The sequence below is a fragment of the Falco peregrinus genome, chromosome 5 (genome assembly GCF_023634155.1).
Source record: "Falco peregrinus isolate bFalPer1 chromosome 5, bFalPer1.pri, whole genome shotgun sequence".
NCBI classification, from domain to species: domain Eukaryota; kingdom Metazoa; phylum Chordata; class Aves; order Falconiformes; family Falconidae; genus Falco; species Falco peregrinus.
This window is the reverse complement of record NC_073725.1, coordinates 108,196,240-108,339,026: the sequence shown is the minus strand read 5'-3', so window position 1 is coordinate 108,339,026 and position 142,787 is coordinate 108,196,240. Positions and strand designations below refer to the sequence as shown.

The following is a 142,787-nucleotide window of genomic DNA, read 5'->3' as shown; positions in this document are numbered from 1 at the left end:
GAAAGGGCTTGTGACATCAGAGGAAGGTCTGACCCCTGTGGGGCTCCAGCATGCATCTGCTGAATGTATCCATTACACATTTATTCTCTCCTAGAAATCAAATGTGACGTGATCCCAGCAGAAAAAAAAAATAGAAAACTAAGCTGCTGTTTTCTTTACATGGCTGCCAGAAGCTGGTTATGTGATAGCTGCATCTTCCAAGCATCAGATACACCTCAGGGGGTTACTCCATGACTAGTGCAGAGGACAGCAGTAGAGCTCTGTTTTTAGCATCCATCAAACCCAAGATATGGACACTGGAGGGGCAAGCAATGCCAAAAATGCCTAGTCTAGGCGGAAATGGGAAGTCAGACACAGGTTTCTCCAGTCTGAAGGCCAAAAGCCAACCTCCTAAACAGAACGCCTCCACTCACCTGCGGACCCAAAGCACACTAGCCCAACACTTCATCATGCTCCACCTCTGCCTTCTGAGGTGCCTTTGCCTCCAGCAAAATGAGCTTCATCACAAAGCAGATGCATAGTTTGGGGCAGAAACTGGTGGAAATGTCATTAAACTTCCCCAGACAATGCTCTGCCTGCATCCTTTATTTTACAACTCGATTTTCTATGGACACAAGTTTTACGCAGCCAGACCATCCATGCACCCCTCCTCTCTGCCTCTCCTGGCTTTTTGGGCACTCTCAGCCACATCATACAGAGGCTCCTGGTTATTATGGGAACATAAATTTTGCGAAGTTTGGTGGCTGATGAGCGTGTGTTTAGCTTTTACTGGCCAGGGAGAGCCCAAGCGCACCCTTTACCCCACGACACAAACCTGTTGGAAACCAGGCTTTGCTGGTTTCCACCACTCGTGGAACAAGTTGTATTATTTGTATTATTGTATCCTAGGAGCCCTAGTTTCTGTCCTGCATTTAGTCCCTGGCATGAGCGGTATTTTCCATGGTCAGCCTAGAAGGAGGGAGCAGACTTTAACCCCTTCGGTGCATACAGCAGATTCCCACGTCAGACTATTTCTGTGCAACCCTCCCCATGAGAAAAACATCAGCCCTCCTAGGATCAAGGCACACACAGAGAAATCCCGGCACCAGTGTGGGGTTGCCCCTAGGAGAGGTGCAGATGGATCAGGAGCAGCTGGGGAGGCTCCTGGGGGGCTGCTCGAGCCTTTGCAGCTCCTGCAGCTGGTACTGTGATCAAACCCCACCTTCAGCCCAGCCGCTGCCAAAACTCTCTGATTCAGCCTCTCTTTCCCAGCCACGCATCATAAACCAGCTTTTCCCCAGCTGGGCTAAGGCACAGGTCACCAAACAAATGAAAAAGAGATTTCCCCAGAGACAAGGCAGATAAAACCCCAAGTTTTGGCCAAGTTTCTCTGCCTGTGCATCTCTGGTGGAGGAGAAGAGTGATGTTACCTTGGCAGTCGGAGCTACCTCTACGCAGGGAGACGCAAGCAGAGCCAGGGTCCCTGCTCTGGACCCCTGTGGAAAATAACTTGAGCTTCATCAGGCACCTCTGGGTTGACATGGGCAGGCCAAGGCCAAGTGATATGTCATCTGGAGCTTCTTGGGATCTGAGTCTGGTAGATGCTGAAGGAGTCTGAGTTGAGAAGGCAAGGGCTCAGGGAGGCCTTTGGGGAGATCACACCCATTCCAGAGAAGAGCTACCCTGGTCCTCATGGTCTAAGCCCATTCCTGAGGTTCTCCTTAGCCAGCCCAAGCCACACCAACTACAGTTCCCACTCATCCATGGGTCTGTTGTCTGAGATCTGCCCCTAACTGTGGGCAGCAGAGAGAAGAAAGGAAGCACAGAAGGGCTAGAGATTCCGGTCAAGGAGTGGTGGAGTCCTGGGACACCAGCAGTCCCCAAGGGAGCTGCAAATGTGCTGCAGGTGGGGGCTAGGAGAGACACGAGGTGCAGGGCCACACGGTCCATGGAGCCCCCCACCATCAGCACCTCTGAGGGCACAGAGCCAAGTTGGGCTATTTGTAGCATGGGTCATTGCAGAACTGGGCCTGAAAAGATGGACCATGAAACTTCTGTCGAGCTTGGAGACTCTGCTGCCCTGGGAAAGAAGAGCAAGTGGCAGATTCAGGGCACTGCCAGCAGAGCAAAGTTTACGGCGGCTGTTGGGCAAATGCTCTTGCCTTTCCCCAGCGCCCACAACAGCAGCAGATGAGAAGTGTGTCACCTGGAAAATATTTGGGGTTTTCTTCTAACAGTGGCTGCCTTTGTGCTGAGGACACACAAGAAAAAGGGCTGGCTCTCCTGTCAAAACCATTTCCCACTACTGCAATGTTTTTAAGCAAAAACCAAAGCGTTCCAAAAAAGACCAAGGAAGACGCCCATAAACCAGAGAAAATAACTTTGGGGATGCAAAGCAACTCATGGGTTTGGCTGTCATGTGCTCGTGGGAGGAGTGGCAGCCTCTGCCTGCATCACCCAGAGAAAAGGAGAACGGGAGCCCTGAGCTCAGGACCTGGCTTCCCCTCCTGCTTCCACCGCTGGATGGTGTGTACTGGGAGGTACAGCACCCCAGAACCCCATCGCCTGACGTCTCGCTGTCAGAAAGGCTTTTGGCAGAGCTGGGGACATGTCAGCTGGGAGAGCCAAGGTCCAAGGTCCCCATGGTAAATCATTCAGAGAGAAGGGGCAGCCTGAGCATCACCAGTGTGGAGCGGTAAAGGCAGCAGGAATATCGAGCAGGGACGATCCCTGCCCCAGAACCCAGCTTGGGGCTGAAAGGCAACCCTTGCACCAGCCAGGGGTCTCCGCTGATGGAAATTCAGCCCCCACCAAAGCTGCATGTGTTTCTCACCCAAGTCACAAATGATTTGTGGCTGGGCTCTGAGTCAGAAGAGTCAATACACATCCCTCAAAATGTTTCAAACAGAATTTCTCCAAAAAGGTTTGGGTTTAGAATCAATTTCAGAACACGATGATCCGATTATTCCTGGGTTTCGTTTCAGCATTCATTTTTCTAATCCTTTTAAAAAGCACCTACTTAGCAGTAATGGCAAAGATTTTTCCTTGGAGAAGTTTGAGTAGCTTGTAGAGGTGATGCTTTAAAAATAGTAAAAAATAATAAAACTTCGCTAGCTCCCCAGAGCGAAGAAAAAATAAAATCACATTTGTCTAGAAACATACTTAAACCAGCAGGATTTTACTAACATGTGAACCATGAGGCTTTCCTGGGTATTAACAATGAAGTGACATTATTTCAGTCCCAAGCAGTAGAATTTCTTACAACATCTTTGACAAATATCCTGTGACCCAGCTGAAAGCTTTGATGAGCAGGACAGCCGATGCCTGCAACAGGTTACAAATCACTGCTTGCCCTTTGTGAGACCGCTGAGTTAGGCACGGATTGCAGCATGAGCCATTAAGCACAAATCCAGACCTCGGTCCATGCCAGCATAAAAGCTTGGATGAAGCATCTACTGAAGCCTCTTCCTTGAGTGAGGGACTTTCCTGAGGCAGGAGCTCAGGGTCTTTGCCTCTCCCCTAGGATACAAGGGCATGACCTTGGTTATTTTGGTCTCACGCCACATGAAGTCACCACGGCCGCAGCGCTACTGACACAGAGCCATTCCCATTCACAACTCCCATTCATTCACTCCAAAACATTCCCGTTGATCAGATATTTATCATTCTTGTATCACCCTCCAACTATTTTGCAGGGGTGGTAGGAGTGGCTTTTGGAAGACATTTGAGCACACACACAAATACAGGCTTGGGCTGCTGTGTGTTTGGACAAATAAATAAGTGCAACTTAATCAGAATAAATATTTTTATGGTAGCTACAAGCGGGAAGAGAGTATCCCAGCCCTGCCAGAAAAAAAATCCCTGTGGGGATTTCTGAGCATGCCCAAAACCAGCTGGTCTAAGACCTTGCCTGTCCACCCCGTTGCTTTGTGTGGGGGGCAAGGAATTTGAGAAAAGAAGAAGTTAAAAAAAAATAAAACTACGAAAACAAAATAAAATCCCATTACCTTCATAAACACAGTCTAAACTGCCTGAAAAGCAGCACAGCTGTGTGAACCAGGCAATAGGGCCCCCAGGCCAGGTTTCTCCAGCCCTGAGCTGGACATGCAGTGCTGATGGAGGTGGCTGCTCCTGCAGCTCCCAGGGACCAGCAGCTTCTGCCCCAAACAACCACTCACATATATATATATATTCATTTATCTTTTTTACTCCATTTATAACACACCTAGGAAGGTCAACCTCTCTGGGAGTGCTTTTCCTGGCCCCATGGCACGGCGGCAGCAGGCATGCAGTGGCCCCGGTGCAACACTGTTGGTGGTAGCAGTTTTCCATCCCAGGTAAAGCCATCCCAGACCCGTTTGCCTCAATGTCCAAAACAGATGCTGGAGGATCTGGCGTTCCTGCTGGTTACAGGCAGCGATGAGCTGTTTCTGTATCAGGAGATGGTTTTGAGAAGGCAACTAAAGAATTAGCAGCTACTGCTTGGTGATGTTTCACAGACAGCTCAAACGCAGCAAGGTGGGCTTGGTCTGGAGGGAGTCAGGACCTTCACAGGGGAGGGAAAGCACAACTGGGGCACTCGCTGCAATCCTAAGTGCTCTGCCAACACTGCACTGCCCAGGGAGCAGGATCCCAGCCGGGTGCTCACCCCTGGGCAGGGCAGCCTGTCCTGTGGAGGTCACTGGGGTAGACGTGCTTAACACCTGGCAGCAGGTCCCAGCCCTGATCCCTTGGGTTCTAAAGCTAAAGCAGCTAAAGCTCCCATTTAACTTCAATAGGGCCAGGATTTGACCTGGATCTCAACTAAATCCACGACCATCAATGGCTTTGCTTGGGATTTAATTCCCTGGATTAAAGGGAATTTGCCCCGCAGTCCCCCGGGGAGCCCCTGCTCCCTGGGCAGAGCTCAGCGCCTGTGTCCCACCACCGCTCCATTGCAGCCAACGAGAGCAAACCAACCCGAGGTCCCCAGGTTTTAAACAAACAAACAGCAAAAAGAGAAAGAAAGAAAGAAAGAAAAAAGAAGAGCAGCATTTATTTCCCCTGCAGCTGTGCTCTCCCAGACAGAGGATTTCTGTGGCAGGACAATAACGCTTTATACAGCGAGGTTAAGTTTCAGTTACTTGAAACTATCAGCTCTTGTGTTCGAATCATCTTATTACCTCCACAATCAAACAAGGCTTCCCCGTTGGTGAGTATTCGGTCATGCTGTTTAAATCGGACACAGAGGCCAAGCAGGGCTGGATTTAAAGTGATCTAATGGGAGCTGCCCAAGGCGGCTTTGGGGAAGGGGGTACAGCTGTTGTGTATTCCCCCTGTTGGGCTGCCCCTTTCTTGTGGGGGAGAGGTAGGTCCCACGTGCTGAGCCCCGTTCCTCAGAAAAAGGAACTCAAAATCAAGCTCTAGAGTTGGGCTTTTGGTTCCCAAATATCCCCGCTGACAGTGATGAGCAGCTGTCTATCATTAGGTTTTGTCCCCTCCAAAATATTTAACATATCTCCAGGCCCAGTGAGACATCTCCAGTAGACTTGCACTTTTTCTTCAAGCAAACCTTCAACCCAATTCTCTCCTGGCTATTGCCTCTCCCACCAGCAGGTTGGGGTGGGCAACATCTTTTCTAATTATCTATCCAAATGCTCTTCGTGACCTAAGTGGGAAGAAACAGTCCTAGATCCCACCAGTGCGAGCTAGACCCAGCTCAGAAAGTTTGGGCACATCCCACAGTCAGCAGCGCTAAACATGTGATGAAGCCAACGCACATTTCAGAGCTGTAAACTAAAGATAGCAGATACTGCAGCCCGAGAGGTGCTCCTGAGCTAGGACTGCCAGGAGGCGGCAGGAGCGCAGGGAAGCGTGTGCCGAACACCGCCTGGAGAGGCAGTGGGTGACCAAGCGTTTGCATTTGTCCCTACGCAGGGGACATGGATTTACAGACCAACCCAGTGCCATGGAGACATGCAGAGACAAGGGGAACATCCTGGCCTGACATCTCACTACACAGGCGTGGAAGGCAACTAAGCAGCGAAAGAGGAGGAAAACAAGTTGCCTGCATCGCATTTATTCCTACTGAAAACTGCTGCCTCTCCATCCAGCCTCACCCTGCGGGCTCGCCTTCCTTCCCTCTGCCCCAGCCCAGCCACAGCCTCAGAGCTGCAGTGACAGAGAGGAGAAGCTGCTGGTAAAAATCAGTGATGCTTCAGCTGCAAGAAGCGGCTGCCAGTACCTTGTACAGGCAGTGAGCTCCTCATGGCTTAGCAGACACCATGTAGTTGCGTTTGGGTTTCAGATGAAGCATGACAGCCCTTCCACCGGGCACCCTGGGTACCGGCTGAAGCCTGGCTGATGCACCAGCATCGGCTCAGTCTGTCTCCTAGGTCAGATGTAGAGACTCATTAGCACCAAGCTGTGGGGAGGGTGGCACCGAAGGAAACAGCCTTATGAAACTCTATCAGGGGCTGGGGATACCTTGCCCATCAAGGTACCATGCCTTGTCCCCCACAGCTACCCCAAACACGCTCCAAGCCAAAATCACTCCCCAAACATCCATGTTTGAACCCATTCTGCTCTTCCTCACCAGTAAACAGTGTCTGGCCCTGCTCTGCACCAGAGCAGGTGGCTTCTCCAAAAGAAGCAGCTGAGCTGGTCTTGCAGCAGGATCCTGCAGCTTTCACAGCACTGGTGGCCTGGCTGGCTTCTTCTGCCAGCCAAAACAGGAATGCTCCATCAGCCCCTGTACCAGTGCAGCCCGGCATGGAGCAGTCACCAACCCTGGGAGCTGTGCTCGGAGCTGCTCCAGCCCTGCGCAGATCTCCAAGGGAAAACTGTGGCTCCCATGATCTGACCCACCCCCTTGTGCCGAGGCAAGATATGTCATTCTCCACTGAGGAGCTGCAGGATAAACATGCGGCATGAGACCTCCCCTGGAGGCTTGACTACTAAAGGGAAAGATGTTGCATTATCAGACCCCAGTGCACAGTCCTGGCTCCGAGCAATCGCCTCACGTCCTGGGAAGGGAAGGTGAGGGAGCAACACAGAAGCCCCTGGGACACACACAGGCAGTGAGCTGCTCGGGGCTGCAATGCGCTAAGGAAGCTCCCAAATGCACGAGGCCGGGGCATGTGTCCATCACCCTGTGGCTCCTTTCAAACGAAAAGGCTTTTTCTCCCACCCAGCTTCCTTCCCAATTCCTTGGAATCCCAGGACAGGGGAAGGAGAAGGCCAGGAGAAAGCCCAGACGCTGAGGAGTTAAGCAAAGCCTTTCTGAAAGCGGTGTGATGGCTTCCACAAAGCAGGACCAGCTCTGCCTCAAGACCAGCACCTGGGGTCTGTGTCCCAGATCCACACACCTCTTCCTAGTGCCCCCTTAGGTCCTGTCCCAACAGGCGCCACCAACCTGAGCTCGCTGGCTAGCTCCTCCATGCGAGGTGACCTCCGTGACCTCCTGGCCTCTCCGGGCAAGCCCCAACCGCTCTGCAGAGACAGAGCAGCAGCTGAGCTGGGCTTTCTGCACAAGCAAGCTCTGCCTGGCCCTCCAGGGGCACAAGCCAAGAACCGGAGTCGCTGCAAACAGCAGCTCTGCTCGAGGCAGGCAGATGCTCAGGGGATCGTCTAGACATGATCGCCATTTCATATGCCTGATTTCACATCTTCCATCTTCAAGCACCTCTTAAATAGCTTGATTTAATGATCCAACACATTTCCACCCAAGCCCCAGGCTACAGGGAAGTTTGCACAGGTGTGGCAGTCTTTCATTACACAGCAAGATGCAACAGCTCCTGGCCACGCACCAGAGCTTCCCAGGGCTCCCAGAGCTCTCCGGACACTACCACCGTGTTATCTCCTGCTTGAGATGCTCAGCGCACCGCTGACATCAGCCTTGATACCAGCCTTGATACCTCCGAGCTCGATGTCATCAGGCAGAGGAGCTGGCAGAGGTCCAAGGCACGGCCACGTCCCACTGCACTGGTGGAACTGGGCATGGAGTCCACCTCTCCTAATTGCTTCGCCTTGTACTTGACATCAGGTGGTCACCCAGGGCATGAAAAAAAAATTACCCAGGGTAAATGAGCTAAATCCCGTAATTATTTAATATAATTAACCGCAGGATTGAAATAGGTTTGTTACCTAGAAGATGGGCTGCTAGAAAATCTTCCTTGTTCTTCTTTGAGCACTAACCTAAACACAGGAAAGGCTTTGCCACATCTTCCAGGAACAGAGTAGAGGAAGTCCTGCTTTTTTTGCTTTTTCTCTTTTTCTTCAAAGGCACTTTTTTTTTTTTTTAATTATTTTCACATATTATTGACCCTGACTTCAAAGAGAAGCCGTCTCTTATCTGAGGCCTTGGCACTGCAGGATGCCAGCACGACCTCAGGTTTCTGGTCAGCCAGCATGGGTGCTCGTGCTGGTTTGGATAAAAGCAAGGGGGGTGGCCACCTTCCACAGCCCAATCAACAGCTTTCCAGGGCTGTGGCCAGAACCCTTCCAATAGGGCTAGTGAAGTTAATTAATGAATTACCTCCATCTTTTTGTATTTCATGTAAGACATCTTACAAGAATAATTTGTTCTGCATTTCTCCCCTTCCCAATGCAAAACAGGTATTTTAAAAGCATTTTTGGCACTCCAGTGGAGATGCCTTTGATGAACCTGCTTCTTGCTCTAGCAAAAACAGCTCTGCATGGGAGAGGGGCCGGGGTTCCTCCCTGCGCAATGCACAGCAGATGGGCTTTGACCATGTACAGCCCTTGCACCAGGACTGGAATGTTTCTGTGACACTCCTCTGCTGTGACTGTGGCTTGCAGGGATATCTCACAGCATGCTGAGGCCTGGGTTCATTTTACCAGTGATCAATTCGGTGCGAGGGAGCTGAGCTGCATTAGGAGATCCCTGCTTTGTGCTTCAGGTGCGGCCGGAGAACATCACTACATCAATAAATGCAGAAATCCTCATCTCGCAGGGCTGTGGGGTCCAGAAAGAGCCATATCAGGTTCTTCATTCAGACAGAGTTCACTTACCTTGAGAAAAGCAGCCAAACAGCCAACGCTCTCCTTTCACCTCTTCCATGGAGCCATCCAAACGCACTGCTATGACCCACAAGGGAAAACACACCCTTAGGGTCTCGGGGCTTTGAGCAGAGCCACCAAAAGCTATGTTATCAGCTGACCTGGCTGGCTCATCACTGAACAGCATCGCCTCAGCGTTTGCAAACACTGCCTGTAACAGGCTGCAAGGATGAAGACATCATTGGCAGTGCTCCGCCTGGGCTCCCTTCCAGCAGCCCTCACTGTGAGGAGGGGTGACCAATTCCTGGATCAGCTCCATGAAGTCATTCTTTCCTGATGTGCCTTCTCCTCCCCGACATCATCAGCTGGGACAAGTAGGCACAACAGCGGTCCCCTGCTGCAGGATTTACTTCTGAAGGTGCAGGGAGACGCTGCCTCGCTGCTTGCAGAGAGCTGGCGGCACCCTGAGGAGCGCAGCTGGGTGCACCCCACATCTTTGCTCTGAGCAAACTGCCATGGAGAAGCAGCCTCAGAGGGCTGCTGTTTGGCGAGCTGGGTGATGCTGGTGGGAAATGGCTCAGAAAAGGCAAGAAGGAAACGGCTCACCCAGCTCGGTCCCTCTTGGTGGCCTGGGAGCACCCTCATGGTGCGAATAGCCAGGAGTTCACAGGCTCAGCAAAGCCTCTGTCTACCCTGAGGTCAAGGTCCTGCAGTGATGACCCATGTGGTTGGGATGCATGTGGATGCAGAAACCCTCCTTTAAATGAAAGAAACATGGCATTAGGAATGAACATCTTTCAGAGGGGCTCCAATGGGAAAGGAGGGCACACACACCCTGCTGCGGATGGGTTTTTTTCTCCAGTCCCTTTGGTGCCCAGCAAAATACCCAGGCAGAGAGGGCAAGGAGCTGTCCTGGGGGATGCTGGCCACCCAGGCTGCTGACCCTGGGAGCGAGGCATCCCCCAGACCCAGAGAGAGCAGCTGGGAGTAGCTCCCAAATTAACAAGAGTGGGGGCTGAGCTCCTGTGTTGGAAGTATTTAAAGATTTTCTGGGCTGGCGTCTTCACCTCCTTGTCCACCCCAGCAGCACCCGCCATGGTTTTACCCAAAGAGAGTCCCAGTATAGCTCATCCTGCAGTGCTGGGGCTGCACGCTGCCCTTCCAAAAGCTTTGATCCTCTCAGGATGCCCCTGCCAACACACCCACAAACACTCACCTTCTGCCCCAGTTTCCAAATCAAATATTTTAATTTAAGGCAGGATGAATTGGGAGGGGGGGATCACATGCAGAAACTGGAATTTCTCTTCCTTTTTCCAGAAATTAGCATGAGCCACTTTACTCTTTAAAGTTCTTAAGAGATTAACCAAAACCTGAAACATTTGGCCTTTTCATTACTTCTCCCCTTTTTCTCTTTTCATTTCTTTTCTATGACAAAATGAAAAGAAAAAAAAATGTTGGAACCATTGGAAAGCATTTACAAAGGGGAAGAAACGTTCATTTCTCAACTACAGCACAAGCAAGATTTGTAGGCTTTTTTAGCATCTTCACACTCTACCTTCTTATTCCTAGAATTCAGCAGAAGGGGAAGACTTGAAAAGATTGGGGGGAAAAAAAAGCTGAATTCCAGAGATCCTTGGTCCTTGTGCTCAAAAGAAGTTGCCAAAACTTACTGATACTTGAAGACTATATACTACCATCGAAACCATGTTGGTGGTGGAAATAGCCAAGAATTGATTTGAAATGAAGTGAGTTTGATGGTATATGTACTTTTTTGTGTTCATTGTCACACTGTTAGGGTTCAATAACAGGCTGAAACACAACCCTGGGGCTTCTAACTCTCTAATGGAGGCAATAATGTTCCTCCAGGCTGGGGACAGCAGCAAAGCCACGGGATCGGCCACAGCAAAGCTGCATGACTGGGATTTGCTCGTTTGACTTTCAACCAAAGATAAAGCGCAATTTGAGAGTTAGCTTGCCCTGAGCAACTTCAGTGGCCAAGTCCCAGATAATTGTGGATCTGTTTGCAGATGCTCTGCCAGCAAGGGAGGATGCGCTCATGAACAACGGGATCTGTTCCCACTGCCAGCGGCCAGCTGCCTGCAGTTTATTCAGATGGCCGGGGGGTGCTAGCTTGGGAATGAGGTCTCCTTGCATGTCCCAGACCTACAGAAAGAAAACACGTAACATGATGGTTGCGTGTAGCTCAGTGTGCTTTAGAGGTGCTCTTTAAGGGCCCTCCAAGCTCTTGCAAATCAGATGCACCTAAATACCAAGTGGATTTCAACCTAATTCCAGAGGTAACACCACCTACTCACATGCCAAAGCAGGGAGCAGACAGCTTGCTAATTAACGTGTCTCCTTCATGAATATTACACTTCCCGAGGAGGAATTCGGTGCTTGAGTGAAAGACTGCTGAAAGCAAGCCAAGCTCTGTTGAGCAGGGAGGATGCTTTGAAACGGCTTATACCCCTCTGGCAGGGCTGGTGCTAAAGCCAGCCCCTGGTTTTCACACCCGCTGGGGGAATCAGTGGGTGCTACCCAGGTGACCTCCAAAACACACGCAGCTCAGAGCCGCACACGGGGGACAGAGGAGGGGGGGTGGCAGGGACGGGGCGGGGGGAAATGCAGTAAAGCAGAGGGTGTTTGTGGTCCTGAACCTCTGTGACATTTGACAGTACCTTGGGCCCGACCTTTTTTAACCCACACCCAAATCCTTCCCTAAAGCCTTCTGTGAGCTTCCTTGGGCTGCAGTACCCCACTGGTGCTCGCCCCGATTCCTGCCAGCGGCCCCGTCCATACACAGTGGTTACACAGCCCAGGGAAGGGTTAGCACAGCTGCGCACGCTGGGCAGAGCCAACTCTGCCAGCCCCATCGGAGCCAGGCAGGCGGGTTTCCCTCGGCTGGGGCTCCCGAGGCTTTCCCATGACAAGGTGTTACCTTGGTCTCTATTTGTTTCCACTGGCAGTCTCCTTTGATGTTACCCCATGAGACTGAGCGGGGAAGAGACCAAAGAAACCTCACCGAGATGCATCTTGTATTCTCTCCCTCCGTGTCCTCCCCACCACAGCATCCTCACTCCCACTGAGCGCAGCTGAGGTGCCTGGTCCTCCAAAATCCATGTAGTGCCTAAATCCCATTGGTCTTGTGTACGGTTTAGATATTTAGGTAGGGATTGTGCCCCTAAAGCCCTCCAGGAATCTCACATTACTGGTTGCAATTGAACCGGACAGGGAAAGCCAGACCTGACCACATTAAAAGCGTTCCTGCTTTTAGCCAAAGTGCTGGAACTGCCGTGCTGGGGTCAAAAGACTCATCGTGTTGGATGCCTGCAAACGCAGCTGCTGTGCTGACAGCACTGGAGAGCAACCAACCAACAGTCCTGTCAACAACAACCACCAACAGTCCCACCATGGCCTCATTTGGGAGAGGCTTCCAGAGATACCAGACACCCTTGGACTACAACACCTGCTCCAGAGGAGGCGGCAGTGTCAGGATGTGCAAAGTCATCATCTGCCAAGTCATGTAGCTCCCAGCATGGGCAGCAGCCCCTGCCCTACCAACACACCATGTGCCACCAGCTTTGCCGCTCACGCCTAGCAGGTGTGCTGCAGAGGGAACAGGGACCATGCAAGTCCTTTGGCCAAAGGATCCTTGGGTCACCTACGGTGAGAGAGTGTGGCACCCTGATGACCTCAGCAGAGAGGCAATAGAAGGATGATGGAAGGAGAGCAGGATGGACCACTGTCTCCAGAACAAAGGAACCTCTCCATTTTCCTCCCAGGTCAGCTCGAAGGATGCTGGTAACCCTGCTGAGAGCTAACAGAGCAGCTCTGTCCTTCAGGCTGCCCATGGCAAGAGAGCAGGCATGGTCTCCTCTTCATCAATGACCAAGCCAAAACACAGCCCTGCCCAGCTCTTGCTCCCAGGAGACCAAATTCAAGGGCTGTGTGCGAGCTCTCCCTGCAGCCTGGCTGCTGGCATTTGGCCCAAGCCAAACAGCCATCCCAGCATCAGACTCCAAGCGAAGACTGGATCCCACAGCAGCCTTTAAAGCCACGTCTAAGAAAACACACACCCCACGCTATTGCCCCGTGGTAGAGATTTCAGAGACCTGCTCCATAGCCCTTTCTGGACAATCACCCTTTAAATTTAGCTCCTACTACAAGTGTGCATGAAATCCACTTGGCAGGGCAAAAAGACATCCCAGAAAACTCACTCAATCTTCGTTAGCATTTCTAGCACTGTACAAACAGCCTCCCTAGCTGCTGGGAAGTCTGCCTTACCCCAGCCAAAACGCTCCTCAGCAAGTCATTTGAGCTGTTACCTCAGAAAACTCCGCTCCTGCCTGCACACACAGGGAAGCAGCTGTAATCTGACTTTATTGCAGCCATGCACGTGCCGTTGCCATGGAAATGGCCGTGATGCTACCAGGGCCGACTGTGGCACGGCTGGGCACAGGCAGGGACAGCAGCCAGGCTCCCCAGGGTAGTGCTGCTGGAGAACCCCCTCCTTGGCCAAGTTGCTGAAAATAAAAAATAACCACCAAGCAGCCACAGTAAAACCCTCGCAGACCGGGGACGAGAGAGTTTCACAGCTGGTCAAGCCCTCGAGGGTAGCACCAGGGGCGCATACACCAGCAGACCATTGGAGACCACCTGATGTTTGTATTGGTGGCGATGTAGCTCTTGCGATGTCATTATCAATGCACCTGCTTAATTAGCTCCACTGAAAAGTCATTAATAACTCTTAAGTAAGCTAAGGGACAAACATCCCCACATGTTTCCTGTTCTTCAGATAACTATTCTCAAGGACTTGGTCTCTTCAGCAGTTTGGCCCGTCAAGTCAACCCTGTGAGGGTGTGATATCAGCCACCACAAGGAAACAGGGAAAAGTCCTTGCCAGTGAAGAGCAGGGCATCTCCCAGCCCGACACCTCCTCCTTCTCAGTCTTGAATCTGCAAGGTGCAAGAGCTGGAAGAAATGGAAAGGTCTCATTGCCCTTCACATCCCGGTGGCATGGGCGCTGCCTGGATCCCGATCCACAGGGTGTAGATCAACCCCTCAGGAAATTAACAGCAGCCTCGGTGATGGGGACATTTCCACAGAGCCTGGAGGACAAGCTTAAATTGTGATGAAAAAGGAGGCTATAAATTCTCAGAGAACTCATCCTCTCTTAAGCATGATGGATTGGAAACCATCTATGCTGGGGAAGCAGAGCTTAAACCGCAGCCTGCAGAGGGCTGCCTGCCAGGGGAGGATGGGTCTACACATGTCCCTAATTCTTATTTTAACCCCGTGGCATCCCTTCATGGTTGCTGTTGGAAACAGGAGATGCTTCCAGTCGGACCCACCAAGGCTGCACTTGGCTCCTCCTTTAGGCCTGTGCTCCAGCCCTGGAAAAAGCCAGATCCAAGGCTCAGGACACGCCGAAAGGGACCACGTGCAATCCCACACCAACCTGCCTCAGGCAGCAGGATGGAGGATGTCCGCTCTGGAGCTGAACAGCAGCAAGGGCTTTGTGAGCACAGAGGGATGCAGAGACAGACAAGCCCTGCCAGCTTGAGTTACCAGGGCGTTAGGCAGAAGGGGCTCTATTGCATCTGAAGCAGAGTGTGAAGGAAAGCAGAATAAAAAATTGATTCAATGAAAACAGAGAGAGGACAAAGCTTCAGCTTTGTGTGGGACTTGAGGAAGTAAAAATGCTCCTCCAAGGCACGAGGAAGGAAGGAAAGGCATCACAGCACTAGCCTGCCCACTGGTGTCCAACCCTTCTGTCACCGCAGGGTGTGCGGGAGTGTCAGTGCTCCAAACCCCTCACCCCTGAGCAGGGATGCAAATGCTCCGAGCTGCACCTGGCGCCACATCATCGAGGTTCGTCTCTTCATCTGGGCAGGAACGCTTTTAGCACCCTCCCATCCTGGAGCCAGCGCGAGTTATCTTCCAGGCTGGTGTTTGGCAGGTAGAAACTGTGGCGAAGGGAGATCCCACATCAAGCGCATGCCTCTCTGCTGCACCGCGGCGCTTGGGCTCCCAGACCGCGTGGCTGAGCACCCCACTCGCAATTACAGATCTTCACGTTGCTTTGGCCCTTTCATCATCCCAGACATGCAACACCAAGCAAAGCTGGCAACTGCTTCTCATTTACCTTCAGAAGAGTTGAAAGAATCTGGCCAATATTTATAGCAGCAAATCAAGCTAGTAGTGCACCGTCTGCTTTGAGAAAAATAGCTGAGGCTTTCCTGAGCCTGAGATTATTTATTATTCATCAGATTGGATTCCCCCTTCCCCCTTCAGTTTTATGTGTTTTTTTTTTTCCCTAAAATATGGATTTTTCTTTATGTTGAGGTTTTACTTAAGGATTAAAAAGGAGGACATAGAAAGGGAAAACAGGAGAAGGGAAAGAAGGGTAACAAAAAAGGGTCATTTCTAAACCAAAGTTTTCAGCTAACAAGGTTTACCCTGACAGAAACCTGCAGAGGAGAGGACATCAACAAAAGGCACAATGCACATTTTTTATGAACTACTTCTTACAAACTACTCAACAGATCAAGAACCCAGTTTAGACCAACACCTCTACCAGAACCAAACCAGTATGGCTGTCAGAAACCAGTGTCCCAAAACGGCTGCAGGAAGGAGCCTCCCCTCTGGGAGGGCTGCAGTGGGGCAGGCGGCACAGGAGCGGGTGCTTGGCTGATGTAAGGCTCCTGCTTGGAGGACCTCGCTCCTCCATCAGCTACCCAGAGCATGTCTGACAAAGCCAGTTGACCACAGGGCCGTGAGAAAAGGACAGGATCTGCAACCGAATTACCACATCTGTTTTCTCCAGGGCTTGCCCAGGAGTGAGTCATGTCAAGAGGAGGCTCTGAGCCTCTGGACCTGGGCAGATAAAAGCAGTGTTATTTGTGTGTGTTTGCTTGAATTAGCCAGGCAGAAAGGTGCACAACGTGTCAATCCTGCAAAATAAATACCACACTGTAGAGGCTTACCCAGAAGAGATTTCCTGGGAAAGGCTCTCCTTTGTTTATCATCTGCACAGGGAGAAGAAAGCACAAAACAAGAACCAGTCCTGGCCAGAGGAGGGATGCCGAGGCGTGGGACACCCTGTGCCCACCCAAAGCCCATGCCGGAGGCTGGAGCTATCCCTGCGGAGGCAGGCAGCTGGGAGCAGAATGACAGGATCAGCTCTTGCTGGGATTGCTCCTCCTGGGCCTTCAATCCTTCCCTCAAAGATGGCCCCAAAGCAGAATGCAACATCTGCCTCAGAGGTGGGAGAGCCACAGACGATCCCCACTCCAGTACCAAAACCTGACTACAATTACTTCCCGCTTGACATCTCCCCGTGCCACATGCTGGGCTGCCTTTCCCACCTGCATGAGGCCATGGTGGACACACGGTCCCTTCTCCCGGCACCAGGGACCCGACGCACCGAGGCCAGGGTAAGAATTACCCACGGATGCACAAGGGCACACTCCTACAGCCTCGAACAGGGAGCTGTCGCAGTTTAACCCCGGCCGGCAACCCAGCCCCACGCAGCCGCTGGCTCACTCCCCTCCACCCAGAGGGATGGGGAGGAGGATCGGAAAGGAATGTAAAACTCAGGGGTTGAGATAAGAACAATTTAATAGGTAAAGAAAAAGCCGCACACGCAAGCAAGGAATTCATCCACCACTTCCCCTCGGCAGGCAGGTGTTCGCCCATCCCCAGGACAGCAGGGCTCCATCATGCGTAACAGTGACTTGGGAAGACAAACGCCATAATGCCAAATGTCCCCCCTTCCTTCCTCTTCCCCCAGTTTATACACTCAGCGTGACGTCCCATGGTATGGAATATCCCTTTGGCTGGCTTGGGTTACCTCTCCTGGCTGTGTCCTCCTCCCAATTTCCCATGCCCCTCCAGCCATCTCGCTGGCAGGGCCCAAGAAAACAAAAAGTCCTTGACCTAGTACAAACGTTAACCAGCAACAACCAAACCCATCAGTGTGCTGTCAGCACTGGTCCCACATCAGAGCCAAAACGCAGCACTGCACCAGCTGCTAAGAAGAAAATTAACTCTGTCCCAGCAGAAACCAGGACAGGAGGGAAAAAAGACCAGGGGAGTTTCTTCTCTGAGCAGAGTCCTTTGGGAGAGCCACCATAACGGCCCAAATACAGTCAGGCAGGCACTGTCCATTTGCCTGGGCACTGTGGCAACAAGTGCTTCCACCCCTGCGTTAGGGGTATGCGCCACGTGTTATGGGATCACATCAGGACAAGCTCTCCAGTCCCCAGGGCTCGAGCAAGTGGAAGTGAGAGCTGCGCAGCCTGAGTGTGTCTTTTCCATGCAAAGGGAGGGAGACACAGCAAGAACCACTTGAACAAGGAAAAATAAGTTCACAAGAGGGGTATTGCTCCAGGGATCAAATCCACCACAAAAAAAATCAAACCCAAACCCAAGATACCAGTATGTTGGTAGGAAGAGGCCTGCACAGCAGGCTCAGGATGGAAAACGGAGAAGAGGGAGAGAGCAGCACCTGCAGCAGGGACTACGAGTGGAAAGAGAAGAACCAGGCTGAGGAAGACACCAGGAAAAGGCAAGAGACACTTCTACAGCAAGAAACAGATGGTCCAAAATGACAGGCAGGTCCCTGCACGTCACATCAGGCACTGTTGGCAAACGTCCACTGCTAACACCTCACACCTACACAAGGGCACATCGTCACATCTCAACACCCCAAAGATGAGACAACATCCTCACTGCACTTGTCCCCTGTGCCAGGTCCTCCAGCCCAGAAGTCTGGAATTAGAGTCCAGGTCTATTCTCTGCAGGGTCTCAGCAGAAGGTCTGTGTGTGTGGGGAGTCTAGTTCAAGTGGTCTGGTGCTCTGAACAGCTGCTGCACCCAAGACATCTCTGCTGTGGAGGTCTCTAATGTATCTGGTCACTTTTCCCCTGCTGTTCAGCCCAGGGCAAGAATTTGCAAGAATTTCCCAGGGACAGGAAAGCCCCTGCCCAAATCCCCTTTGATTTCCTCACCAACCCGAGGGTCACTGCAGCCTTCCAACACTCATGGTGAAGGGCTGCACCATTTGCAAGAGGGCACCATTAACATCAACCAGTCATTTCATCATCCAAGCCCAGAGGGGAAGCGCGTAGATGTTGTTACCCAAACAGGTAACGTCACAGCAACCACTTTGCCAAGCCAGGGTACGTGGTTCAGAGATCCTTTTCCTTCCTGACATTTTAGAAATTAGCTCTAATGTCCAACATCTTGATTATTCAAGAGTTTATCTTCTCCCATTTCCATGAGCTTCAACACACTACAAACTGAGCAGCTTCCCACTTGACTGAAAAAATGCTGGGGAAAAAAAACAAAAACAACCAACCAACGAAAAGATGAGTAGGATTTAGGAACTGGGCAAAATGTGTTCAGACCTTGCTAGAAGCAAGAGGAGGTTGCACCTGGATGCAACCCCAGGGGAGTGCTCTGAACACAGAGGGAGCAGCGATGGCCCCAGCACTGCCCTGACCAAAGCCTGCCTGGGTCTGCGATGGTTTCAGGGTAAAGCACGTGACATTTTCCTGCAAATTCGCTGTTCACCAAAGCCTTTCACCTAACTTCACTCTACTTAGAGCAAGCCAGTACAGATGCTGGCTGGCAGCAGACGCCACCTCGATGATGCTGCAGAACAACTCCCACTGAAGCACTTAACAGACTCCCAAAATTTCCACTTTTGGAAAAGAAAATTTTCCCCGATGCTATCCAATGGGAAGCCTTCTATTAGATTTCAACAACAACAGAAAAAAACAATGGCCTTTTGGGGGGCTAAAACCAACTCACCAGTAAGAAAGCAAGCAATTTTAAAAAAGACAATTAATTTTCTCTCTATCATAAAAAAAAAATTCATCTTTTTTTTTCTCCCGAAGACCCCCAGAGGTCTCTAAACAGCGAATGAAAAACCGAAAATTGCTGCTCGGTGCATCCTCCACAACATGACTCTCTGAGTATATGAAAACATATGTAACATCTATGTAACATAAAGAAGGGAGATCAGCATTACCTCTAAAAGAGCAGTAATGCTCAAAGTTTCTGACAGCCAATTGTGCATGTTACACTTTAAACTTGCATTTCAAAATTAGTTTGCGCTAAGGATGACTGATTACCCCCCGTCCCAAAACATTTCAGTCAGATCTAGAGTCAGCTGGAAAATGAAGGCACTTTTTATGGCAAAAGATTGGCAGTGCTCTTCTGTCCACACATGTCAAAATTGGGGGAAAATTGGGGAAGACAACTAACCAGGGGATCCAACAGCGTAACTATTTACACCAAGGTGCTTGCTCTTCCTTGTCCAGCGGGCTGTGTGCCCCAGCACTGCTCACAACCCGCCCCGGCCCAGAGCAGAGGGAAAGTTTTGCGTGTCACCTGAACTTTGAACACTTCCATAACACCTGCAATGGGTATGACACACTTCCAAGAGCTGCCAGCTCCATTTCTCAAGCACCCATCAGTCAGCGTTTCTTTACAACCCACCTCGGTTCCTGCTGGAGCGTATGTGACCACGGCACACTCCACACTGCTGCCAGTGACATCCCCCTCCCTCAGCCTGGGAGCCGAGACACCGTTTTATTGATCTGGGTCATAATACTCAGTAACAGAAACTGTTAGAGCTCTGGAACATCCCACCCCAAATGAGTTTATATAGAAACATTGGATGGGCTTTGAGCAGGGCAGACATCTGCCCCGGACCAAGGCAGCTGGTGAGGACATGCTTGCTGCAGTGAAACCGGGCCCCTTCACCAACAGCTTGGACCAGTTGAGTAAGTGTTTCCTAACGCTGCAGAGGATCTGTTCCAGAAAACCAGGGTGAAGTTGGAGAGCCACACTCCTTTCCCTTCATTCACTCTATTCTCACCACCAATTTCTGCTTCCCAGCATGAAACCGCACGCTGCAGGGCAGTACAGAGACCTGAAGCGCAGGGTCGAGAGGTGCTCTGCAAGCATCATGCACCAAAGACAAGTCGCTGCAAGCTTCTCTTGACAGCCAGGCATCTGCTGCTTACCCAGCCACACCACAGCAGCCACCTGGTGAAGTCACTTCTGCTCAAACCTGGAAGCTTTTGTTGCAGAAGACACAACTGAGGGCATTTCGATAAGCCATGGCATTTAAGATAAGAACAGGGACAATCATCTCCCGATTATGCTGCCCATGCAGCCTAATCTGCCCCCACAATCCGCACACTGGCCTGACCACGGGCACCAGCACCAGGCTGTTCCCATTCCCAGCTGGATGCCCCAGGGACCCCCATGCACTGTGCTGGAGGCAGGAGCCACGGGAGTGCTGCACGCAGAGGGCAGATACACATGCACGCAGCTTGACCAGTGTCACCTGCCTTTGATTTGCAGCTTATTTTCTTGGGGATGGTTTAGCAAACTAATTCTTCCCCCTGGCTGGGCAGCTGGCACGCCAGCCTCCCTGCTTCCCTCCAGCTGCACAGCCCCACACCGATGGGTTTCGGGGGGAACACAGGAGAGCATTGAGCATGTCCAGTTTTTGCGGACTCCCTATTTAAAGCACCTCTGAAATCTTTCTGCTCCACAGCAGCCAGCCTAAGGAGCAGGAGCCTCATCTCCTGGCTCCTGCACCTGCCGTAGCACTGGTCCTTCCTCACGCCCTGAGCCACCCTGAGAAATGGTGAAAGTGCTGGTGTCACCCAAAATGAATTAGAGAAGGAAGTAACACTGCCCGAGCAATCCACTGTGTGCAACGTGGTGTAACGCGACTGACCAGGGCAGATCCCATCCATCACGTGCTCATCTCATCAGCACAGGCTCCACGGGGCAGGTTTGAGAGGTGAAGTCCCACCACACGTTATCAAGAACATACCACACAGCGGCTCCTGTTGGGCAATGGGAGATGCTGTTTCTCTTCCAGCGGACAAGCCAGGTCACCGAGCCGTGTGGCACTGACCGCAAATGACCATGCTACCTGCCCCTCTTCCAGCCTCCTGCTCGGGATGGCAGAGTCCCACCAACCTTGGCCAAACATCGCGATGGGAGAGCGGTAAGAGGCTGCGAAGGGAAATTTCAGTTTGGGATTTGTGCCTGAAGCCTGCCACCAAGGAAACAGGTCTCAAAGTGGTAGCAGCAGCTTGTTCCACACTTGATGCTTGAAAGGGGTGGTTGCCAGGGACTACAAACCCTATTAGCAAATCCCCTATTAGCAAATTCTGAGAACCTTCAGGGTGAACCAAGAAAACGGACTTCAAGTAGGGTCACACACCTGGTCACTCAGCACAACACAATGGGGAGAGAGGCCTTGTATCAGGGGAAGCGGTCTGCAGGGAAGGAAAAGGAGGGACGGATCCCTCCCTCCTCAGAGGTCTCCAGCGAACCCACCAGGCAGCACCAAACCCTTAGAAGACAAAGAGGAAGGAAGTCACAAAATCCAAGTGTAGAAACCAGCTGGTGGAGAGTTAGCAAGGGAGGAGAGGTTTGGTGTGGGAGACAAAAGGCCTCTTGAGAAAGCGCTTGAGAGATGAGCCGTAAGGTGCACAGGAAACCAACCAGCACCTGCGGCTCCACACCTGGGCTGTGACCCAACCAGGCGCATTTCAACACAGCCACGAGCTGTTTCCTCAGCCAAGCACGGACACTGGTAAGGGATGCAGGCAACTGTGAGGACCTGTCCTTAGGATGCTGTTCTGCAGCCTCCAAAGACACAGGCTCACCCTCGGCAACCCCCATTTTGACCAACATTTCACCCTCCTGGACTATATTAGCGGAGAGGAGAACATCACCACAGCATGGACTTCTTTCCAAGACCTGCAGGTCTTTCAGCAGTATGTCTGCTTGCTTGGCTTTGACTTTCACCCCACCCCATTAATAGAAATATTATCCCTATCTACAGAAGGAAAAGGGCTAGATCTTCAGGACTCAGGTTGCCAGCTCCGGTTCAGGACAGGGAGCCCAGAGCCAAACCAAACCCTCCCTGCAGCACGGCGTCTCCATCCGATGCCCAGATGCTGGGGTGCCTTTCAGTAGGCAAAGCCACAAGCCTCCTACAGGCTGGCCCGGCCAAAAGAAACAAGCACACAGGTGCTGATCTTGGCTCAGCTCTCGTTGGCTCAGATGCCGTAGCTGCAGAAGCTGGGCTCCACACAGGTTGCAAAAGTCAGCTGAGAAAGTGGCAAAATACCCGGACAGTCCAGCCACGCTGTACCTCCACTGCCAGCCAACTGAAACCAAACGTGCGTCTCCGTGTTCAAGCTGAAGATCACAGTGCGATCGCGTGGACAAGTTGGTGGACAAGTTACACAGTCCTAAGCAAGTCACTCCACCTTCCAGTAAGTCAGGACCCTTGTCTACGAGAGGTGGTTTGAGTACGACCTCTTGTGTCTCACAAGGCTCTGGCAAAGACCTCAGGGATGCTGGCACAGCACTGCGATTAGGGGACGTGTCACCTGTGTGATGGCTTTCGTCAGACAGGAGGCTGAGAGACCTACCAGCAGGGATGCGGTGGGACTCTGTGAAGGATTCCCCACTGGAGAAAAGGCCTGTTTCCAGTACCACGTGAGACTTTTGGGGGTAGACTGACTCATTGGCAAGACCCACATACCAGCACACAAAAGTGGTGCATGTTTTGTTCCTCCAGCCCTGTTTTGTCAAGTCCAGCTCCCAGGATCGGCCCTGAAAGCCTTTTGCAAAGGGGCTCTGCAAAAGTCTCTCCATTCCCAGCCCATAAACAGCTCCTTCCTCCGTGGGGGAGCTCTAGCAGACAAAGCCCACCTGGAAAGGATAAGAAGCCCTGATCTATTAGCACAGGAAAGCAAAGGAAGAGATAATTACCCTTCATGACTGCAGATGAGACAAGGATGGCCCTGATGCTAGTGAGAGGATCTGGAAAGACAGGGCTCCCACTCGTTTTTGCAACAGGTCCCCTTCCTCTACACACTGACTGCCCTGAACCCATCAACCAGGCTTCAGCCTCCAGGCAGGACCTCAGCTGTGGGGCCAGCAGAAGCCCATGGCTGCCAGGGTGTGATGAGAAACACAGCCCACAGTTCTGGTAACACAGTTCAGCCAGGCCAGGCTTCTTAGGAGGCCACAGGTAAGCAGGAGCAAAGAAAAATCAGTTGGCCCATCAGACCCTGCTGAGCTGCCAACTGCTTGGTGGGCTGTGACCATGCTGCTCAAGTTTTCACATCTCTTGCTTTCCTTAGCATTCCTGACATCATTTCCCTGGCATTACCTGGCTGTCACACTAAAGGGTGACGAGAGGTTTCCAAGCCCATGTCATCATTCTGAGACACAGTTGCCCATCGACGAGCTATACCAGCTGGATGGACTTCATCCCTGCACAGCATGAGAACAAAACCCACATAATTGAACGCAACCCCACACAAAGCTTCCTTGAAACACCATCTCCCACACTTTGCACAGGTCCACCACCAACCCATCTGTTGCTTAGATGTGATGGGACACATTCGAACATGACCAGCTGCAGGGACAACATGCAACTTAACCTGCAAGGCCACAGAGCAGCTTTATGTCCAGCCAGGATGCAAACCCAAGGAAAGAAAAAGCTCAGGAAAAAGGGAAGTGTCGTGGCTCAGAGGAAAGGAGGCATTAAAGTCTCTCCAGCACAACAGTCCTATAAATGGTTGCAAAGATGCTGTGTTTAAGTCAAAAGCGATTTCAATGCTGTTTTTCTGTGCACATGTGTTTTGCATTTGGACTCCTCACCAAAGCTGATAACCTCGGAAGGGGCCTCCCAAGCATCTGGCCCCAGCCCCACCTCACACAATCTCCACAGAGGTACCCGATCCACCCTCCGCTGAGGGAAAGCTCCTGGGCAGCCAGCTGGGAATTCACTAATCACTCTGTGAGACCGGGAAGGGAAGGCAAAGGGTTAAATCCCTTGCAAAACCCCTTTCATTTAGGTGCAGAGGCTAGTTTTAAATAACATCGGAGATTTCAAGAGTTATTAGGTAAAATGGTCAAGATAGATGTGGATGGACTACAGCAGTCTTGCTTACATTGCCAAGGAATCGACTTCAGATGAATTGATGTAAAAAGTTTTAAGAACAATTTCCATGCAGCCTGCAAGTGAGCAAGAGGAAGGGAAAAATTTTTCACCGAGTAGTTAAATCACATAAAATTTCTCACTGGATGAAAACAAGGATGGTTTAGTGACAAAAGGAAAAAGACAAAGGAATACTAAGAAAAGGAGCGGCCGATACAGGCTACAGCTCTCTACCATCCCAGTTTGCCAAAAGCCCTGGGGTGACCTGTGCCTCGGGGAAAGCAGAGATACGTGGGGAGGAGGTGGACCTGGATCCAGCATCCCCCATCCAGCAGTAAAGTCTCGTGCCGGCCTGTGCAGGCAGGAGGGTTTCAGGATGGAGGCAGGTTGCAGGCTGCCACAGCGGAGAGGTAAATACGCCACGTGCCAGGAATAAAGCGGGTTCACTGCCAAATCCTGCGCTCCGGCTGCAGGGGCTGGGGGAAGCCACTTGCACTGAGCAGCATTTGGTGCAGGGGGGTGGGAAGTTTGACATCGCCTCCAGCACACTGTAACCGAGCCACCGCTTCATCTTGGGGACAATGAACCTGCTGCTTCCCAAGGGCCAGCCCTTGTGACAGGGTCACCCACTGCCATCGTCCCCACCTTGCTGTGCAAATCTATCAGTCTCCTGTCTCAAGGCAGATGGTGACCTCTCTGGGGGACCCGTCAACTTCCATTCCAGACTAGCACAGCCCCTAGCACGAAGACGAGGATGAGCTTCAAAGCAAGCATAACCCGCTACCCACAGCCGGATCGCAGCAGGGACAAGCAGGCTCTCACCCATGCCCTGCTCTATCGCCTCCTTCCGCCCCACAACAGACCACCAGGGAACAGGACACACTCCTGCGCTGCCCAGCGCATGAATCCCCTAGGGAAGGGAAAGCCTCCCACCGCTCTGGCCTGAAGCTTTGTGTTAGCAGCCACCTAGGAAACCTAGAGGATGGAAGTCTACTGGCCAACAAGTGCCTTGCCGAGAGCTGTCTCACTCCTTCTGGCCTGTTCAGGGATCTTTCAGCAGTGACGGGGCTCTCAGCTCCCGCCTGAGCTCTGTCCCCTCCTTGCTGGCAGAGGCGCTGGCGTGGCGAGAGGCAAGGGAGGCCAGCATGTCTTTGGACAAAGGAAAAGAAGGGGACTGAGTGTAGCAGTTGTCCCCATGCGTAAATCATGGCTTAGCTTGAGGAGGGGACGTTAAATAAATACTGAGCTAAGAATCACACTCATGCTTTTAAAGAGGTTCCTGCCAAGGCCACAGCATGCTCTTACCCCTGGGCTCTGTGGTCACACTGCCTTGCCACTCACTCCGCTGAAAAGAGACAGACAGACACGCTGGCTCTGCTGGTGGGACCACAGTCACGGTCCCTTTGTCACTTGCTCAGCCGCTGAGCTCTCCGAACACCTTATGTGCCACGGGGTCCATTTCATGGCAATCTTCGAGATGGGGAGTAGTTTTTGTGGGATCTGCCAGGTACCTACCAACTGGCATTCTGGCACATCTCCACCTCCAGCAACCTTCTCCAGCATCACCTGAGCAGCAGCAGCAATGTTGGGGTGCGATGCCTCTTTCAAAGCCTGGCACCCCAAGAAGGCAGCCAGAGTAGCTCGTTGCAGGATGAGGGACCGCTGGCCCCACAGCTCTCCGAGCAAGCCTGTGAAATGCTGGGGTGGGTTAAAGAAAGATGGCTTTAGCTGACCTTCATTCAGCTTCCTGCTGCTCCTTTCCCATCACTGTAAATTAACATATATTTGCATCTAAAAGGCACTTGGCCACTTTCGGCCAGGGCAGCATGCACTAGATGAAGGGGGGAAAGGGGCTTTTCATTTAAAAGATGGGGGAAAAAAGCTACTTTCCTACCAGGGACAGGCTGGAAACCACAGATAACACTGATGGACGCGAAGTACACCACTGGCTTTCCCTTCCCCTCTGCTGCCGTGGTGGAGCCCGGCGCAGTCCTGGCGAGACGACCGCATGCGGTTTCAAAGCTGCCTCCCAACTTCAATAGGTGGGAGAGGGAAGGAAAATGGCCCCCAATCACCACGCCAATTTTCATTGCTATTAAATATAACCAGCTCTGCTCTCTTTCATCTTTGCTTCTCCTCTAAGAGCTGGCAAACAAAGGCAGCACACAGTAAGGAGAGGCAGGAGAGCAGGGGAATTGCAGCAAAGAATGTAGCCTCCGAGATGCACCGTCGAGCTGCAGGGCAGGGAGCGCAGGGAAACCCGCCGGCCGCAGGGGAACGACGGGCCCGTCGCTGTCGGAGGGGTGGGAACGGGAGAGGGAGCAGAGACAGGGACTCGTTCGGCTGTTTTTTGTAGCAAAGAAGCCGATTCCTGGTGCAGGGAAGGACTTGGCACCAATCCCAAGCTCTAAATCTCGCTCAAGCCAAGTACCACCATGTTAAAATGTCACTTGAAGTGGGCGGCAAGGGTGGCCCTTGGCACAAAGCAGGCAGTTGCTCGAGGCAGCAAATTGACGGGGCGGCACAATCGCCCCAGGCGCGCTGCAAGGGGGCCACAGCAGGGCTGGGTGCTGTGGCCATGCCCTCACCCACCGCCTGGGAACAGCGAACCCATCGCTGAGTTAGGCAGCACGGAGCTTCCCTGCCAGCTGCTGCCTCTCGCAGCACCGGGGGGTGATGGAGGTAACTCCAAGCAGGATTCGGGCTGGAGAGGGCAGGTGCCAGAGGGGCTGTCGGCACAGATCCTGCCTCCATCCTGAGATGCTGTCACAGAGAAATCCCACAGCGGGGAGCAGCAGGGAGCCAGGGCTTCACCCAGCTGCTGGCACCCGACTCCACAAGCAAGTACAGCAGCACAGGACGGCTCTCTGTCCTCCGGGAGCGGGACCCATGTGTGCAGAGCAGCCCCTGCCCCCTGCCCCGCAGGGCTGTGCTCCCCATGCATGAACAGACTGGTTTACTGCCTGGTACTCATGTTACCTAATTTATTGCCTGGTGGCAGCAAAAGGCAGTTTATCCCCAATCTCCCCTTGGTCCTCCTCCTTGTTTTTTCCACAAGTCTTCTCCCCTTCCAAGGCCACCCCTGCAGCCCCCAGTCCCCACTCGAGCTCTGGGGACTTACTCTGCAGGCATCTGGGTTCCAACCTGTGGGAGCCAGACTAGCAGCTGCCCTTTGACTTGAAGGGAGCAGACACTCACTTGCAAGAGGAAAAACAAAGGAGCAGCAAGCGGGGAATAAGCTCTTTCTCTTTACCCAGCTCCACTGCTTGCAGGAGATGCCTCTGCCCACATCCCCAGCTGATATCAAAGGCAGGCACTACATCAGCTGGCTCAGAAGCTGGTTCTTCTGGTGGCTTTGGTTCCTCTGAAAAAGCGATGTCAGTGCTGGTGTACTAATGCCTGGAGCCAGCAGAGCATGGGTAATAGGCGGCTCTTGGTGCACACCAGCTCGTGACTGTACCTGAGCCAGGCTGAAGGCTGAGGTCCCTTCTCCAGCTTGCATGGATGCAGATAGAGAAGGCAAACTCGGGATGCTCCTGGGCACACCTCAGACATTTCTGGCATTTCTTGCAAAACATGGCTACAAGGTATATCCCTGCTGGCTGGGTCAGCTGAGACTGCTTGCTGCTGCCTCCTTACACACAGAATTTGACTTTTCCTGTCTACACGGGGAGGCTGGCAAGGCCACAGCTCAGAAAGCAGCAGACCAGTTGGAGTGTGGGACCCTAGAAGCAAAGGAACATGTGGCACCTTGGCAGGCAAAAACCTGGGCTGTTGCAGATGCATTAGTAAACAACAGTCTGGACTGTCTTGGCATGGACAAAGGATAGCTTCGTACCACCTGGTGCAGGGTGATGCACAGGAGCAACAGATCTGCCCTCTAAAATTGAGATGAAGCAGCCCCATGGACTGCTGCAAAGTCTCCAGAGCCAACTGAGCCTGCTCAACGCCAAGCACAGCCCTGGTTAAAGGTATCTAAAAAATTTCAGCCGCCTCCACAGCACACAGTCTGGACCGTACCTCCCCTTTCCCACCTGGGCTGCCAAATTTAGAAGACTGATCCCATGGCCCACCCTTATTCCCGCCCCTGCTTCACTGCGTGATCTGCAGGTACTCAGGCAAGAATTTCTGCTTTTGCCCCCCATCACCTGGGCTGCTGTCAAGATGTTTTCATGGACAAACCACCCCTTTGTGCTCAGGTGAGCTCCTCTCCCCCTCTCTGGTAAAGACACTCGGCTGACGGGAAAGGCCATGCTAGCAGGCACGTTTTTGCATTCTCCTCCAGCACACCTTGCTCCAGACACTTTGCGGCAAATGTTCCTTTTTGAGATCTATTGATTTCATAAATAATAGAGCAAAGGAAAGAAATACATCATGCAAATACACAGGTCAAATAATCTGTCCCTTAGGAAACAAACAGGAGCTACAAAAAAAACCAACCCAGCAGGCACGCATTGATCTTTACGCAAAAGATCAAGTGTCATTAAAGTTATTTGTTAATCAACTTAACAACACATGGGTACGGCCATATTCAAATGGGTCACCTTGAGGGGTTTTGCTCCACAAACCTCCAGGCTTGAAGCTTGCCTTGTCATATCAGCATACTGAAGACCAAGTCCTTAAAGAAGAGAACAGCTCCATGGCAAGGCAGCTGTACCTCTCCCAAATCACTCCATCACATGTGCAGGATTTTAGTCGCCGCTGCTGGAGCATCATCCCGAGAGCTTTTGCTCAGTACATCCCCTGCATCCTACAATTTTGTTTTAGCCAGCTGCTTTCCAGCTGTGACACTGCTGCTGCAGAGCATGACAGGGGAGGCACCCAGTGAGCAGGGGGATTTGAGAGCACCTTCCCTGGGCAGCATCAGCAGCAAGAAAAGAGCCAGGCCACGCTGTTTCCCACCCGCGCTCTTGGACCTGAAGCCTGGGCTAAGTCACTTCCCACTGAACACCGTCATTTCCACTGCGGCCCTTTGCCTTGCTCCACCTCCACATAAGAAAGCACCATCCTGTTAACAGGGACTTCACCTGCAGCCCAACATGGACAGTGACAGAAACGAAGAAAGAGCAAGTGGAGGAGCAGCTTGTTACAGCCTTGCTTTGCAAAGCTTCTCCGAGTGCCATCTTTCCATATGACCTCAAAAGTAGAATCCAAACACCATCTTGACCTCACTGCATTGACCCAGTTTGATGCTGCTTTGGGGGAGGATTTCTTAAACTCTACCACCACCACAGATAGACACAAAATAGGATGAAATGCTGCAGAAGGAAAGCTGCAAAACCAAAGCTTGCCCTCCCACTCCCAGAGTCTCTCCAAGGATCTGCAATTAAGCCAGATGAAATTTTCAACTATACTGGTTTGTGGGCCACCAGTTGTCAGTAGCGACGTCATGTGCTTCTGCTCCAATGTTTCGCACAGGAAAACTGAGCAGTCAGGAGCTTCTGCAAAAGCACAAGTACCTCTGCCTTGGTTGTACTGACTGATGCTCACAAGGAACAAGCGCCAAAAGCAAAAGTCTTCACCCCTAACTCCCGGGAAAGCTCTTACCTAGCAAGCCCAACAGGCAGCAAGAAGCATGAGAAGACACTGATGTAGAATGCAACATCTCCTGCCCCCAGGACAAAAGGAACAACGTCCTTTGATGCAACCACAGCCTTTTGGAGAAACTGAGTAACTGGAAGGAATGCGGGAAGCAAAAAAGAAAAAAAAAAAAAAAAAGATAATCCTAGACTTTCATAGGATAAAAACCATCTTGGGTAACTCTGGGTAGCACAAGGCACCTGCTGCACCATACGGACCAGCAGAACCTTTCTTGCTGTTACGGCATCTACACATGGCAGAGCAGATTCACAGAAGGGGAAAAGCAATGATCCTTCCCAGCCCATATCATGCTGCGAGGAGGTTCTCCTCCTGGGAGGATCTCATGGCATCATGCCCACACCAGGGCACATGCTCCCAAGCTGGGAGGGCCCGTAAGATCTGCCCGTTTCAGCTGAGCAGCGATCAGATCTCCAGTTGGGAGATCTGCTCACCAAAGGTTGGCTCTGGCCTTCGGCAGGGCTGTGCAAACACAGGGATGGAAACATTGCCAAGCGCAGCTGCCCCAGGGGGAAGTGAGGCCATGCAGGAGGCTCCAGTCTAGGCAGCTACTTAGCTTAACCCTTTCAATCAGCAGCTGAAAGAACAGCTACCACTGCCGGCACATGCTCCACGCAGCCGCAAGCTCCTGGAGTAAGCAGGGCCAGGCTTTGTAGCACTCCTCACCAGACATTTGCAGAAAAATCCTTGTGCCACACAGAGCACCACTGTATCCTCAGCTTGACCGGTGTCCGGAAGGCGGCAGTGACTTATTAGCTGCATGGAAGATGCCTGCAGGGAGCAGAAACAGCGAAGGAGAACAGAGGTGACAGCGTTTTGGCACTGGGTCATGGCACTGATTCAGCCTAACTGTTTTGTGACAACAAAATGGTGCATTTCCAGCTATATTATGTTATCAGGGAGGAAGAGCTGGAAGGAATATAAAGAAATCTAAGAGTAGCCACTGGGGAAAGACTTCCTTGCAGATGGCAAACTCATGGCCTCAGGCAGCGGTCACCTGGCCTGTCTGAGCTGCAGCTAAGCCCACAATGAGTTACCCTCTGCCAGAACATCCCCAGGTTTTCACGATACTCATCCCCTGCCAGAAACCACCCCACAGCACACTCTCCCAACACAGATGTCAGCACATACCCCCAGTCTTTGCTCAGAAGTGACACAGTGACACCAGTTAACTTCAAGCTCCACCTGAAGCCCTAGGCGACACCCATCACTCCTGCTGATAGCAGAAAGGTGCTCAGCACACCCCCAGCAGCACTGGCTGCTGTGCTACAAGGAGATGGGAAGAAAGTAAAGGATGCTGGAGACCTGTGCTCTGGAAGTGAGCCCACCTCTCTCTTCCCTGCCACACTGCATTCAAATCTCTAATGAGCTCTTTGCCCACAGAACCTGCACTTCGATAGAGGAAGTCATTTATATGCATCTCCCCTGACAAGGAACAGGGGATTGAAGAGTGATGTTTGCCTGTGATGGCACTTCTGTTGCAGAGCTAGAAATAGATCCCAGCTTCCCCAGAGACACACGTAAAACTTCCCAGAGCTCACTAAATCCAGGTGAAATATGCAGATGAGCGTCAATAAGAGAATCTTCTTTCCCATTGCATTTCATTCCCAAAACTACAGCCGATCAGGTCATGTCATTTGCGAAGCACTTGGAGACAAACCATTTCTAAAAGCAAGAGAAGAAATACAGCCTTGCTCTCACGTCACAAGTGACAAACCTTTGCAAAATGATTCGCTTCCCTCCCCTCCTACTCACTCATGTTTCAAAAAAACATTTCGTTCAAAAGCAGCTCTTTAAAGAGGTTATATAATAAGTGATCTGTACCACGAGGCTGGCTAGTTTTAGCCCAGCTACTTAGATCATAGTTGGATTTTATTTTCTAGTTAGCTGGCAGGCTCATGCCCAGTAATGGCCCTGCAGGCAGAGGATGCTCCTGGCCATCTCACTTTCTGGCCAAAAGAGTCAATACCACAGCGTGCTGGTGCTTTTGCCTATTCAGTTATGAGCTCTGCCGTGGTATCTGTTCAATTCCAGCTCCCAGACAGGAAGGAAAGGGGGTAGGGCTTGAAGATTCTTACTTTTTCACAGATCACAGTTATGTTTAACATGCTCCATACTCATAGCAGCCAAAAAGCCATTTGCAGCAGTGCTGGGGTCCCCAGGGGCCAATCTCAGCACAAAGAACTGTTGCTAAAAGTTTAGTGAGGTCATACGTCTGGCAAGTGTAATGGCAACAAATTAAACTACTTTTTAAAGAACTTGGCTTAAAGCATGCCTCAGAGATCCAAAACAAAATCCTTAACTCTTTGTAGCCTCCCCGTGCACAGTTAACCGCCAAGGTTTTCAAGGTTGGGCATACATCACGCAGTGCAAAAGCGATGTCAGCTGAAGTACAAACATCATCCTCCTCCTCACTTGGCTGTTCCACTGCTCTCTGAGTTAACAGGTTCACAAATCAGTTGCTGCAGATGTTCCCAAGTAAAAAAACCGGAAAAATAATGAGCGTAAAAGTGGATTTAACTCACTCTGGAGGCTACTCGGCTACTCTCTCCTCAGCGCTGGTTTTCAGCTGTGGTACTCCATGGAGAGTTAAGCACGGAGCCTAGGGACAGGACAGGCAATAGGATTTGGGCTCCTCAGATATTTTTTTATTTTTGAGGTTATCGCTCAGTGTTTAAGCACAAGGATTATGATTTAAATCTCGTATTTTCCACACCTTACCTGTGTCTCAAGCAATAGCCACCCTTTACAAGTGCTGGTACACATTAAGTTCTGATATTCTACTCCAGATAAGAGGTTGCAAGGAGGAGAAGTGAAGAGAGAGCAAGTTGCTGAGATTTGTGATAAGGAAATGATTGAGATGGGGAGTACTGTCAGAAGAAACTCCCTTCAGATTACCTTTCTTACTACCTAAATCATACAGAGGCTGTTAGATTCCCTTTCCTCCTGACCCTCCTCACCCACCCACTCTCGGTTACCTCTACAATACGCTGTATTGATCAAATGAGTGCTTTTAAGAAGTTGAGTCCAGAAAACTCCCTATGTGCTGTTTTTGGGTGGGGTAAGAGTTAATTTTCTTCATAGTAGCTGGTATTTGTGCCGAAAACAGCATTGATAACACAGGGATGATTTAGTTGTTGCTGAGCAGTGCTTACATAGAGTCAAGGCCTTTTCTGCCCCTCATCCCTACCCCAGCAGCAAGCAGGCTGAGGGGGGAGGGGGGGGGGCACAAGGAGCTGGGAGGGGACACAGCTGGGACAGCTGAGCCCAGCTGGCCAAAGGGATATGCCACACCACATGATGTCATGCTCAGCATATAAAGCTGAGGGAAGAAGGAAGGGGGGACATTTGGAGTGATGGCACTTGCCTTCCCAAGTCACTGTTACGCATGATAGAGCCCTGCTTCCCTGGGGATGGCTGAGCACCTGCCTGCCGAGGGGAAGTGGGGAATGAATTCCTTGTTTGGCTTTGTTCGCACACACAGCTTTTTCTTTACCTATTAAACTGCCTTTATCTCGACCCATGAGCTTTCTCACTATTACCCTTCCAATTCTCTCCCCCACCCCGCCAGGAGGGAGTGAGCAAGTGGCTATGTGGGGATTAGCTGCTAGCTGGGGTTAAACTACAACACCCTACATCTCAATGGCTTGCCCTTCAGCACCTGAGCATCTCATCTGTTTTAGAAGCACAATTAAATCTTTCAAATGGATTCACTCAGAACATTGGAAAAGAAAAAGCATCTATATTGAATGTGCCCAAGCCACTTGTGTTGCCATTCTCCCTAAAATATATAAATGGCTTCTGTGGTCTCTAGGGCATTAGGAACTACACATTAAAAGGAAGCAAAGGTTATTTTTAAAGCAAAGCTTTAAAAACTGAAGAATGTTGGAACAGCTCTTAAATTTTCTTCTCCCCTTTACAACTCCTACCCCAAAGGCCAGTCCACAACATTGAAAATCAAGTTGATAAATTAGGCTCTTGCCACTCATTTTTGTCATCACTTCAGTGCCAGCAGATCTGGGCAGGAACAGTCTTCTCCTACCAGCAAACTGGCTGCATGTACCTGCGAGTCCCCTTCTCCCCACCCATCCGCATCACTACATAAGCTCATTTCAATGAAAATTACGTCAGCCTCTCAGCAAAAAGCCACTGAAAGCTTATAGCAAGAGCATGGAAGAATATCACTGAACTGATTCCATTAGTGTAATCCAAGAGAAAATAATGATTTATCAGACTTAGAACTTGGAAACAGAAAACAAACAGTCTTTGGCAAAGCAGAGAAACTCAGATTTATAATCAACCGAATAAGCATGGAAATGAGAAAGCTCTCAACCTCCTGCAAATGAAAGAGCGAAATATTGTGATAATGCCAACAAGGGGTTCTTAGAGATGTAAAAAGTACTAGGAGGGAAGGAGACAAGAAGCTTCCTGGTGATGGCAGAGGAATGCAAACAGCTTCACCCAGATGGGATGAGGAGTAATATTAACACCACCAAGACACTGTACCAGCAGCCACAGGCTGCAATAGAAACAGGTGGAAAAAAAACCCAAAAACCCCAGAAAAAAACCCACATGGGCTGGCCTTAAGATCTGCTAAGGCCCATGTGAAATAAGGGCTGCAGGCAGTACTCAGGCAAGCACCTGAAATGCCCACAGCACGTCTGGAGAAGGGGGCCCTGGAAGCTGTGAGAGGCTGGCAAGCGGTGGCGGCAGCAGGAGGGACCACCAAGAGTAGGGACTGAACCAGCCTCCCTGCTTGCAGAGGTCAGACAGACAGTGTTGAGGAGGGTTTCATTAACCCTGAGGTGCTCAAGTTCCCACAGCTCATTTCTCCAGGAATGTGGGTAATAAGTTTATTGCAAGAAAGGAGACCTTCCGTACGTGTAAGCAGAAGAGGTGCTGGAGAACAGGATCTCCCAGAAGTCCAAATTCTTGTGCAGCTACATACTGAACACCTGCTAAAGTACTGCAAAAGTCAGGAGGAGCAATGAGGGGAGCAGGGTGAAAGCGTAGGTGTGAGTGATGAGCTATTCAACTGTGAAAACATCTGCAAAATGACCAAAAATTAAAGGCAGTCTGGTGCGAGAAGAGGGAATTTCCACGATGGAGCAAATGCTCTGCTGCTTGGTTGCCTTTCCTCTCCCTCTACCCTGCCTTTTATTTAAGAAGCAGACAAAGACAAAGCAAAATCCGCTTGGAATCCACCCTGCAGCTGACCCACCAGGGCCTCTCTCCCAGCCTCAAGCAACCTAAGCAATTGTTTTTCACACATTGCACAAGGGAGCAGGATAAATCCCACCATCGTGTTCAATCACCTCTGCACAAACACCACGCAGGGTCTGAACTGCTTTGTCAGATCTGCCAGGCACCAGCTGGGACTCGGGTGAGGCAGACCCTTCTCCAGGTGCTGGCTGTGCTGGGACCTCACCTGCCTGCTGTGGTCTGAGAACAGAGGTGAACTCCCACTGCCCAAAATATCTTGGGAGTTCTTTGCTTGTCACCTACGGCCAGCACATACCTCAGCAACAAGCCTAACACAGCTTGTGCCAGACGTTTGGCAACTCCAAGATGCTTAAATATTTTACAACTAACTCAGCAGCACCAAAGGCAGTAGAGATCCAACCTTCCCAGTTAGCAGTCAGATGACACGCTTGCTGCTATATCTCTGGAAAACACAGGAGATCACAATCATTATCCACACTTATGAATAAAATATTCCTTTTATTTTAGTAAATCAACAAGGCTTATTTACACATAAAATAACTGTACATTGCAATTGAAAAACAGCTTGTGCTCAAAATGGTTAAAGCAAGTCACACACAGTCTGTCAGGAACACAAACAACCTCAAACCTCCCAGCGCCTTCGGCTCCCATCCTCTCCCAGGAAATCAGCTCTTTTTGTTCTGAATGATTTTCTGCTGATTCTCAAGACATTCCTTCAGCTTGTCTTCAGTGAGCGTCAGCCTCTGTTCCAGGATAGCAACAGTCTGCAAAATAAAACGAAAGCTGCTGTTGAGCTGCTCACCAAGACAAGCTACGTACTGTAGTCTCAATGGTGTAATAAAATGCTAATTCACAGGAGTATTTTGAGGTATTTCAGGGCTGTAACTCCACTTATCAGCATTTCAGCAGGGCAGAGCCCCACACAACTTCAGAGAGGAGCAGAAGCTGCCAGGCATGAAGCTTTCCTGCAGACAACACTGATCACCTGTTCCAGCACTCAGTGCTTTCAAACCAGGCTCTGCGTTTCCTTTCACGGACAGGTTCCGTCCTTCCATGTTCATGAGCCACCAGACACTGTTCTGCTAACGAGAGACAGAAGTCTGGAACAGTTTTGCCCAGTTTTAGCTTTGATATTGCCTCGCTGTTTCTGATTCTTTCCTCCTTTCCCTGAGTGCCATTGGTTTGATGCAATTAAAACACACAAAACTTGCTGGACAAGCATGATGACAAGCAAGAAAACCCTCCCAGCACAAGACAGTGCAAGAGGTGATGGAGTGGAACTGAAACCCAAAGTGGCAGCATCTACCCTCACCATAACGCCTGAATATTTTTGTGTAATCCAGTTACCCCACAAAGGAGTGTTACATCTCTCTCCTCAAGCTGAAGTCATCATGTACAGGATGCACAGGAAGAACATTTTAACCACGTGGCAATAAAAGCTTCTGCTGAAAACCTTTTATTGATCACTCCAAGGTAATCAAGGGACCTGGCTATGCACAACTGCTTTCAGCTTCCAAAGACACCAGAACAGCTGATAATAGGCGGTGATGATTTAATGCTTTAATATCCATAAACTTATCAGCAACAATCAATAGCTTCACATTTTGAGCATTTTTACTGCATAAATAACTTCCTGTGTTAAAAACAAAGGATGCTCGGATCCTTGGACTTTAATAAAGTAATTCAAATAAACTCGGACAACTGCTGTTTGTATAGAAGTTATACATAGAAAGCCTTTTAATAGCACATTTCGTAAGCACATCTCTAAGTGCCTGACAAAAGAAAGCAGGTCTCATTATCCCCATTTTACAGCTGGGGAAACGAAAGCACAAAGAGAGGAAATAGCTTGGCTAAGGCCACTTGAGACTAGGAAAAGTCTCCCATAAAATGATTCAGGGAATGAGACGAATGGGTGGCAGGGGGAGAAAGCAAGAAATAGTAAAAACAACACCAAGCACCATGGCAAAGCCATCTTGCAAGACTGTGTATCCACAATGTCAGAATATAATGCACCCTAGTTTTCCTTCTGTTCAAAGCTTATTTCTGCTTCACATGTACCACTGACCTGTGACAAGGCAGAAGTGCTAACTCCTGCTGCCTAATGCAGCATTGCTGCAACTGTAGAAAGCTTCACCTGAAAGAAAAAACCCTGCACTGCTTAAATATTCCTGTGGGCTACAGCATTAGCTTCATTTAAGTTTTTTCCTCCTCTATTGCCACCCCTCTGAGGCACAAAAACTGCAGTACACAGAGAAGCAGAAGAAAAGTTGTGGAGCCGGCAGGTGATGTCCCACATGTCCTGGAGCCAGCAGGAGCCCTCCCGTCTATTCAAAGGAGAGAGGAGAGGGGGAGGATTTCATCTTTTTCTTATCCAGCCATGCTATTGCCTAGTGGCTGTCCTACAGAAGTCAGGAGTAAAGCTACTCAGGGCAGAACACAGCAGGCTGAATGTCTACCAGGGGGTTACAGCAAAGATCCTATCCTGCAAACAGCCAGACAGAGAATGAAAAGCAGTAGGGATCCTGGCTTTTCCATTTGAAAAAGAACTAGTAACTCAAGACTGTTCGAAAAAGGGTCTCTGTGTGTGTGTGAAACATTGCATCAAATTTCCTTTAGAAAGATAATCAACTGAACTAATGTCCTGGTCACACTGCCCTGTTAGAAGCAAAGCCCCAGATTACTTGTGGTTCCTATATCCCAAGATTTACTGCCACCACAATCCTGCCATTACACACAGCACTGTAAGACTAAGCGCAAGTAAAGCAGATTTCAGAAAGCGCTGGATTTGTGAAAAAGCTGTAAGGAAAATGTTTATTGGAATGGAAATTGCTTGTAAGTATAAGCAGAAAACTCATAGTGAGTATTTTTTGGAAACTGAAAGTGGAAAAGTAGCAGTCAGAAGCGAAATCCAGGAAGTCCAAAGTAGGAACTGATGACTACAGTCCATTTAGACTTGAGTGTGTGATGCCCAAAATACACAGGGCATCTGACATCCTAGGAAGGTAAGGGAAAGCACAAATACTGCCCAGCTGCTCTTAGTGCTATATTGCAACTTAGACACAAAAGAAAAGCTCCTTTTATTAGCAGCTGACAGTTTTACAATATTTCCATGTTACTATTTATAAAGCAAGTCCTTGTCGGTAGGCAAATTAAATTGCGTCCATTCAACTCCTGTATGTTTTTGCTATTGCTTTTCAGAAGATAACGAACCAAAAATTAAGCTTGATTCAGCGAGGATTCACTGGAGCCAGGCTTGCACTGGAGCTGTTTCTCTGTGGCAGGATCTGGGCTTCCTGTTGTGTCAGAAGCACAGCACATGTCTCCATTACGCACCGGGGAGTAAATGCTGGATAATTTATTAAAGTCCTGGCTCAGATCAGCAGAAGGGTAACAGCTTAGGCTTAAATGAGAAGAAAAATCTTTTTCTTTTTTTTTTTTTTTTTTAAAAGGAGTATTTCTGACATTACAGTAATATCCTGAGCATCACTATGGACACCAGAACAGAATATGGAATTTTTCACACAAAAGAAAACTTACTTAAATCACTCCTACCAACGCTTCCTGCAACATTTGTCTTCATTCATCTTCGCAGACTTAGCCTAGAAAAAAACTGCTCTTCTCTTTGGAAACATGAAAAAGAAACTATGTAGAAGAAAGTAAGTTGCCTCCTATTTACTTTTTAAGTTCTAGGGAATATTCAGCTCCATCCTCCCCCAGGACACCTGAACTGAAGCACCCAATAGTCTTGATGACAAGCCCCCTATGCTATTCCTCCACGTTATTTTCACTCCCTCAACCCAAATAATAGCAATTTGTGACGCTGTTCCAAGATGCCTTCATCAATATATTTCCCTTAGTCCCTGTTATACATTTCCCTGTCTGGTTAAGTAGCTGAGACAATTTAAGAACCTCTAGCCGCAAGGTCGAGGCTTTTGCAGTGGCCCTGGGGGGGCAATCTGTCCTGCCTCTTCTGAGGACTAGATAAGGGAACCAGGTGCTAACTGAATGCCAACAGAAACCAGTTCTACAACTGCCAAAGGAAACCTGAAAAGCCCAGGCCAGAGCGAGCAAGCAGGAGGCCATCAGCAACCCTCTGGAGTGGTGGTGGAAGCCCTGGCCGAGACACCCACCTAGACAAAAAGCTCCTCAGTACCTAAAGCAGTACTTAACCTGGAGCGGGGGCAAGGCAGGCAAGAGCACGGGAATACTGGAACAACGTTAGGCTCACCCTGCTAAGGGAGAGCTCTGCAAACAAAAAGCTGCAGCTCCTGCCCTGCCAGCATGTGGGTTTTCAGTGTGCCACTCACACTGGCTTTGACTGAGGTAGCACACACACCACCATGGGGGGTGTAACACTGCTCCGGTTGATCCGCAGTACCTGTGGGATGCCCGAAAAAAGATGTATTGATACAACAGTTACTCACATCAGGTAACAACAACTGGGCTGAGCCTACAATGGACAAGCCTGCACACCAACTGCAAAGAAGATGAGCTTTTAGCCATGTGCAGGCGAAGTATTACACCTGCACTCCTATTCCCATCATCATTTCATAACATATAATCCCTCTTTTCCATTATCTTGAAGGAGGCAGAAGTAGCTTCCTAGCTTTACTTAAGTAAAGAAGATTCTTAAAGGTTTGCTCCCCCATTTTTACTAAGCATATGTTAAAAAAGATTTTGCAGAGCACTAACATACCAAGTAGCCCAAGAAAAAACTTTACTTCTACCTCTTCGGATTTCTCTTTCCAATCTGACATGTTAATTTATGAAGACAGCATTTTCTTTTCAATTTAACAAAAAACGCACCTGAAAAAGTATACGCAAGAAATGCAGAAGTTTAGAAGTTTCTGTGCACTCAGCTTTCCTAGTCCACTGTGTTAGTACAAAGAGAGACTTAGGATGCCTTTCAAGAGCTACAGTGAAGACTACAGATGGCCCATGGATTTGCAGAATAAGACTTGTCAAGTTTGACCTCAAGCTGCACACTTAAGAGCTCTGCCCTCTGTAACAAACAACGCCAACACTGGTTTGTTTTCAAAGAGCTAAATGCCCTGCTATAACTTCTTATGATTTTCCCCCAAAATAGTAATTTCAGAACCCATGTCAGTCCCAAACATGGCCAAGAAGTACAGCAAGTAAACTGCATCACAAATATGCTGCCTTAGCATCCAAGGGTCTCTCAGCAAGTGCTAATGAGCGGGTTCAGAGGTACCTGTGTACCTCTAGGGCACAAATTATGACACCTGGACCACAGATGGCTGCACAGCATTGAGGAGACCTGGTGGCGCTATATGGGAAAGCAAAAACAGCCTTGCAAGAAAGAAGTACAGCTGCCAACCTTCAGATGCACCAGTTAAAGCCAGTAATACGGACAAGAAAAGGTCCTAGTTACTGTATGCAGATCACTAACATGGTACCTCCAACACCCACCAAATACAGTCCTGAGCATAAAAGCAGTCCTATGCAGGAAGAGGAATAAACAAATAGCCAGGTAAATTAAACTTGGGAGCCCTTTCTCTAATGCAACATATGAAATAAACTACCACAGGAACAGTCTGCACTGAGGTAGCTCTACCTACCTTTCACAGGAAAAAGGTTAACTCCTTCCACCACCAGCAGTTCAAAATACCAAACGCCAGCTGCAAGATTAGAAGGCTCATGGGAGAATTCATGCAGCAAAAGCCACCGAGATTCAAGCATGAACCTGTCTGGTAAGAAGCAGCCTTTGCTCCTATCATACTAAGTTTTGCCCTGACTTGCTGTCAGCCTCCCTTCAGTCTGAGCAACTACACCTAGTGAAACTCAAAGCAGACCCCTGCTATTACTAAGCACGCTTAAAGCAAGCTAGGCTGCCCTCCTCCTGGGCAAATCGTACCTTAACACAGTTTTGAGACGGGACCTGACACAGCTACCGATGTTCAGTATGCTCTGAAGCACGTTCAGCTAAAGCTGGCAGTTCAGGCTCGCCAAGGACGTAAACCTCCCATCTCACAGTATAACCAGGTACGAAGCCTTCGCAGTTATTAACACTATGCATGCAAGGCTCTCTGCGTGTCAGGACTAGCCCTACTGTAGTGGTCAAAGCCTTAATCTCAGAGATCAAATACATAATTAGGTGGTTTGTGGTGTTTATTGGTTTGTTTTTTTTAACATGAAATGATTTCTAAGAGAAATGATAGCTCTTCAACTGCTTAGACTAAAACAAGATCTGCTACCCCAGAGACATTTAAAGTAAGTTCTGTAGCTCCTCACCATCTCAACTGCTTTGAATGCAAACTCAAAGGTGAATTCTCACAAAACCTATTTGCATAGAATATTTCACACCAGGCTGGTTTATGGATAGCATATTGATTATTTCAGAATGAAGATGACAGCTCATCTAGTGTTTCAGTCTTCCCCTCAATCTTTCTTTAATACAGCATCATGAATTTTTCTGGGTTTACTTTGTAACACACTTCCAATTACACAAACTCTTGCATTTGTACTAGAAAACACTTGACCTCAGCATGGCTAGGCAGGAAGGTACCGGTCAGTGCTGCTGCCCAGCTGCTGGTCAGGAATTCCTGCACGCCCCCTCAGTTTTTGCACATTCATCCAATGTCACTGTTAGGTCATAGGGATTAGGAATACATGACAATGCTTGCAGAAATCCAAATGCTAGCACTAACCCGGCCTCATCAGGATCCCTATGCAGAGCTCCAGATCCTAAACAGCCTCCATGTCTTGTTCTCCAGTGCACAGCATAAGAGCTCACAGTGCTACCAGCTCTCTTCAGCCAACAGACAGGTGCTACTCACAACACTTGAAAAGTAAAGGGTTTTTTTTTTTACATTTAGCAACCCAAAGCACTACAAGAAGGAAGTAGTTTTAAAAATCTGAAACCAGCATTTCCCAGCTAAGCCCACCTTACTATTATTGGGAGGGTGGCGAGGCGCTGGCCCAGGGTGCCCAGGGCAGCTGTGGGTGCCCCATCCCTGGCAGCACCCAAGGCCAGGCTGGACGGGGCTGGGAGCAGCCTGGGCTGGGGGGAGGTGTCCCTGCCCGTGGCAGGGGTTGGAACTAGATGATCTTTAGGTCCCTTCTAACCCAAACCATTCTGTGATTATCAGCTGCCATCTCTCCAGTACGCTCCACTTTCTGTAGATGCTTGAATCACAGTTAACCAATCTTTAACTAAATTATAGGAGCAACTTCGGTCTACTGCATGAGTCTATTCATGCAGCAGACTCAGTACAGCAACGAGCGATCACTTGCAGTGCTCCTTGTGCTTTTTACAGTAGGAAAACCATACAAGAGTAGCTAAAAATTCTAGAATTTTCTATTTTGCCAGACCAAGCAGCATGGTCAATACCAGTATCACAGTGATCAAAGGGACCCTGGAGGACAGAAAAGGATGTCCTTTGTATTAAATCAATCCCGGCCACAAAGATGAGCCACAGGCTCTGCCAGTTTCTTCCACACAGTGCGGGGACAAGGCACACAAACCATCTGTAACTGAGCCTTTCCATTTACAGCCCTCTTACTAAAAATGGTTCATCACTCATCTCTGCTGCTTCTGTCTTGACAGTTATCCACCAAAGCTAAACTGATAGCACTTGCATCAGATCCTGAAGTTTCTGGAAGGAATAGATGCAGGCTTCTGCACAGGTAGGGGCAGCTTGCTTGGTGCAGAGCTCCTAGACCTCTGGGGCTAGACCAGCACAGCAAAAGGAGGCAGGAGACTTCAAGTTTCATCACACAGTATGAAAGTTATGATGAACTACAACAAAATATCCAAGCACATACCATGACAGCAACTGCACAGTATAGAGGTTAGAACCCCAAATGACTAGAGGTCTCCCCCAACCACAAAGACTTCAAAGACCTTCCATATCCTTCCCCTGACCTACCTCTGAAAGGATGCAAATCACTCTGCTGAATTCACCCAGCTGCTGGTACCCAGTGACTGAGTAACAATTTATATTTGTCTTTAAGGTCTACTTAAGAAAACAATCCTCCCCATTGAAGGATAATAGAAGGTGAAGGTCCTGTGGACCTCTAGAAAGATGATCAGCTGAGAATCCAGCCTTTAGACAGTGTCCTGCTAATACAGCAGTATCCCTAGAAGTTAATTTAATTTAAACAGTCTTAGAAAGAAAAAATACGTATTTGCATCGAGACTTAAGAGATTTTGTAACAAGCATATTTTTGAAGTGAATTTTAGAAAAAAAGTAGCTCTAATATTAAACAGAGGACTGGCAACAACCATGGTACTTCATTTTGTTTTGAGTGAGAGATCAAAGCTACTGTATCTCCAAGAGATGGCTTTGATTCATGAGAAATAGCCTTTATGTCCTTTAAATTAAGATTTAAAAGGCAAGCTTATCTGGCATTTCACAGATTTTTCAGATGGGAACATGTTTCTATTAGTGTTTTGGTTTTGAGGCCATTTATTTTGAAGTAAGAACGGCTTGCACTTTTTCCCCCGTGTGTTGGGTCCACCTGTAGCCAGTGGGTGTTCAGGGCTTGAGAGCAACACAGAAACCAAGTCATTTGTGTAAGGCAGAGGTAGCAGTGCTTATGACCCAAATGAGAAAAGAAGTTCTTCTTGACTTGTAACTACTTGAAGTCATAAAAGCATTTATTCTGCTAAACCAGTTGCTTAACTTACATTCAGTACCTCACAGAAGAGAGGGGCCACATTAATTCCTCACCAACATAGGCTTTGGAGACCACATCTCAAAACAAAACAAAGACTAAAAAAATCTGCTTTTACTTGTTTTCTTTATAAGCATTGCACACACAAACATCTTCAGTTTTAATTAAGCAGCAACTCACTTGTGTCCAAATCTTTTTTTATGCTAAAGAACTTTATTTAAAAAATTCTTCTCCTCCCTCCCTCTGCAATCTTTTCTGGAGTGAAATAATCCTTTAATCTTACATGAGCTTCAGTTCAGGCTTGGATTATTTTACATATTCATCAAGCCTTCTCTGTTTCACTGTTGTGTTTTCTCCCAGCTTAATGCAAGATTAGTTTGGGGAAGTATATAAAGCTGTTTCCTGTGGGTGGATTATCGCAGCTATTTATGAATTTTTATGCTAACCTGATTCTGAACTCTTTGTTTGGAGCAGACATCTTCCTTCCCATATAAAACCAGCAGCTTTTGCCTCGGTGCCCACTGCCCACCAGTGCTACAGATTACCAGAGTGAACATGGCAGCTGCAGGTGTTTGGAGTGAGCACGAGAGTACACAAATTTTTGAAGATGTCATTGCAAATGCAGGTTTTCCACTGCAGCCAAGATGGTCACTCACAGATGATCGATCTTCTTTCAGAAATGCAGAAATTCAGCTGCTAGGGCAAAAATGCACTTGACCCAAGTAAACTCTTACTATGTGCTCCATTTTTGTTTCAGCCAAAACACGCCTTTCTGTTCCAGGAAGTTATCCAAGAGATAAAATCACCTTGTTTAAGGGAAAACTTTAATATTCAGCCCACCTCTTTATATAGGCACTGAGATACTGAGATCCAGCCTTTGATAAAAAAAATATAAATTGACAAACAATTTACATTTTCTTCCTTTTCACATCTCTAAAATGCCAGTAAAGAACAGGATTCTTCAACACGGAGACACTGACAAGATACTCTGCTGCAGGAAAGGTAGGAGCAAAGCATCTGTATTATTTATTACTCTCACCTTCCTGATTCCTTTGCCAGATTTGAACTGCCTGCTTTCCTACAAAGGGGGACAAGGGCATCTAAGTAATCCAAAACTACTGGAAATGACTGGCTTATGTCTGGATCCCAACTTCACTCCGTCCTTCAAGGCAGCAGCATTAAGCATGTGCTGCTCTTCTGAAAAAGGCAGTCAAACATTAACTTCTTTATTTGCACGTGAAGTATGGCCAAACACAAACCACGTTTAGAAAAATTATCTGAAGACCCTTGTCAGGTCACATTAGACCACTTTCTTAGAAGTAAAACAAAAACGTCCTGACAGAGTTCTGGTGAAGAAGAAAAGAGGAAGGTTTTATTCAAAGACCAGTTTAAAGAAAGTTGCCAACACTTTAAAGAATGAAATAACAGCACAAAGTCAACAACATAAAAGTGAAGCTTTATAAATCTGAGAGGGCCATATCTATTTGCTAGAGCGGTTAATGCTAGATGTGGTACCCAGCAGCCATGGGTTTCCTCCGACCCATCCTTCTCTAGTAAGCGCTGAAGTGCCGAACTGAAGGAGCAAGTCTGCTCAGGTGCATCCTGCTGCGCAGGGCACAACGCCTCAGCGCCTCTACTTGTGGTTGGTGCCTGGCAGGAAGAGACCCCTTAATGGAATACACACAATCCTGCTGTCTCTAAGTACATGACACCCCACTTCATCTGGAAATCTATTGCCAACAGAGGGAAGGTACTGATAATTGGTGAGCGGCAGAAAATGCATCTTCAAGTGTGCGGCTCCGAACAAAGCTGTGCACTGGCAAGAGATGACAGACTTCAGCTGATGTCTTCCCATTAAATCTTCCAGCAGAAATTTAATGCATTTTCTCTCCTTTCCACTTTCACATCATACTACGTTTAACATGATAAACCTTGAAAGGATAGCTATGCAAAAAATACTAGGAAAATAAATCAGGTTTGTTATTTGCATGATTTCCTGAAGTAGTTTATCATAACTTTAAGTTTCCCTTACTGGTACATTACATCATGTTAACAGTGCTGGAAACTATGACAAAAAGAGCACAGGAACTCAAGGTACCACATCAGAAATATAACCAAGCTCCCATACAAACTTTAAATTCCTGAAAAACCTACGAATGTCTCTATCAAATAGAGGGTTTCTGGAAATATCGCAGGCACTCTGTCCTCTTCCTTTAACCCATATGGCCCTGCTTATGCCATGGGAGTTCTCTTTTAAACAAACAGCACTCAGGAATTACGAACTAATGATTTATAACAGCGTACCAGCAGCATCCTCAGCCCTCCTCCAAGAAAGGAAAAATACTGACATCTATTAGGTGTCTATTAGGTGACATCTATTATTTATGAAAGCTTTTTGTTCCATTTTCAAAGCAGCAGTGGTGTCCCCCTTCGACAAAAAGAAGTCAGCAGGCCCAAATCTGCCATATAAACCACACAATGTTGGTTTGAACCTGCTGCTAGGGAGCAGCACCCAGTTGTACCTTGGCAGAAATGGCTAGGAAAGACAACCAACGCACCACCACCTGCTGCTGTTTCAATTTCATTTGGATCTCTGCTAGCCATCTGCACGCTATGGCTCTTCCCAGTCACCAACTGCACAAAAGAGGGATAACAGGGGCTTTCAAGGTACCACATCAGAAATATAACCAAGCTCCCATGGAGCTAACGAACTATAAATTCCTGAAAAACCTACAAATCTCTCTATCAAACAGAGGGTTTCTGGAAATATCACAGGCACCCTGTCCTCTTCCTTTAACCCATATGGCCCTGCTTATGCCATGGGCAGCCAGAGCTGCATTCCCCTCTCTGTTACACACCATCAGCATTGGAAAAAACAAAGTTTAGCTATGCAAGCAGACGCCCTCCAGAGTTACCTTCCACAGCTCTGTCTCGCTACCTGCCAGCATCCCTCCTCTTTGAGGAACCTCCTCCCTTACTCTAGGAATGAGGGCTTCTTCCGGGCTCATTTGCTTAAGTTTGTTTGGTGTTGGTTTGTTTCGCTGTTAAATATAAAAACCTTGGCATGAAAATGAAGAATTATGAAACCATTTCAACGGTGCGTCAGGAACATCTACTTGTACAAATGCATTAAGATGGTGTTAATACAAAATACAACATACAAAGATTAGAACCAATGGGAAATTAAGTACTTCAAGGATGGCAAAAAAAGCTACAAAAAAGGTAAGAGGCTGCTGAATGCAGAGTTACTCAAGGCAGATTTTTCGTTTTTTACTATTTCAGGCCTATTTCCAATTTTATCCTATAGCCTACTAATTTATTCCTCCCCCACTGATCTCAATTTCTCTTTCTGCTAGGTTTAAAATAACATTTGGAATTTTCTACAGTTACATCTTCAAGAGATGTTTGCATTGCTTATATCTAGTTTAAATCCCACACATACTGTTTACTGCAATATTTGCCTTCTCTAAACACCTATGAGGTTGAAAACGAGACATTACACATTCATCATCAGAAGCGGGGATCTGATTTATGTAATGAAAGATAACGATCACATTCCAAACTTACTAGGGAGAGGTAAAAAGGGTAAGAAAGTATTTTGTGTATACACTGGGTTGCATTTTACTCACAAGCATGAGGGCCCAATGTCATACAAGATTTTTTCCTCCCCCCTCCAGCATTCAGCTTTTTAGAGATCACAGGAAAAGTGCTTTTTTGCATTTCTGCCAAATTAACTTAAATACCTTTTGGTTTTCACCCTACACTATTTCAGACTGTCTGTAGTCCTGGAATGTTTTTTAATCCTTCAGTCAGCCCTACTTCAATCCCCCAATGGGCCCTCCAACCCATCATCTCACACTTTTTGACAAGTACTTCTTCTCAAGAGCAGAGAGCTAACTCAGACTAGTTATTAGTACGTTCAATATCGAGTGTTCAAGACCTGCTTGTTCTGCCTCAGAAACAACACTCAAACTCACAGAAAAACACTCCCACACAGATTTTTCCATCCTACGACCACAGTCTCAGCTACAGGAGATTACCAATGTTTACTATCCCATGCTTTCTCCCTGCTTCTCACATACCTCAAAAATACACAATGAAATTCAGCCCTAGACAATAATCAGATGGTATTTCTTCACAGGAAGAATGAGAAGTTATTTAAACAAAAAACAGCTCTATCCCCACATTCTTAATAAGTAAACACATACTGTGATGATCACCATTAATGGCTGGTACTGTTCAAGCATTGCTTAGTGACTCTGAGGAAGAACTGCATGTTAACACTTCAGCAAGGGATTAGCTGTCTGCTAGCTGTGGGTGAAAAGCATGTTTCAGAGATGAGGCACAGAAGGGCCCAGACTTGTTGATGGGAGGAGAACACTGCAGAAATTGGACTGTGTAGGTGAACGCTGGGTGGGGGAGAGGAGCGGGATCTGAACAGAATTTACCTGGGAGAGAGGAGACAGAGATTATTCACCAAAAGAGAGTCCTACTGCCAACCACTCCTTTAGGCATCACTTTAGATAACTCTTGGCTAATAGGACAGGGTACCAGAGCTAGCTCAAGTAGCACTCTGCTACACTGCAGCATAAAGGAATTCGGGGAAGAGCAAGACGCAACCTGGAAGTCAATGTGAGGGAACTGACAGAAGCTGACAAGGATGAAGACAGATTCATTAAAAAAACTAAAAGGCAGAGGTTTTGAACTAGTCACACTCATTCTATGAAACTACTGCAAAACATTCCCAGTTCTCCCAGTCAGAGGTTCCCCTTTTATTACAAAATTAAACAGCAAACCATACCTGAGTCAGAACATCCAACTGTCCCATAATATGCTCCAAGGTAGTTGCAAGACTGCTCTCCTCCTCTTGCTGCTCGTGGTTCCTACCAGAATCCTGCATTTTTGTTTTCTTAAGATGAATACCACAATCCATTTCTGATTGCTAGAAAAATAATCAGACATAATCTGTTATTGAGATGCAAACAACTGGAGAAGGATTTCTGTTTCACGGAGGGTAAACAGTGAAGAACAGTTTATGTTGGGACATGCTATTAAAAGCAGGCAAAGGAGAAAAGGAATTGGTCTTGCCACAGCTGGAAAAGGAAAAGTTGCTACAGAACTTCTCTGCCTTCCCCAGGTGGAGGGTTTTTTCCTGGGTTCTTTGTGTGTGTTTTTGTTTGTTTTTAAATCTCCATCAGGAAAGGCAAACCTTAGATAACAATCTTGAAGCAATCCTGCAAGGTTAAAGTCTCATAGGTGCAAAGAGCTCTGGCATGTTCATGTGGTACACAGGCATAGACTGTACAGGTAAACGAAGACTTACTGGAGCCACATAGAATCACTACATCCAAATTATAAGAATTAAGTAAGCTTCACAGAGGAGTCCAATTACTTCAACAGTAAAGTAAAAGCCTCTCTCCATGTTTGGTAGTTGTAAGAAGGATGCTGTACCGCAGTTAAATTCAGCAGAAGCAAGATGTTCCAAGATGCATTAAAACAGGCAGCTTTGATTTAGTAATTTTAATTTTGTTTGTATCTTGAACTGGTTTTCCCTCCTCAATGAGGTTAAGAACAAGTTTACTTTGAAGTTTCAATTTCAACTGTTTTAGATATGCAAGCTCAAGTATTTCATTCTGAATAAATTAAGTGTTAAAAGCACAAATAGATCTCTACTAGAGAACTTATTTTTCTTTCCTTTTCTTTCAAACTGTTATCTTTATCTTTCTTCTAGAACAAACACTATTTGCATTATTTACTTGCATTACCACCAGAGGTAGTTCAGAGAAGTTTATGTAACTAAACAAGGTAGCCAACAGATTGAGCAATTGCAGATTTAAATTTCTCAACTTATGCTAACAGACAAGATTTGAATCTAAAGCCAAGATCACAGCACTCAAAACATGGTTCTCCACGGCCTGGTGCAGCTCCATCCCATGCACTTACTACTCACATATATGACTGAAGTTTGGAAGTCAACAAAGCAGCAAGGAATTCTGACAGACTGAAAAATGGTCTCTAGAAGTTCTCCCACATGTGCTTTTTCTATGCAAGAAATGAAGAGTTGCTTCCATCTCCTCTCTCATATGCACTACTACAAATGCATTTCTCATCAGCACTGTACCGCTTTACCTGCTCACCTCTACATTTGATGCCAGCTGTATGCAGATCTGCAACTAAGCTGCAACAAGACCTTTGACCAGCTCAAAATTTTAAACGCAAAACTGTTTAGTGGGTTATGAAGATACATACACACACATGTATGTGCATACACACACAACAAAGAGATGTATTTAAAAAATAAATACATATAAAAAACCTTGTGCTGGTGGGAGTCACTGATTCAGGCCACAGAAAGGCTCCCAAGGCTGAGGTCCAGCTCACCAGTTACACAAAATAAGCACTAAACAGCGCAAGGAACAGAAATGTGACTGCACAGGGAAGCTGGAGGTGGAGCAAGGAAGAGAAAAACAAAAAGAGGCCACAGCAGTAGTAGGCTCTGACAGGCAAATGGCTTGCTGCTGTCCACCGACTCCTAGTATGGGCCAACCACACCTCCTAGATCCTGCCAACCAAACCACCCTCACACAGCTACGCATCACAAGACCAGTTTCACACAAGGAGCAGGAAAGGATACACTTAACTGCTCCACAGGGATCGCTGTGCTATGCCACAGGCTTGGGATGGAGCTGGCTATCAGGGGGTAGCAGCCACACCAGCCTCTGATAATTTGCTTCCTCCCACTTACTTGGATAATTTGGATTATCTGCAGGCCCTAGGCCAACACAGCCCACAGTCCAGGTCACATTGCACAGCCACGGCATGGGAGTCACACTCAAAACTACTCCTGTGCAGCCTGAAAGCCACATGTTGTTCACTGATACATTGATTTAATTAACTAAAATATGTTCTTGCAGAGATGAGATAAAGCCAGCCTTACAAAGCTTCTATTTGCTGTTTAAATTTAAAAGTAAAAACAATAACCCCCAAACACTGCTTTTCAATGGATAGTTAGCATTAAAAAGCATGTTTTCTCGTTATTTTAAGGCTGACTATTCTATTTTGATGATGTAACTTTAGGCCAGTCAATCATGGCACAGCAGAAATTTGAGTGAGCTAACACTGCATACAACCTGCACTTAAAAATCCCAAATGATGATGAGCTATCTACTTCAAAACCCATTAGAACAAGCTGACTCACAGAAGCAGAAAAATGACTGTACCAACATATTTTCTCCCTCTATCTTTATAGCATATGTCAGACAGCTTTTCATAAAAAGCTGCTGGGTTGAACTCAGTTGATATTATCTTTGCTCCAGTCCACAAAGTTTAAGAGTCTGGCATATTCGCAAGGGTAATACTGCAGAGATGTTCCCACACCCGATGCTTTAGGGGTCAGGTGATTCCTCATCATGTCAAGTTGAAGCCTGGGGCAGCAGCAGCTGTTTGTCACAGATGCTACATTCTGCTGATCAGCTCACAGGCTATGTACCACCTCCACAAGCAGTCAAGCAAGCCACCTCCACAAAGCCCATGTGGGTTCCTGAAGGTACTCTGAATGGTGGCGACACCCCCAAGAACAGAAGTATATCTACTTATAAAAACAGAAGCATGACAATATGGCATACTGTCCCATTTCAAACACCACAGCTGCCTGAAAGGTTCATTACAGCCCGTCATCAACAAGAAGACAACCTGTAGCTACAGCCTTCAGCAATGAAGTTCTGGGTTAGTTGATCTACCTAATGAGGGGCACATCCAGCCAGCAAATAAAAAAACCTATGTCAATGTGTCACGGAGTATGACTTCCAAAAGGGAGGCTTTCAAACTGACCAAGGTCTTTGAATATTCAGTTCTAGGAACAAGCACATCCTACCTAACCTACCCTGTCAGAGCAGGTGCAAAAACCAAGTACCCAACACGCACATCTACAGACAGCACTGAACTGCTGCCCACAACCAGGCACAAAAACTGAAGTCAGTTTGCTCTGGCTTCCTACTCATCCCACCCACTCTGACAGCATCAAGGTGCAGTCTGAAGTCCAGGACCTGTCCAAGCAGGCTTCTCAAAAAGGAGCCCTACATACAGCATTCAACAAGGCTTAAGCCTGGATTTGTCCCACACAGGCATGTCCAGGGCAAGGGGGAGCTCACTGAAATGCTGCACGCTCTCAGCTGGACACACAGGGCAATGCTGCAGGCCGTAAGCACGGCCCATCATGGACGGAACAGCAGAAGGACAACAGCAAAGGCTCCGCCGATGGCCAACTCAGCCAAAGCAAACACCACACTAGCGCATCTCAAAGGCACAGCACTTTTCACAGGTTTAAACAGAGCATTTGCATTCACCTGGATCAGATTCACTAGCCTAACTTCAGCTCACTTTTTCTGAAGAGGCTGAGGAGTCCAAGTAGGTAACTTGTATTGGCACTACCCAAAGCATATCCCGCTGCTACTAGCTAACAGAAGCCTTCTGAACACGGTAATACCATGGCCTTCCCACCACGGCATCAAGGAGAAAGGCAGGGGTTGGGGTTTGTTGTTGTTGTTGTTTGTTTGTTTTTAACACTTTCAGGTTTTTCATGCCAGAGTCTCCAATTTCTACAGTCAAGGAACGCGTTGATTGCTAAGAAAACACAGCCAGGATTTCACAGGGCAGATACTGAGGTAGTTTATAAGTATCCTAAATCCAAATGGACACCCAGAATTGTTTGACATTAATTTTTAGAAAGCTGCCAAACATCCTGATGAGCTCAAACATACCCATCTTCATTAAAAAAAAAACTGGAAAGAGACTGCTCAGAGGGACAGGTCGTCTGCCAAAGCACACACCTGGGCTTCTGCCACAGCTCAAACCCAGCAGGGACACACTGAAGCTGTGTTACAGAAGCAACCAGGCTGCATCTACCGCATCATTCGTGCAATTGCCAGATTTGACAGTGGTAAGCATCACTGTGGGGTCCTTCAGGGGAAGATTTGCCCTTTACATTTTAAAAAGAGGGAAATGCTTGGAAACTTTCCCTTAACAGCCACACTACAATTTGTACTTACCGCTACCTTAATGGCCAGTACATTTGAAAGGAAGCGTGCACCTAAGTGAGGAAGAACTGAACTGTCCCTAGACTGAAACCTTTTCAAATTTTGTAAAAGAGGATTAAAGTCAGCCACTGCTACTGTCCATAAGAATGAACAAGAGAACCTTCAAAGACTAAACTACAGCCACCCTTCTCCTAACAGCAACCTGTATCATGTGGTGAGCCAGCCACTAGTGATTTAAATTCTAACAGATTTAAAAAAAACACTGCAAAAATATAGAGTCCTGAAATACACACTGGCTTTTTGTCAGTCTCAGCACTGATGAGCATCATGATTACAGAGAGACACCTGTACTCCTGTCTGACTCACCTGCAAGGTAAAATGCTAGCTGAATCCTGGGGACAGGCATCAGAAACAATGACAGTATTGCAGAGGTATTATTTATTTTAGTCAAAGTTCAAGTGCACAATTTATTTGGCAAAACCGAATAAATGTATTTGCCATTAAATATCTTATTACAACATCTGCGTATTAAGCACTTCGTGCTATAGCAAGAAGCAGCTGAACATTAAAGGAAGAATAGATGAGCAGTTTCAGAATACAATACAGCTCTCAGTGACAAAGGGAAAACAGAAGTGATTTATTTATAGCAACCACTTAAAGACAGCACAGTGCAACTACTTGGGGGAAGGGGAAAATTAAACAGCCTTCATTCCAGAGGTCTCTTACAGAGCCTCATACAAAAATTGTTCTGGCTAAGCAGCGTACTTGCCAGCTAATAGTGCTAATCGGGGGTGAGGGGGGCAAATATTAACTACACAACACATGCACACCTGTAGTAAAACTGCAAGGGATAAAAAAAAAAAAAAGCCATTTTGCTTTCTAAATGGTGATACTTAGAAGATATATTGACAGGATAACCACCTACCTGAATTTCACACCTACTAATAAAAAGTAGGATTCTTATAATTCAATGCAGAGGAAATATTTATTTTCCCTTCTCTTCACCTCCCTCCACTGGAAGAGAAGAACTGAGCGGTGAGAGGGGGGCAGGTTCAGGTCTACTGTTAAGTCCCTTTAAACCAATTTCCACAGTATATCTACTCTTTAGGGTTTGTTTGGTTTTGGGTTTTTTTTTAGAAAGAATATGATATTATCAAGAATTAATTTTCAAGTATCTAGAAAGATGGCATGCCCTTTAAGCAACACACACATCTAATGTCTTCAATTCCATACAGACATCCAATTTCTAATTCACAAAGTGCAATTAAATTCACTGCCTGAGCTGAAAAAAAAATCCCCTAGAAACAACAGAGGAGCAGAAATCTCCCAGAGGTGGCATACACTGTTTATCCGGACCCCAATTCTACTAATCCAAATGAGAGAGAAATATCATTAAAAGTCTTCTATTTCAAGGAGTCATTTTCACCACAGGTAAAGTGATATTTCAAATGTGTTCCCAGAGAGCAACAGTGACATCCAGTGGAAGCATATTAGTTTCAAGGTAAGCTCCACAGAAGGTCAGATGGAGTACACCATGCTAGACTGGAGGACTCATTAAAAACTGAGAGGTAACCTCATTTCTCCCTGCTACACACAAAATTTCATTGACTGAACACAGCTCTCCAAGGACAAGCACATTTCTCTGACTGGAAAAGCATCCCCTCTTCCAGGTAGCACTACTGGAGCAATCAATGTTCTTTTAAGACTTGCGTTACTCTACATCTACTGTGCAAACCAGCATAGTGCAACAACTAGAAATAGGATACAAGTTAAATTAGCTTTGTGAAACAATTTATAGGACCATTCATCCCTGCTCACCTCTTATTTCAGGATTTAAGTTGCAATAATGGACAGGTATTGGGGGGCGGAGGTGTGTGTGTGTGGAGAAGAGAGGTGAAAAGAATGTTACTTCCCTTTTACCTTTGCTTCACACGGAAAGGTAAGTTGGGTTAGATACGCAAGAGGCCAGAAATTACTTAGATAGGACCCTTCTCCCTATTGGTGCTACTACAAATACCAAGTTAAAACATTAAAACTTGGCACCCATAACAGCCGTATTTTGCCATAAGCCAGTAAATATTAAGTCTGCGATAACCCCAAGAAGAAATTGAGTGAATAGGTGTATCTCAAACCCCTTTAAATCCTCAGGCACTCCTGTGCCAAAGCCTAAGCGAACACCTGGCAGAGGTGGGCGGATGGACTAAGGTTTGTGTATTTTAAGCGAAGCAGCATCATACCATCCCACCCTGCTGACCAAACTGCCAAGAAGCAAAGAAACAGGGGTAACAGCTAACGGCCAGCTACAGTACTCAAACATGCATGAAACCAGCCTGTCTAGACACAGAAGGCTGCACTTGGACTGACATTTGTATGTGCTTACAGAAATAGTAACACCTTACCGCCGCAAGTGACACTTTGGCAATCTGGCCAAGAGCAGGTCCTAACCCTGCTCCTGCCTGCCTGCCAGCAAGGAAAAGCTGTTCCTCTCCTCTCCTGTGTTTCAGTGACCTTGCTCTTTGGTTCACTGTCTGTTGGTCCACTTCACTTACCTCTACATTCTGTGTCACTTCTAAACTGAGACAGACATTAGTATCATGGCTTTCAAGGTAACTTCACGTGACAAGTATCTATGCAGACTGCTAAAAGCATCCATGCTACATGCTGTCCATGCTCTTCAGCTGGTTTATGCTGAGCATCATGGCATCAATTGGTTGTGTGCCAGCTGAGATCAGGCTCACTGGTTTTTGTGCTACGTCATCTTTGTGTTATACAAAACATTGAAGGAAAGTAGATCCCCTGCACAGATTCCCAAGGACGAGCATATCTGGCACCGGAAGAAATAGAAGTCACAGTTCCTGATAACTTCTGGCAAAGGGGATTGCCACAACCCAAAACAAGTAAGGAATGTAACTCTACACAAAGCTAGGGTTTCCAAATGATTAGTAATTAATTCAATACTACATTAATTCAGTCTTACTAAGGGAAAATGATAGAACAAGACAGAACAACTACCTTCAGTAGTCCCCTCCTTTCCAATTCAAGTTACATTTTAAATACCTAGGAAGCCCTCTACAAACATTGAGGAAGAACGTGAAAGTTTTGCTTGTATTACATTTCCAAAAGCACAAACAGCATTGCTGTGATGAGTGAAAATCAGAAACAGTAATGCCAGACATTGAAAGCCCAGTGAAAGAGCGCACAGACAAGTAGAATGTAATGACTACCAGCAGTTTAAAACATAAAGCAGGTCTGTATTACTTGAGAAGGAAAAGCTAAGGGTAGTCTTCAACATCTTAATTTGTTTTTTCCTACTTTGCTTAAGCATTTTACCTCTCTTAACCAAATTCTCCCCTCCTATCATTCCTACTGTTTTGTTAGGAGATATGATGAGGTCTTCCAGAATTTAGTACGGAATAAACAAGCATTGTTGTACGGGTGATGCTCAGCTGGCTATCCTAACACTGGCTCCTGGAGACCACCAAAAATCTCAAAGGAACAGTTTTGTGTGGAAACAAAACATGAGAACCATTGGTAAAAAATTTCACCAAGAATTGAACTACTGTTCCCTGGCCCCATTTAAGATCACTCTTGGGAAAAGCTCCCAAGAAAGAGCAGCCAAACACCAAGAGAAGCGTTTATTCTCAGCCTTGGGTTATCCAGCTACAGGTTTTTACACCAAATGCAACAGTCTCCAAGGCAAGAAGCAAAACAGACAGTGATCTCCTGAAGTGTGAACAGCTTCCAGCTCATTTTCTTCATCAGAATAATTTGCCTCTTTCTGATGAAATTGGTATGTATATGCTGTGTTACATACATATCATTTGCCTGTCCGTGTATGTTACGTATAAATAATGCATGCTATGTATACATACACATATGTAAAGATATGCAGACAAACATTATAACATGCTCATTTGTTATTACTCTTGAAGTTTGAATTTCAGCAGAAAAATTTGAGATCTTAGAAACTATTCAAGCTTGAGCTATCTTTTTCCATCTCAAAGCTGACACAGAATACCAGCTTGGAAAAAAATATAAATCTTGCCTCCATCTCTCCTCTTTGAATTATGACTCAAGCATTAACACAAGCCACATACAGCAGCAACCTAAGTGGGTGAATTTACATTAATTAGTCTGAGTGCTTAACTTAAAAGGCAATTTTTATTCTGACCAATAATGACTTGTCAGGACTTGCCTTATTGTTCCAGAGCCTTAAAGAACAAATCCATTTGCTGTAAGATGACAGAAATTAAAAGCTGATCCTCTTACTTCTGCAAAAAATCTTGTCAAACCAGAATATAAGGGAAAACAGTTGTAGCAGCACAGCTGCTCCCATCCACTAACAGACAAGGCTGCTGGTTGTTGCAGTCATTTTTAGTCTCTTGGAAAGCCAAGCTGAGGGTGCCTATAACCCTGCCTCTTCCTCTCTCTTAGGTCCTTCATCAAAATCATAAAATTCTGATAAACAGTCTGCAACAACGGTAGGAAAATGTTAATGCACAAAATCAGAAGACATAAGCTTTCATTTGTTTGTCATGCACACCCTTCTCCTTACATCAACCAGATCAAGAGAAAAGCAAACCCAAAAGTTTCAGGGGAAAGAGCAACAACATATGGGCAAAACCCATTAGCTTGTGAAAAATTCAGTTTCACATAGCAACAACCAGAAAAAGTTGAAATAGAGTATTAGAGGGCTAGCCATTAACAGAGGCTTCCCAGAGTATCTTCCAGAAAGAAGCTCTGCTGTTAGCTGCTTGCAAGGTAGATACTCATTCAGTTGAGTGAGAGAAAACCATGGTTTTTTTCCTCTGCCAGTCAAATAAAGATGCAAAAAAATCAGTGAGACCAGCAGTGAGGCTCCACAAAGAGCCCAGTTAACCAATACATCTATCCCATTCCACTAAGATGAACTCTGGCATCCTGTATGAAGAAACCTGGTACTGTTACTACACTGTATTCTCCAGTGAATTAAAGCCAGGCTCTAGAACTCAGTTGGATCAGCCTTTCAAATGATGAAACCGAGGGGTTGCCCCACTGAGGGCTACCCACAAAACAGATGATGCAACCCTGATGCCTTCCTGCCCGATGTTCTGGACTGGAACCAGGTTATCTGTACCAGAGTGAAGGAGTTAAGATAGGCCTGTAAACACACAACGTAAGGCCAAGTTTCTATCTCTTTTGCTAACAAGAACATGTGTTTATAAATGAATGGGCAGCATGCCCTTTCTGGCCCTCATTAGCCATAGTTCCTACTAACCATACTACCACAATGGGCAAAATTACTATTTTCCCAAAGTCTGAGGATGCTGAACCAGGGAGAAAGAGATGTAGCAAACATTCTCCACTAGCCAAGCTGGCTCACCATGGCAGCTCCCTTAGTCAATTAAGTGTCTGATACCTGTTGAGGGTTAGAGTTCATCCCACTCTAAATCTCTGGTTTCCAGAAAGATGAATGGAAGACACCACAGGAGCACGCTTCTTGCACAGAAAGAACTACTAGCTGCTCTTGCTAAAAGGAGGACGTATGCGATCAAAGAAAATGACATCCTTCTGGCTCTCCGCAGGTTTACAAGCACAGCCTCTTCAGCTGCAGGCCAAAACAGAGACCCAGCTTTGTCCACACCCCACAGGAGGGAGAGGAAAGTAGAAGCTTTCTCCTCTGTTCCTGTTGAACCTCTGTCTCCTTACAAATCACAATTACAAGATCACGTGTTGCAACAGGCTTACATGAGCAGGCTTCCTTCAATGAACAAAAAGTGACGGTTAGGCAGCTATGGGTAACCATCTGCAGCTGCACTGCTTGTGAAGGATGGGGGGAAGAGCTCCTGAGCGTCCTGTGATCAGTCACAGTAAGTCTCCTACCGATCCCTATAAAGCTTCTGCTTGGACAGCCAAGCAGGGTAGAGAGCAGTGGAAACATCCTGAGCACTCATCACACTGTTGTTCTTTTAAGTAAATAATCTACCTACTTATTCCAAGAGGAAGACAATCAAGTACCACGCTAGCTTCCTGGAGTGGGAACGCATCCTCTGAAAAACAAGGTGACAAGCAGATCAGAAAAAAATAATCATTTTGCAGACCACAATTATCCTGAAGGCTGGATCCCCTGCTGTTGAATACAGGACTCCTCCCTTACAACACTTAAAAATAAATAAATAGAAGGGGGTGGAGGAGGTGCAAATGACAACACACATCCACATCCAATTGCAAAAAGTTGCAGCTCTGTGCAATGAAACTCCTTCCCAGGAGGGGATTTCACAGCAAGTACAAAAAAAGAAAGGAAAAAAACACCCATATAGAAGTATTCATAAGTATTAGCAATTGCCAAAATTAGAGATAGTTACCAATTTGGAAGCTAAAAGGTCAAAAAAAGAAAAGGCACATCTGGCCTATGAGTAACTCCAGAGGAATTTATTTACACAAGGAATGAGTGGCTGACAGAATGAACTGCTGCAGTCAGCACAGAGACCAGGGGCTGAGCACAGGAGGCACCCAAGGTCACCAAACACAACACAGAACCAGCAAAGGAGAGAGGTGGGTGGAGGCAGCTGGGGACATTCAGTTATTGGCCTCAGACAACTTTATGATCGGATCACATTTTTTGGAATTAGTCTCCAATCTTATTCAACAGAACTGTTTTGGAAAAATTGCCACTGAGGAAGCAAGCATAGTCCAATGGCTGGAGAAAATTTTAAACCCAGCAGTGCAGAAAGAGGCCTAAGTGCCTGTCAACTGAAAGATGCATTTGAAGAGTCACAGGCCTCTTACTTAAGTCTTTTCTGCTAAAGTGCTGCTCCTCCCAAGCTTCACTTTGTGAAGTCTGCTATGCCATTAGCTTTCACATTTGTTAGCTCCACAGATAAGTACCATTTAACTTCAGAGGAGCTAAAGATATTTAAAACATCTGTGCTCTTGAATTTTAAAAGAGCAGAAAGATTTCTTGGCAAGAGAGTGACAGAGGACAACTCTGCACCTCCTCCCATGTCTCCCAAATTGCCCTACCAAGGGATTACCTGCTTTTGACTCTGTCTGCACACGCACTCACGTGAGCAGGTCTCCCAGAGTCCTACCAGCAGCTGAAAACTAAGCTGCATATATTTAAGTTACATGGTTGCAGAATTCACAACTGAAGTGGCAAGAGAAACACTTCCCATCACCTGTAAGCTTATGTCCTGCTGTACCTATTACCTCTCTCACCAGAAAACCCCTAAGTTTGAGACAGACTACACACAACCCTTGCAGACTCTGCATTTCACTCTTTTGGACATCTCAAGCTCCCACTCCCCTTGTTCAAGACAGCTTTGCCACTGCAACACAAACAAGCTTTCAAGTATTTTTCTTTAGAAAGCTATATGCTGAGGCTTAGACTGAAGTCTCCTTAACAGCCTCCCTCTTTGCAAAGTAGTGTTTTGCACAGTTACAGCATACCTAAAGAAAGTTTAAGTTTACACTCAGTAAAGAATCTTTATATCAATTAATATTTCCTATTTTCCATAATTATTGCATGAAAAACGGTTTACCAACTTGGCTTATACTACCATGTTTTTATTCCTACTTTGCAGTGTCCAGGTTTATCTGAGCACCCAAGCACTTTCTAACTGTCCATGTGACATCAACTGTTCAGCGTTTGCTCATAACACTTGACCATACGTAGTTTTCTTGGAATTAGTCAACAATCGGAGCAAATCTGTCTCATAATGAAACGAGTGTTCTTGTATACTCACACCAGCTGTAACTGCATGTACGAAGCTTTGCTTGTGTCTGGAAAAAAACCAACCAAACACCACAAACCCCCAAAATAAAACACATTGCCTGCCCTCTCTGGAAAGAGCAAATTTTATGATAAATGCTCACTGATTTATCATCAATCTTACATAGATTTGATATGTTGTGAAAACATGTCCTTTGATCTGATCCTGCACAACTCTTCATATAGACAGAAACTCATGCTTACAGTGACTGACCCCAGAATAAGCATAAGAGCCACATGCAAAGTCCATACCTCCTATTCTGACTTTCCCTTAGGTCCTCACCACTCAATATCACAGCTTAAAGCATGAATTTATTCTTACCCCTTGGATTCTAGTTCAAAGCGAACAAATCCTTGTATGATCAATATGCAGGACTGTAAGACTTCACTTCTTCCCATCAGCTTCATACAGTATGTACGAGTGCTTGCCCTTCAGTTTTCAAGACAATTCTGCAACACTTAATAGCAACAAATGCTAGCTTATAATTTAAGAGTAAGCATTTATTCCAGAGCTACTGTAATTCTAGTCTAACATTTGAAGTCTCACAACCATGCTAACAGGTATTTATAATTCACTTCTGGCAGCTTTAGTGTTTTATCAGACTTTTGTGTCTATGCTTTTACACCATAGTCACGACTGCAATTCCTGCTCATCATGAGCTTCTCTTTCATTGGCATTAGCCCTTGAATGGAGCAATTTCACTTTCAAAGCAAGCTGCATCTCCCAAGCCTCATATATTTACAGAAAACACAAGCAGGTGGGCAGAGCAACTTTGAAGTTCATGCCTATTGTTGCAAACAAGCCCAATACCCTGATTCATAATGAACTTTAACCAACTGCCTGAGAAACCAGCATCTTCTAAAGTCTCCAGTCTCCCTCTGCCCATGGAAGTGAAAATTGTTTTAGAGCAAGTTTGTTTTCAAGCTCACCAACCTTGACAATGTTTCATGCCTCTTTCATCCCACAAGTCATTTAGAATTCTTTTTTCTTCCTATTCATCTTCATGACAAACTAGTTTTGATGCCTGTGTTCAGTTATTCTTTAACACTTGCATGTTAGTCTGACTCTCCCCATGAGAAACCAGATACTAAACAATTTTTACACAGCCACTGTTTTGATTAGTATTTGTGTTTTCACAATGTTTAAGAAAAAAAATTATACAACTACACATGAGTGCATAAGCTCTCCTTGGAAAAATACTCTGACTTAAGTAAAGGGAGAAAACAGATTAAAGATGTGTCAAGAACCATGCTCATGTGTTTTAAGGGTACCAAAACCAAATAACAACTTATCTACCCATTTTAAATGTAGTTACATCCCAAAATGTCTGCAAAATCTCAGTATTACTCAAGAGAAGAATCCTAGCAAGCTAACACAGCAGTAGAGATAGATGAAGCAGCTTCACTTTTCATTGAAGGAAAAAGGAACCTTGGCATGAAATCAAGAGCCACAGGTGGCAGTTCCAAGCCTGATTTTGATGGGAAAAATAACTAATTTCAACTACACAAAATCCACCAAAATAAGTACTTCGTTATTAAAAAGCAAATGTTTTGCTCAAAACAAGGAGGAACTGAATCTATAGGGAAATTTAAGTCTTACAGTAAGTTGTAGCAGTGACAGTACTCTTTAAGAGTCCAATATAACACAATTCTAAAAGATGTAAGTAATGAAATTCAATTGAAAAGTAGACTGTCATGAATAGACAAGTTATTATGGAGCCAAGGTCTCTATGCTCAGGTTATATTTAAAATTGCAAACAAAGCCATTTTCAGAGATATCAGCTTCTTTTTAACAGCAAAGAACATGTCATATCAATTCTAAGTTTAAACTTAACATATGGTATTCAAAACAAGCTCTCAAACTACATTGTTTATTCTTCCCCTTCTAACTTTAGCAATTATAACTGCCTTAGCATTAAAGCATCGCACTCCTAATAACCTAATATACAAGGATAGTGAGTACTCATTCCATTTTACATTTCCATTCATTTTACATTTCCATTCTCGTGAAGCATAGGGAGCTTTTAGATGAGACCAGGTACAAGCCCCAGTATGGTATATGATCATTCCTGTAAAGGGCAGCCACAATACAGCTGATCCCCTTAAAAAAAAATTAGACTATATTGGCTTTGACAGCACCAATCAGACCATGTGACTTGAGACAAAAATCGAAACTCCGCTCCTTTATAGCGGGTCAGAGCTGCATCACACTTACAAGGCAAAACAAAGTTCTTCACTGCATAGAAGAGAACACATCATTGCACTGCATCAGCAGACTTAGTCAACTAAGATGCTGGTGTCAGCTGTGCCAGCTAGCACCCAAGCTCTCCATTGCAACCAGCTTCACCCCTGCTTTTTAACCAGGGAGAATTTTACTGTTGAAAGCGGACAAAGTCTGAATTTACAAGTCTCTATTCATGCTCCTAGCTAATTTGGCAGATCTAGTGGAAGCATCATTTGTGCTATTCAGACCAAAAGGTAACATCACATTTGCACAAGGAGTAAACAGGAAGAGTCCCAGTGACTATCATTCAGTTTGATCTTCTGCAAGTGGCACATAACTCAGTAACTTTCCAACACTTTTTGTATTCAGGTGGCACTGCTGGGATCAGCAGCTCCCATGCCGCATGCCCAAGCCCAAAGGTTGCATTTGGGTAGCAGTTCAAAACACTCGCTCCTTTGAAGTAATTTAGGTTCCCAAACCAGAGTATGTCTCTTCCACATGACTCAGCACATATTCACTTTGCCCTCTGCAAAAACACAGCACCTGGTCCAAACCAATATATTGTACCCCAAAGAACACGTGGTGCCCTGTTTCCCATAGGCTCAGAGCGTGAGTAGAGCAACTGCTTGTCAACCAGCACCACATGACACGGATTTGCCTGTCAGTAGCACAAACTGTTGGTCCCAGCTGCATCTATTAGAGGTTTTGACAGGTAAACCCTCTTCCACAGGGGAATAGTTTTGTTGCAAGGTCAGACGTTCAGGGTGGTTAGCTGCTGTTCAAGGGTTTTGTTCAGCAGCTACCTTCAATGCACATCTTAAAAAGTTTTATAATGAAGAACTAAGTTGCAGAAGAGCTCAGGATTTCCTTCTTTTCCTTAAGTTACTGGTGGATAATATGCTCTAGTAATAACAGCAGTACAGCTGGGGACAAACTTACCATAATCTCCTATTAGCAGCCACCTCGGCTACACTATTCAAGCCATTCCATGGAACATTACAAACCAAAAAAAGTACTTCTTCCCATAAAAGCTTTCTTTGTGCTGTATCTCAGCCCAGAATTATACTATACAATATCTTAAATTAAAGCAGATAAAGTTAGTCCAGTTCAACAGGCTAATAAACAAAGAAGTCACTGGACTATTAGTTTCATAGCCCACATAAATTTACAGTTAGAACACAGGAGACAAGGAAAAGGAAGAAGTGTCAGTTTTAGCCAAAACCAGCAGAGGATCAATAAACACTTTTACCTCCTCCTTCCTTATGTGATTGCTTCCTACCAGCCTCTCCCACCCACCTAGCACTAATATCCTCTGGTTTGTTTGCTTTCTTTACAGAACACTCCACATAGTGAGGCATCATTTAGAGCTGCAGACTCAGATCCCATTTATCACAAAATACTATGGCTATTACAACACCTCCAGCAAAGGACTGAATACATATGAAATAAAAACACTACTATGTTTAAGAAAGAACATAAGTTTAGTAGCCCAGAAGTCTTAGAAGATCTAAGAGATCTAACTTAGAAGATCTAAGTTGATAAGATTAAAGGCACTGCCACAGAGCAACAGATGCTGGCTAGAAGCTTATCTTCCAACTGAGGCAATGACACAGGCGTAAACACCCGGATTCACAAACTGCTTTTTAGCTTACAGCTCACATTGAACAAGATGCATCAAAAAACAGCCACAGTAATAACATATTTCAGAATCCCGTAGGTATTCTCAAATGTATCAAAAATATCCAAAGATTGACAAGACACAATATGGACATTTCAGTGAAGCATCACCATGCGCAAAAATTGTAACTCACACAGGCAGGAACTTCAAAGGGTTACTCTTGTAATAGCCATGACATCCAACATCAGCATTACACTCAGATCAGTGCATCATACTGAATTACTTGGTTAGTGGATTTATCCATTTGATACAGTCAGAAATAAGATGTCTCTTAACACATGCTTCAGGGAACAGAAATGATCGAATGCCTCCAAGCATTTAGGAAAGAAGCTCCAGTACAATACACCACCTATTTCTTATGGGGAAGTCTATGCACAGATTTGTCTTTGTTGACTGTCAGTGAAAAGGTATCATGAACAATATCCACTTCCAGGACTGACGCCAACCTAAAGGAATCATATCAGCTAGCAAAACTGACTTCACCTGTTACATCTGTGCTTTTTCTGTGTGGGCTATCATGCAAGCCTACCACAACTTCATACACACAGGCTGTTAATAAAAAAATGCATGTACACATGCACGAAAAGTATTTCCCTTTTAAAATCATTAAATGTCATTTTCCTGTAAAGCAAGTACAGTTAAACAAGAACAAACAATACAAGATTGGTTAAAAACAGACACCTTGCAGCTCAAATAAATATCAAGGAAAGATGGTTCTATTGTTAACTGCCTGAAAGAGTCACACTCTTTGAAGCTGAAGCGTACTGAAAAGGAACTCTACACGATTTCTGTGTGCTGACCTACCAGAGCGTGATGGGTCCCATCCACACTAGTGCCAGACTTCTGTGTTTTCAGTACATCACCATAATCTGCCGCATCAAAGTTAGTCTTCCACACCATCACCTGCAGAAGAAAGCTTCTCTATTAAAATTTTCCATCTACGTTTGCTTAAAGGTCAATTTTGTCAACAGATCAGCGAAAAGTCAGCAGATGCACACAAAGTTAACCTAAGTAAGCTTTGCCATTGATTAAATTAAGGATGGTATTTGTAAATACATTACTGAACACAGACATAGCATAACCAAGTTCTCAATAAATGACGTCTTTCAACATTCTTTGGGTCAGGAACATCGTGAAACTAGACCTACCTAGAGAACTCCAAAGCAACATGCAGAATACACCATTAAAACCAAAAATATATTAAAATACCATGCTTAGCATTACAGCACTTATCAGCCACATCCCAAACAACTAGCCACTGGTTTATCATGAGATTCATTCACAGGAAAAGGAGAGTTAGCACTTTGAGACTAGCGTTAGAGATCTTGAGCTAATTTGTCAGCTGCATACTAAACTCAAATCCCACTTACAGGCATCTTCTCTCCATAATGCAATATTTATTTCAGAAGAGAAGAGAGGCCTCTAACACATAAACCACTTCAACATATCAAGAGCAAATCTATGGAGTAAAATCCATAGCAGTGGCTCTACAAGTCTAAAAAAAGTTTAAGAGCAATCAATCAACTATTTCAGAAGCCTGAAAAACACCTACAAACCCAGCCAGCTCATCTTGGTTATCAGAAACATCAGTGTTTATTCTTCACTTGCAAGTTTTCATCCCTGCTTCACATGAAATAAAAGCGTTTTTCTTTTGTAGTTGCATAGTTAACCAACAAGGGCATTCCATTGTGTAACAGAAAAAACTGAGGCTCTTTCACTGTATAGATTGTCTCTTCACAGCTAGCAAAGGTGCTACTACAAAGATAGGCACTGCCACCTAGTCTAACCTGGGGGTAACTAGCAATGCAACACAGCTCAGTTGACAGAAAAGCAGATAGATACTTACTCAGACCACTACTTTGAGTTGAAGTTTGTCCACATCTTCAGCAGGGCAATTCACACTAACTGTGTTAAAACCAGCATATATTTGCAGCACAGGGTGCAAATGGCACCTCCCAATGCCAGCAGGCTCATTGCAGTTCAGTAATTATGTGGTTTTAGATAGGTTACATGTCTAAATCACCACACAAAAAATTTTTTTTGACCTGTAGTGATTTTCTTGATTATTATTTCTCACATTTCTCTTGGATTCAGAACACCAGTATTCAGCTTTCTGACCATGGCAGGAGGGTTGGAACTAGATGATCTTCCAGATCCATTCCAACCCAAACCATTCTATGATTCAGAGAGGTCCACTCCACTGGAAAAGCTTCTTGTAAATATACAATTGGCAATTTAAGAGTAATACTGGTTTTAATACATACATATATTGTATGTTTTTCTCCATGCATGAAAGGAATCACTGCCTGCATTTTCAGAAACAAATCTGAGAGAGGCAGCTCCTTCACAGCAGCTAAGAACAGGAGAGCCAACAGCCACCCTTCCCAATACACATGTTCAGAAACACACAACCCTGAGCTACAGTAGAAACGCTGCCAAAGAAGTCAGTTATGACCCCATGCCACAAACGTACCTTTACAAACACCCTCCTGGGGAGGCACTGCCACTCAGCATTTCAGTTTAACAATACCAGCCAATACTCTGCAACGAGCATTACTTTATTCAAAGAAATCCCAACCACAGCAAAGACAAAGAGGGAGCTGATTAAAAAAAAAGCCTTTTGAAGGAATCTACGCAACAGAGAAACATAGGGCAATACATCCTCTTAAACTAAAAATGAAACAAAAAGTCAGCTTCTTGGCTATGTCTAGAAATTTAAGACAAAATTTCTGAAGTTTGCTATCAAAAATAAGTAATAATGAATTACTATAACTGCAACCTCCAGTGAAATCAGGGCTTTTAAGGAAGACAAACACCAAAAATGCATATTTGTGTTAGATGAGCACTCCAAGAGCAAACCTTAATCTAGTGACCCAATATAATTTTGTAAGACAAAAAACCCAGATGTATCTCTTCAAAACAGTGTGTTTAAAGCCTTAAATAAAAAGCAGTCTTAAAGCAACAGGATGACAAGCTATGACACCTATCTCGACAAATCTATAAAATGGAGTTAAAATGCAGCACCTCGTGAAACTCAGGAACCACAACCCTAGGACTGGTTTCTTCCTCAATAGTATACAACTGAAAACATACATTGTGTAGAGAACCCAGCAAGTCACTTCAGCATGGTCCAGACATACTGGGTACAATTTTACTTTCCCCCACTGACAACAGGAAACAAAGTCCAGCAGCTTTTAGAGAAATGTGTATCTGGACTATAACTCAGAACCAGAAGTAAAAGGAAAAGATCTCCCATCCTGTCCCAACTGCTTCATTAACAAAAAACCTTTATCAGCAGTACAAGACACCCAGGCTCTCAGTTCTAGTGTACACACCAAGGTCAGCAGAGAAAAGTCCAATTCTGACCCAAAAAGCTGTGCAACTGCAGCACTTGTACAGCTTTGCACCAGGCTCCCATTAATAAAGAGGCCTACAGCCTATATTCACATTTAGTCAGACTCAAAACCATCTGATCCCAGCTGCTGGAGATGGCTTAGCCCACAGCATCTCAAGTAAGACTGAGGACAGATCTGTGGGAGGGAGGAGAGCATTAAGAAACATGAAATACAGAGCACTGTAGACCACTGGAACCTGGAAGAATATTCAGGGGAAGCATCCCTGCTTGCCTGCCTTACCCTTACACCTGTGTCTCAGAACTAGCCAGTGGCAGATCAAGAGATGATCCAACAGCACAGCCCGTGATATTCCAGGTATCTCAACACAGGCATTTGCACACCCCTCTAACTTATTCCCCAGCAGCAGATGCCTCAGAAAGGCATATAACGAGGGCCGTGTATAGGGCAATATTTCCTCTGCTGTACATACCCGTTCCCAGATAATGCAGCTGCAGTACTTCCTCAGTAAGAAAAGTCTGTTTAACATCTCTCACTATTTTTGTTTTCTCTTTCAAAGCAGCAAGATACCAAGAAAACAGTAACAACAAGGCACAAAACTAATGAATTGAACTAGTAAGATACCTGCTCATCAGAACCTCCAGAGGCAAATAAGTCTCCAGCTCTTGAAAACGTCACACAGGTAGCTGGCCCCTGCAAACAGATTGAAAAGACAGGTTTAAAAAAAGTGAAAGAAAACAAAGTGTTATAAAGCTCCATTCATTACAGCTTTACAAGGCATTTCTCACTTGACAACAGTAATTAAAGGCAAAATTTAAAAAGCTCTTACCTGTCTGGTAAGTGGGCCACAATTAACATGCTAAGCTTGGTGGCACGCACTTACCATTTCCCACATTTTAGCCCCCAGTTCAAGACACCCATTTTTCAATATCCATGGCCTTAAGACAGAGACAGGAACAAAGAGAGTTTTACAGCTTCAGGCTTTTCCTTGTTCCCTCTCAATCATTCATTCTCTCTTCCCTTTAGTACGAGAAATTTACAAAACTCCTGTTTATTAAATGCGGTGAAATAGTTGAGTTTCATTAAATTCAGCCTTCAGTTAGCCACCCGATGGAAAGGTTTAAAGCTGAAAAGGAGGTTTAAACATACAGATACACACAGAGCAGCACCAAAAGGAATACTGAAAAATACTGTTAGACGTAAAAACGCTCCACTACTGACATTCTAAGCATTCATGAATCATAAACCATGTCCCATGAAAATTTAAGTTTTTTAAAACAAATTTGAGGAGTGATGAATCCACCTTTCAGGCTTCAATTGCCAAGCCCTCAGAATCCACAGTTTCCAAGCTCCTCCTCACACCATGAATACTAGAACCACAAAAGGAAGATGCACCAGAAAATGCACTAAGCCAAGATTTTCACATATTCATGGAACTCCAAGGACCAGAACTTCAAACATTACACAGAATCTTCAAGACACTGACACCACCAGAGAGCAAATTTTATGGACCTCTGTGTGCACCAGATTCACCATGGAAAACAGCATCTTGTCTCCACATGCTTTCCAAACAGCCTTTCTTTGAAACCACGTAACTGTCACTAAGGGGCAGCATAAAACACATGACTGATGATAAAAATAGCCAACAGGTAAGGCTACAGGCAAGAAATCAAAGAACCAGTTTTATCACTAAGGAAAAGGCAGGGGGCAGGGAGAGCAGTTGGTTGGTTGGTTTTGTGTGTTTGGGAGGGAGGGGTGTGTTTTGTTTTTTACAGTTCTCACATGCTCTGCAATATATTTCCAGGGCAATATATTCCATACAAACTGCTCATTGCAGAAGACCCAAGGCTTAAAGCTCTCGTTTACTCCACCGTGACCTAACTTTAAAACATGCCTGACCAGCTATCAACCAAAGCAATCAATTAGCATCAATTAATTTAGGCAGGGTTACAAGCATTTTAAGTCAAAAAAACTGCACAAGCAGAATAACTGAATGCATAAGATTCAGTATTCAGAGCAGAATCCAATTACTCGTTTTATTCGAGACTTGGCAGTCAAGAAGCCCACAAAGTTTTCAGTACAGGAGAAAGAAAAAGCCAAGGCTGAGGAACACTGATTAAAGGAACAGGTCACCCAATGGCTGACAGAGCAGCATCAGCAGAGTAGACTGTACTTGTACATCAGCTTCTATATACTGTATTCTGTAGTATTATCTAGAGTTTTGCAGGAGGCAGCTATTCTCTTTGGATACCAATTAGCTGGACAAAGTCAACACGGGGGGGACATCCAAAGGCATCAGAAACAAATCAGAATCACTGCTTCAAACCCCCTTACATGTGAAGCATGTAGCCAAGCAATGACAGAGGCCTCAAACCAAACAGGCACCTGCAGCAGCACAGGAGAATACAAGCAGCAAGCAGGCACCCCTTACAATACCATCGTCTGCCATCCTTAAGCTACAGCCTAATGATGTATGCAGGCTTATGTTAGCTGTCAGGACTTTAACTGAAGAATAGGAGGATGGCTTAAACTGCTTTTCTCTTAGTTTTACAGAAGAGATGCCAGAGTTAACACATCCAGGATCATTTTCATACAGCACAGGCACTTGCATTTTGAAGAAGCCTCGCTCTTAAAACAAGCAAGTTCTGAGAGGCTATGGTTTCTCTCTAATGGCACCGACTGCTGAAGTACAGCTTGAGTAAAAGCATGCATTTCACACCACATGTCTATTTTAATACATTTTCAACCTTTCAGAAAGCACAGAGGACAACGCACATGGGGAGGATGAGGCAGGCGCTCCAAGATGCAGTTAAACAGCTGAGAAACCGTTAGATGTGTTCAAGTGCAGACACAACAGACAAACTGTTCTGCTTAGAATAAACAGCTGAGAACCCTGATAGTGAAGTTTCATGTCAGCTACTGAACCCATTACTTTGCAGTCTGTCCTAAGCCTGAGCTTTTGCCCAAGCTGAAATAGGCAAAGGCAGCAATGAGCATTTCCAGATGCTGCCTATGGCCAGGTTTGCTGGGAAAAGCAACCTGAACTAGCGACAGGCTGAAAAAACAAAAAAACAACAGAACAACAAAAACCCAAACCCACAACAAAACAGCAACCAACCCCCTCCCCCCAAACCATAAAAAAACAAAACTAAAAACACAGCCAGAAAAGCTACAACCACCACCACCAAACCCCACCACACAAACATACACCTCCTAACAGGAGTTACCCTCTTTCAAGATCACCTATCTCGGAAGGCAAGGGAAGAAGCTTCTCACCTTGTACCAAGCTGCAAGGACAGACTATGCATTAAGAGTTCACATCTTCCCAATGGAAATTGCATGGAAATCTGAAATCCTGATTCTTTCTGGCTTCCCTTCTTTCTCTCCTTTGTAAAAGTGAGCTCATTATTATGAACCCTGAAGGTAGACAAATACCCAAAGATTGCACTTGGGTAAGTACCCAACTCTATCTGCAACCCGTGTCCCGCAGCCCCGTGTGCTTTCAAACGTGCTGGTGCAAGGTTATGCCAGCAAAAGTACAGTCCTAATGTGGTCACTCCCAGTGTGAAGTTTTAGCTTCCTTAAAACATATTAAGGTATTTCCATATTATCATTTCACCTGCAATGATTTCAAAAGGGTTTGAGGCCTTCCAACAGCAACATCTCACTCAAGAGATCTTGCCAGAAATGACCTAGTAGCAGCAATTTCAGAATGCATGCACAGTCATCAGTGTGACTAAGCTAGTTCAACTAACACAGTGTTATGTAGTGCAGATATTTCAAATCAAAGTCACCGCCATCAATCAGCTGAGACAAAACGTGCTTCTGCCTTCTATTTCCACCCACCTTCCCCAGCAATTCAACCCTCTGACCACACTGTCAGGAATGGAGACTAAAAATATGCAAAAGCAAAAAACAAATAAGCCATAAGAAAGGGCAGAAACAAGTACATAGCCAGAAATCTCCACAGTGGTGAATACTGCTCAAAGATAACAGAGCTGAGTATACAGAAGCTGCACTGACTATAATAAACCAGTCAGAGTCAGGAAGGGTGGAAAAAAGCTTTCAAGACATTAAAACAAAGTTCAGGAAGAAGCAGAAGTGAGGAATACTGGAGAGGAGTGATATTTCACAAAATTATTTTTTTCCAACTAAATATTTCAGTGTATTTAGACAAAGTTTAGCACAATACAAATCACATCGAAACAGGCAATGAAGTGACTCCAAAGTCATGGCATTCTGAAGTGAAAAAAAGTTCAACAAAACATATTCCTCCCAAAATCAGAAGTGATACCAAAGACTGAATGTACCTTTATAAACTAAAGGGGGAATAAACAAGTCTATAGACACAACATCCTCTACAGATTTGTTGACATAAATTAAGTGAAAAGTATTTTTGCTACATGCTTACAGCACTCTTCCCTGATATAACAGGTTTGCTATAGCAACATACAAATAATAGTTTGCCAAATACTCTCACAATTTAATATAAACACACAAAACAAAAATAAAGTTACACTTGCCAGTGATTAGACACAGCCTAACTGCCATTTGTTCCAGGTAAGCATGGCAGAGATCCAGCAGATGCCTGATGCAATCCTGGACAACGTGTCCTGAGACTGAAGAATTAAAATCTTCCTTCAGATTTTTTTTTCTTCCCTCTGTAAACTTACTGTTTGCATTAAAAGTGTCAAAAAGGTGCAGCTGTATATTCTATACAAGTTGTAGGGAGAATTTTAAGCTTGTCTCCCATGCAACTAGAACACGTGAGATGCAGCAACCTTCTAAAGGATCACTTTATTCTCCTCTTCCTGTAGCAGGATACAAATGCCCTTCTATTAGTATTCCCTGGGTGCTCCAGTTCTGCATCCTCATTGTGCTAGGTGCTAGCATCAGCCCCCAAATTCCTACAGCTTCTTACTGTAGATTAAACAGCAAGCTGCAGAGAGATAGGAATGGACAATGAGATACATCACGTTAGCAATAAGGAACATTTCTAGTTAGTCCTCAGCAATCCAACATGAAGACTGCTGAGCTTTTGTGCATGTCAAATAGAGTTTGAAACTACTATAGTAAGGGAGAATGCTGCAGAAAGTTTGAGGAAAATACAGAAGAGAGCAAAAAGTCATCCACTGGAAGTGTTGAGTGGGAAGAACATTGCCACTAATCAACATTCATCCCCTCTAGTTAAAGAGGGGTACCAGGCAGGGAGGGCATAAGCCCCAGGGAGCCTTGAAAAGGACAAATGGCTCACACACTGGATGCAGCAAAGAAACTGGAAGGAAAACGGAAGCCATACAGAAGGAATGATAACAGGATCAAACCTAGTCCTTCGCAGCAGCATTCTCAATGAACAAGATACAGGCAAGGTCAGACAGCCACACCATGGTAGCTGAAACACCTGGTGGCACGCCAGTCCTAGCTAAGAAGGGTGGGGCACAGCATGCTACATAATCTAGTTTATGTGCAGACCATCACCCAACCCAGAGACAGAGATTATACCTTCGCCTCTTTTTCCCCCACTTCCTACAGAAGGAAGCTAGTGATCACAAAGCCTTTATTGCCCTAGCAATTCACAGGTGGATCAGCTTACACAAAACGTTAAGTGTGAGGTTCAGAACTATGCTGAATGGCTTGAATGCATTCATCACCTAGAGAGATGGGATCTCAAGCCAGGACACAAATTACAACACTGAACAAGTGACTGGCAGGATGCTAAGAGCATCAGTAACAATTGACACAGGGATGACAAGAGACAACAGGAACAGCATCCCTGAACACAAAGCTTTCAAAGGTGGAGTTAAAAATAGATTTCTCTGAAATAAATACTTAAGAGAAAGGCCAAGAGTTTAGTTTGTAGAAACGGAAATATGCCTGGAGGAAACAGTCATAACCGCATGCAGATAGCAGATGAATGTGTACCATCTATAAATAATAAGCAGACAATCACAGCAAAAGCCCTCCTGAACACCATTTCCACTCCCATAGAACTGCTGGAGGACAGAAGGCACACTATTTCAAGAACAGCAGGGCCAAGAGCAACAGTCAATTCAAGAGAGGCCAGACTTGCAATCTTCAGCTAGGAACAGAGCTAACATTTTGGCTTCAGCATAACATAAGAAACAAGAGCCAGGCTGGAGAGGGTCCAGGAATAAACCTGAGGAGAGTAGTTTAATGATGCACAGTCTGCACAGTGAAAGGAGAGGCAGAGGGGAAAGTAGCTGGAGAGACAAGTGGGGCCAAGGATGCAAGTAGATTTTTTTCTTGTTTTATGTTTTAAATCCTGAGAGAAACTAACGCATACCAGAGAAGAGCCAGGTAAAAGAACAAGGCGTATCTAGAGGATGCAGAGAGTCAAATTAAAGGAGAGCTTCCTCTTCCACTGCCCACAAGGAGATGTAAAAGTGGGGAGATAGGAGCCAGTACATTCAGTCAAACTGTCCCTGAACAAATTAACTAGTGCAAAGAGAAAAAGGAGATACAAGCGGTGACAAAGTCTGAGAAGCAAATCCAGCAGCAACCATCACACTGGGATCATCAATTCAAGGTATAAAAGAAACAATAATAAACAGAGCAGTCATTGTCACTGTTCACAATGCTCTCAACTGCTTCATGGCATTGGAGAAGGCAGCAAGTCACACTTGGACAGATGGACACTGAAATGACAGAAGGTAGAGGTGCAAAAGATGCAAAGAGTAAGTGATCAAGACAATTAGGAAAACACCAAGGGCTGGTAAGAAACTCGATAAATGCATTCAAGTGCCAAAGAGCACAGAGTCTGAAACAAAAAGGTGAATGTCATGTGTCTTCCACCTATCACTTCGTTCCAGCAGCAGAGAAAGCAGTGAAAAGAGTTCAGTGAAGACCGATACAAACTAACAGCCCTCTTGGTACGGTGGGAGTACTGAGCCTGTATCCCAGCATCAATGATGAACATGCAGCCAGGAAATCCACAGCTATGAAGATCTATTCAATCTCATCAGAATAGGTGAAAGACAATAGCAGAATACTTAGTAGGAAAAGAAAGATAATGCAGAGAAGACGACAGAGGCAGGAAGAAATACAAAGGGCAAGACTGGTGACAAAGTTACACCCACTTTGGTACGTATCCTGCAGAAGAAGCATCAGACAGAAAAACCCCAATCTTACAAAGAGATAAGAGCTAGGAAAAAAAAGTAGCTACGAAAGCATGGATATTTGTTGTATTTTTTACTAACAACACAGATATCCCAAAGATGTGAGAAGGGGAAAAGGTGTCAGTCCTGGTATTGCACATTTGCTAACGAAGAAGTGCAGGACAGCACCAAGTATTGTCCTCAAGCAGGGACAGAGTGCAAAGCTATAGGGACTGCAGAAAGAATCCACATCTCCAACAGTAAGGAGAAGAAAAATGCTTAGATTAAAAAAGCAGATTCCTAAGAACTGCAGAATGAGAGTGGTAACACAAAACAGAGAGAAAGGGAGAGGAAAAGGGAACCAAGGAGAAAAGCACTGGGGACAGAGACGGCAATGGCAGCAAGAGATGTTTTCACACAGAATACCTCTGACAAGAAGTCAGAAGGATTCTCAGTCCACTGAACTTTGAAAAATACCTGTATTACTACACAGGGCAAGACTGTCATGCCTGCACCTTCCTTCATCAAGGAGTAAGGGCTACAGCTAACACAGGGAAAAATGTATACTGGCACCCTATAATGAATCTTGGGTAGCTTTTTAAGTCCTGAAAGCTTCAGTTTAAAAAAATACCAGGGAAGACTAGAGCTCTCTTATTTCCTTTTAATACTCAAACCCACTGATCTCAAATCAACTACTTACTATTTGCAACACACCTTTCTCTCCCTTTGTTGGTCCAGTTCTGTGCAGCCCTGAGATGTCCTCACATCGTTCACAGAGGACTAGGCCTGCGTGGAAGTTTAACGCCACCTAGGTAGAGCTGGCAGCAGACCGTAAAGGAGCACATTTGTTTCCTGCGCACCTGCTCAGAAGCAGACAGCATGTATGCCACCCAGGTAGGTAGAATGCAGCTACTTCAGGGTTCAAGTCAAGCCTGCTTAGAGAATCGTAATTTTGCATTTTCTGTCTTCCTATTTATAAACATAACCATGCAGATGTTTTCTAAATATTTACTGAGAACTTCCATTTCACTAAGGAAGTCAGTCTGGAAATGCTTTAACCAAACCACCCCAAAGGGCAGACAAGCACTGTGTACATACCTGCTCTCCTCTAGCAACTCTCCGGAGGTGACTTATGAGCCCCAAAACATTCTGTTCCCCAACGATGATTCAGTACCAGAGTTGGACCTACATACCAACCCGGTGTCTCATCTGTATGGAATTAGGCAAGAGTACTTCACAGCCTGAAGCACTCCAGAACTAAAATATGCAGCACAATACAGAATGATACTTTGCAGCTGCAAGATGTCAGCTCCAAGCTGCAAACTCCCATCTCTAACAATCCTTCTGCTACGAGGGGGCCAGCTACATTACAATTAAAGACAGCAATGTAAACTTGGCAATCCTCCCTATGTAAACTACAGCTAATCAGCTGCTAACAAATTCCTGGCACTCCAACAGTTGCGTCAAAGTATGTCTTAAGGACATTAAAGTTTTTTTTCCTTCAAGTGTCCACTCGCATGCACCCTTCCCAGAACAACATAATGGCAGACCGCTGTCAGAGCAGGAACAAAGTCTCAACCAGCATATTCACTCACCCACACGAAGTCACAACTCAAGAATGTCTTCAGAACAGGCTGTTCATTTGGTGACTAACCTATAGCCCTCACTTAAAAAGGCAAATCTACTTAATGACCAAAAAAAATCCACACCCACTTCATTTTTAGCCACTTTGAGATACTGGCAGAAATCACAGTGAGAATGGAGGGGAAAATAAAGCCCTCAGCACTAAGCAGCCTGGGTTTATCTATGAGCAAAGCAGTCAAAAGCTGCGGCCAGTGCAGCAATCCACCCCAGCAGCTTCTGGTAAAAGCAGGGCTTGTTGTCACTGCCAGTTGCTTACTGTGAATGGAGCACAGGTTATCATACCTTATTTTTCCACTAAAAGTGTATCTGTTACATCAGGCATCAAAAGAACTAACCCACAACAAAACAGGACATGCCAACAGAGGGAATGCCAGCCAGGGCTATGCTAGAACTGGTTCCACTGCCACCTTGGCGCAATACCCTCAAAGATGACCAAAAAGCACAACCAGCCACTTTCATACTTCTGCTTGTTTCCAAATTGAAGGAGGCAAAATCCCACAATGGCAACTACCCTTCAGCTGTTCCACTGTCAAAGCATTTCCAATACCAGTTAGATGCCTAGGAAAGAGTGGCAGAGGTCCTACTGATCTGAAACAGTGGGGGAGGGGAAATATGGAGCTTTAAGTTTACTTCTGAACAGATGACTCACAAATCAACTGTTTCATAGAAGCCCTGAGTTAAGTACAGCATCAGCCTTAATGGCCTTTCCATTATCTAATTCTGAAGACCTCCACCACCATAGACAGTTTTGGACTCTCACTCAAAGCTAAACTCTGTGGGGTGTTTTGTGCCGCTGCACTCAGTGAGAAGCAACCTACAGCTCAGAAGGGAGGAAAATGGAAAGCAGGTTCAGCTTCCTGCTGAACAATAACCAACCAGGCACATCCCTTCCTGAGGGAAGGATGAAAGGTGCACAGATCCACTGTCTTCCCACACTTACCCTTTTCCAGAACACAAAAGACAAATATGAAAACAAAATTAAGACAACAGTTTGAAGCTTTGCAGCCCCAATCTGATAAGAGTATCCACTTAGTCTAGTTTTCAAAGGAAGAATGTTCTACGTAGTTAGGGTTTACATGTTAGGATAACCAGGATTTGTTATCCTCCCCCCCATTCTTTTCAACATTTGAACCCTTCGGTCAGTTTTAATCACATCTTTCCATGAAGTAGAGTCTTAAGTATGAGGCTGTCCTGTTTTTCCATTATTATTACAAAAAAGGAGAAAAGTTTATCAATAGACAGCAAAAGAGAAGTTACAGAACAAACTTGATCTTTCCAGACATCAGACAAGGCAGTCACTAAAAGCTACTAGAAGCCAGAATTATCAGTTTTCCAGCTTACACAGCTACTATTATTGCCCAGAACCATGCCCATGACCCGCAACAGCTTCAGGCTGTTATTTTTGCTGGCTAGTTTTGATGTTGTAAGACTCAGCCCCCATTTTAACAGAGATACAAGTGGGTTAAGAATTGCTGTTCTCTGTCCCTGTGGGAAGGGAACCTTTAAAGCAGGTCTGCTTTTTTATGCCTTTGAGCCCCACTCAGCATGAACAATGAAATTGGTCTATTTATTTTCATTTAACATTTAAAAAGAGAGCCCCAAGGTTTCATATAATTAACCTTACAAGCAACACATCCAGCAGCATAATGCTAATAGGCCAATCAGTTAAACTTAACTAACCAGAAGCATTTATCACCTTCAATTATTTAATTCAGTCCATTAACAAAATGGAAACATGTTCCAAAAATCACACCCCAAAATGGATTTCCTCCATTAAGTCCTTAAGTCTCCTGTCAGATGAACAGCATTCACCTTCACAACACCTACACCAGGGGGCCAAGTGTTATTTGCACCACTCTAGAGGGGGAGACAGTCAGAGCTGCACAAAGAATGCATGACAGACACAGGATTAGAGTCTAGGGCATAGCTCTGACTGTGCCCCTCAGGTCTCACACTTGCATCCTCAGTACTGGAGCTCCCTTTTTGTCTTGCTTTCTCATGCTTTCCATTCCTGCCTTACCTCTTTCCTTCACCCTGGGCCTCCCCTCCAAAACAGTGATGATCTCAAAGATTATTAGTAGTACTATCATCGTAATTTTATGCAAGAAAGTTTTCAAAATATTTTTGGCCATGAAGAATTAAAGGCTCAAGCACAGATCTGCCGGGTTTGTTACGGGCTACACATAATGTGTAAAAGGCTTTGCCTCACCTGGTGACCATGAAGAGTATACAGAAGTCTTCCTTCCAGCAAGTCCAGAATTTTAAGAGTTGAATCATTGGAAGCAGTAACCAGATAGTTTCCAGAGGGGTGAAAAGACAGACTGTTTACCACTGCACTGTGCACTACAGATGGAAAAAACATATATAATAGTCACTGAGACCAGTTTACATAAGCCCAAGGCAAAAGAATAAAATAAAGTACAAGTACATTCCAATTTTCTGTTATAAAGTTCAACAGGAAAATTATCATGGGAGAAACATTCCACAAAATCTCTTCAAAGCACTGGCGAAGAAGGGCAGTACTCAATTCTTGTAAAAATAGGCACTACTTTATTGAAAAGAAAAAAGCTTTGCCAATTATTCTGGGAGATTTAAGGCTACAAAAGCTTCCAGCATAGCCCCAAAATGTAAATATATGCAAAGTGAGCTATATGATTCTGTGAAAGAGCTGGACATTGACAAATTTTACTATTGTGGATCTGTTCTTCTCGCTCTCAAGTCATTCTAGAATAAAATCTATATGCTGGTGCATTAAGATGATGACTGAAATTACAATGAAAGAAAAACTGAAGCTTGGCATTGCACAGGTTCTTCTGTTTTCCTACCCAACTCTAACCAGGATTGGGTTTAAGAGGAACTAGGAAAGAAGAATCAGCAACTTGAAAATGGACCAGTATAAGCAGTATTTCTTCAGACATCCAGTTTGACTCACCGAAAATTTAAAACAAGTATGAACAGACAAACTATCAAGGGTATGAATTTCCAATAAATTAATCCTTCCTGTATGAAGATTAAGAGTTATTTTGAAAAGAGCTAAAGAAAACGCTCTAGCAAAAAAGTCAAACTACACTTAAGTTCACTGTAACATTAAACATCTAACTAATGTAGGGCTTTTTCCCCCCTCCCTGAACTTCTACAAAACAGGCTATTGAACATATTTATTTATGAGAAAAAGCAGTACATTACACATGCATAGCTTGCTGAGCATGTCTGACATTAAAGAATACTAAGACTATGCCTGAAGAGGGTTTTAACTATCAAATTATTCTCAATTATACTCTGTGTCCTCCAAATGCCCTGGTATCTTGAATCTACTCCTAGTAATACATCCCCTTCTCAACTAAATTTACAGTCCCTTGAGAGTCTACTGTGCATTTCAAATCCAAACTGCACATCAAAAAACCTCAGAATAAATTCTGAAAGACAAAAGAACCAATTTTTTCTTTCCCCCAGATGTTGATTTTAAGCAGAAATCTGAAATAATCTTGTTCAGTTGTAAAACAGAATGCATCTACTTTTGAAACTCTCAGGAACACGAGATACCTCAGCTTAAGTTCTGAGAACAAGTTCTTGACCTGTATGACTAAGAAAACACCTTACCACAGGTAACTTCTGAACAGTTACTCTTGTTGGTGAACACTGCTTCTACCACACTGCTAGATCTTCCTGTGTCTCCCCCAGCCCTGTACTGTACTATGTATTAAAGGATAAAAATTCTATGTGGAGTTTTTCCCCCTGAAAGAGTGCCAAATACATTTATCCTTCGAAAGTTTTATTCTGAATGATTTGTAATATTCCTCACTCCATTAGTGTCTATATATTCAGGTAAAGGCAAACATATTTTCTTGACTAAGGCAAGTCCTGAAAAGAATCGCACAAATTAATATATCCTCCAAGTTCCAGACAGCAAATAAAGTATTTCCAGCTTCACCAAAAAACCTTTTCATAATCAAAAGAAATCACACAGACTGTGGCTGTATAAGCAGTCACAGCTGTTGCATCTGAGGAGTTCCTGGCTGTCATAAGCTCAGAGAAAACTTCACCTCTCCTCTGTCAAACCAGCTCATACCTCCCACCAGACCATTCACAACACCTCTGCAAAAACTTGCCTACATGTCCTGCAACCTCAGTTGATTTCATCTGGCAAACAACAAATCCGGTGCAGCATGAGGTGGCATCTCCCAGTGACTTGCTGCTACAAGCCTACCCTTCCACTAGCCAAGCCCTAGAAAAATAACAGTCAGGTAAGGGACTTAGACTGGGGGGTTAACAACTAAAACTGAGTCATGCCAGCCTACAGAGTGACTGAACATAACTGTCCCAAGTCTGACAGTACTAATTGTATGTAAACAGTGAATGCAACACCTTAGTAAACACCAGTGAGAAGATAAATTAGGATGGACTTGAAATAATCACAGTCCCTAGCAAAGGGAGAACTGCTATCCAGCCCCATCTGAACTGTGTAAGAGTACCAACTGTTCTTTTTAAACACAGTTGTTAAAAAAAAAAAAAAAAAGAGCTGTTTTCAGATCTGCAACAGAGGTGCCCCACACACAACTTTGCACAGGGCAAAAATGTCAGGTGATAAACATCAGCCATTTTTGTAGGGGGATGATCTGCTGTACGAAAATATTAGTGCCAAGTAGAAGACTGAATAAAGCATCTGTCTGTTCTGTACAGTAAGCGTGACCAGAGCATACTTTACTTCGCAAAAAAAAAAAAAAAGAAAAAACCCCAAACTACACACTACACACAATACAAAAGTTTTGCAGTTTGCTCTCTACCTCCAACTTTCCTGGAAACTTTCTTGTCCTGGCGACAAGAGCAACACTACTAAAAGACTAATCAGTTTTGGAAAACAACTGGCAGGGCTACTCATCTATTAACTCCTCCATGCAACTTAATCTTTAAAATGGATTCCCTTGACATGAGGCAGCTGGAACCAAAGGAAAAGGTGCCATCTAGTGGGACTGAGACAGCAGCTTCATATAGGACAGCCACAAAGCTAAACCCGGTTTAGCCAAAAGGCACGGGTATAAACCCTTAGAAGACTGGGACTTAACAAACACATCTCCAGAACACATTAAAAACGCATCAGTTTGCAGCCACAGGTGCATGCAATGAGTGCATGCAGGTACTACTGCAATTGTAGGTCTCTTTGGCCTTTATGACTATTTCTAGTTCAAAGTTTAATAGACAATTAGGATTTATATAGTAGCTGTTAAAAATAACACTCATAACAGGAAAAAGATCTCTTCAATAGCAAGCGTGTCAGACTAAAATGCCATTCAGTAAGGGTGGGATACAGGGGAAATGTGTAATTCCAAGACAAAAAATAAACCTGGCAGCCAAACCTAAACCACACTAGATTCAGACAATTTAATAGCAGTAAGTGGAAAGCAGGAAGAGACGATTTTTTGAGCCAAGTTATACTGTGGCTGGAAACACACTGCAGATCTTGCCACTGTTGAAAAGCTGATAAAGTAGGTTAAAGGACAATCTGACACTGTTCAAGTATTTAAACACACTACCTATTTTAGCAACAAGACTTCAAGAGGGCATTTCCAACTATTGATATGGGTCACAAGTTAACAATACTTATTACACAAAGAATTACACTTCAGTATTCATCATTGTAATTGTACCAGCTCTATACTGATGACTTGGAACAGTCATTAGAAGGCTTGATTTCCATTGGATCTTGTTAACTATCAGAGAACTGGGAGTGATTCTGAGTCCGTAAGAATAACTGAAGAAATAAAAAAATAAATCACATTATATGAGAGTTCAAGGAGCTCAGGCAGGATTCCAACTGAAGAATAATTCAAAGACTGCTCAGCTTGACTACGCAGGGAGAATACACTTGAGAGGACCACACCACAAGCCAAGAATAAAAGCACAGTGCAAGTCCAGGAGACTGATGCTAGAAGTAAGGAGTAAGAGTTTATTTTTTTTCCTACTCAAGAAAAAACCCTGTTCCAATGATAGTGGTGTCACCATCAGTGCTTAATAGTCAGATCAGATGATCATAATAGTGTTTCCATCTATATGCAAACAGCAGAAGAACAGCCCTCTACATACAGAACTACAAAAGCATTCTGAAGTTATTGCCAGACTGTTTCTATTCCACAGCAACCTCTTTTTGAGGAGCTTTTATTTTCTTTTTTATGGAATCCAAATGACTTCCATGATAATAGTTTCTCTGCAGACAACCTGCATTTGCTTTGGGATGAGTAACCACCATCGCTCTCATCTACCAGAAGTGGTCTAGTCTTTCACAGGTTGCTGTGAAGGAAGACAAACCAAAGAACTCTGCTCCTTAAACATCACTCCAGTTTCTCTGCCTTTCTGTATCAAGGGAAACTACAGAACTTTTACTGAGAGCCTGTTAATTCTTTCGTCACCCTGTGAGTAAAGGGATACACAGTCAAAAGCACCTTAAAAAGTGATTCTTGTTACGTAAAGCCAGCAGAAGCTTTAATTTAGAACTCAAAAACTAACTTGTAAAGTTAGCAGGAATCAACCACAAGCTATTTTACTACGTATTTTCTGCCCAGCATTCAGTTGTGAGGCTGTGGCAGCAGGAACCGACAGTATTTGATGCGGATGGCAGAAAGAACACAGCAAGCTCCAGCCCAGTACCTCTGATCTGCTTTACTAGCATGCCAGAAGCAGTCTTTGTGAAAAGTTAACAAAATTAAGTTTAACAAGCTATCTATAGTGGAAACAGTAATTGAGAATGCATGGATTTACAAAATACTACATCAGCCTTAAGAATTGGTATAGTAAAGGAAAGAAAAGCCTCATTTAGGCTCAGGAAACTAATATTCACAAAACGGGACAATCAAACTCACAAGGAACTTGCAAGGCCAGGAAAGCACATTTTTCGTACCCAGTTCTACCAAACAGCAGCACTAATCAGTTTGACAAGAACAGGTAATGGCAGAAGATGCCATTTGGAAAGGGGTGGGCGTGGAGATTCAGACTCCTAAATATAAAAACTAGCTAATCCAAGGACAAGCCGATCTGGACAAGTCATAACAAGGTCAAAACTAATTCTAGAAGCTGAAAACCAGATAATGCAGGAGGAACCATAAACAAGGATCATGGTATAGAAATGCAATTGATTGATTTTGGTTTTCCTCTTTTGTTAACTTTTCCTAATTTTCTCACAGAGAACTTAACCTTTTGCTTTGCCGGAATGCATCTGACTTGTCCCACAGGCTTATACAGAGGCAAAGACCACATCCTTTTCACTACACATCATCTCAAAATCAGTGAATACGAACCAAGTGGCATCACAAATAACACCCACGCACACCTGCAACATGGTTGCAGCACTGAGGCTTTTTTGCTTTTTTATGGTGGATAGTGGAGGAGAAATCAGAATAGAGTTGGTTCTCACCAACATGTGAGAATCAGTCTTGGAGCAAACACAAAACGAAGCATGATATTTGGTGAAAAAATGCTTCCACTGGCAGGCCTAACCCAGTGCCTTTCTGGAAAAGCAGCAGGTGATGGAGAAACAGTCCTTGGACTTCAGAGCAATTCATATCAACACATGGAAAGGTCCACCTTTTCTAAGATCTTAACTTGCCTTGATAATGCTGAAGGAGTCTATTCATCCTAACGTCCCACACCTTCACTGTGTTATCTGTACCAGCCGCAGCAATGCATGTACCACTGGGATGAAAATCCACATGATTCACAAACCTGTAAATTGCAGTTAAATCCAATTGTTTACATTCAACTCTTGCTAAAGATCAAAAAGATCTTTTCAAGAAGGGAAGCTACATCATGGTGCATTGAATGCTATGGAAAGGAGATAACCTGAAAATGTATATTGCTGAATTCCTCTTAAGGCCTTGCTTATAATCCTGCAGTCTGTTTGGTGTATATCTAAGCATACTATCTTCAACGTTTAGCATTTCAGGTGTAGGAGCTATAGGTACAAGCCTCCCAAAATCTGATGGATCCAACTGTCACAACAACATTTTAAAGTGTTCATTTAATGTTTGCATAATATACATCTTTACTAAACAGGATTTCTAGAGCGTGTACAAGACTGAACAGTTATTTTTCTTCTGTTAGGCTTAACTAACTTTAAGGTGGAACTTACTCAATTTGTGTCTGAAATCGTATGTTGCCACTTGGAAGGTAGTGAGACCGAGACCAAATTCCTTTCTGGACCTGTATGCAATCAATTTTTATTTTGACCTCAGAAGTAAAGTAAAGCCTTCAGAACCTTCAGTGAAGAGCACCTTTTAACTCCTCACACAACCTATGCCAGAAATTCGATAAAATTAATTATCCTTTAAGTATTCCTGTATCAAATGCTGAGGAAGTTGACATATTTCAACAGGTTGTTTGGACAAGCTATATTCTTAAGAGCACTCAATAAAATAATGCTGTCTGCATTTGTGTATTACTTGGAAAGAACACAACTTTGTACTTAATTCAATGCAGCAAGAAATTAGGAAGAATTCAGTCTCAGTTCTCTAAGGACTTGCTTTGTGTTTCTGAACAAATTAATTTTTGCTGTGGCTCAATATTCTTGATGAAAAAAAATCCCAATTCAACAGCTGTTTTTCTGTTACACAGTGTTTTTTAGAATAACCTTGTTATGCAAAAATTTGAGGTTGAAACAAAGCAGTCAAGTACCAATCTACCAATACACTTTTGCTCTTTTAATTTACTTTGACTCAGAGCGAAATAAAAGAGCTTAACATAGCTAGAAGAAGAAATAAAGAATTTAAGCATCTTCAAAAACAAACAAGCATAAAGAAACTAAGGCTAGACGTGCTGGACAGTTACCAAAATATAACCCTTCAGGTTCTAATCTGGGGAAGTCATAAAAAGGTCAAAGCAATACTGGAAGCTCTTTTTGCATCTCATCCTCTGCTGGCTGCTTTTGTAATAGATGCTAATGACTTTTTAAGAGGTAGAAATGATTGCCAGGACAAGGACTTTCGACCATAGTCAGAAAACCAGGTGTACATTCATCAGACATCTCTGTTTCAGAAATCTCAAGAAGGCTGGTCCCCATGCACCACCAGGTACTTACCCCCCATGCTCACAGAAGGAGTGTATACATTCTCTGCTGTTTTTATCCCACAGTTTGACAGTTTTATCATCACTGGCTGAAACTATCAATCGTCCATCAGGAGAGAATCTAAGATAAGAGTTACAGCAATTAAGAAAATCCCCCAAAAGGTGTACAAGGTCAACTGGTTTTGGCCAGTTGTCAAGGTATGTTGGTAAAAACACTTTGCTCTTCAAGAAGTCACGCTGGCATCAGTGAGACTAAAAATTCAATTGCTGTAAGTTGAGAGAGAGAGAGAAAAAAAAAAAAAAAAAAAAAGCAGCTTTAAGACCTCAAACCACCCCTAATTCCAAAAGTACATAAAATAACCCTCAGGAAAGTCTTGAGTCCAACTTAAGACTTCCTGTCCTCCTTGCTTCAATTTAAGCTTACCTCAAGTTGTTTCTCTACCTTGATTCAAAACAAATCCTACCTTTGCAACAAGCATTCAGGGCACTACAGTTGCTCCCAAGGTAAACAGCTGCAGCAGAAGATCAAATATCATTTGAGCTCCTTACAAGAACATATTAAGCTTCTATCTCAAAATTTCACATACAAGACAGATCAATCCCTCTCTTCAGAGACATACATTTTGCAGGATCAAGACTTGAGTCCCTAACTAGAGATCATCATCATACATACTGCAAAAACATTCTTTCTGCTCTGTAGGCATCTACAGTACTACTGCCCACCACCGCATTCAAGAACTACAACGAACTTTTCACCTACAGAGAAACTGTGGCTTTATCCTAGATGCATATAACGCTTAAAAACTCAGCACAACTGAGATGGACAACTGAAAACCAAACCCAAGACAGTTACCTGGAAATAATGTTTTTATTATGGCAACACTTTCAGCATTTTGGAAGGAGCACAGGTATATAATTTTTAACAAGAGGAACGACAAATCTAAAAGGAACTAAGCTGAAATAACAATTAATCTCATTTTGCTTCTGTTAGCAACTCCAAGATGCAGAAGCCTTCCTACCAAGTAAAACCGAAACAGAGAACAGTCACAAAGCAAGTCTCTGCTTGACAAAGATCACTGAAGAAACACAAAGAGGGTACATAACTATTACCCAAAGGAATCCCTCTGCAGGTTAGCAATATATTTCAGTCACTACACACACCTGAATTATCCTGAATAGAAATGTGTTAGCCAAGATCGTGATACTCAGTCTCTGCCCCATCTCTGTGTGTCAGAAAGCTGTACTTACCTGGCACAGCGAACCCAGTTTATGTGTTGACTAAGTGAGAACAGAAACTTCTGCCTGTGAACCGTCCACACTTTGACTGTTTTGTCATCAGAAGCTGTAACTAAGGACTGGCCATCGCTGGAGAAATGAACACTTCTTACAGTTGCTGTATGAGCCTTGAACACAGTAGATTCTCCTTTGCTATACAGAAGGAAAGAGCACTTTAAAACTGTACAACAGGGCAGCAAGGACAGTATGTACCTGAAAACACAAAACTTCTGTATGCTGAGCAGTGCTATTAATGACCACTTCTATGGGTGCTGCATGTGCTTACATTAGGAAGAAAACACTGATCAACCCCAAACAAACTTACACTTCATGAGCTACACAGACTACATAGCTAAAACCAGTTGGTCCAGTTCAACACTCGAGTCCAATCCAACAGGAAACAACCCATGTTTCCTATAAAGGGGCAGAAGAAGGTGCTGAGGTTCTGTACTGTTACCAGGTCTTTTGCTGCAAGGCAGGTGAGGAGGGAGGTCACAGTTCATCTAGACCAGGGGTCCTCAAACTTTTTAAACAGGGGGTCGGCACATGGATTAAGTGGCAGGAAGTCATCTGCGGCTGCTTGGTTTCACCACCACCACCCTCCAGTGGGGGGGTTCTGTAAATACTGGGGGATGGATTGAGGATCCTGGGGGGCCGTATCTGGCCCATGGGCCGTAGTTTGAGGACCCCTGATCTAGACAGAGCCAAGCAGGCAACCGCCTTCACAGCTGTTCCTGTAATGGCCCACACTCCAGCTGAGTGCTTGTGATGAAGTATCACAGAAGAAATAATACAAGTGAATTTAGCATGCCTGATGTTGTACAACTTTGAGCAAGCTACCATTAACCCAGCCAGACAAGACAAAAGACACGGTATTGTTATTCTTCTTTACTCATCACTTCCAGACAAAATGCAAGAGGCATGCTCCTGGCAAATAAACACAAGGCTTATTTAGAGATCCAACGTGCAACATATTTATAGAGATCCAACAGGTATATTTTGGACCAAGAGTCCCACATATCTCCAGTACGTACTAGACTACCAGCAGCTCCACACTCACAGACAGAAGAGAAAAACAGAAAAACATGGTGGGAGCAAATCCTTTCCTCCCTTCTCCATTAGAATCTAACAGGCTTTATACTGAGGCTGAGGACTACTAAAACTGTAAAGGCCAAAAACTCAAAAATAGTACATATCTTCCAGCAATATTCCCTCCCTCCTCAGAAAAGGTCAGAGCTGCCTAATTTTATTTAATCCTTTACCTGCCAGAAGGCAAGGCACAGTAAAGGTTACTTCTCTGGAAAGTTTTCTTTCTGTCCAAAACCACAGAACATACCCAAGTCTGATAAAAACTCATGCAGAAACATGAAATTACAAAATGCTGTCAGGATGGCTTACAAAAAACAAATCCCAAAGCCAGAAATCCACACACCAGGGTAGTATTAGCTCCTTTAGTAACCTATCACCCTTGAAATGGTCTGCAAGTTTCAGGTTCTTTGGAAATAAAGTCCTGGACCACAGACTACGGGGCAGCTTCTCCTTTCCCTCTTAATGACAGTGCAAAACTGTGAAGCCAAAGGTCTCAAACCTGATTTAACATCTTCGTTGTTGTATTTAGAGAAGGTAAATTGACAAAGAAAACTAAATAAACACAGATTAAAGGTGCCATGCACCAAGGTATCCACAACTAGCATAGCAATAACCCTTTCCACACTGGCCCTTTTCTGACATGATAGCTACAGGTGCAATTTCGACCACAGAACTCACATGCCTAGGCAACCAAGACAGAATCACCCAACACAAGTTCAGTTTTCTCACCATGTACCAGACCCTTCTTAAAATGAGTACATTAGCTTTTAAGAAATCTAACAAGTTTGCACAGTAATTTATTTTCAGCATTGTGTTAGCAGCACAGCCCTGAAGATAGCAAAATGACACCATCAGCCTCTTTCTTAATAGGAGGTTAATAAGCAGCACGGTTAAATTTTAATCATAATCTTCCTTGTGCCTTTTAATGATACATATGCTAACATGTCATTGTGGTAACTCCTTCCAAGAAAGTTAAATTGAAAACTGAAATAATTATAATTTAAACTAGAATCTGCAAATTTTAGTTCTATTTCACTATAAATTAAGATATTTAAAAGCACTTTTATCACAGATTTTAAAAAGTTGCTTTCAGAACCTATCAGTTCCACAGCAGAGATTACTATGGCTTAATAGATCATCAAATAAAGCTTCCAATGGGTAATCATAACCATAAGAACTCATCAAAAATACACAACTAGTAATGCTTTCCCAGGTTCCTGAAGCAACAAGTGCATTTTAAAGTTGGGGTACGATTTTTGTGTGGCTTTGTTGGTTCTGGTTTTTAAAAATCCCTTTTATTTGCCAGGTCTGCTTCTGGACACAATCTTTTAGTCTTTGACAGCAGCAATTTACAAGCTTACAAGGAAAGGAACCTCCAATACCTTTTTATATGCCTGTCCTTTCAGAAAAAATAATCCCACTGTTTAGTGTGGGAACCAAGAGACCAGAGGAAACACTAGCAGTTGCTTTTCTGCATATTAGCTGAAAAAATCTCATTACTTGCAGCAAGATTAAGTCTTCAAGCAGAAGTTCTTCAGCAGTCTCCTGTTTGCATTGTATTTCAACTAATGTGTTCCATTGCTGAAGACATACAACTTAAAACAATGCACTGCAGAGTAAAACAATAGCAGTTCACATTTCTCAGCCAATGGCTGCCAAGGACTTGACAAATGTTAACAAGTTAAAGCAATTAAACACTACTCAGAAATGCAAACTTCATAATTAGGCTGAGGTACTGAAAACAAATTTTTGTTAATCACATGCAAGCTCATGAAAAAGTCAATACATAATCCAAAGTAGTCTTTTACCTTAGTAATATACCATCATTTACTACCAGTGGAACAAAGAGTTACCAGTTTTAGACCAAGAAACAAAGTTTAAGGACACCTAATCATTTTGCAGACGACTGCAAGCATGCAAGCTAGCAACCTCCACACTGCTCACAGAACAGGTTTTTCCATCACTAAACCTCCACTTGTGTTTCAGCATCTTGTTTAACACTGGTAGAGAAGCAAAGGATCAATTTGCTAAGCGGAAAGACAGACTGGGGGAGAAAGCAGAAGAAAAATCCAGCAGCTCACCACTGATTAACTACATTAGCATAAGAAGTTAATACTGACTTTACAAAGGGTTTTAGTTTTGTTTCCAATGCAATTTCAAGATCACATTACCTCTCCGCTGCTAGAGCTGTCACATAAAATGGTTCTTCTTTCCCCTCAAACAGATCCCAGTCTCATAGCTGGAGAACCGCTATCAAGAAGCAAGGAGAAATCCTAAACCAGAGTTCAGAAAGAGACACAGAAGGGAATAGATACTTACATACTGGGAATCCATAAACGGACTGTTTTGTCTCTAGAGCCTGAAGCCACCAGGTGACCAGAAGGTGAAAACTGAACACACATCACCGCATCTTTGTGGCCCACAAAGCGATAGGCTCTCATCTGAGGTTTCATACTCCAGATCATCAGGCAGGAATCCATCGAGCCACTTGCTGAAATAAAAAGGAAAAACAAAACCACACAAAACCAAACTTGGATTAGTTCTTCTCCAATTACACTGAAAGTACATTTCACACTCAGTTCACCATCACGGTTTCCAGCAATCTCATGTACATTGTCCTTGAAGCTTCACCAATGCATTGCACACTATTTCATTACTAATTAAAAAAAAAAAAAAAATCAGTCTTGCATTAGCTTGGACTGACAATTTACTTCCAAGAGTCAGGTCACGCAACAGCTGCAGAGGCAAAAGCCACAAAAGCTGCAAAACTTCTTTGAAGTAAATACACACTAAGGAAACACATAGAAGGCCTGTGAATGCAGGTTATTTTCAGCACTTTCTTACTGGGAAGCAGGGGTAGCTACCAGCTGCAGCAGGTTAAATATCAAGTAACACACTACAGATTAAGCAGAGAAGCCCTGTGACTTGGTGACTTAAAGGCAAACCAGCTACATCTCCCTCCATCACCGATCCCTTGCTTCAAAACATTGATCAAAGTCAACTGAGCAGTTCTTAACAATATATAAAAAATACAAGCTTGCAATGCAATTAGAGCAGTGTGCAGTTTGCTACTAGTTAGCAGAATTTGATGGTAGTCATGAGAGGCCTTACGGAACTATGGATGGTGATGGGCTTGCTCCATCTACTGACACCCACTCTGCCACTCATGCCTACTTCTATACTCAGCTGTGGGAATAAGAAACAACCAACCAACAATCACCACAACTTACCTTTACGCTTGGGCTTCTAAGAAAGTGGTGGAAGAGGGCAAACGCATGCTCCAAAGACTAAGGAAGAGAAAGGGCTGGAGGGAGACCCCAGAGGGCAAAGATTCTACTTAGGGGAACGTGGCCGTTCCCCAGGACACATGCTTCTTTTCCAGTATCTCCCTCAGCAACAAAGGCAAAGGGTCACTTAAGCAGAAGGCAGAATTCAGGTGCACATGCCACATGCATGGAAAGCACAACTGACAACTCCATGACACTGAATTTCATACAAGCTACATCCCCCTCCCTTATCTGACAGGAGCCATACCAGTCCCTGCCAAGAACACCAGGCAACAATTTTCCCAAATGCAAAAGTAAATTCTGCTTCAATCTAAAACTCCCAGGCTGCCCAGGTCCCATCGCTGACTCAGTACAGTGAAAACTGAATGCTGCTCCTACCCTAAGGCTCGCTGTACTGCGTGAAGTCTGTAGCACTGGGGCCCTAGCAATCTGTTAAAGAGCAAACATATGCCCATGGCAACTTAAAAGTCTCAAACAGTGAGAGTAAAAATACCCCTTCAAATCAATTTTACTTCCTACATAACAGAAAAATTTGTAGATTTTCTACAGGCAAATATAGAATATTCATGTCTTAGCCTGCCAACAAACCCAAGCGGCACCTGTATCTCTCTACCCAAGCGGGGCATATCTCCAGGGAGATGAGAAAAAGACAGACAAACAAAACCAAGAACAAAACAGAACAAAAAAACCACCACACACATCAGGTTCTGACATGGCAGTATCATAATTCCAAGATTTCAGTTCATTAATGTTACAGCAAAATACCAAATAGATTTTGCTGGAAATGCCCTTCTAATTCACAGTCATTTCAACACGAAAATAAGTCATCTCTCTTCCTGCTATTGATGTAGGATTAATATATGCCCACTTCAAACATAAACATTCACTATGCATGTCCTCTAAGGGGAAACAAAAACCCTTACATATTTGTCAGTTCAGTTGTTTTTATGTTTCATACAGGCAATATCTGTCCTTAGAGATATGAAAATTTAAGGGGAGACAACTGTGTAAAAGTAGATTGAGCACACTGCCTAGCGTCAAGAGATTTGTACATTAGTCATAACTACACTAAGTCATTGTCTGGCAAGGATATTAAGTTGCAATATCGCAGCTTCCCCAGGACTGATGTTAAAAAATTCAAGGGAATTAATGCTCTGACATCTCAATAAAGCACTTCAGTATGATATTGCTTATATGTGACTTGTTGGCAATGACTATTATCCTCACTGGATTGGGCAAGCAATCTAATTGAATAAAAAGACTGCGTCCTCTAGGTTTGGTTGTTTTATTGCAGGGGACAAGGGGCAATGGGGAAAAAGAACTAGAAACTCTCATAAGACTCAAGTACACACAACTCATCCAACAGTAACTAAAAAAGAGAAAAGTCTTAGAATTTGTTCCCTTTCTTACCTGATCTCATTGACTAAAAATATCAAGAGCAATTATCTCATGGTGTAGATGGAGGCAGCAAAGGCCCCATACTACTTCTGAAAGGCCATTCAAAAGCAATGCTGAATTACATTCAGAGCACCCTCACTAAACAGAGAGACGCACTGACTGTATAGTTTTAGGGATACACAAACAGAATCACAGACACAGAGCAATCTCCAGCTCTGCAAGGATGCAGGAAGTGGGCAGGAAAGATAGCAGACAAAAATAAAAACAGCAGTAGGGAGAGAGGGGGTCCAAGATGCATTTGATTCATCTACATTTCCTTGCAGCTTCCAGAGCGTTGTGTAGGTTGCAAGATCCAAAACAGGATTACTACCTGCTAGACTGCTGCATTTCAATTTACTCATGCCTACTGCACGCACTGCCCACCAGGTGTATTGCCTCAAATTATCATTTCTGCAAGCCAAAGCAATGTCCACCATGCCACACAGACTGAACAGTGACTTCACAAAAAGCCAAACCCCTCCCCAGTTCCTACGCAATGCACACAGTGGGTTACTGAATAGCAACTGGGACACAAGCCTTGACATAAGCACAGGCAGCTGTCTAAAGAGGAGACAGGAAGATAGAGAAGAAAAAGTAAGGTTTTACCTTAAGCTGACTGCATGGTAAAGCCAAGTATGTGAAATGATAAGCAATGGTAGCTGTCCCTAAAACTCTAGCAGGATGCACAAAATCTGCCACCCCTCCAGTTCAACAATAGCATTTTTTTCAAAGCACACAGAAATGTCCATCCTGAAATTCTCCAAAATCTCTTCACCACAAAAACAAGTTCTTTGCTGTTGTAGAGTTCAGTACCTCCACTGCTCCCTCCATTTAACTAAAACAGAAAAATTCTATCATCTGACCACCAAAGCACAAAAGACAATTTACCCAGTTGTTTCTTATTGAGACTGAAGTCCACGCTAGTGACAGCATCTCTGTGGCCTTTGAAGTGTCTCTCCAGGGACGGATCTTCCTAGAAGACAATAAGGTTCAGACACTATAGATTAAGAACCACCTTCACACAATAAACTCATTTTATTTCTACAAGTGAACCAAGCCATATATTCCTCCCACAAAAGCTAGGCAGAGATAAGAACACTGCACATCGCAAAATGTGAATTTCATGTGTATTGACAAACCTTAAAAGAGGCAAATTATCCAAGTTGATAACCCCCCTGGATCTCAGGTGGTTTGTATGAATCATTCATGCATCTTTACAACATGCTGCTGGTACAGAGATCCCAAAGCTGACTTTGGAACATATCAGCCATGTCAATGACCACCTGAGCAGGCAGTCAAGCTCAACTTCGTTCTGACAGCTGCTCATCTCAGCAGAGGTGCAGCCAAGAGGCCACTGTTTGCACATAAGGCACAAATTTGCAAGACTTAACACACCTGTTGAAACAGGCAAGTAGAATCAGAATTGCAGCACCACAGACTAACCCACTACCCTTTCCCCACGTCTGGGGAGCACAGCATGTCCCTAAACAGCACCTTGATGCAAAGGCCAAATAAAGCCTGAGGTCAAGGGAAAAAACAACCACAAAGCCACTGAGAGAACCATTACAAGAGGTTGTAACACTTGAAAATTGTCCAGACTTCAGAACAGGCTGATCAGCCTTCAATCGCTCCTCTCCTACACACAGCGTCTGCCTCCCTGGCAATCCCCACCACAGCCTGCCCCTCCTTCGGGCTCACCCACCGCCCCAGCCTGCTCAAACAAGCGCCCAGCCCCAGAATAACGGCTGACCTCCCCCCGCAACACCCACACCAGCCCTCCCCAGATGCAGAGCTCCCCTAACCTGGACCAGTCCCCCCAAGCCAATCCCAGCCACAAGAGCACCCCAAACCCCAGGGCTGCCCCCCAAACCCCAGCAGCATTAAGCTCCCTCCAGCCCAACTCTGCCCCCAGCCCCTCCCAGCCCCAGCTGCTTGATGCCACCGCACAGCCCGCACGCAGGGAGCCGCTGCTGCACGGCCCAACCTCAGCGGCACGAAGCGCCCCCCCAAACCCAGAACTGCCCCCCAGAGCCTTCCCCTGCACAGCCCGGCCCCAGCAACACCAGGCGTTCCCCCCCCGCGCCCTTCCCCCCTCACCTAAAGCACCAGCCTCCCCCACCCCCTCCCCAACCCTGCACCGCGCCCCACACCAAACCCCGAGCCCAGGGTCCCCAGGCACACCCCCCCGAGGCCACGGCCCCCGCTCCACCACCCTCCCAGGCTCCCGGGGGCTGCCCTCCCCCCTCAAGCCTTCCCCTCAGCGGCACTAACCCCCCGGGCCGCCTCAGGCCTCCCCCGTCCCAGCTCAGCTGCCGCTAAGCCCTGCAGCCGCAGCAGGCCCCGGCCCGGCGGCCCCTCACCATGCAGCCGGCGGCCATGACGCCCCCGCGCGCCGCAGTTCAGTTTCCGCGCCTCCCGCGCGCCGGAGCAACGGTTCCTCCCGGCAGCGGGCGCCGGGCCGGAAGGGGCGGGGCGCTTCCGGTTGCGGGTCGCGCCTGGGCGCTGAGGGGCCGCCATTACCCCCCGGCGGCCGTCGCCTCATGGCTGGCGGGCGGGCTTGGCTGGGAAGGCGCCGCACAGGCCTCGCTGTGAAAGCCAGCTCCTCTGAGCGCGCTGGCCCTGCCTGAGGGTGCGCACCCCTTCCCTCGCTGTTACGTTACTCGGCCTTTAAGAGCGTGGAAGCATTTTGGCTTTATGATATATGTTAACTCACGTGGTACGCTGCAGTGTAAGGAGGTAGTGAAGCTTTACTGGAGTCTCTGGTACTGATCATACTTCAGTAAAATGAACTAAAGGATGGCCCAGCGTAAGGCCTGTGCCGTGCAGAAGCTGAGAGCTGTCTGAGGGATGAGGGATACCCCTGGGCAGCTGAGGGAACAGCAGCGTCCAAACCTCTCTGACACAGCTCTGAAGCCCTTCCAGCATCAGCGATGACTCCAGAGATGTCTGGATCCATAGACAAGCAGCAAGAATACTGCAGAAATAGTGGCTTTGCAAAATTTTCCTATGACTGGTCAAATAGTATTGTACCTAAATGCTTGAAGGGTGTAAGGTCCCAATGTAAAACCACATTTGGGCCTCACTGGCTGGGACACCTTGTGCACAAGTAACTGTTTAGCCTTGTAATTCTAGACTTTGTGCTCTGACCTCTCTCCTTGGTCAGTGCAGGTCAGTTGCAAATTTTCATAACGTAGCACATTGCCCGCACCACTGCCAAAACAGCTTTTTTTCATCCCATTATGCCTCTTCCCAGCATAGTTCTTAACACATCAGCAGGAGGTGTGCTTCCTAACTGTGCTGAAGTCAAAGAAAAGCAGAAATGCATGTAATCCTCCTGCCTGCATTTTACAGGCTCCTTGTCAGACCATCAAACGTTGCGTTCCTTCATCCTCTGGGCAGGAGATGTTCCAGTTCACTGTATCTGAATCACTCCTGCTTTGTTCATAAATGGAGAGCACTTGCTTGTTTGGAGGCCTTGTGACTTAAAAGTTGAGGATTTTTGCAGAGACTTCATTCTACTACATGAAATGTGGGTTTTGAATTGATTATTTTCCAATTATTAAGGAACTGACAGCTTCATTCAACACATGGGGAATCCTCTAGCTTTTGTTCCAGCACTAACAAAGGGCTGCCAAATTACACAAGTCTGTCTTTGTTGTTGAAAACTGCCTGCCACTGTGTAGGGCAGTGGATGGCCTCTAACATGACACTTCTCAGAGCGCAGCCAAGCAATAAGGAACTTTACAAGATATATTTTAAGCTCTGCTGAAGTTGAACCAGAAATTATTTTACTCCCACTCCTAATCAACAGCAAAAAAGGAAAAGAAGTTTTCCCTAATGTGAATCAGCCCAAGCAATCAAGCTCTCCAATTCTCAGAAAGCAGTCGGTCATGTATTTTGTCTAAATGCATATTTGTGCCTTTTCTAGCTTCCCCCCCCCTTTTTTTTTTAGATTAATGTCTCTAACTGAAAAGTTAGAAAGGGTTAAAAAACATTTGCTTTCTTAAGGAAAAGCAGAGTCAGGTGGAATGCCTGAACATTTCAAACCTTTTCCTTATCTACCAGGATGTTTTGCTCTGCTTAAGGTCTGAACATACCTCTCCCACCACCAGTTGCAGCTTTTGCTCACCTAAATCAGCCAAAAGCATCAGGCCAGTCTCAGCGTGTGCTGGCTGCACCCATAGCAGTTGTGCCTGGTCCCTGGGGACAGCACTTGTGCCTCCCACCACCTCCATGCCAGATTCCAGTGAAGGACGCAAATCCCTGCTGAGGTTGTCATCGGTGGGAGGCTCTGTACACTGCTGCCAACCCACAGTCAATGCCCACACATTGCCTCTGGAGCCTGGGGACACCCCTCGTGGCCACCACAAACCTATACTAGTGTGATCCAAGCTGCTGTGGAGCCATGAACACAATCCCATGAATCGGTCTTCTCAAGAAAACCATCCATCCTTCTCCCTCCTGCACTGCCATCCCATGGTTGACAGTCTGCTCGTTCAAAGAAACACTCTCCATTTCCCCCTGCCCTTTGAGTTACTGAGTCGGAAGAGATACATTCCTCCCTCAGACATGGCCTTTTCTGCCCACATAGCTATGGATCTTGGATCTACAAATCTGAAGCAGTTTCCAGCATCACCTAATCTATTCCTCATTAAATTCTTTATCATTTGACTATTAGCTTTTCTTTCTCTGCACAGAAATAAACCAGAACACAGAAAAGACACTAAACATGCTCAAGATGCTAAAGAAGCCCTGTACGATCCATTTTAGAGAAATATGAAGTCAGAAACATGTTGGGGTTGCACTCCCACTTATAAAAGCAGGAAATTGGAACATTTGTTTTTATTGAAGGATTCCACCGCCCAAAAAAACTCCAGCCCACTTTCTAAACGATACACTAGCAGCTTCTATGGTGGCCATGGATGACCACTTACCAAGTACTCAGCCCTAGGATGCTGCATAATACCAACAAGCAGAGGAAACAGCAGCCAGTTAGCAAGACATTCACGCTTGCAGCAGTCCACAACAAATGTCAAAAGAAAAAGAATTAAAGAATATTCATGCCAAGGTCTTTGTAAAAAAAGGGTCCCTCAGGACCAACAGGCACACATCAGGCCTTGTGGTAAGAGGACAGGGTCCCGAGATAGCCCAGTTCAGCCAGGGCAGCACTGGCCAGACTGTCCCAGCATCCCAATATCTTTGTGGTATTGTCTGCCCTGGATTTGGGCTGTGTGGGATTTTCCCGTTTCACCGAAGCCGTGGCGCTGGGAGCCAGCCCCCTCAGTGCTCCAGCCAGGGAGGACTCAGCCCATGTGCTGTCGCCCCGCCACAAGCAGCAGCACCCCGATGTCACCACAGCCTGAAGAGGCACGGCCAGCAGGGTGGCTCCTGCTTTGCTTCAGATGACCACCCGAGGGCAGGCTGAGGCCTCCTCCAGCCTTCAGTTTTCTAAAGATGCTGAAATCAGCAGGGAAACTGGATAATTTCATTAAAGATGAATCATGCCAAACTAGCCAGCTGCTTTGTTAAGACTACCATAACTCTGGGAGAAAAAAAAGTGTTGAGCTAGCCTCTTTCAAATACCACATCCCAGCTTGCAACCTAGATATTTTATAGTAATTTTCAGCAAGTCCTTCCCTGGTGTTATTTGTATGAGCATGAATTTGGAAGGGCCCAGAAGCCCCAGGATCTGCCACCTCCATCTTCACAACAGAGCCTTGTGTTGCCAGCCCTGCCAGGGCTGCGGTCCCTGCACGCTGCAAGACAGCACGCAGCCACATTGGGCAGCAAAGCTACGGCACAGCATCAGACCCACCCAGAATTCAGGTGGGTCATTCTTGCATGAAATTACAGCTAACCTTTGACTTCAAGCCCAATTCAGAAAGCCCTGAACTTCTCGCTAGAGTGAGTGGGTCTAAGTTTAGCAACTAAACTGAATGTTTACTGCTTCTGTATTGCAAAGTGCAGTTCTCACGTGTCCTGTTAATATTTAAACTGCTGAGCACACCATTCTTTATACATACTTTTGCAGTTTTAAGAATATGACAACTGAGGGACAGCATGCTAAGCTTCAGAAAGCCACGATGAGGCTGTTTTCCTGGAAAAGCTGAGGTTCTCAATGAGACCAGTGGTGGGAAGAAGTATTTGCCATCTACAGAGGAAGCACCAAGAGATGTGGAGTTGGTTAAGGCAATGCGCACAAGCTGAGATGGAACCAGTGGCCTCACCCAGGTCTCCCAGTTGCTATCAGCACTCTCAGAACAAGGTCATCCTGTCTCCATGACCACCATGATCCCAGCACGGGCCTTCCACAGCTGTTTTGTGTCCCATCCCAATACAGTGTAGAGATGGAGGCAGTGGCCTTGAGCAACCAACCCTGCAGTGCTTTGGCATATGTCAAGCCTACCAGCTGGGGTGGGACAGCCATCCTGTTATTGCCCCTTTGCATCTGGAGAGCACAGCAGGGATTTAGGCTGCCTAAGCAGACAGCTACAAGGAGCCAAAAATTGCAGGTGAAGATCAATGTAGTCCAGAGATTTGCTGTCCGTACTTCCCTCATTGCTGCGGTGGAAGGAGGCAGCTGCAGACAGTTTAGGCACTGCAGAGGGGACCAGGTCCACCAAGGAGCTCAGCTGATGGCAGCGACATAGTCCCATTGCTTCCATGGGGAGGTGCTGCTTTACGTCAGCTGAAGATGTAGCTTGCTGCCACCTCAGTGATTTTCTCTCTTACTAATGACTTTGTCCTCCCATGTGTGCCAAACCTGTTTATTTATAGCCCACGATTTTTTTCACCCACCTGCCTTTGTGCTTATTACCCTTTCTTACAGAGTTAAGAAAAAGGAGAAAAAAAATCTTTTCCTCAAGTAAATCTCTCACTGACCTAAATGCAAATTTGTTCAAGCAAATTCAGAGAGCTTTGGTCCTGTGTGAGTGAGAGGGGAAAGGGGAGGGGAGCAGACTCTGCTGCTATCAGAGTGGATCTTTACTGCTGCGTAACAACTAGGCAATGAAGCAAAAGCCACGGGAGTTTAAAGACGAAGCTCAGCCAAAGGTCATCTGGCTGTCCTAAGTGCTTGTTATCGGAGCCCTGAAAAGAGGGAGGAAGGTGCCATGAGCTGATTATAGCAACAGCGGGAAGAGGCTGACAGGGCTGGGGGCGCCTGTCACCCTCCTCTGCACTCAGCATACAGGGGCTCTTTGCTGTTGTAAAGCAAAGAGCTGGCAGAGCCTGGGCTCTGATGCTGCTTGGGCCACTAAGAGAAAATTTGCATGTCTCAGATCTGAAGCATGTTCTACGCAGAGAGCCAGAAAGCGCCCCGTTAATTGCAATACCTTATTTTATTTGCTGCCTTGCCTTTGCAGGTGATTTGTACTACTTTCGCTGCTCATTCCTATAGCTGAAATGGTGAGGGAAGGGGTGACAAGGGGACAGGGACATGCCCTGGAGTGGCAGAGGCATATACTGGTACTCCCTGTGTGAAACTATACAATTCTTCAGCCATCGACGAGAGGTGAAAGGAAGGGAGCTCATATGTGCCTACAGCTTCTAGAACTGGCTTAAAGGAGGAGAAAGAGTCAGGAGTGAGAAATCCTGGCAAGCTGGATCCAACCAGAATCCCATCAGCAGCTTCCTGGTCATCTATGAAGTTGTCTCTGACCACTTATGTTGGTTCTGGCATCTTAAGCCACTGTAAGATCTTTGAATCTGTTACACAAATGTAGGTCAAACCTACCTTTAAAATATCTCCCAGTACAGGTGGCCCCAGCTCTGTTGATCTTGCTGACAGAGGGCAGGCAGCTGCTTTCAATTCCAGAACTTTCCCTGCTGTTGCGTGCAGGGGTGAGCAGAGTTCAGACTTCACTGAACTCACAATTGCATCAACCCAGAACCCAAAAAGCACAGAGACTGGTACTAGGAAATTCCTAGCTGTGTTCACTGGAGTGAAGCTGAGGCCTTTTGGATGTGGAGGTCATCACTTGTGGGGCATGTGCCCAGCATCTGCAGCCGGCAGGGGCATTGCCACACAGACCCTGGCGCTGGGGCAGACCTGGTCAGAGCGGGTAATGCTGCTCAGTACAGCACCACCCACTTCATAAACCAGAAAGGTATTATCAGCCTGAACAGTGCTAGAGCAGCGTGCTTTGAGTTCATCTCTCTCCATTAGGCTGCTTTCCAATCAGCATTGATCACTGAGCTGGAGCACATTTGGCCGTAACTTTTAATCCTATAATCTTGTCAAAAATCTTTGTCCCAAAATATCCAAAATCCAGATCCTCCCTCTGCAGATCAGAGAGGGGTATCAGTCTGCCCCTGTTAAAGGGTATGGAGTTTCCACGCCAAGTATTACAGGGGAAGAGCCAAAAGGTTCCACACTCATTCATGCCAAGAACAGGGTGGACAGGAGGATGTTGACCTTTCTAGACGAACTCCAGTCAACGGCACTGAGTTTGGTCAGCAAGGGCAAGCACACAACCATCTAATCCTTCTAAAGCTTAACGGTCCCAGTGGCCTTGCACCTCCTGAAGACCTGTGGCATACAAGGCACGGACTTTGAAAGGATTACGAAGCGAAGATATTTATTGTTACAGCTTTTATAAGTGCATACTCTGTACATGTGCTGCTAAAAGCATTACTATTGGTCACACTCTACCGTCCATACGCCCAGCCACCGTTCACTATAGGCTACTCTCTGCTGTTCACACTGTTTCCTTATCTTCTAGAGGTGAGATCATCCGGTTTTCTTCTCATACTCCCTCAAAGTTATTTACCTCTTTGCTGCAGGATCACAGCTGCACATTGTCAAAGCAAGGCCACAGTTGCACATATCAATGTCAAAACAACCCACTGTCTTAGTTCCCTACGAAGAACCAGGGTGGCCGCCTGCTCTCCTTTCCACACCAGTCCTGCATGCTGAGGAGAGGAATGGCACAGGACCAGGACAGACGACAGAACAAAACCAAGTGTTGGTTGCATTTGCTGCTTTTACATGCTGAAGAGAAGGTTGCATCTGTCTGCAAAAAGTCAGAGCAGCCCTTGTTCCAACCAGCTTTAAGTCTGTGGCATCCGCCTAACCATCTCCCCTGCAGCTTCCTTCTCTCTGAACAGCTGGTAGAGTCACTAAAGCCAAACCCTTCTGCAGTGAATTTAACTGTGTGAGGGGACAGTGGTCCTTTGTATTTCCAAGCCAGTTTGAGGCAGACAGAACCAGAGAGGTGGTGTAGCCCACTGCCAACCACCCAAGCCAGTTGCTTCCTTGCACAGATCATTTCCCCTTCCGACATCTCATCCTCAGAGAGCAAAAGAGGCACCTGGCTGCTCTTCCGTGCAGTACCAACAGCTCAGCCTTTGTTGGACCTCCTGGTGCTACCATGACACTGGTGCATGCTTGTGCCGGGACCTCAGTCTTGGTAAGACCACTAAAGGACAAGTGGGAATATTAAACCCACAGAACTATTTAAGAACAGTGTTTTCCACTGTCCAAACAAGACAAGCAACTAGAAAAAGTTTCTTGTTCATCTTATTATCAACTTTATTTGGCTCCATTTATTACTAACTCCATAGACTCTGTCTCTTGCCAACTCTATTAGATAACCAACTCACACCCTTATTTCTTATGCTGGTGAATGCAAACCACCGCAAGGCATGGCCCGTCCTTCGCGGCATGTGTGCCGGACCAGCTCTCACCAAGCAGCGAACCCCCTGCTCAGCGGAAAGCTTGGGCAGCACAAAGCAGCCTCTGGTTTAGATGCTTCAGTTAAACCCTCTTTGCTAAACTGGACCTTGGTAAATGCTCTTGTCAGAAATTCTTCCTCCAGTCACTGGGTAATGGGTTGCCTCCTCCTGCGGAAAGCTCTACGGTTCAGCCGTACCCCCTGCAGAGTCCCAGGACTTGTGAGCTCCTGGTAGCCTGCCGTGGCCTTGGGAGAATGCCTCTGCAGAGGAGTGACAGGACCTCCCAGCCACAGATGGCATGCGGAAGATGCAACACCAGGGCATGCACCATGCAACCCTCATACTGGCTTTTACTTTCTAGCGCTGAGAAACCAGGCTGGTCTCTGGTGAGAAATGGTTGGTTCTGCTAGGGGTGGATCAGTTGCTTCTGAAAAGTGTTTGGGTGGTGGAGCAGGAACTCACCCAACACTGTGCTGTGCAAAGAGGACAGGACAGCTGGAAAAGCGTTATTGCTACAAAGGTTTATTGCCAGCTCTGAAAATTTCTGTGTACTAAAAATGATATTCAACACCATCGACTGGCTCCTGACTCTCTGCCCATCCAGAACATGCCATACTAGAGTCTGATGGCATGACCTGCATCTGCAGTCCTGAGGTGGCAGGTGCAGGTGGGGCAGTGGGGGACTGGAGGGCTTTGTCTGCAGAGTGGTGCTGGGGACGCTGGCAGAGCTGAGAGTGGTGGTGGGGAGGAGGGGGCCACAGGGCTGAAGTTCTTGCTGCCCGCTGCTCCCGCCGGCTCTGGAAGTGCGGGAGCAGCTGCTGGTGGAGATGGACGGGTGGCACCGAGGCTGGGAGGTGCTTCAGCCCATCGCTTGGTGGACGCTGGCATGTCCCCTGCAGGCTGGCCACCTGGTCTTCTGCAGGGCTGCCCCTCATCCATCTCCAGGGCTTTCCGCTTGAGGCCAGCCCTCCTCCGGCACTTTTCCAGCAGGTGGGGATGCCCTCTGTTAAAGAGGGGGTTATAGTAGTAGAGTACCTAGAAGAAGCAAAGGAGAAGAGTCAGTTGCCGCCATCCCAAGCCTGGAAAAGCCCAAGCTACGAGAACCCAGACTCTGAATTGCACAAGACAAACATGGATAGTGGAAGGGACTCTCGGGGACGGCTGAAACCTCAAGCTGAGGCCGAAAGGTTACGTGAAACGTTCTGTTCAGTCACCGCCACCCCTGGCAGCAAGAGCAGCGTAGGCTTTTCAAAAGCATAAGAAGTGCTTTCAAAAGCCAAATACCATGACTGTTCAGCAACTCCAGGGTGGGCATGAGCAGGGAGGTAACGCTGGGGTCCTTAAGTGTATCCTCTTGGCATCCGGCAGGAAGGTTTCAGATTTGGTGCAGCAAGACACGTAGCAAAGACATTCAGAGCAATGAGGTTACACGGAGCCTGTCTTTCCATGGAACGGCTTCAAACTAAGCAGGTATAACCAAACTGTACTTTATCCACGTTTCTACTAGCCAGAAAGACTAACTCAAACCTTCCTGAAAACGCCCCGAGGAGGAAACTAAAACCGGACCGCTCGCTGCCCTCCCCGCCCCCTCTATTGCGAGGCCTTATGCGACGCGAAGGTCCGTCCCTCCCCCAAGACCCCTGTGAGCGTTAGTGGATGTGCGGAGCGATGGCTCTACCTTGCTGTGAGCAGCAGCTGCTGCTTCTTCTGCCAGGAACTCAGGCAGGGAGGCAGATCTTTCGCCATCCCCTTGCATTTTGACGAATCCGTGGTAGTTCATCTGGCGAAGGAAGCTCTTCATGCTCTGCCTGGTGTAAACCTGCAGAGGTCCTCCCCCGCCCAGCACCTCCTCTTTGAAGAGCTTCTCGTTGATGGCCACGTATTTTCCTCCCTTGCTCCACCAAATGGACCGAAACTGGTCGCTTTCCACCATCGTCCAAAGCTTCTGTGGAAAGCGGAGCGACAGGAGCCCACTGCCTTGGCCCACGCTCTTGCTGGAAGTAGGAGGGACTTGTTTGGTGTCATGTCCGTCACCCCCCGGTTGGACGTGCCGCTCCTCCCCTACCACTTGCGTGGCAGCGTCCCGGGGGGCACTTTCCCCCTGTCCTGGAGGGCCAGCACAAGTCGTGTCTGCCCACTGCCCCAGCTCCTCTGGAGCAGGCAGGGATGGTGTTACTTGAGCAGACAGCTCCCGCTCCATTGCTTTTGTGCCAAGCTTGCCTCGGTGGCCAGCACCGTGGAGAGCCAGGCCTTGGTCCTGCCAGTCAGCAAGCAAAGGCCAGCTGGCACTGGCTGGCTGTGGGTCCCAGCAGATATTCCGGCACGGCATTGTGATGCCCGTGCTGCATAGTGGTGACATCACAATGCGACGTCACGGTGACGTTTGAAAACGGTGGCCTGGCAGAAAGGAGCAGCCGGAGGAGCAGTTGCTGAAGAGCAACTTCTGTTGCTGCTTTTCACTGGCAGAGCCGCCGCTGGCGGGACTGCAGCGCCCCGCAGGCAACGAAGCTGTTGAAGGGCTGTGGGCAATGAGGGGACCGTGCTGTGTCCAGCTGCATCCAGGGGGGTCTGCAGCGAGGAGCGGGGACGGCGGCGGCGTTGGGCACCCCAGTGCTCTGTTCAGGCACTTTTTCAGCTGGCCACCTCTGACATGTGCAGAAACGTTCTCATACTGCTTGTTGTCATTTCACTGGGGTGGTGTCTGTTAAGGAAACACGATGCAAGGTGTTTAATCTGCGCAGTGGTGTAAACACAAAGAACAGCTGCAAGTATGGAGGAGGAGGCGTCCACTAGATAAAGGAGAAGGCAGTCCAAAGCACGGAGCAAGTGTCCGACAAAGAGGAGGAGGGACATTTATCCCATCCTCGGCTTTTTCAAGTGGTATTAAAGTACTGAAGAAAACCACAGGAAGAAAACCTTTTCTTAGAAAGAACAGAATCATTTAGGTTGGAAAAGGCCCTTAAGATCAAGGGCAACCATTAAGCTAACACTGCCAAGCCCACCCTTCAGGGACACTCGTGTCTCTAACCGCCACAGCTACAGGTCTTTTCAATCCCTCCAGGGATGGTGACTCAACCACTTCCCTGAGCAGCCTCTTCGAATGCCTGACAACCCTTTCAGTGGAAAAAAATGTCCTAATGCCCTCTTCCAAGCCTGCACTGTGCAAGTGTCCAGTGAAACCAAGACCACCAGTGGTCATGTGCAGGGAAAGAAGGCACCTTCTGGCTGGGGAGCTCTTGATTTGTGAGGAGTTGTGCAAACTTCTGATTTCAGTGTGGTTTGATTCAAAACCTTTTTCTTTTTAATATATTCTTACTTTAAACAAGTATGTAGTCTCCACAGTTCTTGATGGCATCCCCCTTTCGCTCAGATGTTGCCATTAGGAAGAACACCCTCAGTGCATGCATCATGCAAACACCATCTATCTTTTTACTCAGTAAGGCTAAGAATCTAGAGCTTAACTGTTAATGGAAGACGATTAAATGGCTTGTGGGCTCGCTTCTGCTTAGGTGAAATAAAAACTCAGGTCTGGGCTTCCACTGTGCAAACAGGACAGGACAACTGGAAAAGCTTTATTGTTCAATCAGTTTCTCATCAGCTCTTCTAAGCTGCACTCCTTAGCAACAACCATCGGACACTCATTCATGACGGGCTGCTGACTCTTTCCGTCTCTTTAGATTGTGCCGCGCTGGGGTCCGATGGCGTCTGCAGTCCTGAGGTGGCAGGTGCAGGTGGGGCAGTGGGGGACTGGAGGGCTTTGTCTGCAGAGTGGTGCTGGGGACGCTGGCAGAGCTGAGAGTGGTGGTGGGGAGGAGGGGGCCACAGGGCTGAAGTTCTTGCTGCCCGCTGCTCCCGCCGGCTCTGGAAGTGCGGGAGCAGCTGCCGGTGGAGATGGACGGGTGGCACCGAGGCTGGGAGGTGCTTCAGCCCATCGCTTGGTGGACGCTGGCATGTCCCCTGCAGGCTGGCCACCTGGTCTTCTGCAGGGCTGCCCCTCATCCATCTCCAGGGCTTTCCGCTTGAGGCCAGCCCTCCTCCGGCACTTTTCCAGCAGGTGGGGATGCCCTCTGTTAAAGAGGGGGTTATAGTAGTAGAGTACCTAGAAGAAGCAAAGGAGAAGAGTCAGTTGCCGCCATCCCAAGCCTGGAAAAGCCCAAGCTACGAGAACCCAGACTCTGAATTGCACAAGACAAACATGGATAGTGGAAGGGACTCTCGGGGACGGCTGAAACCTCAAGCTGAGGCCGAAAGGTTACGTGAAGCGTTCTGTTCAGTCACCGCCACCCCTGGCAGCAAGAGCAGCGTAGGCTTTTCAAAAGCATAAGAAGTGCTTTCAAAAGCCAAATACCATGACTGTTCAGCAACTCCAGGGTGGGCATGAGCAGGGAGGTAACACTGGGGTCCTTAAGTGTATCCTCTTGGCATCCGGCAGGAAGGTTTCAGATTTGGTGCAGCAAGACACGTAGCAAAGACATTCAGAGCAATGAGGTTACACGGAGCCTGTCTTTCCATGGAACGGCTTCAAACTAAGCAGGTATAACCAAACTGTACTTTATCCACGTTTCTACTAGCCAGAAAGACTAACTCAAACCTTCCTGAAAACGCCCCGAGGAGGAAACTAAAACCGGACCGCTCGCTGCCCTCCCCGCCCCCTCTATTGCGAGGCCTTATGCGACGCGAAGGTCCGTCCCTCCCCCAAGACCCCTGTGAGCGTTAGTGGATGTGCGGAGCGATGGCTCTACCTTGCTGTGAGCAGCAGCTGCTGCTTCTTCTGCCAGGAACTCAGGCAGGGAGGCAGATCTTTCGCCATCCCCTTGCATTTTGACGAATCCGTGGTAGTTCATCTGGCGAAGGAAGCTCTTCATGCTCTGCCTGGTGTAAACCTGCAGAGGTCCTCCCCCGCCCAGCACCTCCTCTTTGAAGAGCTTCTCGTTGATGGCCACGTATTTTCCTCCCTTGCTCCACCAAATGGACCGAAACTGGTCGCTTTCCACCATCGTCCAAAGCTTCTGTGGAAAGCGGAGCGACAGGAGCCCACTGCCTTGGCCCACGCTCTTGCTGGAAGCAGGAGGGACTTGTTTGGTGTCATGTCCGTCACCCCCCGGTTGGACGTGCCGCTCCTCCCCTACCACTTGCGTGGCAGCGTCCCGGGGGGCACTTTCCCCCTGTCCTGGAGGGCCAGCACAAGTCGTGTCTGCCCACTGCCCCAGCTCCTCTGGAGCAGGCAGGGATGGTGTTACTTGAGCAGACAGCTCCCGCTCCATTGCTTTTGTGCCAAGCTTGCCTCGGTGGCCAGCACCGTGGAGAGCCAGGCCTTGGTCCTGCCAGTCAGCAAGCAAAGGCCAGCTGGCACTGGCTGGCTGTGGGTCCCAGCAGATATTCCGGCACGGCATTGTGATGCCCGTGCTGCATAGTGGTGACATCACAATGCGACGTCACGGTGACGTTTGAAAACGGTGGCCTGGCAGAAAGGAGCAGCCGGAGGAGCAGTTGCTGAAGAGCAACTTCTGTTGCTGCTTTTCACTGGCAGAGCCGCCGCTGGCGGGACTGCAGCGCCCCGCAGGCAACGAAGCTGTTGAAGGGCTGTGGGCAATGAGGGGACCGTGCTGTGTCCAGCTGCATCCAGGGGGGTCTGCAGCGAGGAGCGGGGACGGCGGCGGCGTTGGGCACCCCAGTGCTCTGTTCAGGCACTTTTTCAGCTGGCCACCTCTGACATGTGCAGAAACGTCCTCATACTGCTTGTTGTCATTTCACTGGGGTGGTGTCTGTTAAGGAAACACGATGCAAGGTGTTTAATCTGCGCAGTGGTGTAAACACAAAGAACAGCTGCAAGTATGGAGGAGGAGGCGTCCACTAGATAAAGGAGAAGGCAGTCCAAAGCACGGAGCAAGTGTCCGACAAAGAGGAGGAGGGACATTTATCCCATCCTCGGCTTTTTCAAGTGGTATTAAAGTACTGAAGAAAACCACAGGAAGAAAACCTTTTCTTAGAAAGAACAGAATCATTTAGGTTGGAAAAGGCCCTTAAGATCAAGGGCAACCATTAAGCTAACACTGCCAAGCCCACCCTTCAGGGACACTCGTGTCTCTAACCGCCACAGCTACAGGTCTTTTCAATCCCTCCAGGGATGGTGACTCAACCACTTCCCTGAGCAGCCTCTTCGAATGCCTGACAACCCTTTCAGTGGAAAAAAATGTCCTAATGCCCTCTTCCAAGCCTGCACTGTGCAAGTGTCCAGTGAAACCAAGACCACCAGTGGTCATGTGCAGGGAAAGAAGGCACCTTCTGGCTGGGGAGCTCTTGATTTGTGAGGAGTTGTGCAAACTTCTGATTTCAGTGTGGTTTGATTCAAAACCTTTTTCTTTTTAATATATTCTTACTTTAAACAAGTATGTAGTCTCCACAGTTCTTGATGGCATCCCCCTTTCGCTCAGATGTTGCCATTAGGAAGAACACCCTCAGTGCATGCATCATGCAAACACCATCTATCTTTTTACTCAGTAAGGCTAAGAATCTAGAGCTTAACTGTTAATGGAAGACGATTAAATGGCTTGTGGGCTCGCTTCTGCTTAGGTGAAATAAAAACTCAGGTCTGGGCTTCCACTGTGCAAACAGGACAGGACAACTGGAAAAGCTTTATTGTTCAATCAGTTTCTCATCAGCTCTTCTAAGCTGCACTCCTTAGCAACAACCATCGGACACTCATTCATGACGGGCTGCTGACTCTTTCCGTCTCTTTAGATTGTGCCGCGCTGGGGTCCGATGGCGTCTGCAGTCCTGAGGTGGCAGGTGCAGGTGGGGCAGTGGGGGACTGGAGGGCTTTGTCTGCAGAGTGGTGCTGGGGACGCTGGCAGAGCTGAGAGTGGTGGTGGGGAGGAGGGGGCCACAGGGCTGAAGTTCTTGCTGCCCGCTGCTCCCGCCGGCTCTGGAAGTGCGGGAGCAGCTGCCGGTGGAGATGGACGGGTGGCACCGAGGCTGGGAGGTGCTTCAGCCCATCGCTTGGTGGACGCTGGCATGTCCCCTGCAGGCTGGCCACCTGGTCTTCTGCAGGGCTGCCCCTCATCCATCTCCAGGGCTTTCCGCTTGAGGCCAGCCCTCCTCCGGCACTTTTCCAGCAGGTGGGGATGCCCTCTGTTAAAGAGGGGGTTATAGTAGTAGAGTACCTAGAAGAAGCAAAGGAGAAGAGTCAGTTGCCGCCATCCCAAGCCTGGAAAAGCCCAAGCTACGAGAACCCAGACTCTGAATTGCACAAGACAAACATGGATAGTGGAAGGGACTCTCGGGGACGGCTGAAACCTCAAGCTGAGGCCGAAAGGTTACGTGAAACGTTCTGTTCAGTCACCGCCACCCCTGGCAGCAAGAGCAGCGTAGGCTTTTCAAAAGCATAAGAAGTGCTTTCAAAAGCCAAATACCATGACTGTTCAGCAACTCCAGGGTGGGCATGAGCAGGGAGGTAACGCTGGGGTCCTTAAGTGTATCCTCTTGGCATCCGGCAGGAAGGTTTCAGATTTGGTGCAGCAAGACACGTAGCAAAGACATTCAGAGCAATGAGGTTACACGGAGCCTGTCTTTCCATGGAACGGCTTCAAACTAAGCAGGTATAACCAAACTGTACTTTATCCACGTTTCTACTAGCCAGAAAGACTAACTCAAACCTTCCTGAAAACGCCCCGAGGAGGAAACTAAAACCGGACCGCTCGCTGCCCTCCCCGCCCCCTCTATTGCGAGGCCTTATGCGACACGAAGGTCCGTCCCTCCCCCAAGACCCCTGTGAGCGTTAGTGGATGTGCGGAGCGATGGCTCTACCTTGCTGTGAGCAGCAGCTGCTGCTTCTTCTGCCAGGAACTCAGGCAGGGAGGCAGATCTTTCGCCATCCCCTTGCATTTTGACGAATCCGTGGTAGTTCATCTGGCGAAGGAAGCTCTTCATGCTCTGCCTGGTGTAAACCTGCAGAGGTCCTCCCCCGCCCAGCACCTCCTCTTTGAAGAGCTTCTCGTTGATGGCCACGTATTTTCCTCCCTTGCTCCACCAAATGGACCGAAACTGGTCGCTTTCCACTATCGTCCAAAGCTTCTGTGGAAAGCGGAGCGACAGGAGCCCACTGCCTTGGCCCACGCTCTTGCTGGAAGCAGGAGGGACTTGTTTGGTGTCATGTCCGTCACCCCCCGGTTGGACGTGCCGCTCCTCCCCTACCACTTGCGTGGCAGCGTCCCGGGGGGCACTTTCCCCCTGTCCTGGAGGGCCAGCACAAGTCGTGTCTGCCCACTGCCCCAGCTCCTCTGGAGCAGGCAGGGATGGTGTTACTTGAGCAGACAGCTCCCGCTCCATTGCTTTTGTGCCAAGCTTGCCTCGGTGGCCAGCACCGTGGAGAGCCAGGCCTTGGTCCTGCCAGTCAGCAAGCAAAGGCCAGCTGGCACTGGCTGGCTGTGGGTCCCAGCAGATATTCTGGCACGGCATTGTGATGCCCGTGCTGCATAGTGGTGACATCACAATGCGACGTCACGGTGACGTTTGAAAACGGTGGCCTGGCAGAAAGGAGCAGCCGGAGGAGCAGTTGCTGAAGAGCAACTTCTGTTGCTGCTTTTCACTGGCAGAGCCGCCGCTGGCGGGACTGCAGGGCCCCGCAGGCAACGAAGCTGTTGAAGGGCTGTGGGCAATGAGGGGACCGTGCTGTGTCCAGCTGCATCCAGGGGGGTCTGCAGCGAGGAGCGGGGACGGTGGCAGCATTGGGCACCCCAGTGCCCCATTTCTGAAGTTATTATGATTCGCTGCAGAAACGTCTTACAGATTTTGGCTGCACACTCTTTCTAAATCCAAGCCAAATATTCCCATCTCTAAACACTGCAGGACTGCAGACTGTAATGTCTAGTCTCCCCAGACACTGGGCGTATTTTTGCTCTAAGAGAAGTACAATCGGCTGGTGAAAGATCAGCACTTTCCCTCTGAGCTGTGCGGCCACTTTCAGAGGCGCCCAGAATACAGCTCAGCCCAGTACATGATGACAATCAAGCTCTCTATATCATGTGGGTTGTCATAACCTCTGTCACAGCCACTAGGCACTCTTCTGCTCCAGGCATTTGGTGCTGTTATGTGCTCCTGACTTTCAGTGCGCTCCCTCCCCGGCACTGGCTGCACTGTGCTCTTCATCCTTTGGCTTCTTTAACCCTAGAGGAGTTTAACTGGGTGGGAGACATTTTGCCTTTTCCTGGTTTTGCCAAGAAACAGAATTGGGCACATGAATAAACTTTACCCTGAAGTACCCTCCCTGGTTTTGAGGAGCTGGCAACAGTTTTTCCTGAGCCAGCTTTACATGTTCAACTGAAGCTACACTGACCCAAAGCTCCAGGCACTACCACAATACTGATAAATCTCCTCCAGGCCGCGCTCCTGTGAACAAGGACTCCACATATACCCTGAGATCTGTCCTGCAGCTGGAAATTCAGAGGGGCTATGAATACTTCTGCCAAGCAAGGGGAAAAGGCTTCCCTTGTTGAAACGCATTGCCACAAGCTTTTGTGTGGCATAAACCCTCTTAATGCCAGCAGGATCAATGTAAAGGACCCATCTATGGTACCTGGTATCTGAGCTCCTGCTTCTCTTGCAGCCCAGCGTGAGGCAGGTTGGCTGCAGCATTTTGTGAGCTCTGTAACAGGGGGGACTATTTCTAAGGTGACAGAGGCCCAGCAGACAGCTCAAAGCCCAGAACAACCCCTGAGCTCACCTTGTTAGCAGTCCCAGGTTACTGTTCTCTGACAATTTGTTTGAAGCATTGGCTAAATTTGGAAATGGTGCTAAAAGCAGGCTTGCCACTATCATGCCGGTGAATGAAGAGCTTGTCAACAGAGGGAGATTCACCAGCAGCAGGACAAGGGAGCAGCATGAACATTACTGTACATATTTCCTCTATGGAACGGTTTATATCTAAGTGTGAGTCCTTCAAAATGCTGTAATATAGCTTTAATATTGCATTAAGTGCTGGGAAACAGGAGAAGCAGAGGGCATTTCACTATCTAGCTTTAAACTTTCAAATGGATGTGACTCCTCCACCCAAAACACAGATTCAAATAACAAGCCAGTTCCTAACATGTTCTGATCCTTGAAAAGTGTCCATATTCCGCTTTTGGCTTTCACTTTGTCTCCTGGAAATCCTCAGCAATCTAAACTTGTTCCGAGAGTGAAGCTCACCAAGTGTTCACACAAGCAAAGGAACAGCAAGTAATGTGCAGTTGCTGGCAGCAGGGTAAACCCTTTTGGGTGGAGAGCCAGGACCAGAGATCGCAGCCATCTCTTCCATCTCACCTTCTGGAAGCAACTCATTCTGTTTTCTCCTGCAAAAGTAGAAAGGGGAAGAAAGAAGCTGGTTGTCACAGGAAGATGGACAAGTCAAAAAAAAGAGAAGTGCTATAAGTGCAGTGACTGAGATGTGCTGCTTTGAATCATCCTGAGGTGTAGGAGACGCCACTCTCCCCTGCAGCACCTCAGGCCTTCTCAGAAGAATTTATTTCCCACCCAATCCCGCACTTCTTGTTCAGATTTACTCCCTCTTAGAGAGCAGACACATTCCTTCTGCCTTTCAGCTCAATGCCAGGTCCACAACACACCTGATAGATACACCAGGTTCTATCAAGACCAAGAGCATTCTTGTCTATCACTATACCTTGACCCATTGTATGAGATATTTTTCATCAGCTCCTGGAGATGTGGGAAGCAGTTGGAACCCCGGTTCTGGTGGGAGTAAGGGACAGCATATTAGGCATCTCAAAATTAGAAAGATGAGGAAGGTTAGGCTCAAATCAAGCGAGGCAGACAAAGCCCTTATCCCCTGCCAGGAGGATGAGCAATGCAAACAGTGGATGCCTGTATCTGAAGTAGAGATGCTGCTAGTCACAGCAGAGGAATGTGTTTTAGGCAGCTGGCTTTTGGCCTTCTGTTTTGTTTACTCTTCCAAAGACAAAACCAAAAGTGACGCCATATCCTGCTGTACTGAAGCCTGAAGCACAGAAAAGAAGCATCTGGGAAGGGGAGGCAGAACATGACAAAGTCCAGACCATCCTGGAGAGAGACATGCACAAATTCTCCTGCTCAGCCTGCTGAACATGTACATATTTATCTACACAGCCTGCTAACACAGCCGAGTGGAAAATACCTACTGGGCTTTGGGATGCTCCAAGCAGCCAGGAGGAGAACAGGGGGAATATCACACTCAACTGCTCCTCAGGGGTTGTTTGATTTCTTGAGTAAGCACCACTGCACAGAAGGACCGGACCCTCAGCTGATGTGAGCAGGCTCCACAGCCTCTACCATAGCTGCATTCATAGATACCAGTTCAAGAGCTGCATAGCTACTGCCCAATTTTCAAGCTTATGGTAACTTCCAACCTTTGCAAGTAGAAATAGAAAGGCAGAATGAGGAAGTGATCCACTGAAACTTGTCCTGTGTGAGGGACTTCCCTGGAGAACCAGCAGAAGAAAGGTGCTGCCGGCCCAGAGAAGTGCCACACGAAACCAGGCACTGGAGAATGGCCAAGCTGGGTGCTAGTTGGGTGCTTCATTCAACAGAAGACAGTACCCTCTGCCAAGTGTAGGCAGTGGCTGAACACTGTTATAATTACAGCTGAGATGCCAGGCCAGTAGTTTCCAATTCCTTTTATTTTTATTACATTTCTTTCAGTATCTTGAATTCACCTGAAGAGATCCGGTGTCCTATTTCAGGGGGCAGGAGAATTTCATCCTAAGAGCATCCACTGTTTTGTTTTCCTAGTTATGCAGAACGGTCCTAATTGCAAATGTAAGCGCACCACAAAGACTCGTAACTAGAAGGCAGAGGGGAAGGATCCTGCTTGCTAAGTCAACTTCTTGAACAATTAGGGTCGGCAGCATTAAGTTCTGTCGGATTACTCCACAGGCAACTTTTCTAATCAGCAAACGTTTATTAGAAATCACAGAGATACAGTAAGGGACTGGCACAGAGAGGGATAGGCTATTTCATCTGCAGCTGTCCTGACCTTCAGGGAAAAAACACTCCAGCATAACATAGTTGCCATAAATACTTGCGCCATGACAAAAGATGTCAGAAATGTAAGCTGTTGACATTACAGGATACTTAGCCAAAACGAAATCTTATGCCTTTCAAACTGGAGCTGTAAAAACCAGCAACTTTTATGACAGTGTGATATGCAATCCTAGAGTTTAGAGGGCAGGAAAGTGCAGTTGACATTGAGCAAACAATACTAATTTATTTGGAGGAAGTTCATTTCCAAATGATACAGAACTGTCTAACATTGTTGCCAAGTTCTGGACCTAAACCAAGCAAGTTCATAAAAAGGTTAGACAGATCAATGCAGAATGGGTTCACCAGCACTTTTATGTCCTGGGCTGTATCCTCTGGCTTAGGGGATTGCCAGGAGCATAGTGCACACCAGCTTCTTCCCTTAGTGTCTGCTGCTAGCTGGATGGATGTTTGGTCTAACTTGTCACATACAGTCAGCCAAGACTCAAGTATTCAAGGCTCCATTTCTTTGCACAAAACAAAGCCTCCTCGCCTGGTGGTGTGGGATTTTACAGGTTTGTTTCTCAAAGTGTCTCATGCATTTAGTTCTTTTTTCTGCCTTTTGTGAGCCTGAGCAGAAGACAGGCCACCATCTCCAAAGAGGGCAGACACCTCCGCACAGGGCTGCTCTGCTTCTTGTTTGTGAAGTATTACAACACACTGTGCAAACAAACAGTCTAAACTCAGATGAAACAGACATCTTAGATAAATCACATGCATGGGATTAGTCACACTGATGTTGCAATCATTGGTGTCATGGATAAAAATGACCCAAAGAAGAGTAATATGAGAATTTTCTATCACATCTTATTTACATAAATAATAAACAAAGACTCCCAACTTTATCATGCTAGCCCAACTACTCACACCTACCTGTTGTCTGTTATCTTAGCTCAGGACTATGCTAGAGCAGACTTTCTGCCACACCTCTGGAGTGGGCTGCCTTATTCTTACAACTTCAACCAAATAGCAAAAGCATGATTTTATGGTAACTGCTTTATACATGTTTCTTGCAAACTTACACAAACATTTCCTTGGGGCTATAAAGATGTACCATACCCTCATCTCACCTCCAGATGACATAAGCTAAAGGTTCCTGCTGCCAACCATACCATATGCTTTTACGTAGGTGAATGTCCTTGTTTGGTGTGGTACAGCACTGCTGCCCCTGAGCTGAACCTTGGTTGCTGCTCTGCTGGTGACATTAGCACTCACTCTGGGCTTAGACCATGGAGAGGAGGCTTTAGTATTAAAAAGCCCCTACTAGTAAACTTACCAAATTGTTTTAAGTTAAACCTATCTTTTATACAACCCCTCCCTTTCCCAAATGAAATACAGCTATGTAGATGTGATGCTCTTACATCATTTGACCTAATGTTTTTATGCAGTAGAGGAGATGGCCAGATGATACAAAGCCCACACACAGCAAACCACCTTTGCAGCAAGAAGATCAAACCCCTTACATAGTAAAAGCAGCCATAGAGTCAGGTCATTGGGCTGAAGCAATAGGTCTGGTGGACAAACTGAGATATCCAACTGGTTTTCTTACAAGTGTGTGACGACTTACACAGATTGTGCAACTTCTCTGTCTCATCTCTGCAAACACAGCTTGATGTCCAAACATCAGCATCTGTAATAGCATTACTCTATATTGATATCATTTGCGTGTATTTTGTAAATAAAAAACACAGTGACTCATAACTGATAGGCTTGGAGAAACCCAGGGCAGGGGTTTAACACAGGCTAAGTCAGCACCTTCTCATTTGTCCAAAGATACCATTATCTGTAATGGGACTGACTCCAGCAGGGTAACTCCAGAGAGGAAGCAACCTTCAATGCAGAGGGAGGCCAAATCCTCCTGCACATGCTTGCCACAAGTAGCACCTTGCCTGAGGCAGAGTCCCACAAGAGCATAGATTTACTCCGGCAGCTCAGCAGCATTCAGTCTAACTGGCAATTAGCAGCCCTGGCCTGGCATGATATCCCCCAGAGGTGGACACTCACACCTCCATCAAAAGCAGCTCTTCCCCGCAGTGGTGTGTGTGCCATCCCACCCTCCAGATAGCTACACTGATTTAGCACTGAGCAAGTGAAAAAAATTACAGACGATACTGGATAGAATTAATGTTCAACCTTTGTCTGCCTCACACTACTGATGAATAGTTGCAGGCAATCCAGAACTTTTTTTCACTCGCTCACTTGGTTCCTAATTTGTGAGCACCTTTATTTCCTCTGCCATGCAAGCAGCTCCATCAACAGGAGACCTAAGGAAACCTGGTCCCTCATGGATTCAGTATTTGGATAATTAGTTTCTGCATGTTTGGGGGCTTTTTTCCTCATGGCTACTATGGTTTGAGTCTGCTACAGCCTCTTTCCTGGTCAGTGTATTGTAAGTTTCTATCCACTGGCTATGTCATTTCAGAGATCCCTTAGGGACCTTTAAAAGCTTTTACTTTTCTTTGAGCTTTTCATTGAGTGGAAGCAAGGCCACCACTTTCAAAGGTGCTGGCAGGCAGGCAGCGCAACTGTGTGCCATCATGAAGTTCAGCTTAAAACAGATGAAAAAGGAAGCCAAGAATGAATCATCATATAACAGCCTAGCAAAAAATCTTTAAAATGCAAGAGAACTGCAATACCAAATCTGAAAAGGCATCAAATCAGAAAATTGTTGTTTGTAGCTTTGTCTCCTCAATTCCTAGAAATACAGCCTGAACCTCCAAACCAGAAAGCTTGAACAGTCATGAACTAGCTCCCAGATCTTCAGCCCTGAATGTCCAGACAGTACGGAAGCTCTTCAGTCCAAATCTGGAGTCTTGTTCTTCTCTCACAAACAGTAGCCAGACACAACTGCCTAGCATAAACCCTCCTGTCACAAGAGGAGAGTCAGCCCTTTATCCTTGCAGCCCATCACCCTGCAGGACTGCCTGGTACCACTGGAGAAGTAGTAGCTGTACATAAATGGATGGCTGATTCATGCTGGGACACTGGTCTATTTTCTTGTCCCCCCCCAGGAGGATCTCACCCAGCACAAGCAAGCTCTAAAGCCAGTTCCCTGCATGGTCACACTCCAAGCTGCAGTGGCCACACTGGGGTAAGCAACCAGAGATGTCAGTGGCTTACTGGAGGCTGTGATCCTTAAGGCTTTGTTTGGTTGTGATTAAGCCATCTCATTCTTCTTGATGAATGGTGGGAAGGGTATCCTGCCCACTTTCAGTGTCCGAAAATACCACATGAACAAGGGGGCAGTGAAGGGACAGGGACAGAAGCTGCTAGGATCTGCGTGCAGGCTGCAGAAAGAAGAGCAGAGCCATGCTAAGACCATCAGTCTGAGCTTCCAGTGACCTCACACCACCTCCTCATCTCCCGTGACATGCATCCAGAGGTGCACAGTCACCTCCACATCCTTCCTATCTTGCCTGGCAGGGCCCAGCTGTGCTTCTCATTCCCACTCTGGGAGGCCACTGCACCACCGCAGAGGTGGAAGCCAGGACCTGAGCACTGGCAGGGTGGGGGACATGCAGGAAAGAGCAACCCCAGGTTGCAGCAAGCTCACTGCAGCGCAAACAGCCAAGGTGTTTTACTCCTTCAAGCACCCTCTGCTTTGAGATTAATTCAAATAAAAGTTGTTTTATTCATATGACAATTGAAGCTTGCAGAACAAGTAACTGGTGGGACAGCTACTCGCTAGCAGTCCTAATTATGATTCAAGACCCAGGCTGGTGTTTACTTTAAAGACCCTCATATTGCAGAACAGCTCTTCCACTACCCATAATAGTTCGACAACATCTGAGGCTACAATAACCATTAAACTGTTGTCCCGTGATTTGGGTGAAAACCTGTATTAAACAATATCTAGATCTTGAGACGAGCTAAGCAAAGTTGAGCAAATGGGAGATGTGCTCTTACAACAGGAAGCTCTGCAGAGCCCCAGGCTAGGCAGAGTGTTGCCAATACCTCCATCTCAAGAAGTCAAGTCCAAGAGCTGCCTAACCTCATTTCTTACCCAGAGCAACACCAGACACTTCCCAAAGAGGTGCAAGAACCTCAGCCTGCCTGCACAGGTCTCAACCTGCCCTCCAGTACCTCAGGACTGGTTTATGTCTGGACCATAACACCTGTTACTCCCTTGGGAAAGACCACCAGGTCACCTTGCTTCCCATTTAAGAACCTGAGTTAGATGCACCAACTTCTGCAGACAATGAGACATACATAAGTAAACAAAATTAATCAGTGACTAAAATGATTTTTTCACAGCCCAATCATTCTTTACTTAAGTTCCACAATTTCATGGCAACAAGCCCCAGACAGGTCGGAGATGTTTGGAACAGGAAGTTCTCCCCAGCTACCACACAATACATACCATTCCTGGGTTTTTTTGTTGCCACCAATCATGCTGGGAACAGCACTGTGCCCTGTGACACTGTGGATTCAATTTATAATACAACAAAAAAGAAAAAATAGGACAGCCCTGACAAGATCTGTTTGACTCACCCCTGCTGCTGTGTTTTATATTGTTGGAGAATTGCTCCATGCAAGCAGCAATTGAGAAAAAGCGTGAGGAAAAGCTTGTGATGAGGACAGCTCATCTGCTTTCCTTTAGACCAGCTGCATGCGTGCCCGGGACAGATGCACTTGGCACGTATATGGAGATGGCTCATACATACTGAAAGAGCAATTCATTCAATAACCACACATCTAAGAGACAGTTTCTAATCAAACCCTTCCTCCAAGCAAAGATAACAGGCTATCCTCAACGTTCTCACCACAAGTACATGACAGCTCCAGCACACTGCTGTCTACAGCACACAGTGGCCTCATTGTGCAAGGACCCACCAAGGCAACGTGACAATGTCAGCCTCAGGGCACCCGTCCCCTGTCTAACTCAGAAAAGCCTGTGCTAGAACCTAATCCTACATCTTGAGTAAGACTTCCAAGCTGTCTGCATCACACTGGCAGATCGTATGGCAGTGCCTCCAGCTAAATTACATGCCTGCTTGCCTGCTTTCTTAATACTCTGCTCCATGTGGGTGCACAGAACATGGGAGATGTCTTTTTACTGTAGGTGAAAAAATGTCATTCTGTTCAAAATTTCATTGCTGTAATACTTCCTACATTGACTTCTCTCTAGACTACTGTGGTGTGATGAGACAAGGAGCACAGCCTACCCTTGGGTTAGACAGCCAGAGAACTGGGATCTGCAGAGAGATCTTCATACATTAACCAGAAACCACCAACATCAAGAAGCTGAAGAGGGAAGACAGTCCCATCGCAGACAGATGTACTTTATCTAAGACAGCACAGCAGATATTGGTATAAAGTGAAGAGCAAAGGCTGCAGGAGACAAGCACATCTGAAACAAAGCAGGCAGCTCTGCAAGAACTTGTATTCTGCAAAAAGGTCAGCTGCACCTTCAAGCACAAGAGTCTGTGCCAGGAGCTGCCTGCAACTGGAGAGGCTTCAAACACTCAGCCTGAGCAGGGGTGAATGCACTGACAGCACAAGTGCCCAGCAAGAGGTTTCTCAGCCAGCCCTGCTACAGTGAGCAGCAACATAGCGTGATGAGGACCCAGGGAGGAGACCCAAAAAACTGCACAACCCACCTCCCCATACACCTTTTCATTGCCAAAACCACAGCATATTGAAATCTTATTTTCTAAGGTAACAATTACAAGATTGTGTTGCTTCATCTTGATTACTAGTGAAGCCTGTGTGTGACTTCAGCTTCTCCTGTCAAGCCTGGCTGTCTCAAAAACACGGTGTTTCTGCATGTTTTGAAGGGAAAGAGAAATCTTTCAGTGAGCACGTAAAGAGGGGAGCCACATTTGTGCTCCCACAAAGGAAAGGCTGCAGCTCTCTACCTGCCTGCTTGCTGGCCAACAAACACACAAACATACTCCCCCAAGCGTGAAGCAGCCAAGGCGCAGGTGTCTCCAGCCCAGTTGATATTTCGGGGGTTTGGGAGAAGTGAGGATAGTGAGGGATATTAAGTGTTATTGCATCAGAAGCAAGTATGAGTGAAGCTGGACTTCACCAAACCTCTTGTTCACAGGGAAATTTGTCCCTTGCTTAGGTCAGTCAGAAATTTACACTGAGGCTCTTTTCTCAGGGTATCACAAGGTGTCAGTTCTGCTACGAGCAAAGTGGAGCAGCCCCTGGGTAATGCCACCAGCACAACCCTGAGATGAGTTTTGGTTCAGGTCTCAGTTTACTTTTGGCACCCAGAGGCATTTGCTTGTTCTGTGTCCCCTTTTTATCCCTGGCAGGACAGCCTTGTCTCCCAGCAGAGAGAGCTCCTCCAGCATACATGGCACAGGTCTCTGCTGTGCAGACACATAACCAAGGTAAGACCAGCAGAAACAACCTCCTAATTACTAAAACCAAGCTTGAGAAAGTCATTAGAGGGCAAACAACCCCTGACCACTCAAATCAAGTTCCTATTGTCCACCTTAATGCACTGTTCCCCCATCACAGGGCACGCTGGATCTGCTTGCTTTCAGAGTATCACACATCCTTTCAGCTGCAGAGCTTCCCCTCTCTGCTCTGCCCGGGGTGAGTGGAAGAGGAACAGGCCACGCTGCCTGCCACCTCCCCCAGGGCAGCTTTCCCTGCTCTTCCAGAAAGAGCTGCTCAGCGGAGGAACCCTGCTAGATTTCTCCTACTTTTGAAATTGTTTTTTCCTTCCAGCTGATGATGACCTACATAATAAGCAGGTCACTGGAACTCAAGAGATGTTTCCTGAGGCAGAGGAGAAAAGCCAAGCGGTTCCCCCGCTGCGCGTGCTTCTGAGGACAAAGTGAAGCGCTGTTTCCCAGGGGTCCCACTCAACAGCCTCCTTCACGCTCTTCCTGCCTGAAATCAGTGGGAGCTGCTGGGATCCCACCGGGGACATGATCAGACCCTAAGCAGAATATCAGGCTAGTTAAGGACCATGGGGGACTGAGGGGAGCTTTAGGGACATAAACCCTCCTCACATGAACAGTAAACACGCCATGTGCAGCCCTCAACACGAGGCTGTGAGCCCAGGCAAGGGCCCGGCTGCATGAGATTCAATCCACAAGGCAAGGCAAGCTCTCATCAAACAAGCAGAAAAGGGAGGGAAGGAGAGAGCAGATAGATGTGAAGGGGACAAGTCCCCACCATGATCCCTGTAGTACAGCCCCTGCCCAGCCAAAGGAAGGACCTAGTTGTAGCAGGTCTGCAGACCACAGGAATGTGAGACCGAGTAGTTTCCAGCTGGAACACTGCCCTACCTGACAATTTGGCAAGCAAGAACCAGAGTTAGAAGAGCTTGAACTCAATTTATTTCTCAAGCTCTAGTCTTTTCTGCTCCTTTATGGGGAGCATTCCTAAAGGCTCGCTACAATGAAGTACAAACTGGAAATGAGAAGGATTTGAGCAGCCAGGAGAAGAGAGACCCAGGGATAGCCCTTCAGCACCAGTATGGTTTAAGGCACGGCAGCACAGAACTGGACTGTCTCAAGATTTTGTTTCCAGCACCATCCTCCCTAATCTTGCAGCTGACCTCTTCTCATCTTCATCTCCCCTCCACTCCAGATGGGAGACAACACCGCAAAAGATGTATGCCAGCGTATCTAATCCCCACACCGACGGTGCACTGCAAGCAGGAAGCAGCTAGCTACCTACCCAAGGGTAAAGCAATAATCTGTTAGAGAAATTAATGTAACGTGATCCTGCCTGGGGCTCACAGTCAGTCCCAGAAGGCTATATAGAGCGAGTAACCAGAGCAGACAAGGGTAAGAAGCTCTCTCAAACAGCCTGGTGGCTCAGAGAGCTCCACTAACAATAGTGCAAGTCTGGTAACTAGGTCACAGTTATGATCCTTAATTAATCCTGAAGAGACCCGATCTGCCATGGGGAACATGACAGATAAGGTAGCTCATTAAGCCCGAAGCAGGCTGGAGTAATGCCAGCCCCCAGAGATCTGGGGACAATATCCCATTTGGCAGCAGCACCTGCTTTGCCCAGCCTGCTCTCTGCCAAGCTTTTAGCCAGCAGACACGCCAGACTCTCCCCATCTCCTCTGAGGAAGCAATGGCAGCCGGGAGCCTGTTCACTACCCACTGCCCAAACCACACTGACATAAAAAACCATGAAACAGGAGAGAGATGGGATCAAAAACAGCTCAGGGGCCAGCAGACATGAGGCTCCAGCAGAGGAGCTGTACCAAACCCTGCTGGACAGCTGAGCCCTGGCTCCCTGCACCACGCTTCACCTGCAGCCCTGCTCTTCTCCCCCACACCCCTCCATGCTGGGGTGCGCTATCACAAGTCACTTCTTCCCTTGACTCCTGTGGGAGAAGCTAAGAGATTCCAGCTTCTCCACGTGCACTGCCCCAACTTGCGCAGAGGGTTGCAGGGCTGGCAGTCACAGCCCTGAGACATAGGTGCTGCAAAGCAGCATCAAGGACAGTGGAGAAAAGGGCTTGACACTGCAGATGAAGTTAGGAGAGGTTGTGTGCTTACAGGGCCGGGTTGTTGACTTGGCAGAAAGACTGGCCCCTGACCATGACAGCACAGAGCCCAGCTGGCAGCAGGGTGGCAGAGATTGGCTGAGGGCAAGGCTGACACCTGGGAGAACAGTCCAGGTGCATGTGATCTGCCTTGGCCTCTACAGCTAGCTGTGTTTTGCATCCACACATGATCCCTATGAATATCTTGATCTGCTTAAATCCACTTGTGACAGGGAGATCATGAGATAATGTTGATTGAGTTTTCAAGCCCTACTTCTGCTACCTGAGCAATTAAAAAGCAGCCACCATCAGCAAAGACAGAAAAATCTAACGGGGCTTATGAGGACTCAGAACACAGAAGAAGCATTAAAAATAGTTCTTTGAAAGAAGGGATGTGTGACTAATAAGCCCTAAACTGACAATTGTTGGGAGATGGGGGCAGCTTAGTACTAAAGCCGTGTCTCCAGGATCCATTATTAAGGTGTCACTTGTGCTCACTACCACCCCAAAGGCTTTGTATTCAGCAACATGCACAACTGACAGCACACCAGGGAACAGACACGACTCCATAGAATTAAACCCGAACAAACAGCAGGGAGAAAAGCTGCCAAGTAAACATAAAACAGTAATTCTACCCAAGGAAACTTTAAAAAGCAGAGCAATCAAACTCCAGGCATATGCATCATCACCACCACACACATGCACTGTTCTCCCTCATCATAGTGCAGCTGGGTGAGGGACATGCTGCAAGATCGGTACATGAAAATTAGGTCACTGGCTATCAAGCCCAAGAGACAGTGCAAGGGACTTTGGGAAGGATGTACTGAAATCACTTCTTCCAATTAAAACACAAGCTGAGGAAGCAGCTCCAGTTTATTTGTTCTTGTAATTGGTGCTTTAAATCTCAATTACTCACTCAAAATCTCATTGTCCTTCATGGTAAATAATCTTGATAGGGCTTTTGCTGTGAAGGAGATGTGCAGTTTTAGGAACCCAGCTGAAGCAAACACAGAAAAGGTTACCACCTTTCTGAGGCAGTAGTACAGAGAGCACAAGTAGCGCGGAGCAATCCGTGGTCCCAAAAGCTTACAAGGGAACCCAGAGCTTGTCCCCTTCATTTACCCACAGAAGAGCAGCACACTTCTTTGGTGTGCCAAGCACCAGCCTCCGCTCTCCCTCCTCCAGCCAAAGTGCAAGGCCAGGCACTACGCAAGCCCTAAAGACCCTTCTGGATTTCAGCACTAGATAGCACAAGGATCCAGGGTTGGCACACCTTTGTATATTATTGTTGGGTCCTGTTTTGTGGCTGAAGGTGTGGCTGCCGCCCTCCCAAGTACCCACCCTCCACCACAGGATCTCATTCCTGCTACAGGTTGGACAGAATGAATGTCTGCTTCCTATCTTAGAGCCTGGCCTAGTAAACTTGTGTTGCCCAGCATGACATCTCTCCCCAAAACTGCTTCTTCCAAGACACTGTTGCCTCACAAAATGCAGCTTGGCAAAAAAAAAAAAAAACCACCTTACCTCACACCCAGATCAGACCAGAGATTGCTCAGTACACTCTATCAGAGGCAGAAGAATTAACGTTTAAGTAGTGAATGGGCTAGCAGCAAACGTTGCAAGGCAACCCAACCACCTCTCTACTTGTTAAAACCACCTTTTGACTTGTTAAACACTGAAATTAATCCATGCCAGCCAGGCTGTATTTGCAGACTCCAAAGTGCCAAACAACAGAAATACAAAAAACCAGAAATACAGGGCTTTTGGGGAAACAGTTCAGCCAAGCATCCCAGCAATAGCCTTGTGTAGTTAAGTTAATCTGAAAGTTTGCTGGTGCTACTGATAGCTGGAGAGAATCAGCTACCCTTCACCGCAAATTACCTCTCCACATAGAACCATCACCACACCACAGTACTTTCTCCCTGTGTCATCTATCATCCCTTATCAGTACTAAGAGAGAGGTGTCGTAAAGAGAGATCTTCTGTCCTAACACTAGATTTTTTCTTTTTTAATCAACACGTTATCAAATTTCACATTGGAAACAAGATGCAACTTTTTGAGAACATGAATTCTGAATTGTTTTTTCAAGTTAAACTTTGAAGCAGAGACTTGTCAAGACCAGAGGCCTTTAAAGATCATGATTGGAAGTACTAAAAAAAAAAATCAAACCATTACAACTACACTCTAGTTCCCCTAGGAGCTTACGGGATGTCTGCAGAAATTTTTGGGCAAAGTGCTGCAACTTGCAAGTCTGAAGAGACTAGATTTTTTAATGTATATAAAAGCTTCATAAGATTAGCACAGCTGTATGTTAAACCACAGCACACAGGTCAATCACATGATCAATCACTAATGCTAAACCATCATTTACTCTCTCCTATCCCATGGTTTGCCCTCCCAATCAATTCAACATGAGAAACCAGGCATGGAAATAAAGAGAATGACTTAACCTCAGGTTTGTAATGTTGCCATTTCACTCCTAATTTCTCAGCTGATCCCTTTCAACTGTTTTTGTTATGCAACATTCACACTTCCATCTCTTTCTAGGACATTTCCTAGAATCAGCTTTTCTCTTCTTTGCCCAGGGCTGGGGACAATGTGCATTTCCAAGAGAAAGCACGTTCATCTCACCCAATTAAGTGGAGGGATTCCTGAAAATTATTAGAGACATTAGCGACTCCACGTTCTTTACTGCATCTCCTGGAGATGCAAAAGCAACACATTTTCCAACAATTACCACCACCTCAAGCCAATACCTGACAAGACTAGGTTTGCTCAGCACACCAAGGCAGAGATAACTCACTCCTTTGATATCTCTAGTCCCATACATCTCCATAGCTGGAATGGTGTTCAAAGCAGCTGCAGACCACCAGGTCAAACAAACTACATGCAGAAAAGACTTCCAGCAGGGTCACAGTACCCCAAGAAACCTCCCATCCCAGCTGTGCTGGCTGGTCCTCACATGTACTCCTCCTGATACTGCCTGTGCTGCTTGGCAGGCAGAGAGGCCCAAGAGCCTTGAAAGTAGAGCCCAGAGCTTTGCATGACTTCAGCAGTTTGTAAGACAGTGCAAACAGAGCACCTGCCAGCTTTTTTAAGAGTTCAGTACAAAGGCAAACAAGGAATGGAAGCCTCCAATAACCTTAACATGTCACAGAGTTCTCTGGTCTGCAGCTCTGAAATTCAGATTTGAAGATAATGATGTGCTAATCTCCTCCTTTAATATTTCGGCACAGGCCCCTTCTTCCCTATTACTGACACACTTCTCATTTTCATAACATATCACCACCCTTTAACTTTATCTATAATCTTTAGAGCATGAGGAGAAATAACACATCTCGCACCTCAAAGGTTAATCAACAAGAGCTGTTGCAAAATAGCACAGCAAGCCCCATGGGCAGAATGCACCAATGCTTACACTGGGAGATAAAAAGATTTGCAGAGGAAGGAACTGGACACCAAGAAGGCTACAGCTCATCCTTCCAGCTTTCTGCTGTGGCACACAGGCTATGGTGTCATGCAGACTTTCCTCCCACTCACAGGAGTGGGCTTGGCTCTGGATGTTTCATACCCTGTTACCACACACTTCCATGCTATTTTCACGTCTGGAACATCTCCACTTAGATACCAGGCATCCTTCTGCTGTGCTGCTTGGCCACCTCCCTCTCAACACTTTGGATTGTTTCTTTCAAGGAGCTAATTCTAACTGACTATACAACTACAGCAACTAATATAAACTGTAACAAATAATTCTTCAACTATAAAGTTCCCTTGACCATTGACAGAAACAATACAAGATCAAAACTGCTCTACACTTCCCTCTGTTTATTGCTTCTTTTCTCCAAGACAGTTCTTAAGACTGTCTCAAAACCAGCAATATCTAATGCTATGGAATAGCTGGGATAAGAAGAAAAGCCACCCAGATAACAGTACTCAGCTGCCTTAGTAGGTACTAATTCATGGAATACCACCCACACAGGAACTCCCAGCTTCGGTCTAGTCAGGAGGGAGATTTTCCCCCACCTTATCATGTCATCAGCAGGTATTTAATTCTGAAATGCTTCTCCTCCTTATTTCACTGAATTATCAATCCTTGCAGAAGAAATAAAAATACTGGATGCATAAGAGAAGAATAAGCCTTTGCTGAAACAAACCACACCAACCAGCCTTGCTTGTAGGTTTACTATCCCTACAATAAACATTTTAATGTGACAGCCTTTTGAAATCCCATCATTTCACCTGCCCAAAAGAGATCAGAGACCATTACGACTTCACAGGATGCTTTTATCCCTATTCCCAGGCTGAAAAGGCAATCTTACTTGTATTATTACACTTGGGGGAAAAAAGGTAGCATGTACAACTGCAGGAAATAGTACTGATTAAAAACCTGTCTAGTCCAAAAAATCTCCATTTTGACAAACAAAACAACATCAGTTTATACAAAGGATTTAACTTACTATGTCAAACTGAGTCTGGGGTGAAGGGAGGAGTGAGAGCACTTGAATATGCTACTGACTTGTAAGGTGTCTGTGGCGGGCCCATGGGACAGGTATACAAGTCAGAGATATTTTTGTTGTTGTGGTGGTTTAACCCCAGTAGGCAGCTAATCCCCACACAGCCACTTGCTCACTCCCAGGTAGGATGGGGGAGAGAATCGGAAGGGTAAAACTGTGGAAACTTGGAGATTGAACTAAACATAGTTTAATAATTAAAAAAAAAGGACAAAAACAAGAGAGAAAAAAACCACCACGAAACCCAAGAAAAACAAGTGATGAAAAAGAAAACAATTGCTCACCACAAACTGACCAATGCCCAGCCAGTCCCTGAGCAATGGCAGCCTCAGCCAGCCTCCACCCTGAGCTTGATGTCATATAACATGGGATAGCCCTTTGCTCAGCTGGGGACGTCCCCTCTCAGCTTCTTGTGTACCCCAACCAACCTGCTGGCAGGGCAGTGTGAGAAACAGAAAAGCCCTTGACACTGTACAAGCACTGTTCAATGACAACTAGAGCATCCCTGTGTTATCAGCACTATTTTCATCACAAATCAAAAACATAGCCCCATACAAGCTGCTATGAAGACAATTAACTCTATCCCAGCCAAACCCAGTATATTTTTAGAGGGCAAGAGAGAGAGAACAAGGTACGCTCTTGATTTCCAGTTGTCTTCTGCTTCACAGAAAAGTCCTACCATCGACGTTGCTTTAAAAGAGACAGCCCATTGGCTCCAGCACAGCATTTTTCACTGCTGTAGGACAATTCCTTGTTTTCAAGGCCTTTTACAATCAATCCTGTTTCTGCTCTGACTTCCACCTTCCTGCAAATGCCCACACTAATGCAGATATGAGTGGCAGTAGGAGCTCACTAGAGCTACCTGGTGTAGCAAAGATGCTTTACTACATAAACATGACTTGAGTGTCTCTCTGAGCCTGGAGCATTTAAATTCAAAGAGACACCCACTTCTTTTCTCCTCTGTCAGCTGTCCTTCCTATATAGAGAGGAGCAGGCTAGCCACTTGATTCCTGTCTGGAAACTCCAGTTACAGAGAGCTATAGAGAGCTCTGAATTCAGAGCTAAGTCCTTTCCTTATCCTTTCACACCTTTGTACAGGAAACACTCAGATTCACTTTTTCTAAGGTATTTCTGCTTGCTGCTGACTACATAGAGTTCAGGCTCCTAAACTGGATGTAGTAGGTGGTGTCTCTGCCTGAGTAGCTAATGAGGAGAAATGAGGGCTGAAACATGCAAGGAAAATGACAGGCTGAAGCCCAGCAATAATCCTAACTAAAAATATACTGGTTGGAGTCTACTTGTTCTTTCTCAAAGAAGGAAGAAAACTGTTGAGAGAGGAGCAAACAAGGGTGTGAATGCAAATCATTGCAAAGTGCGCCAAAGCTCACAGTAGCTGGAAGGATTTGTGTATCATTTCCTGCTGTGGGCTCCAAAAAGCAAGAAAAACTCGAGGATGCAAGATAAAAAAAGGACTATTGTGTGATTTTCCACATCTGAAGCAACTGGAGGCATGTCAAAGAGATACTCTGGAATGAAGATAAACCACTGCTGGATAAGTTAATCCGATGGGCTGTAGACTGCAGCAGCCCTGGTGTGAGAATGGTTCCCTTCAGCAGAAGCACAGGGTATGTATGAGGGTGGCAACAGCTTCTGCTGTCCCAGCTGAGCCTAAGTCATGTCCCCATAATGGGACTGTGCCAAGAGACCAAACTCCTCTGCATCAATGGGCAGCACCTGCGGCCTGGCAGATGGGCAAAAGTGTCCTGACCTAACACCCTTGTGAGGACGCACTGGGAGTTCCTGAATTGTAAAAGATATCCATTACATTGGGGAGAAAAGTAACTCAGTGCTTGTTGGTAATAGATGGGGTAAGAAGCTTGCCTGGCCTGCATCTCTGGAACTGGGGTGCTACTCAGTCACTCTGCAACAGATCACACATGCCTCAGCATTCAGCAGCACTTCCAGCTTGGTTGAATTCTCTACCGATTAGAGGATCCTATAAAGAAATGAGACTTCCTGTTCTGTCACATAAAGACGACAGTGGATCCAAAGGAGGAAAATTTGCTAAAAACATCCAGCATGGGAAGAATTTTCACTATGCAGCTACTATCACAACCCTCAAATTTTGCCTTAAAAGGTAAACTAAGTTCTCTCTAAGAACTGCTGGTCTCGGGACCAGAAGCGGAAGTTCTCAGATCTAAGCCTGGAATTTGAGTCTGGATTAAATCCAGATGTCAGGACCACATTCACTCCCTTGGAAAATTCAGATCTCAATATAGACAGTAGCTTGTGTATAGGAAGGGGGAACTGTTTTTCTGGCTTGCCCTCTCATGACACTGACTGGGTGGGAAAAAATTAGGAATATGTGCAGCTCTGACTTCAGAAGTGGGCAAAAGGGATTAAATGTTGCTAATGGTAGAGTTTTATGCTCTCATTTGGACAGGCTGAGTGCAGAGGGGCTTTGACTCATGAATTTCTGCTGAAGTATCTAAATGCTCTCTTAAAACTGTTAAATTCATTAAAATTCCATGAAAGGAGCTAACTGCTGACAGATGTGAGGCCAGATAAAGGCTACAAATCTGTGAATCAGGTTCTGTTTCCAGAAATATTGGGCAAAACATGCTTAAGAGAATAGGGATGGGAGGGAAGTATTGAAGGTAACTTACACATGAGTCTGTATGGTAAAGGAGCAACATGAAAGAGACCATCTCCACCAGCAACCATAGACATCTGCAGAAATCAACTTGACCCTGTGGCAGGGGATTTTTTCCCCCATTTAAATTTCTATACAGGAAGCACTTCCTATGGTTTCTCATTCACCTCCCAAACTGCTGGAATTTAACCTTTTCTTCCCCCTCTTGCAATTTATTTAGCAAAGAAATGGGCAAATCATCAGAATGGAATGGGCTTCAGCAAATCAAATCAGCAGAGGCTCTCAGGTTACCTTAGAGTCTCCTTCTCCTGCCAGTGCATCACATGGGCCTTTCAGGCAGATGGAGCTTCCTCTGCTGAATCTACCTGGTATGCAGTGTCTCAGGTACCAGCTCCAAAGACTGCTCCAACACCGTTACAGCTAGGAACCACCCACCTTCCAACCTAAACTTTGTCACAGCCGGATGAATAAATTTGCTCTTACACCAATACCATCCTCTCAGCCCAAACCATTTTCTTTCTTTATTACATGCTATTCCGTCCTTTACATATTCAGAGCCAGTCATTGCTTCTCCCCTGCCCATAGTACCTGCCATCTCTCTCCAGACAGGCTACATAAGCCTGCTTTCTCTCTTGGGACAGGCTCTCTGTTCTCCCTTGAGTTGCTAAGGTATTGTCCCTTGTTGCAGTCTGAAGTCCTTCTTCTGGAGTGTGGCAAACAGCATTTGCATGGCACTTCATGCTAGTTTCTCCTGAGCCCTGTAGGATGACGGTAATACATTGCCACAATTAACATCTTTAAATACCATTTAATTAATCCACTAAAGCCCTAAGAAATTTTAATTAATGGCAGCTTTATTAGTATTTACTTCACCTTCAACATATAAGCTCTGGCAATATTTCCAAAGGGAGGAAACTGGCAGAGCAGTTGATAAGACAACCTTTTCCCTTGACTTTTCCCCACTTTGTTGGTCCCAGAGCTCACAGCTGTCTCTGTGCACTGACAAGGACATGTTCCTTCAGCAGCTCTCCAAGATGAGGGTCAAGTTAATGCCATTCCATTGCTATTTAGCTCTGCGCAATTCCTGTCATGTACAAGGTTAAATAAATTCACCAAAATCAAGCTCTAAAGAAGCGTTATTGCGGTGTTTGATTAATAGCACAGCTTGAAGGGAAGTCTGACAGGCAAGCCAGGAGATCTGCTTCACTTGGAGATCTCCATATCATAGCCAAGGTCACTGTGTTTCAGCTGCCAGCCTTGAACAATATTTGTGTAAAAAGGACATGCTCTTCAGGCTTCAGATTTCACATGCACTTTTGAATACAAAACCACAAGTTTCTGAATTCCATCAACAGAGCAGACTAATGTACTTCATCCCTCAACCTTGCAACATGGTAAAATGCTGCTGTTAAGATTATCAGGTTAAAGAAGGATTATAAGATTTTTGTGGGATTGAATCTGCTGTGGCAGATGTCCGCGCAGACAAGCTCTGCAGCCTGTTGCAGTACTCTGCCACTGTATTTGTACAACACCTTTCTCTGGTGCCTCTTATGACAAAACATGTATTCCCTCTGTTCCTCTTAAGTACCACTGTCAATTAATAAGGGAAGAATAGGAGGAAACGGAAAAATACTATCAACATGCTATCAATCAAGCATATGGGACTTCACTTACGTTAAAACTGAAAATAATCGAAGGAGCACTGCAGTGATCCCTTAGGTTCAGACACATTAACTCTGTCCTCTAAGGAGACTCGTCAGGTATCTACCTAGTAGAATGTAATGATGTTTCCTCATTTTATAAAGTAACTGTGATACAAAGCTTCAGGGCTGGGAGTCAAATATTGATGGTCAAGGGAATAGGGATAGCAGTAATCTGAAACACAGATCAAGTGTCTTTAAACTTCAAGTCATAATTAACTATTGTATTTTGAAAAATATTTGAGGCATGTAAGAAAGTGAAAGCCAGTTGTGAAAAAAAAAAGCAAGCACTTTTCATGAGCAAACTGAACTAATAATTTGTAGCACAGTCCGAGTATTACCACATGACCAAGACTCTTGTTATCACAACTGCTACACAGGCTCAAGTCAAATACCATAGCCTTAATCATTTATTTACAGAAAAAAATAAAACTAGCATATATATAGTTGAATGATGCCCACTTATGAAAGGCTGTTTCTTAACAGTAACTTCTGCATTACATCAGTGGAATAATGAGCTGAACTGTTTAAGATCTAAGCATCGAGACTTCTTAAACAATGCTGTCTTAAATTCCTAGTAAGTGAACTGTGTTTAAAAAAACATCTAGCCCTACTAAAATCCAAATCCCACACCCTGCCTTGTAAAGCCATATCAGCTGGAGTTGACAGTGAGTTTGCCATTTGATTGTTTTGAGGTTGCCTTCCTCTCGACCTGCTTATTGAGATCACAAAGTTTACATATGCAGCCAGCATCCTTAAAGTGAGTCAGTGATGAAGAGAGGATGGTAAAGGAAATATCCTGCAGGTCTTTCCCCTACCCTCTGACAGAAGAGTTATCTAAAGATTAATTTGCAACATGTAAATACTGACCAATAATTTCTGAGTGCCTTTTGCATCCAAGCTTGAGCTCAGCAGCCACAGTTCAACGTAGGTTTTTTATTTCCCCACTTATTCTGCTACAAGCACCTTCTAGTAATGACACAACATGACTACATGCAAATCAGTCAAGTAAGAGCAAGCTCTGAAACAGCTCTCCTCAAAACTCTGTACCTGTTACAAAAACCATTCTTGCCTCAAAGTGCCCAAGCCGGCTCTCAGCTGGCTGAGGGTGGAAGGCCGAGAGGCAGTACTCTGCCTGAATCCTGTCTTCCGTGAAATCAGTTTCGCAAGCTGAAGAAAAAATGCATTGTCATCTTTCTTCTCCATTCTTTCCACACTTCAGCAGTTAGTATATGCTTACAGGAATTAGTAGTGCTACTGCAGCTCTTATGGCCACATATATAAAAGCTTCTTTTATCATTACCCACCTGTAAATATTCTTTCAGACAAATTAACTTTAACGTCCATTGCAAACTACAGGATGCAGGGCTCTATTTTACTTGGTGCCATTATTCTCACAAGTCTCTCTTTTCAAAACCGAGGCAGCGGCACCAATGCCTCAAAAATGCAGTGGTGGAAATCTGAGCCTCATTGTCCGAGAAACTGTTAAGATTCATACTGGCTGTAGGCAAAGTGAGAGGGGTTCAGGATCAGCACCACCAGTTGAGACTCCGCTGCTGTTTCCTGAGCCCCTGTGCAAGGACTCCACAAGGAGTCAGAAGTGCATGTTTAAGGAAGAAAATGTGTGAGATCTGCCTGAGCAGCAACGGGTTTCCCCACTGAGCTGACTCAGAGCTTGTACTTTCCAATGAACAGGCATACCAGGGGCCCCCACATCTACTGTCCTGGGGGTAAATAACTCCAGTATTTCTGGGAAGCAAGCATCACACAGCCAGGGGCTGAGGGGAAACCCAGAGCAGAACTACCTGCTCCCAATTCCCATGCGGACCATGCCTCCCTGGTGGCCATCCCCTCACAGACCCCGGTGCCAGCTGCCCCCCTGTCCCCTCACACACACCCTCGGCAGCTACGGGCCCCTTCTGCCTCCTCACGACACCCCGGCGGCTGCCCAGCCCCCTCTGCACCCTCATGGCACTTCTATCCCCTCACGGCGCCCCCAAGGAGCCACCTGGGCCCCCTCCGGCCCCTCAGTCTCCTCAGGACACCTCCAGCCCCTTACGGCGCCCAGGGCCCCTCCATCTCCTCACGGCTCCCAGAGGAGCCGCCTAGCCCCTCTCCGTCCTCTCACGACCCCTCAGGAGCCGCACAGGACCCCTCCGTCTCCTCAGGCCACCTCTAGCCCCTCACGGCGTCCGGGGCCCCTTCATCTCTTTACGGCTCCCCTAGGCGCTGCGCGGCGCCCCTCCACCGCCTCACAGCTCCCCCAAGAGCCGCCCAGAGACCGCCTCGCTCCCGCAGGAACCGCCCAGAACCACCTCCGGTCCCCCCGCCCCGGCAGCCGCCACCGCCTCCAGCCCCCCACGGTCCGGGCCGCGCCTGCGCCGTGTGGCGGCGGGGCGACGGCAGCGCGCTTGCGCCGTGCCCGGCGGGGTTATATAGGCAGCGGCGGCCGGGGCCGTGACCGGGTGTGCTGCCGGTGCTTCGTGTGTCGCTTCCCGCTGATATCGCGTCGGCTCTCCTCTCAGGCGGCGAGGATGGAGGCGGTGGTGCGGCGCTGCCCGTTCCTGGCCCGCGTCTCGCAGGCCTTTCTGCAGAAGGCCGGGCCCTCGCTGCTGCTCTACGCCCAGCACTGCCCCCGGATGATGGAGGCGGCGCCCCCGGCCGCTACCCGCGCCCTGGCCACGTCCGCCGCCCGCGGGCAGCAGGCGGAGGAGGAGACCCCCACGGCCCGCCGGGGTGAGTACGGCCGGGGGGGCAGCGGAGGCCGCGGAGCCAGGTCCTGCCGGGGGTGGGCTGCGGGGCCCCGGGCTAGGCCGCCGTAACCGCAGCGGGGAGCCGGCCCTGCTACCCAGACGTAGTCGTCCTCAAGGAAAAACAAGTAACGCAGACGCTGTATGTCGTAGCAGGAAACTTCTGGAACGGGCAGCCTCAAGATGAGGGTTGCTTAATCCTTTAAATGTCTGGTTACCAGGCACGGGTACCGTGTAAGTGGAAGACTGGCCTGTTAGGCCGTCCCACTGCGGGTGGGGGTCCGCCATCCTGGGCCACACAAGCGGCTTTTCACCCCCCAGTAACATTCCCTGGGAGATCCTTACTCTGGCACTCGTGGAAGGAGTCAAGGCTTCCAGCAGAGCAGGGGCTGGTGGCTGGAAATAGCTGAACCCCAAAGGAAATCATCCCCTTGGGAGTGGAGGGGAGGTACTGGGTTTTTTTCCCCTTAGGTGTTACTGGGATTTTGTGCTTGTACAAGTTACTGCTCAGTTAAATAGTTCTGAATGATCTGTGCTAAATTAATTGCAAAGGTAACGGATAGAAAAGCTTGTCAGTGTATTAAAAGGGTCAAGCTGAAGTGCATTCCCTTCTCTGTCTTCACCTCGGAAGCCAAAAATGCCAAAGAGGTGGCCCAACAGAATACAGATGGAACCCAGCCACCTACCGGCCATCCACCTGCTGGTGCTAGCCAGAGCTCTGCTACCAAATGCCCGTTCCTGGCAGCTCAGATGAATCACAAGAACAGTAACGTTTTCTGCAAGGCCAGCCTAGAACTCCAGGAGGATGTGCAGGAGATGCAGGTGGACAGGAAAGGTATGTGTTTTCTGTGCTGAAGTGTTGGTCTCTTCTGAGAGAACTTCTGGTGCCTGACTTGACTCTAGAGTGTGCAGAGTCTTAACAGGTAGGGTTATGGGAAACAGCAATAAAAAGCTGTTGGAGAACGTAGGTGTTAATGGTACACCTGCAATATTGAGCTGTGTTTTCCCTGAGTGACTTTGATGGAGGAGTACTGTATACTGTATTTTGATATGCTGGCTCTAAATGGGTGAATCGAGTTAATGCTCACACCCGAAGTGGATGCTTAGAACTAAAGAGAGCTTTATCAGGGTGCTGGTGTAGACTAAAGTGGCATATCCAGATATGGAAGAAACTGGGTTGAGGACCAACGCAAATCCAAGCTGGAAAGCAAGCAAGCATATTTTGTTTTTTTAATAGCACTAAAGGGTATTGATGGCTTGCACTCCTGATGTGGAAGGGCTGTCCTTCAAAGGAAGGAACTTCTCTGCAACATCAGTAAAGCTTTGCCATCTGTCTTGGGAAGCTTATTTTTCTTTCCTGTTTGTTTATTGTGGCATAGTTTTAAAGAAAAATCTGTGCAACTGAACAAAATACTAGGAACAAAAAGGAAGTGGCTGGCTAGAATTTTGCCTTTAGTTGGGTGTGTAGCAACTCTTTCAGACAAATCCTGTAGCTCTGTAGAGTAGTTTTCTGAGTCATGATGAACCAAATGTATTGCAGGGAAATGTTGTATTTGAATTTGCAAGGCTTTCCTTTTGTCCTGTACAATGCAAATATTAAGCAAATAAGTTGATCCTAAAGGGCACGTGGATTCAGGCACATGCTTCCTAAAGAATAGAGCTACTTAAAATGTTTGCTTTGCTGAACTCAACTTAGTTAATTTTGTTTCATACTGATCAAGTTCACTGGAATTTATTACAATGTCTGTAGGTACAGAATTTGCCAAAATACCCACTACTTCCACAGTGAGGAACATTGAGACTGAGGGAGAAGAGCAGAGTGGCTTGCTCAAGAAGTTTAAGGATATTATGCTGAAGCAAAGACCAGAAAGCGTCTCTCATCTACTTCAGGATAACTTGCCAAAATGTAAGATTATCTGGCAAAATGCCCACAGGCTTGGTCTCTTGTGATTATTTCGTGTGTGCTTAAGTACCTGTCTCATTTCAGCTGTATCCACCTTCCAGTATGATCATTTTTTTGAGAAAAAGATAGATGAAAAGAAGAAGGATCACACCTACCGTGTATTCAAAACGGTGAACAGAAAGGCACAAGTCTTTCCCATGGCAGATGATTATACTGATTCTCTGATCACCAAGAAGGAGGTGTCTGTCTGGTGCAGCAATGATTACCTGGGGATGAGTCGTCACCCTCGCGTGTGTGGAGCAGTTATGTGAGTAGTGCCATGTTCTTAAGGCGCAGTTTCAAGCTACAGCACCCTGCAGAAGCTTTTGTGGGAAGGCTTCTGAAGAATTGATTTCTGTACTGTGCTACATAAGCTGCTTCTGATATTATTCTTGGTATATAATTAAACTTATGTTCTTCTCTTAAGCTGGGGTAGGCAACTTAATATTATTGCCATCACTGCAGTATGGCTGTCAGTCACTGACCTTGCTCTTTGGATTTTCTTTAAAGCCCCCAAATCATAGCATCATGTTACCAGATAAACTGGGTGGTATATTGCAGCTGTACTTGGTTGTGTTGGTTGCTCAAAGACCTTAAACCTAACAGCTGCTTTTTGTAGCCAGTTCCTTTTTAGAGCAATGCCAATTATGTACTAAAATGTTTTTGGCCATAATCATTTAGTCATATGTGTGATGCAGTAACACTAATGCTTCTCTTTGGGCCTTCTGTAGGGATACACTGAAACAACATGGTGCTGGAGCAGGAGGCACAAGAAATATTTCAGGAACAAGTAAATTTCATGTTGATTTGGAAAAAGAACTAGCTGATCTTCATGGAAAAGATGCAGCGCTGCTGTTCTCATCTTGCTTTGTAGCCAATGACTCCACTCTCTTCACTCTAGCTAAAATGCTGCCAGGTGAGACAACAGATTGCACCCCCTATTTACCACAAAAACACAAGCATGCCCTAAACAATTGGGAGTACACTTTACAAATAGCTACCTGAACTAAGGATTCATCCTACTTGATCAGCAAAGTATGGGTTTTTTTAATGCCATATTCAAGTTATGTTCATCTTGTGCAAATTACGTAGCAGCCTACTGAGACTGGGATCTAGGAACTGCAGAAAGAATTGAACAAAAAGCTCAGTGTCTTCTGCTCTTGCATTTAAACTCCAACTGGAATTTAGTGTCCTCCCACTGGTGGGTGTGAACTCTAACTTCAGAAGTTAGATAAAAATATTAAGGACTTGGGAAAACCCTTCAGTATTTCCTTAAGCTCAAGTTTATTTTAGTTTAAACACCTAAAATAAGCCTTAAATATTACTCTTGCTTCATGATCTGTAACTTGCTCTTTTGTTCAAGAGCATTACTTTCTAGAATGTGCTACCCTTGCTGCCTGAACACTTCCAATACCTAAAGTAATGCTGGGAATCTGTTACACTTCTAAGTATAGAAAGTAACTGGGCTGTTTCCTCAGGCTGTGAGATCTACTCTGACTCTGGGAACCATGCCTCCATGATCCAGGGGATCCGAAACAGTAGGGTGCCAAAACACATATTTCGCCATAATGATGTCAACCATCTTCGAGAGCTACTGAAGAAGTCTGATCCATCTACCCCTAAAATTGTTGCATTTGAAACTGTTCACTCAATGGATGGTAAGCTGACATCAAACCCTTCTCTCCCTTTCCAGTGCAGTTAGTGCTCAAATAATCCGTATGTTAAGTCTGCAAGTATACAGCGTGATAAGGGTCTACATGAAATAGTCTTGTGAAGTGCCTGGTGTTTGGGGGAACTTGTGGTATTTATCCAAGCTGAGTACAGGAAATCCTAAACTGCCAGTCACTGCTTTGGTTCCTAGGTGCAGTCTGTCCCCTGGAAGAGCTGTGTGATGTGGCCCATGAGCATGGGGCTATCACTTTTGTGGATGAAGTGCATGCCGTGGGGCTGTATGGAGCTCGAGGTGGCGGTATAGGAGACCGGGATGGAATCATGCACAAAATGGACATCATCTCTGGCACACTTGGTATGCATGTCCTGGCACTGCTACAGAAGCTAAAGCAGCAAAGCTTCTGAGCAGCCAAATTAAGTGGGTTAATTCAAAATAATCTGTTCAAATAAACTTGCCTAAGGGCTCTTGGGGGCTAGGATTTTTCAGAAAGCCCAAAGGATTTAAGTATGTCCCACAGTCTGAAAAGCTTGTGTTAAGCTACTTACACTGCCTTACAAACCAGTTAAGGTAGCATTGTGGGTTTTTTCTTTAAACAAGCTAGCAAAAAGTCCTCCAGTGGCATATTATACAACTCAGGAATAAATTCAGGTGAGAGTGCTAGTAGGGTAGTCCTCTATATTTAGTAGTGCTTAGTTCTTTATGTGAAATGGAGTGCTCCTAATCTAGAAACTTGAGATGGGGACTTATGTAAAGAGATTTGGCAAGAACTGAAGCAACTGCTATTATCTGAGTAGAATGCAGCCTTAGTAAGTTTACTGCTGCAAATCAGAAAGTTGTTTAAACAGCTTCTAAAACATAAATAAAACTTAATAGGAAACTTCATGGCTTTGAAACTTAGTCTTGGGTTACAGCCTAATAGAAACAGAAACATTCACCAGGCACCCTAGCTTTACCAGTGGCTCTGTTCTCATACCTGAACATCTGGAAAGGGGAGGCAGATCATTCTACTGCACAGTCACAGCAACAACCTTCTGTGCTCTCTAGGAGCACAGGCTATTTCTAGCATCTCTGGAACAGATTATTTTAAATCTGCTGAGAGACTTAATGTTGATCACTTGGGGTCACTATTGAAGTCTATGCTTGATGCTTGGGCTTGTAAGGTCTTCCCCAAAATCAAAACTTATTTGAGAGAGTCTTGAACTGTCCTTGCTGTGTAATAGCTAGATCCGTGTTAGCAGGATTGGCTTAAAAAAAAGCTGTAACATGTGCTGAGTAAATACAAGATTAGCAGAGAGTGCTAGAATTGTTGCCTGTCAATGACTACATTAAGTACATAGTCAAAATAGCCTTTTACTTGGAAAAAGTTATAATACTTCAAGCCATTCTAATGGGTGGAAGGAATAACCTTGGCTGCTTTTTTTTTTTTTCCCCCTGCCTCAGGCAAAGCATTTGGCTGTGTAGGAGGTTACATCTCCAGTACAAGTTCTCTGATAGACACTGTTCGTTCATATGCTGCTGGCTTTATTTTCACAACATCCCTGCCACCCATGCTCTTAGCTGGTGCCCTGGAATCTGTCCGAACTCTGAAGAGTGCAGAGGGGCAAGTTCTGAGGCGCCAGCACCAACGCAATGTGAAGCTTATGAGACAGATGCTGATGGATGCGGGGCTTCCTGTGGTGCACTGCCCCAGTCACATCATTCCAATACGGGTGAGTACTTGGGATACTGTTGACACAGGACTGTGGTGCCTGTTTTCCTGTCCATGATCATGTTACACTTTCAGGTATTGGTTACTACCTTCACAAAGTTCAAACCTGTCTCTGTATTCAGCAGTGATGTGCCAAGAGTCTGGCTTAAGTTGTTCTTTGCCTCCTATAAATGTTGTAAAGCAGAGTGATAAAGTGGATGAAACCCACAACCTAAGAGTATACAGAAAGTAGGGAAGTAACAAGGTAGGAAAGAGAAGATTTTGTATATAAACAGCTACCTGCCTAGGCTGCAATGGTGTGCTTATGCCAAGAGGACTTCACAGCACAAGCTTCTAGGCCTTCTGAGGTATATGCTATTCATAGTGGCACAGGGGAGACTAGTTCTGTTGGATTCTTGTGGCTGGCCCAGTTGGGCTGGCAGGTCTGCCACATTGCAAGTTTTGGTTGATGTTGTAACTTACAGGTTTTAACTTTAGGTTGCAGATGCAGCTAAAAATACAGAGATCTGTGACAAGCTGATGAGCCAGCACAGCATCTACGTCCAAGCAATCAACTACCCAACAGTTCCCCGTGGAGAGGAGCTGCTACGTATTGCCCCTACACCTCACCACACCCCTCAAATGATGAGTTATTTTCTTGGTGAGTGGATTCTTGCATCAGTGCAATGAAGATACTGGGCTATCTATGTAGTCTTTGTACTAAAGATGAGATTAGGAAGCACTTAAGTTTTAGATGTTGCTAGCTGGACATTGTCTTTCCACTGCTGCAACATGTAAGAGTGTACTTCAGCACTTAACCTGCTTTGAGCATGACTTAAAGGCCAGTGCACTGCAACCTAGAATGGAGTGTGCAAGGCCAGTGCCACCCTACGCTGTCAGTTCCATCATAGCTGGCTCTGCTCATGCATTGTCCAAACTAATCTTCATTTGTTAGGTGGGGTCCAAAGAAATCTGCCCTCAGCTGAGCTGTTAACCAGTCTTAAACATGGACCTGCCCAGTCAGTCCTGTCCTGTGGTATGGGGATAGCTGAGACTCACTTGCAGTCCAGATAGCTTACCTCTTGAGTGAGTTAAGTCACAGTGAATTCACATACTGTCCTAGCAAATAAGGAGGGATAGTATGCTAACACTTTCCTTTTTGCTGCTTCCCTAAATCAGTCCACTGTCTTAAGCCTTGATCTTTTCTGTTCTTAACAGAAAAACTGCTGGCTACATGGAAAGATGTCGGTCTAGACTTGAAACCACATTCATCAGCTGAATGTAACTTCTGTAGAAGACCCCTACATTTTGAAGTGATGAGTGAACGGGAAAGATCCTACTTCAGTGGCATGAGCAAACTAATATCTGTCAGTGCATGAAAGTAGTGGTGTTAGTTGTATTCCTGTCTAGTTCTAGTACCCAGTTGGTAGCATTTTTAAATTGCTTAATGAGTATTTTAATCATAGTTAAAGCACTAAGCTCTGAAAATAAATTTCTAGAGCCATCATGCCCACTTGCGTGTGTTTGCTTTTTTTTTACTTACTGTCTGGAAGTGGAACTGAAGTGTCAGTGGTTGGAAGGGCAGCTGAAGGAATAAAAGCAATGGGCTACAGCTTAATATCCTTCAGCTGAACTACTGCCTTCAATGACTGTGTGCCAGAAGAGCTTCAGTGGTGTCTTCTGGTGTACTACAAAGTAGTAGACTTATTTCTTTTGAGAAGATGGGTATTTGTAGCTCCTCAAGCTTCTACCTGAAAGCTTTTGAAAACATGCAGGTATAATACCATATGCACACTAACCACTGTACAGCATTTCTTAAGAGTATATGCTATGTAATAAACTTGCACCCATTTTTGAGAGGGCAGGCATTTTAGGATGGATTCTGCTACCCTTCCTTTGTAGCTTTGTGCACAAGCTCTCCCCTTTCTGGTGTTCAGCATGGTGCTCACTGTTAAGACAAAGTGCTAATGGGATTTAAAAATAAGTGGTATTTTGTGACTGCTAGAAAACTAAGATGGCAGGGTGGTGTAGTGACTGGGAAAAGAAGGCCTGTTTACTACAAGAGGTGGATGCAAGCCACCTCAAGGTGTCTGTGACTCTTCTAGTCTGCATGGTCTGCTCTCCAGTGCATGCAGAACTAGACTTCAGTGTCAAGATTGATTATCAATAAGCAATCTAATAACTCAGGTCTCTGACAGAAGTCATTGTAAGAGAATGTCAGTACTGCTCTTTGCAGCCACTTTTGAAAGCTTGGGCCTGTTGCCTAATTGCCATGCTGTTTAATGCTTTCATGAATAGCAAGGGCATGGTTTAAACAGGTGGAAGTGATTTTGTGGGTGTTATGTGTGGGCTCAGAGGTCAGTATTGGCATGAAGTCTAGAGCAAAGCACTGAAGTGCTTCCTTCATGTACAGGCTTGTCCAATAACTGCTGCAGTCTAGCTTCTGCAAGTTACTGAACAGCTACTCAATCAAACACTCTTGTTTTCTGGTTGTAACAAGCCAACCCCTGGGCACTGCCTTTTGCTGTCACACTTACAGGCATACTGTGAAGCTCTGGTTAAGGGTCCATTACAGTATCCCAAATAGCTACATGTTGGGGAGGTAGAAGCCCAAGTTAAAGCAACATCCACCAGTTCCATTGGCTGGAAGTCACCAGTCACTTAAGCATGTATTGAAGCATGCTGCTATTCTCAGAAGAATTTGTATAAAAATATTTTGACTTCCCAAGCAGTCAAGCTACTTTTAAAAAGGCCTTTGCCAGCCAGTCAGGTGATTGCTGCCTCTGTCATGTGCAGGTGTTCTGTAGGAGGGAGGAAACCACTCACCATCATGCTATAGGATTAACGTGGTCATTTAGCTCTGTTGCTAAACAAGGCAGTTGATGAACTGGGATGCTCAAACCCACCACCAGGTTATCATATGTGCAAGGAGTTGCATTGCTGTTCAAGCTCTGACATGCTGTAACATTATCCTGATCTTCCTGAGGCAAGTTCAGTGCTGCTGAAGATAAAATACAACGGTGCACCCTGACTTCCTTGCCGCAAGCAGTTTGTGGCCTAAGACTGAATGAAAATGCATCTCCATTACAGAGCTTTTCTCGTTATATATTGGGTTGTATTACCACATTAACTTGAGGCATCAAGTAAAAAGCCACAGATCCTACACCAACCTCTCCTAGAACAGGGTCCCTAACACTGTAACATGCCTTCAATGCTGTTCTGAACCACTGGCGTAAGCAATCAGTGGGGGAGGGAAGGAACAACACAACATGTTGGCTAATATATAGCCATAATCTGACAGTACAAC

At 46.1% G+C, this 142,787-nt stretch overlaps 5 protein-coding genes across 9 annotated transcripts; 1 reads left to right on the top strand and 4 right to left on the bottom strand.

Annotated features, from left to right (window-relative positions):
* Nucleotides 1–35,275: 35,275 nt before the first annotated feature.
* On the bottom strand, nt 35,276–94,845 carry POC1A (POC1 centriolar protein A). 3 transcript variants are annotated; one of them, XM_055805322.1, is made up of 11 exons: nt 94,733–94,845; nt 93,261–93,345; nt 89,968–90,139; nt 86,533–86,712; nt 85,298–85,405; nt 83,831–83,946; nt 78,443–78,576; nt 68,099–68,167; nt 64,926–65,024; nt 48,236–48,376; nt 35,276–35,561 (listed from the first exon to the last, which is right to left on the bottom strand). In XM_055805322.1, exons 1-11 carry the CDS (start codon nt 94,748–94,750, stop codon nt 35,463–35,465), a joined length of 1,221 nt encoding a protein of 406 aa, XP_055661297.1. In that variant the 5' UTR covers nt 94,751–94,845; the 3' UTR covers nt 35,276–35,462. The 3 variants fall into 3 exon arrangements, with proteins under 3 accessions (XP_055661297.1, XP_055661296.1, XP_055661298.1); XM_055805321.1 differs by lacking the exon at nt 35,276–35,561 and adding an exon at nt 35,568–47,882; XM_055805323.1 differs by lacking the exons at nt 35,276–35,561; nt 94,733–94,845 and adding exons at nt 35,568–47,882; nt 94,644–94,663.
* Nucleotides 94,846–102,604: 7,759 nt separating this feature from the next.
* Nucleotides 102,605–104,703, bottom strand: LOC129784540 (heat shock transcription factor, X-linked-like). The gene is made up of 2 exons (XM_055805521.1): nt 103,726–104,703; nt 102,605–103,082 (listed from the first exon to the last, which is right to left on the bottom strand). The coding sequence occupies exons 1-2, from the start codon at nt 104,404–104,406 to the stop codon at nt 102,663–102,665; spliced, it is 1,101 nt and encodes a 366-aa protein (XP_055661496.1). The 5' UTR covers nt 104,407–104,703; the 3' UTR covers nt 102,605–102,662.
* Nucleotides 104,704–105,701: 998 nt separating this feature from the next.
* LOC129784643 (heat shock transcription factor, X-linked-like) lies at nt 105,702–108,715 on the bottom strand. Its single transcript, XM_055806920.1, has 2 exons — nt 106,790–108,715; nt 105,702–106,146 (listed from the first exon to the last, which is right to left on the bottom strand). Exons 1-2 carry the CDS (start codon nt 107,468–107,470, stop codon nt 105,721–105,723), a joined length of 1,107 nt encoding a protein of 368 aa, XP_055662895.1. The 5' UTR covers nt 107,471–108,715; the 3' UTR covers nt 105,702–105,720.
* Nucleotides 108,716–108,765: 50 nt separating this feature from the next.
* Nucleotides 108,766–133,720, bottom strand: LOC114011355 (heat shock transcription factor, X-linked-like). Of its 3 annotated transcripts, none has more exons than XM_055805996.1 (5): nt 132,737–133,720; nt 131,404–132,599; nt 130,318–130,487; nt 109,854–112,375; nt 108,766–109,210 (listed from the first exon to the last, which is right to left on the bottom strand). In XM_055805996.1, the coding sequence occupies exons 4-5, from the start codon at nt 110,532–110,534 to the stop codon at nt 108,785–108,787; spliced, it is 1,107 nt and encodes a 368-aa protein (XP_055661971.1). In that variant the 5' UTR covers nt 110,535–112,375; nt 130,318–130,487; nt 131,404–132,599; nt 132,737–133,720; the 3' UTR covers nt 108,766–108,784. The 3 variants fall into 3 exon arrangements, with proteins under 3 accessions (XP_055661971.1, XP_055661970.1, XP_027638458.2); XM_055805995.1 differs by having other exon boundaries at nt 131,404–131,604; XM_027782657.2 differs by lacking the exons at nt 130,318–130,487; nt 131,404–132,599; nt 132,737–133,720 and adding an exon at nt 112,705–112,982.
* A 127-nt stretch (nt 133,721–133,847) lies between these two features.
* Nucleotides 133,848–140,989, top strand: ALAS1 (5'-aminolevulinate synthase 1). Its single transcript, XM_055805994.1, has 10 exons — nt 133,848–134,165; nt 134,811–135,014; nt 135,930–136,085; nt 136,167–136,389; nt 136,853–137,037; nt 137,600–137,779; nt 137,983–138,147; nt 139,234–139,502; nt 139,979–140,141; nt 140,699–140,989. The coding sequence occupies exons 1-10, from the start codon at nt 133,964–133,966 to the stop codon at nt 140,857–140,859; spliced, it is 1,908 nt and encodes a 635-aa protein (XP_055661969.1). The 5' UTR covers nt 133,848–133,963; the 3' UTR covers nt 140,860–140,989.
* The last annotated feature ends 1,798 nt before the right edge of the window (nt 140,990–142,787 follow it).

What these genes read in the sequence shown, in the direction of transcription:
- POC1A (XM_055805321.1), bottom strand. An exon ending in ATACTCTTCATGGTCACCAG is followed by an intron (nt 68,168 to 78,442) that starts GTGAGGCAAAGC and finishes ATCTGTTTGCAG; the next exon opens with GGGCCAGCTACCTGTGTGAC. An exon ending in ATGGGACCCATCACGCTCTG is followed by an intron (nt 48,377 to 64,925) that starts GTAGGTCAGCAC and finishes TTATTTTTCTAG; the next exon opens with CAATCAGAAATGGATTGTGG.
- LOC129784540 (XM_055805521.1), bottom strand. Translation starts at nt 104,406, where the DNA reads ATGTCACCACTATGCAGCACGGGCATCACAATGCCGTGCCGGAATATC. An exon ending in CAGCTGCTGCTCACAGCAAG is followed by an intron (nt 103,083 to 103,725) that starts GTAGAGCCATCG and finishes TGCTTCTTCTAG; the next exon opens with GTACTCTACTACTATAACCC.
- LOC129784643 (XM_055806920.1), bottom strand. Translation starts at nt 107,470, where the DNA reads ATGTCACCACTATGCAGCACGGGCATCACAATGCCGTGCCGGAATATC. An exon ending in CAGCTGCTGCTCACAGCAAG is followed by an intron (nt 106,147 to 106,789) that starts GTAGAGCCATCG and finishes TGCTTCTTCTAG; the next exon opens with GTACTCTACTACTATAACCC.
- LOC114011355 (XM_055805996.1), bottom strand. Translation starts at nt 110,534, where the DNA reads ATGTCACCACTATGCAGCACGGGCATCACAATGCCGTGCCAGAATATC. An exon ending in CAGCTGCTGCTCACAGCAAG is followed by an intron (nt 109,211 to 109,853) that starts GTAGAGCCATCG and finishes TGCTTCTTCTAG; the next exon opens with GTACTCTACTACTATAACCC.
- ALAS1 (XM_055805994.1), top strand. Translation starts at nt 133,964, where the DNA reads ATGGAGGCGGTGGTGCGGCGCTGCCCGTTCCTGGCCCGCGTCTCGCAG. An exon ending in AACTGTTCACTCAATGGATG is followed by an intron (nt 137,780 to 137,982) that starts GTAAGCTGACAT and finishes TTTGGTTCCTAG; the next exon opens with GTGCAGTCTGTCCCCTGGAA. An exon ending in AATGATGAGTTATTTTCTTG is followed by an intron (nt 140,142 to 140,698) that starts GTGAGTGGATTC and finishes TGTTCTTAACAG; the next exon opens with AAAAACTGCTGGCTACATGG.